The 112,312-nt window shown below is 40.0% G+C and overlaps 1 protein-coding gene across 2 annotated transcripts; it reads left to right on the top strand.

Moving 5' to 3' along the window:
* Positions 1 to 3,398: 3,398 nt before the first annotated feature.
* tafa5l (TAFA chemokine like family member 5, like) lies at positions 3,399 to 85,179 on the top strand. Of its 2 annotated transcripts, none has more exons than XM_074682256.1 (5): positions 3,399 to 4,579; positions 26,171 to 26,320; positions 47,907 to 48,034; positions 75,316 to 75,359; positions 83,005 to 85,179. In XM_074682256.1, the coding sequence occupies exons 1-4, from the start codon at positions 4,483 to 4,485 to the stop codon at positions 75,337 to 75,339; spliced, it is 399 nt and encodes a 132-aa protein (XP_074538357.1). In that variant the 5' UTR covers positions 3,399 to 4,482; the 3' UTR covers positions 75,340 to 75,359; positions 83,005 to 85,179. The 2 variants fall into 2 exon arrangements, with proteins under 2 accessions (XP_074538357.1, XP_074538356.1); XM_074682255.1 differs by having other exon boundaries at positions 75,316 to 75,363; positions 83,005 to 85,178.
* The last annotated feature ends 27,133 nt before the right edge of the window (positions 85,180 to 112,312 follow it).

Below are 112,312 nucleotides of genomic sequence, written 5' to 3'. Positions count from 1 at the left end.
TTAATGAAAGGAAGGGCACTGAGGAAGTGCTGTGCTGTAATGAAGTCAAATTGAGTGATCAGAGTGCTGTCCGTTTATATTGTCCAGTGAATAAATATCATTTAATCTCATGAATTTGATGAAAGCATTAACAGAGTTGGCAATTTTTTGCCAGCATTCCTTCCTGACTTTTGCTGCAGCAACAGTGTTGCTTTCTGTCTTGATGATGTGTTTGAATTCTTTATATTTCTGAAGAATAATTGTCTGCTCCTCCAGCGTACAGTAGGCTGCCTTGCAGGGTTTCTCCCATTTTTCCATGATTGTGATTGGTGAGATGGTGCAAACATCACCCCTTATATGTGAGCACACTGATCAAGAGTGGAAAACTGTGGGTTTGTTGATATCCAGCTTCTAATCAGGATTGTGAACCTCTGGTTAAGTCAACCCCAAACACAGGGGAGTATCCCAGATGTGTTAATCTTGCTTCATAGCACAAGTCTTATATCAATAAATCCCTTTGAGAAAAAATGTTTAAAGATGCTATGAGGAGGATCTGTATTGATTGCACTCCTTCGCCACCTTCTGGCCTGGAGTCTCCTCACAATGTTGTAAATTACTTTTAGCAAAGTGTGTGTTTGTTTGTTTGTTCAAGGCAACTTTTTACTGGATACAACGTGCCGAGGTAAGGTATTTATCAGTACTTATCAGTACTGTTAAGAAGTGCTACGCTTTAACGTTACATCAAGTAGACATCAACAGCCCGGTGCTTTGACAGATCTGTAGGTTAAGGTGACAACAAGTAAACACTGTCAGTTTCTAAGTAGTTTAGTAGCCGTTTATATTTAGCGCAGCTGACAGCCCGATGCTCAGACATGTCCGTGATGTGTAACGGTAGTAAATCTTGGTTTGTTATGTCCTGCTAGTCATCTACCAAGCAGAGCTAACGTAACCTCACTCTTCATTTTATTAATAGACTCTCAAGTTTGAACAGACCACTGCAGAAAAACTGCTGACTGTGGGTAGGAATGAACATTATCACAAACAGTTTAGCCCCTGTGTTAGCCTTTAGCTTGTGCTATCACTCTCCAGATGATCTTTTTTCTGCTCTTCTGCTTTTTCTGTCTGACAATTAGGCTCCTGTGTCCACCATCACTACAAAATTGATCACAGAAATCGTTTTTAGCAGAAAAAAACACAGATATTTGTGTTGTATCTCTTCTTTCTGAACTTCATCAGCTGGTGTGGTGTTGTCATAGAGACCTAGATTTGCCATAAATCAGTCCGATCCTGGTCAACCCGAAGTGGAAGCTAAGAAGTAGCAATTCAAGATAACCTGTAACCAGCAATATTGGTGCTGATAATCTCATTTTAGAGTGTGGATCACGATCAGGCATATATCTAGAAGAGAGACTTTTTCAAAATCTCTTTCAAACTCCTCACAGCCTCTTTAAGGTGTTTTATATATACATATATAAATATATATATATATTTTTTATGGATTATTTGTAGATTGTTGTTTTCCCCTGGGGACATTTAAAGGTGGGCGTAACAGGCACCATTCCAAAACGGAATAAACAAGCTTTCCATCTGTGGAAGATTCATCGCCAAGAAGCTTTGTGAAAAATTCTACTACTACTACTACTACTGCTACTATTACTACTAATAATAATAATGTAATATCCATCAAACACAAATCTTCTTACTTTTTGTGATGAATTAATAAATTATCAGTATGATTGCAAACCATTTATTTATTTTTTTGCTTTTTAGGTCAGAGAGGAAAATTAAGAAGCTCAGATTTTTATTTCTTTCTCTATTTTTATTTATTTTCAATCAAGCCTGCCTTTAGCATAAATGCTATTAGGCTTCACATTTGCAGTACACACACACACACACACACACACACACACACACACACACACACACACACACACACACACACACACACACACACACACACACGTTAACATCTCTGATAAAAGATGGCAGCCAAATAGCACACTCGCTCTACTGACACAACAAACATAATAATTACAGAGACAGTTCTAATGTGAGAGCAGGAGAATACAGCATGAATTTAATACACAGCCCTTTAAAAGAGCAAGCAATAATATGTCACTGACATTACAATCCATGCATTCCCAATGCAATTACAAATAAGTCTGTTTATTACTGGTGAACACTGAGATAAATATGATGGGTGAAAATAAACTGGCAGAATTTTTACAATCCTGCCAGTCACTGTGATTTATGATGATTAATTACACCGCAACCCCAACTGGGACGTCAGTCTGACAGACTGAAATTGTGGTTCTCAACTCTGATAACTGGCTGAGCCGAGCTGTAGACGAGACAAGAAAACAAACCACGTCTCAGCCACTAGGTTCTCCCTGTAGTTATTCCAGCATCGGCCTTCATAAAGTAAACTGCTGCAGCTGGTTACAGCCACGCAGGTTTAAAGATATGACCCTCTGATGTGTCTGCAAGGTGGAATATCTGCAAATATCCCTTTAAAGCTCAACAAATGCGTTGTCTGCGCAGCGCCAGGCCCAGACATCTTTCATATATTACAGCAGTGATGTGACAAGCCAATACGTCACCATAAAAGCCATTCAGTGAAAGGCTGATAGCACAGCAGCTCACTGAGGTACTTTCTCCATCTGCTAATAAAGTGCACGTTCACTAGTCAAGGAATTTCATGTGTGTGTATGTGTGTGTGCAAGTTGGAGGGGGCTGAGTTATAGTAATGGTCCTCAAGTGGCAAGGGAGTCTTAAATGGTCCTCTTTCGGAAGATAGACTGGCATCTGCAGGGTTTTAGCTCACACACGTGTGCACACATGCTCACAATGGCAAGCAGGGGACTCTGTGTCTGTGCACTCTTGAGCCCTGATGTGATATTGAGCTGTAAATAATAATGCAACTTCTGCTTTAAAGGTGCTCTGAGGCTTTGCTCATGCTATACCTGTCAGTCCTGTGGGGACAGACCTGTCACATTTGCCCAGAATGCATCTGGAATGCAGTGCTGCTAAATGTTAACTGTATACCATGCAGCCCTGAAGGGCGTTTTCCACCTTTGAGAGGGGACATAAAGACATGGAGCAAAGTCACAATGAGGGAGGGAGGGAGGCAGGTGCTGCTGTGTCCTGCCTCAGGCTGAGATGGGACATGTAACTGTGTAAACAAGAATCATCATCATCATCAGCATCATCATCATCATCATCTACAGAATGGATACATAGCCTGAGAGCCCAAACTTTTTTTCACTTTGAGAAAGGAATTAGGGCACTGTGTGTGTGCGTGCGTGCGTGCGTGCGTGTGTGTGTGTGTGTGTGTGTGTGTGTGTGTGTGTGTGTGTGTGTGTGTTTAAGGAAGAGAGAGTGAGATGGAGAGAGGGAGGGAGGGAGTGAGGGAGCAGATGGAAACATTGTAACTCAAGGCAAGTCAGGGTGCAGCCGCAGCAGAGGCAGCAGCAGCAGCGTTTCTTTCCATGGATTGAAGAGGAGGGAAATCCTCTTCCTCAGCGTCGCCTGCATGCAAATGAAGCCGACCAGGACAGAATAATGCCGCTCTAACACACTCATCTGTAACCAACTCCTGACTTTGCGAGGAGGAGCGCTTTTTAGCTTGAGCCTGGGGTGCCAGGCATCATCAGTGACAATTTTCCAGAGCCTCCACAAAGGCTCATACAGGTGACAAGTGAGCCCAACTTCACTGCACCGCCCGGATTGACGCGCTCACCGTGCGCTTTGTCCAGCGGCACTTGCGCTGCGTGAGACCCGCCGTTTTTTTGTTTTGACGTGACATTTCGCTGACGCTGCTGTGCATATGTGGCCACATATGACGCATCCACGCCTCTAGCTGTTTTCCAAACGCTTGTTTTGGAAGATGAAGTGATGCTTTTTTAGGACAAGTTTCCGTGCTCATTGGTATGTTCGTCATGTCTGCGCGGGTTAACTTGCGCGTTTCTCTATAGAGTCACACACACAGCCGGGCTCTGCTCGGCGCAGAAGTTGGTTGGGAATAATAATAACAACCGTGCGGAACGCAAAGGAGGGAGAAAGAGGTGACAGCGGCGATCGGGGGATGTTGAGCGGCTAAATTTACTACCAGCATCATCAGCATCTCCGTGTGAGGCTCAAAACTGCGGGGGTCTGCTGCTGCTCACTCCTCTTCCTCGACACACTTCCAGTTTTTTGCAGAAGCCAGTCTGTGAATTCAAGCCCTCTGAAGCAGCAGCTGCGTAAACTTGGCCAGATCTGGTGACACTGTACCCTCTGTGTGTGTGCCGATCAGCCCTGGATGGATATGCGTCTCACCGAGGGAATTTGAAAAGCAAGGGGGGATTTTTATCAGTCCCTCTTTTATTATAACCTCAAAATGGATGCCGACGACAGGCTGTGGAGACGCCACTGGATTAGCCACCCTTCCACTGATCTGCTTGACATCTGAGCGGCACAAAGGGTTCAAAGTTTGGATAATCTAGAGAAGGCTGAAGGTGTAGGATGCAGTCTGGAGTGAAGACGCTCTCCGCAGGTGGAGGTGCGTCACTCTGCTGCCTGCTGCTCCTCTGGCTCATCTACTCCCATCTGCTCAGAGAGGGTAAGGACACTTGGAGCTATTTATTACTTTGTCAGCAGCATCATTGTCTCAAAGGGTTTTTAATGTGATGCAGCTGCGCATGGTGTGGTCAGAGCCTTTCATGGAGAGGAAAAAAGCCCCACAATTTCCAACAAACCCTCCCTGCAGGGACCAAATGTGTCTTTACTCATTATTGTCAAATAACAGTGACCTTATTGCACCTTTTTGTCTTCCTGATATGAAGATGTGTTTCTATAATCACATTCCCGTGAGGGTAGGGCATCAAACAGCCAAACAAAATCTTTTTTGTTCACTGTTGGATTAAAATCTATACATATGAGCATGTCATACCTTGCAGTGATCTTATCATTGCAAAAACCATTCATCTTTTTAAAGTTCAAGCTGTGAAATTTGAACAATATTTCAAACCTTGTTGCTAAACTGACCTTGTGATTTTTCCGAATTCTGATCTGAGCTCTACGCTCCCCAGTGGAATGATAATTTGTGAATCTCTAACGAAGCCTCAGGTGGAAAATCAACATGGTTTGCTCGTTTTAGTTCCAAGTGTAGAGAGAAAAAAGGCCTGACTCCTGCCTTCAGAGCTTTGTAAATTCACCGGGGTTAAGGCTATATTCATCCATGGCATGCTTTCCTCTTGAATAATACATCCACTGGTGCAATTACACCTTCACCCTGACACAGAATAGAAAGCAAAAGGATGTTTCCCTGCACTTCATTGGCTGTTGTCCATGGTGAAAAAAAATTGGATTCCAGTGCAGCAGCGACACAGGGAAACAGGCTTAAAGCACTGGATCTTGTTGGGAGATGTTGAACACAAAGTTTGCAGATTAGATCTTTTAATCAAGCACTGGCCAGCAGCGTAATTACTGCTGTGGAGGAGGGATAGTGCCTACATCAATGTGTTTGGCAGCTTGCCGGAAACAAAAGTAGACACTGATGTGAAAAATGAACTGCCTGTGTGCTGAAATGTGCTCCCTTTGCCTCTCATTTGCAGTGTTTTCTCCCAAAATGCTGCTGTCACTGTGCTCTCATTGCTGCACCGTGAACCGCATCTTATCTGAGGAGAAACAGCAACCCTCCCCTACCCCTCAGCCATTTTTTATTGACTCGTTTTGGTATGAAAATTACCTCATTAGTGCGTTATTGTACAAAATCACTCAGTCAATCTCTTGTGAACCTCCCTACCCTTGATGTTCTTGGAGTAAACAGAGGCTTGTGATAGTTGAAACCTCCGGATAAGATTTTGAGCCTCGATATTTTCTGTGTGTCCCTCACCCCTCTCTTCAGCTCTGAGCTGAATTTTAAGAATGAAGATCTGATTTTTTTAATCCCTCCTTGTAGTCTTTAAATCCTCTGAAAATCCTCCTCAGAGAGTTTCTGCTTGGACCAGGCCAGACTGTCGTAGGAGTACTGACCACCACAAATACTAGAAGTCTCAGTTTTCAGGATATTTTTGATATTTATGACTGCTCACCGGTGTTAAAAGTCCAAACACCCATCTCTCTCTACGGCCACTCCTCTACCCCCTCCTTCCTCATGGCCCCTGGGGGCCCTGAGCAGCAACCAGTGTTTCTGGACTGGTGGGCAGAGGGGTGAAGCCCTGTATTGGTGAGAGGCTGCATCACCTCCACCCACTCTGTAACCCATCTGTCATGGCGGTCAGGACAGGAAATCAAAGCGCAGCGGCCCTGTCCATGCACGCCATTGGGCCAGCAGCCGCCACGATGAATGGCCTGTCAACCGCTCTCAACGTTTCCAGTTTATTCAACGATAAATTTGGAAATGTCTGGATTTCCTCACCGGACCACATTCCGGTTCAGTGGTGCAGTCAGAGAGCGATGGCAACTCCTCCCCGCTTTGTCAACCTCAAACCTTTGGGTTGGTGTGTGTCTGCGTGTGTGTTTGTGTGTGTGAGAAGAAGGGGTGGAGCATTTTAAACCACATTTGTAAGTTGGAGGTGGACAGACAGCTCGCCTCTGCTCCAACTAAACTCAAGGAATTCAAATGCAGCAAATTTCTTCAAAAATTAAGCGAGAAGATGAAAATTCCTCCTACTGGCTTGTGAACCAAACGCGTTCCATCTTTGAAGATCCTTGAATCCTTAGTGCAGCTCGGATGGTACAGCCAGAATGGATTGCCAAGGTGTTCCTGCATTACATCCTCACTAGCCAACCAAACACTCTGTGTGATATTTCACTTTGCTTTTCCTCCAAAGAAAATTACAGGTCTGAGATTTTATTTATATTTTGTACTTTTTTAGTGGTAAGCCAATTATCTACAATCTCTGCAGCCCACCTAAGGCCATCCAAGCTTTAAAGTTTTTCTCAATAGTTTTTTGTTTCTTTTTTTCAAGCCCACAAAACTTTTCTCTTCAGAATCTACATTCAAGTTGTAACTCACTGCTGTTTTCAGTGAAAAAGCACCAAAATAAAACAAAGCTAACGAGGTGAGCATCTGGCTGGTGACAGACTGATTGAAAAGTGTAGCCAATGCAGAATTACCTCAATATTGCTGTTTTTCATCAACCAGTCTATTGTCGCAACAAATGAGTCAGAGGAGAATATCAAAGTCTACCACAGGGTAGAATTACTTCTCTGCTTTGTTAAAATAAATTTCTAGAAATCACCTTTTCAGTCAACTAATGCCTCAATAACCACTTTTTAATCTTTCTTGTATTAACAGTTGTTATTTGGAAAACTTTGCTTATATGATTAACTTGTGCCAATTTTTCTGTAATTCAGGGGTTACTGTAAAATAACCTTCAGCCAGGACTTTATTTGTACAAAGCATTTATGCTGCAGATGCCATTTTTGCTCAGTTACATCCTGTGAAGTAACATCTGTTTATTTGTTTCCAGTAGGTCTTAGTTCAAGAGGAACCAGAAGCTTTCACTCTGGCTTTTTCTTAGAAGAGACCTCTTTTTGTGTGCTTTACTTACAGAAAAAGGGTCTTATGTTTGCTGAAATATTATAAAGCATAAGTAAAAAAAAAATCCAAGCTTGTCCCAAAGAGGCAAAGACAACAATTCTGAAACAGCTGTTTTGATTGGCTTATTTCCAGCCAATCAGATCTCTGGTTGATATTTGGAAGACATTATAGAACAGATGTCTAACTCGAGGCGGCTCATGTTTGATTAGGGCTCAACGATTCTGGAAAATAATCTAATTGCGATTTTTTTGGGATCAATATTGCAACTGCAATTAAGCATGCAATTTGTTTTTTGTTTCTTGGGGGGGATCTTCTGCATTGTTCACCAAACACGAGCTATAAGTCGTTCTATAGTGTGACCAGCACGACAAAGGATACTGTTAACATTTAAACAAGTCTTTCTGCCTTTTCTATTGAAAAAGAAAAAGGAACACTGAAATTTTACTGATCTCCGGTTGTTAGTTAGAGTAACAAACCTTACTCGAAAGTTAACAAGTGGTACGGCTCTGCCAGCCACAATCACTCTACTGTATGGATGTCTGTAACTTACAGGTTTTTTGACAGAAAACCAGCATATTGACCATATTGACTTTTGGAGGAAGAATAAGTACTAAATACTGTATTCCTTCCAGGTCTGTGTACATGAAACTTTTTTTTTAATTCTAATTGCAGCCTTTGCGATTTAAAATTGCATTCTGTTAAATTGCGATGCTGGTTTCAAATTGATTAATTGTTCAGCCCTATATTTAATCTAGAATAGATTATTAGCTACAGATGTCTGTTTACAGACATAATGTTCCTGGAGAAATCAATCTACAGTTTGAGGTAGAATCTGTAATTAGAAATCAGAGTTTAAAAAGCCTTAAAACAGAGTACGTTAGGGTGTGGCTTCCTGTCAGCCAGGATAAAGGTGAAGCACTGCCTCAAAGTCACTTCTGGATCCTGTGTAGAGCAATTAAACAAGGACTCAATTTTTGCTTGATGTCCACTTTTTATATAAAGCTCATTCTTCTACAAAAGTTTAAATCAGTGTTGCCCTGTAACTTTTGAATAGATAACATGTTAGATGTTGTGTTTTGACCTCATAGTGCTGCCTCCAAAGAGGCCAGATTGGATGGAAGCAGCTCTAAGTTTACGATGGTTAGCTCTTTGTTGGTCGGCGATGCTCTGTGCAAAGATGCTAATTCATTTAGCTTTGTCTCTGGAGTTGTATATTTTCTAAACTGGCATTCTAAATTTAGAAAGTAAGTTATTATCATGAATGCATCAAAAAGTTACATGAATCATCTGACCAAAATTAGTCACAGCGTTATATCATAAACTCTTCGTTAGATTAGTGCAACAAACTGTAAGTTGTGTTTACAGCACTTGACACATGTCATATTGAACGTGTCACTTTGATTTGTTTGAATAATTCAATCAGTGCTTCTGCACACAAACAGCAGTGTCCCGAAGCTGAAAAGCAGAAACTACAATCTGCTGTGCAGTACAAGCTGTCGATGGGAATGACAGCACACATTTCATGAGAAACGTCTACGGGCTGTGCCACTAAATTTTGAAATGATTCACTCTCCCTCCACAATCAGAACAGAGCTCCATTGATGGCGGTCTCTCACACAGCCGGTCTGCTCTTTGCGTTGTGCCTTATCCCAATTTCATTCTTAAACACACTGAAACTATTCCGCATGCTCTCACGACTTCTTTATCCATCTTTAACAAATCAGCCCTTGCGTGGGAGATAGCGGATCTTCATGGGGCACCAGAATGATGAATTTAAATCTCTTTAGTTGGTATTCTCTTTTAACTCAGGGAGCAGGGCCTACCCATCCAAGCATTAAACTAATCAGAGTAGCAGAGAATTACCGACTTTTTGAAGTGAAAAGGGTGATTTCCATTCCAGTCTTCTTCAAGGCAGCATTAGGCATGCAAAGGGGGCCCCGCTTTGATTATGACCTTGGTTGTAAATTCTAAGCAAATCATCGAGGCCTGCGTCTATAGGCGGCAGGGCTGTAAAAGTATGGGCATCTTTATGGAACAAAATGAAAAGAATTTTTACAGCTAAATCAATTTGGCAGCACACAAAGCTCATATTTCATAGCTCCATGAATATGAATTCTTTTTCGGCGTCAGCTTTGACCTCCCTTGTGGTTGAGTGTAGTGCGACACTCAGTGTATTTCTGCATTGTTATTTTCTCTGCGGAAAGCTCCGGGCTTGAAACTGCTCCATCATTGGCAGAGTGGTGTAAACGATTGGAGTTATATGCCTTCAGTCTTGTGTCCCATTCTATTTTCTGCCTGCTGCCATGACGCTGATTTTCTGAGAAGGCTTTTCTTGAATATTAAATCTGCAGCTAAGACAAACACAATACTGTACAGCACTCTCAGGGTCATAATAGCCTTTTGATGCAAACCATTTTCTTTGTGTTTGCATTAAAGGAGGGCATCCTGGAGGGCTATCGGAGTAAAATTTGAAGTGAGTCACCGTGGCTGTACAGTCCTCTCTGCATTACATTCAACAGGGCTGCTGTTTGCTTTTGCAAGGCATATTGCACAATCACTCTTTATGCCTGGAGCCTGTGTTCATCCACAACCAATTGTCTGAGAGTACTCCACATTATAATATCTCTGCAGCCTAGACCGTGTTGCATCACTGCAACAGAAATCCATCATGAGCCACCTTCATCATGTGAGCCGTACGAGGCATGTGACAGAAAGAGCTGAAATACACTGTCAGCCCCAGCAGGGGATGCGTGTAAGGGGAATATTTTCTATTTTACAGCAGCCCTCGGCAATGTCAAACAATGGCAGAGCTGATTGTTAGAGAGAGGAAACTTTCAGAAAAATTGAACTGCAAAGGCCAAGAAGTCCTGTGATGTGTCGTAAGCTAACTCTATATAACCGCTCCTGCTTTCCAATGAGACAGGAAACAATCTAACAGTGTTATGTCGGGCTTTCTCCCGAGGGAGCGCCATCCTACTGCTGCTACGAGAAGTTTCAATTTGTCATTCCCTGTGGGTGGAGTAGTGTACACACCTGACACGAGAATTAAATTTGGGCAAATAGAGCACATCTCTGGCTTCTCAGTTGGTGGGGATGCTATGCTTTTCTCTCTATTCCTCTGCAGCCCCACTGGGTGCTCAGGATTGCATAAAAATCAAGCACAGCACAGCTTTAAAAGTCCCCGCTGCATTCGGAAACAACACAGGTATGCTTTTGAGAACATGAAGAGCTTTTTAGAGCAGAAAGTCCGACCTGCTTTATCATCAGGATATGAGAGCTGCTCCTCTGAACGTTAAATGTGGACTGACTCTGGGACAACTCGGTGCTTTTTGTACTGCTTGTAGATAAATGAGCCTCATCCAGTGACTGCATAACACAGCGCTCATCTCAAGGAGTCGCTCCGTCTGCTTCCATTCTTTTCTTTTCCTTTGCTTCTGATTCATTTCTAGCAGCTTCAGATTAAATTGCATACTTAAGCACCATTACAGGTCCTTGGACTTTAGCAGAGAGTAGTTCACCAGCATAAATATTGATCGGACTACTGTAGAGTATTCAAATAGCATGTGAAATCAAGCGGTGATATTCCCTTTAAACCAGGCACATTAATATAAAGCGCATGTTTCGCTCCACTGCTCCGCTGCCCCACTTGTTTAGCGACAGAAGATCACGGCGGTGTCAGGAAGCGTATAGCATGAGGTCAGTCAAACATCTGCCTCTCTCACCTGGTGTCCTATTACATGCTACCTGCTGCGCTGCACGTGTCAAATGGTGTTAAGGTAATGAGATGCACTTGGCTGCGGCTGCCATGACTAGCATATGCTCAGTCCAATAAGATTTCTGTTTGATGTCCTGAGTCGTTAATAACAGAGAGGGAGAGCTGCGAGATCCAAATGGGCAGGGGAGAAGATTAGGTGTGCGCGCTGAAGAGGGTAAATCCAGATAAACTCATTTAGATTAGCTTTTATTTGCAAGATTGAGATGTTTAACCTCCCGTTTGAGCTGATGCAACGGGATGATTAACATTCAAAACTCCAAATGTGTCTTTCTGCCTCACAGAAGAGGGGCTGCTCATTGATATTAAGATTAATAACGGTGAACGATTTGATACTTAATGATTTAAAGTCATCAGGTACAGATGAGCATCCCTTAAAGTGACTCTGGACAAACTAATGTTCATCTACAGCAACCTAACTCTCCTACTGCCTGGGGTCATTAACGTGCATTTTGTGACTTTTCAAATTCAGTAACACAGTCACAATCGTACAGTTTCAGAAAAGGCTCATTATCGTCACTAATTTGACTTCGATTAATCCTCTGTTACGCCTACATCAGCAGTGAAGCATCCTGGGAGAGGGAAAATTACGTGATGTGAAAACACACACACTCACAATCTGATGATCGTTCAGGCGTGAGCTTTCTGTCTGTGAAATGCCAGCCTTGTTTTCCCTCCTGGAGGTTAAGGACAAGATTACAGTGGTGAGTCGAGTCTATGTGCACAAAGACTCTTACTCTTGGTTTAACTGGCTTTATCAGTGAGTTGAGCCAAGATGGTCGCCATAACGACCAGTATACTGTTTTCTAGACTGGTGAAATATTCTCCCACTGTTACAAGAAAGCATACCTTGCTATAAATGCATTTGAATAAAAAAAGCAGCCTAGTTCTATCCACATGATGGGAACAGCTGGTAACAACTTCAATAATCTCTTTGTTGTAGATAAACAGAGTAAAGAGCAGGAATAGTTTCTTGACCTTACTACTGTAAATATGGACTAAGACTCTCAGAAAACCTTTTACTCTGGTACATAAAAGGAGCTGAAATGTTCTTTTGACATGCTGAGGTCTGTTCATTCAGGATCAGGCATCTCACTGGTGTTGGAGTCCTCGGTTGAGTTTTCCAGCTTCTGATGCTCCTCTGTCAGAGTTAATGAGCGAGAAGATGGAGCTTTTAAAACCAAACATGCATGTAACGGACAAATAAACAGTTATAAAGTCGAACTTCAGTCCTCGGATTTTCTCCTTTAAAGATCAGTACATTTTTTGAACTATTAAGCTGAACAGTTTGTGTTTTAGCCTGAAAAACCTAAAGAATTAATGTTTGTTTTGGGAGTTAAATACAGATTTTGGTAATGGCAGATATAAAAGAAGCCATTTTGAGAACATGTCTTGAGGCCTCAATCTGCAGCTGTACCAAGTCTGATTATATCACCTTTGTGTTAAGAGCATTTTATTGGCAAGAGCATATTGATGAATAAAGCCAGAGTTCATTACATGAATAAAAACTTAAAGTGCACTGAACTCAATTGGACAATTTGCCAATTAACTGTGACGAGGAGAGCAGAGAAGTGATGGGGGATTGTTTGAAAAGTGATTAATGGTTGACGTCTTTTCAAGTGAAAAAAAAATCCATCCAAAGCTCCTTAAGAGTAAAAAGAAAGACTTTTCTTAACCATATTTGCAAGGTAACTGATATTTTTGGGGCTTGTTATGATACTTGAGCTTTAGGAAGAATCCACAAAGACCAATCAATGATTAATTAACAAGATAACCAAGCAACAAATTGATTCTTAATCACCAGAAATAATGTATCTGGCTTGCAGGCTTAATTCTCCTCTTAAACCTCTCTCTGTATTCTGTCTTCTTTTCTCTTTAAAGGTGCCGTGTTTAGGATTAAGCAGCATTTAGCAGAACACACTGAGTAGAAATGGAATAAAGTATTCCTAAGGATGGTTAAATTGGCATATTGTCCTGTTTTGTTAAGTCAGAAGGGGGATTGTGTATCGACATAGGAGCGGGTCCCCTTCAACCAAGGCTGGTGTCATGTTTTTGAATGAAAAAGGCCAAGAAGAGCTCCGTCCATGCATTTATTATCTTAACCACTTACCTTAACAGGGTTGCAGGCAGACGAGAGCAGTTGTGCACAAAAGATTTTGTTTTATCAAACATTTTTTAAGATTAACACTTGACCAATGGAGGAGCTTGCTCATATGTGTCACAGGAGCTTCTTGTCCCTGTGAGTCTTCATGGACAGCAAAGGGTGAGCGAAGGGGCATTTCTCTCCACAGCCTGACCTCCACATATTGCAAAGCACTCACATTTCCAACCTACAAGGTTTTCCCATTTGGGATTTTCAGTAAATCAGTTCAACATGCTTACTCGTCTTTAACCGCTCAATTTAACTTGATGAATACCACCTGTTTGCAAATTTATTCATTTTGCCCTCTTAACATGATCATCTGCTCGTTCTTTGCTAATTTCAGGGAAATCACTTTCACAAAGTAGTTCAAATGGGATTTTCACACCACAGAGCTTTAACTCCTGCTGTCAGATGTCAACAGATGAAAAAAATGACAAACATAAGAGTGTCAATGTTCACACACACAAAAAAACAAAAATCAAAACAAAGCAAAACATGGAGCTGTCAATATGATGTCCTGGCAGAGTTGTAGTTTGATAGGAATAAAATGGGAATGCTTTGGTATGAAGAAAGAGGAAGAAAGGAGACAGTACATCTGTAGGGTGTTAAAACATGCCAATACAAAATGCTTCTGATCTACTTACATGATGATCAAGCATGCGCATCACATTTGCATCTCTTATTCAACATCTTATATTTGGGTTTTATGAAATTTATGTTTTATAGAGGGATTATCAGTCTATGTCACCCAAAAGATGTGCACGCATCTCGACCGCAGAGGCAGCATCTAGCTTGAATCATTCAGACGAGTTAGTGATTTTTAAAAACTTAATTCAACCTGTTAGAAGCATCAAAATGTACGTTACTTCTGTGGACAGCTGTCAAAAACAATACTACACAATAGAGGGAACTTCTGTCAAGTTTTGACCGTTATGGCGTATCCGGTGTTTTGGCGTTAATAGCGACCATGCTAACTGGTGACTTAAAGCCTACGGCAGCCGTGATTAACGCCCGAGAGTCACCAGATAACAGGGTCACACTTTACACTGATACACCAGCGATGTCTGCGTGTGTGTAATTAAATGTGTAAATTTTTATCCAACCTCAGTCACAGTCTGATAAGTGTCCATGGATAATGCAGTCATGAGCATCAAGTGAGAGTTGTGTTTCCTCTCTGGGTAAATGCTAGGTTTCGCTGCTAAAAACATCTGTTCACTTGCTGATCTCTTCTGTCCACTCACTGCTATTTCACAAACCTGGGAGCATTTTGCCGTCCGTCAAAGTGATGACATTAAGTTAAAAAGTGTATTTTTTGGTGGCTAACTCCACATCAGTTGACAAACCATTATACTCCAGTGCTTCTGCACCCAAGTTGTGCACGCATCCGCCATTGTTGATAAACAAATAATCCCTCTATACTTTCAATTTTGACTTGTTTATATTAACGCTGGTGGATGTTAAAACTCACAAAGTGTTAGTTTCAATCTGAGATTATGAGTCTGCAGCGCTCTTGAATGTCTGTGTACCTAAGAGGAGATAAATTTCTACTGCAGTGAGTCCTCTTGACGCTCTTATGCCTCTTAAGAAAAGCTGTTTGTTTGCTCTAGTCTTTCATTAAGCCCATTCTCTGGTTTCAACTTTGATTCTGAGGCTTTGTGGCTTTTCATCAGGGATATTACCGCTGTATGTTTTCTGTCTTTCCTTTTTTTTCCCTTTTCTGTTGTCACTTCATGAATGGGTGCTTGTGCAGGACTCATTTCGGTGAGGTGAGGTTTAATTTGTAATGTCTGCATCTGCTGCAGCTCCACCAAATATTTGGTAGTGGTTTGGTTTTGGTTAGCACATCATTAGCCGTTAGCGACCTTGTTTGTTTGTTTGTCTAACATCCAGCTGCAGCAGTTAAAAGTGACTATCTAGAGCGTTTGGACTGCTGGCTTAAGCAAAACAAAATATAATTAACCCTTTGCCTTTGTAAATTTGTTGTTGTCCCATTTGACGGACGTGCAGGCTGGCAGGCGGTCATCAGTGAATTGTTGGTTTGTGGTTTGATTTCTGCTCCTCTACATTTTAAAATGTGTCCAAGCAAACTGAACCCCAAATTTTCCACTGTTGGCGGGGATTAAATGAACCACTAAATGTAGTCTTTATGAACTGCTCCGTTACTCAGTAATCAATAATAACTGTAATTATTAGTCGCAGCGTTTGACATAGGCCTTTCAAGAGAAAAACATAAATCTAAGCAGTGTGTGGTCGCTGTATGGATTCAGGATATGTGCTGGAACGGTGAGAGGGTCTGAGAATGCTCATTACCTTTTAAAAATTGAAACCTGCAGCCTCTGCAAATCAATTTTGACTGATTACCTGGGCTATTAATATTCATGTCTCCTCACACAATGTTTTAAATCTTCCATGAATGATCGGTTGAGCACATATCTGATTTGATGCATGTTAATATGATTGTCGTGCTCTCTAAACTGGCAGCCCCATTTTCTTCCTTGATAACGGCACTTCTCTGTAGACAGGAGCATACAAAGGGACAGAGATAATCAGTCTGACTTATTATTGTTTGCTGGAGTCGTGATTAGAGTGTGATTGGTTAGAAAAAAAAGATGAAACGGAAGGAAGTTTGGAGCAGCTCTATGCTATAGCTGAGTCTTTATGGGGAATTATACCAAACACAATACATATTGTCATGAATAATTAATAGGACCAGCTTTACAAGAAGTGGAATTCTTAATAAACATGCTTGGAAACTATGGTTTGCAGGGCTGCTCTTGACAATAAAACCTTGCTTCCATCTTTAGCAACCCGCAAGTAATTACAATCTATAAAGGAGGATTGTTTTAATATGGAAATGGAATCCTTGTCGTAGTTCCTCAGCGCAGCCTGTCATATAATTTTATGGCAAATTCCCCTAGGAGAAACGGAGCCTTTCTCACAGCTCCCAATCTGGGTTCAGTCGTACGGGAGCAGAGCCGAGCTGTGTCTGATGTGTGTGTCTGTTAAATCTGATAAAGGATTTTTTTGTTTTATGTCAGATAGCACTAACTCCTTATGTATCTTCACTCTCTTAATTAAAGACACAAACAAAACAAAAGCGTTGCATGAATGAAGAGAGGGTTTTTATAGATAATTATTACCGTCTGACTGAAGATCAGTAAATAGCTGAATGGATTGCAGGGGGGATAATTGGTTGTTTTTCTGTGTTCGCTGTGCGTTGCCAGGGTCAACCTGCGTGGAGTTTAATAACCTCATCATGCATTGTGCTTGACCCCGCAGTGACGCACAGGGGACCATTCAAAGAGCACGTAATGTTTTTCAGGTATTAAGATACTTGTGCTCCTGAACTGTGAGTGTTTGATCAAAGCCTCGATATGTTGAACACAATCTCATGTCTTCGCTTGCAGCTGTGTGAGTGTGAACCCCCTGGTGTGTGTGTGTGTGTGTGTGTGTGTGTGTGCGTGTGTGTGTGTGCTGCTGCTGTTGCTTCGCGCCTGTATCGTGTTGTGATGCAGTGATAAGGTCATCAAACTGCCAGTCAGTACTCGGAGGACTAAGTCTCTCTTTCACATGCTTCGTATCGGCTTCCTGTAGCCCTGCAGACGTGGTTCCTGACAGGAACAGGAGCCTGGACAGCAACCTGGCGCCATCCTTCATTGTGTACGCTCATCCTCACCGTGTGTGCACTTCATCATGTGAAACAGAGACGGGGTCAAGTGTCTTCACGCCACCGAGTGACAGAAACCCCCCGTCACATGAATTAACTCCTGTATGTATGATGAAGCGCCAGCCGTGGCTTCAGGCATTTTGCAAAGTACCCCCATACACACACACACACACACACACACACACACACACACACACACACCCCACCCACACAACACAGCACTTTAACTCCCCCCACCCGACTTAGTATTCTCCTCCTTCAGGCTCATAACGTGAAGCCTATTCGTCTGTTCAGTGTTGAAACATGGCAGGGAGAACTGATATGTGATGGCACCTCTGTCCTCCAAGCAAGCACCAAGTGTGCGCGGACTCCTCTCAGTGAGAGGAGACGGAGGGTGGGCTGAGTGCTGGTGTGGGTAGTGGGTTGGGGAGGGTGGGTGGCAAGTCTGATGGTATGAAATAAAATGTGCGTAGCTGCTCTCTCCGGTGGTGATTACTTTTTATGACTCACAAGAAGGCTGGAGGTAATTTTCTTATGTAAAAGTACAATAATCTTATCAGTCTGAATGACAAAGTGCAGCCATCACATGCCTCCAGACTTTGCCTCAGCCTGACAAAAATGTGCTGTTTATTATTTCTGACAGCAAGAAAATATACTTGAGAAGAGCCAAAATGTTTATTTCCAGTCCAATCTTTAATTCTGGTTCCCTTTAAAGGAGCTCTGAATGATTCAGTGTTAACAAAGTCCTTATTCAGCTCACGCTGGTCCTCTGCAGCCCCTCGCTTTAGCCTGTGTCTGAAACAAGCCTCTTTAGCCCACTTTCTTCCACCCAGCTACCTTTACCAGAGCCTGCTGGAGGCAACAGCAGCAACCTCAGTGAGGACAACTTGAAACTTGAAGAGCAGTCCTGAGCACTGGGGTTGGAAACTTTCCTGGACAGACTGATCCAGAGGATTGGTATTCCCTGCTCTTTGTGGGCCGCTGTGCTCAGAGCAGAAATCTGTGACTAGCTGATGTCAGCGAGTCTGAAGCCTGAGCTTTTAAAGCCTCAAGGATGACTTTGAAATGTTTTCACTACATTATTTAAAAGAAATATGATCAACATCCATCTTTATAACATTATACACATGACAGAAAATAAAGAAAAGCGTAATGGGTTCTTTTTACATAAAGTCTGGGTTACTGTCCCTAAAGGCTACACGGCTGAGGCAGTGGAGCTAAAGAAAAGCTTATGGAGCAGTGAAAATGAAAACAGTTCACCTTGTTACAATCACTGGCTGAGCGACAGTGCCTAGCAGTGACTTAAAGTCTAATCTGCTGATTCATTGAGTTGAAAGGATATCCTGAATAGGGCTGAACAATTAATTGAATTTAAACCAACATCGCAATGTGAAAGAACGTAATTTTCAAATTGCAAAGGCTGCAATTAAAAAAAGAGGAAAAATTTTAAAGTGCATTTAAAAAGTGCATTCCACTTGTTGACATATTTCAGTGGCTGAGCCAGAGATTTGGTCTTATTTACATTTCTGCACTTTATTTAGTGTGTGATTCAGAGAGGAGAGGATTTATGGTTGTTTTTCAAATTATTATTCATACCAGGCTTGTTGTTCTGCAGTGCTTTGTTCCTTTCTCTGATTTTCAAGGTATTTAATGATAATTATATTACACAGCTACAAGATTTGAAGTTAAATCAATCCATCAATATTCTGCTGTGATTGTTATAGTTAAATAAAGATATGCAATTTGTATCAATTCATCTTATTACATCTTAACATGTAGGCCTGGCCTACAGGAAAGAATTGTTTATATGTTACAGTATCCTTTGTCGTGTTGGTCTTACTATGGAACAGTTTATTGATTGTGTTTAGTAAATAATGCAGAAGATAAACCGCATGCTTAATCGCAATCGCAATATTGGTAAAAAAAAAATTGCAATTAGATTATTTTCCAAAATCGTTCAGCCCTAATCCTGAACTCTAGTCCCACACCAGGACACATGAAGTGTGTGATGAAGGGACACCTTGGCATAAAGTCAAATTATTTCTGAAAGGCATTTAAATCAAACTCAAAGATAAGGCTTGAACAAACTAAGCTTAAAGTGCTCACAATTAGATTTCACTGCAACAGAACGTTAGAAGTATGTGATTCAAATGTGATCAATGAGCAAAGCTGCCCCTGAAAACAAAACAAAACAAAACAAATTAAAGTACTGCAAATCTACGGAAAATACCCCCAAACTACTCTTAATGTTTCTTAAATATTAAATCTTGTATTTACTAATTCAGACTATCTGCTAACCGTCACATGAAGCTGTGCACCCTCAGGGCTTTAGCTGGGCTCAGCATTCAGATTGTGCATCTGTCAGACGAGATAGTCTTACAGGGGGAGACCTGGGTCTCGTTTCAACCTGTTGCCCTTTGTCTCCCTCGTCCTTCAGTTTTCTACTCAATTCTGTTGCACAGTAAAGCATGGGAAGTTTCAGAATAAACAAATGAAATAAGCGTCTCCTTGACAGTGTTATGAGGGTTTTAAAGGCTTCTGCTAAATCTTATTTGAATGTCAAAATTTTGAACATATATCATAAAGGATTTGTACTGTACTCATTTAGGACCCTGTTTACACACTGCAGCCTCCAACAGCCTCTGTTTCAGAGCTTTTCTCACTGGCCTGTACAGTTGCTAGGTCACAAAAGGTGTCCTGCTGCACATCTACTTCCATTTATCAAAATGGCTTTGTCTGTTTTTAAATGCTCAACAAGCTTCATTCTTTCTTTGATCTGATAAAAAAACATGCAGGAAATTTTCTTTTAGCTTTGGCAGCCACTCTGGACCTGGAAATCTGGTTAGACTTCTTTGTGGACCAGAGAAACAGAGGCAGTGGATAGCTCATCTCTCAGCGCTGCAGGACTGAGGGATACAGAAAATCTTTAGTCCCTACGGCCATCAGGCCTCATAACTCTCTGGTCAATGGAAAATGAGCTGACCGACACCTGAACTTCTTGTTTTATGTGTATTTTTTTTATAATTTAATCTGCCAGATAACTGAATTTCACTTTGGGGATTAATAAAAAACATTGTTTGCCAATCTATTCTATTATAAGACTCACCCTCCTCTAATTTGATAGGTCAGCCATAGAAAAGTGACAAAATCAATAATTCATCCAAAAATCAAGTTATAAAACTGCTGGCACAAAGAGTATTCATGTTTGAAAAATGCTAAACTTTGATGTTTTATGTAGAAAATAAGTTCTTATAGAGAAGAAAAGGCCCTTGACCCCTCACTGCAGCTTGTGTGAATTTATGTGCATGTAATTTGGAGTATCACCAAGAGGGTCCAAATGTGGACTAAATGTTACAGTATGCCTGCGCTTCCTGGTTGGTTAATCCTGACATGGCCGTAACATTTTGACCAAAAGATGGTGGTAAAATAGAGGTCGCTAAATCCTTTTCAGTCGTTACCACTTTTTGGAATATTCCCAAGATGTCTTGCTCTCAAACTTGGAAGTCTCTGCGCCTACTGAGGTGATTTTATGAGTCATTTGTGTTGATCAACAACCCTTACAACCTTTGCCATCATTACAGCCATTCCAAGTCGTAGAGCAGTTAGCAGCTGACTTAATGAACCTTTGAGGGTGTTGGGAAGAACAAGAAACAGCCGTATAAAGGAGTGATGGTTGCTGAATGCCAGAGATTGACCTTACAGGTACTGCAGCACAGACTCTCCTCTAATCTACCTTCACTGAGCTGATTTTATTTCACTGTCAGCCCCAACGCTCTCCTCTGGCAGCTCGCCATTCAATAAAGAAAAGGAGGAGGAAAGTGCAACACTTTTTCCACATCATTACAAAAGTGAGGCAGGTTTCCAGAACTTTCCCTGGGCCTTTGTGTTCCTACCTAAAGGAAGTAAGTTGTGATAGAGATTTTGACTGGCACTTATATTGTGCTTATTAAGAAATGTGCTGATTTCAGGCTGAGGTAGCTTTGATGTACTCGCACGTATTAGTGTTGTTCAGCTGTGGTTCAGCAGGTTATTGATTTGCTTTTGGTTCCAGTTTGAGGCGGCAAACAAACCTCCCTTTGATTTTAAACGACACAGGTGAAATGTGTCCTCTCTGTATAATGTAATGTTTGTTCTCCGTAATGGGTTTTTGAATGCAGTTGACACCCTTAAGCAATTCACTGTGATTAAAGCCTGTTTATCTTTAAAGTACATGACTATTAACTGTAAATAGTTTCTCCTCAAACACAACAGGAAGCCCAAAATAAAAAGACAATTAAATACGTTCCCTTCGGTTTCTAAATAATTTACCCAAACAAAACTGCTGCCTCGACAATAAGTGCTCAATCAATTTGTCAGCAACAAAGGGCCACATAGAGGTTTCATTTAATGGATCCCAACACCGAAAACATCATTGTTACAGCGCTTCTTTTGTTTGCTCGGTTGTCATTGTGACTCATTAAAAATTATCACCCAACACATGCACGAGCTACATTTGCAATTCAAGGCACAAAGCTCATTTCTTTACTTTGACACACGTTTTACTTTTATTTTAAATGCTGAGCGGCTCTCGCCTCTCAACATTCAAACAAAATCTGAAATTAATTCATCCAAACCCATTAAAATTGGAATCTCGTTCGTTTCATCACGCAATCTGCCAAGCAAAAGTTTGAAAAGTGGTTTATCAACTCTTTGAGCTCCCCTGACGTGATAAAGTCAAGATGAAGAACATTTATTTATGTATTATCTCCCCCCTCCAAAGTAGTCCATTTGCAGCCGAAACACCCTGGTGAATTGTATGTTTCTCCGCTCGCTGTAATTAATTTAGAGATTACATTCTGACAAACTTGATACTTAAAAAACTTGCAAAACCACAGGCCCATGCCCCGAGAGTCATCCATCAATTTGTAATGCCTGGAGAACTCTAAGTAATTCTCTGTGCTTGGAAAGAAGTATAATAATAGCACACACACACACACACACACACACACACACACACACACACACACCCTCAGCGCAGATTTCAGAGCAAGGTAATCATCAGCATAAGACATTCTGTCCATTTGCCGTCTCAGTAGAGCTTAACTCTGTTGAATGAGTACAATATCTGGCAGCCAATGTCAAGTCAACAAAGTCACACATTCTTTTATCTTCTGGTCCGTGTTTCAGTGTGAGGCTGAATGGATAAACTAGTGATTAAATAATGAAAGTTTAATTACAGAGTGTGCTAATCTACTGTAGTTATTCAGACAAAGACATACAAAGCTTTCTGAATGTGAGCTGATTGTTTATAACTACCGTGTTGATGACCCATTTCTGAGCTGACTCGTTTTCCGCTGGCCAATTTTGCCCTAAATGTTTCCAAGTTCCATCTAAATAGAGCAACTATCAGATACATGCACTGAACGGCCATATATGACTAATAACCACATCAACAAGCAGTAACACACCAACGTTATGAACCAGCGTGTGGAAGTTAAAATATAAATGCATCAACTTGATCATTTAACCCCTTAACTGTCACCCCAAAATGCAAAAAAATGTCTTTAAAAGGTATACCCAGTTAAAATTAGATGCTATTCTTGAATCCCCTGGAGCAGCAGTCCCCAACCTTTTTTGCGCCACGGACCGGTTTAATATCAGACAATATTTCCACGGACCGGCTCTTCTGTCTTCTCACTGGCTCTTTTAGCCTGTCCAAAGAAAATTTTCAAAGATGTCTGTTTTTTGTCCTTTTTGCTAGCTAGGGGGGTTTAGCATCAAGAATGAGTCAAAGATGGGTATGACGGAGCGAATCTGGTCATTTTTCAAGATAAAACAACAGTACCAATTGACCCACGGACCGTTACCAGTCCACGACCCAGGGGTTGGGGTCCACTGATCTAGATTACCTGCAAAAGCTCAGTCTCTGTAAAGCTAACACCAAAATTTTAACCTCAGCAGTCAAACTTATTGTCACTGTAACAAGTTTGTAGTCAATGAAATGAGAACACACAGGATTTGAACGCTTTGTCCTCGCCTCATTTTTTTATATATGTTTATTTATTTTTTATGTAGTGCACATGAAAGGATGACAGTTACAAATTGATACTTAAATAAGAGTGAGCATGTCTATGTAACAGAACCCAAAATCTAATAACCGACCTTAAATGTAACATTTGTTACATTTCAGTCAGGACCACTTTGTCAAAAATAAGCTTTATTAACTTGCACAATTTTCATTTGGCGGTATGGTTCTGTTCTGGGATTCCCTGCTCTTCCACGCGCTTGTGTGGAAAGCCTGAGGTAGGAAGAGCACACCTTCCTGCCCATCATGAGCCATCATGAATGGCATAAACAGGGAGCGCAGCAGCAAAATAAAAACCCAGACAGAGCAGAGAAAACATGAATAAAATAACAGGAGGAGCTGGGGTGGAGGTGGGTTGTGAAGTTCCAGCAGAGGAAGCAGGAAGTAGGTTTGACAGGAGCAGCTTAAATAGCCCGCTCTAAAAGCAGTATTCCAATAGGAGGTGGACACGGGAGTCAGCCGAGCCATCAGCTGATCTGCACTGATGATGACAGCTATGTTGTTAGAGCTTGACGTCGTGACCTGCCTGAACTAGCGCAACGCTTAATTTTTGGCAAAAAGTTGTTACATTTCAGGCTCAGCACTTTTATTACATTACCGACCATTTACTGCAGGTTTGATTATTTTTTCCTATGTTCAATTTTGGGTCAGTGTTTCATCTCAGGTCGTTGTTACATGAACACATACTGGCTCTAACAGGCTCTTAAAGGGTAAATGTGAAAGTGAGACAGAGCTGTAATCGTTGTAATTACAAAATTATTGACGGGACATGTATCAGTTTTACAGTGCTGTCCAAATGTAAACTCTGGCTGGAACAAATCTATAAAACCACAAATGTAAAGCTCATAATGGCTCAGAAAGAAATCCACAGTTGAAAAAAGCCACAAGAATTCATCATCTGAGCACCATTTATGGTTGCAAAAACATTTATGGCAACCCACCCAATAGTTGAAAGTTCAGTCACGGCCAAAGTGGGGAACCAACCAACTGGCATTGCCGTCCCTGTAGCAATAAGGCAAGCAAAGCCAAAATGTTTTGGCTTGTTAGCAGTGGGGTCTAAGGATGGTGTACTCGATTAGTCCATTCAGCCATCTGTCTATATGAGCACGGCTGCCCAACATCAAGGTTTCCAGACGACCGTTGGCGAGCTTTCTCTGAATGTTCTTGTACAGAGAGGAGGTCTTACAGTTTGAGGCCGCGTTTAGCTTCTTGCCACCACCACAAATATTTCCAAGTGGACACAACAAATCTAGAAATCTAATGAACACATTGACATGGCATTTTCCAAGCCTGTCAGGCAGCTGTGGCTCGGGGGGAGAGCAGGTCGTCCACTGATCATACAATTGCCTGTTTGAGTCATGATGCACATAAGTATGTGCAAAATCAGTATTTGATTCGGTCCTGATGGGCTGGGGAATTTCAAGGCAATCTCTGACATAAGTGTGAGGATAAATGTGAGATGGGTTGCTTTTTGACATGAGGTGTGAAGCACGTTTGATCAAGACAAGAAAGGCTTTTTTTTAAATTGTGGTCCATTTACCATCTACCATTGACGTCTGCAGTGATGAGATCATCGTGTATTTGGACATCCAATGAGCTCTCCTCACACGACACTGAACATCTTTACACACGGTAAAGTGGTGTTCAGAGCTTTCTTCAATAGATTCTGATCTTAAACCCCTCTTGAAATTTCCCTGCTGATGTCAAGGCTTTCCAAAACATAAAGGGCATTATGAACATGACTCACTTTTTGTATCTTTCATCTCTTTAGATTTTGGTTTAACTTGTGCTCAGGTGTCCAAAAGTTAACTTTAAAAAATGAATTATTGAAGAATTTTTCAGATATGTTCTTGTTTCCATTTGTCGCCTGAGTATAATTGCCAAATCACATTAAAGTAGATTTTTATTTTACTACAAGAAAGCTGTGTGTGTGCGTGTGTGCGTGTGTGTGTGTGTGTGTTTGTGTGTGTAGAACCAAAAAAAAAAGCGGCACACACTGGTGGAAATGCATTCATCACTGACTGGCTACTACTGGACGACTGTCAAATTCTGATTAATCACCAAACAGATGTCTGCATTGGGAGCAGATGCCAATTCAGTCATCAACTCCAATTTTATCCTCACATCCCGAGTTGCTTATTGAACCAGTGGACAAAAGAAGAAGTCTTTGCTGGGTTGTCCACCATTATTTATCTGAACATGCCCTGACTGCAGTGGAAGCCAGAAATGATTGGCGGTTGGCCTCAAAGGATCAGCTGTTGTTAATGATGATTGGTTCCAAGAGGAATGAAACCCACCACTGACAGTTACAACAAAGCATGAAACAAAGAGAAATTGCTTTTTTTGTCAAGATAAAGCTCTAATAAAACAAGAAATCCCATCTTTAGAGATAACAAACAATAGGGTTTGTTCAGCTGCCCTTGATTAGAGACATGTTAACGCGGGTTGTGTTAGATATTTGAGCTAATGACCATGATGTGATTTTATTTCAGGACAGTATAGAGTAAGAAACAGGCTGACTTATGCAGAACGCTCAGGGCAGTCTTCCAATAAAAAAGCTTTTGTATTTGTCTCAATGGGGGAAGAAAAAAACTCAGTTTGTTGGTTCTTCCTTTAAGGTTTACTTTCATATCTTGAAGCTTTAGACTTGCAATCGTGTTAGCTTGCAGTTAGACAAATAGGAAATGTCATTTTACAGATACCTGGAGGAATCTTCTTTTTCCAAAAGCTTACAATAAGACAGTTTTATCAACAAAGCAGCCAGCCATGCTGTATTTAAACTAGAAGCATTCATGCCTGCTGCTTGTAAAGCGGTGAAATCAGTTTTTCATTTTTCTACCCCAGACTTGAAACGAGTATTAAACTGTTGAGTGGTCCACGGAGCAGAAAAAAGGGCCCTGCGTCCAGACTGCCAGTTGTTTGTACCTTCTCACACCAGTTGCTCCTCTGTAATGTGTTCATTACACTCTCATTATGCTAATGTGATGTACTCTGTTCCTCGCTGCTGTGTTTGGCAGGCCAGTTGGCGGTGGGAACCTGCGAGATAGTGATGCTCAACAGAGACAGCAGCGTTCCCAGACGGACCATCGCTAGGCAGACGGCCCGCTGCGCCTGCCGGAGAGGCCAGATCGCCGGGACCACCAGGGCAAGGCCGGCGTGTGTGGACGGTAGGTTGAATAACTTTCCTGGCACAAGGGGTACAATTGTCCTGTAGAGGATTTGTTTTAGTTCTTGTCTTCTCCCCCCCTTGAGGTTAAAAAAAAAAACGTGGCTGGATGGATCAATGTGAAGCAGTGTAATGCCAGAAAAGAACAACACGCTGTGGGAAAATAAGGGTAGAATTAATGAATAAGGTTCCTCAGGTGGCCCTAGGAACATTACAAACTCTTTAATTTTGCCGTAATTGAATTCACTGGAAGTAATTTCATTTACTGAAGGTCCATCCATTACTATTCCTATCATAGGCAGCTCTGTCTCTCCTGTAATAACCGTATAATTCATCTCAAATGAACAACAACATGCTGGCAGTCGGTCAAATTCCTGTAATAGTTGTTTATATGGGGTCCACTGCATGAATCCCTGCCTAACAACACTCTATTACTTGCACAGCTGGAAAATGTTTGATTAGGGCATTTTCTTTTATGTGAGGTCTTTAATGTGCCCCAAGCCAACTCTGAGTTTTTTTGTTTGACGTGGTGGTTAATGTAGCTTTATTGATGCACAGTGAAGTCATAGATTTATGCCAGTTCAATAAATAGTTTCCATTTCAAAAAGAAAAACTCGGAACAAAATTTAGATCAGAAAAGTACATGACATTCGCCTCCCTGTGCTGTATTGATGAAACTCGAGTTGGCTGCCACTTAACTCAGCTCAGCTCGGAAAAGAAACTTGCAAATTTAAAACAACATAAAATATTAAAGCACAGACCAGCAATGACTAAAAATACATAAAATAAACCGGGATAATGGCATACAATGACATGCTGAATCATTAACTCTCCTAAAACAGCTCCATGGAGCTTTTTCACTGCAGACAACTTGACAGAACGGGAACATCATGAGAAATCATAACAGGAAAAGCACAGGTGTAACTATTACAGTTAATGATAACTCCCTTCCATTACGTGTCCCTTTCTCGGAAACCAGGAGACGGAATACCGTCTGTATCTTCTGCACCTGAATGCTGCAGTGTTAGTATTAATGTTGCGTCAGTGAAACACACTTTGCTTGAAGAAATAACCATTAATAGTTCCTTACTCCTTCCTCGATAAACACAAACACAATCATTATATTAAATTCACTCATAATAAAGAGACAGAGCTGCAGCAGCAAACATGGTCTGCATTAAGTATAAACATCAGTTCTTGGGGTTTAAGGGTTAGAGGGTGTGAGGGTTATAATGTCAGAGCTGAACACCTGCATGAATATAATAAGATGTTTATGCTGCACAGCCATGATTTAACTCACCATTATGAAGCTTAATAACCGCTGCTCAACAGCCAACACAAGCGCAGCCTTAATGCTCCATCTGAACCTGAAAATGCTTCATTAATCCTGTGCTTCCACTGATGTGACGCTAAATGTCACGTGTCATAACATCGTTCAGAGGTGTGTTATAATGGCAAGTCATCTTATCCATGTCATTGGTGTCACGTAATGGTTTTAACAGAGGTTGGGAGGTTAAAAATGTTCATACACTAAGTGAGGTATGTTGATTCATTTATGTCAGGAGTGCAAAGTGGCCACAAGCATGGCTGAGAGTGAAAGTAGCATTACTGGAGAGGTCTAAATCCAGGGGAGAGGGCAGAGTACAGGATCAGAGTAATGGTGTGGTTACAAGAGGTGAGATGCACGTATGAGCTATGAGCTGTAAGCTTCAGCCGGTGTAAAGATAGTGGCAACAAAGGTTGCATCAAGTCAAACTTATAAAACCACTGAGATGTAAAGTTAGCGAGGAACAATATCCTTCAACAATAATATGAGCTTCAACAAAAAACCTTTGACGGCCTTAAAGAAACTGTAGCTTCTGTGTTTCAAAGAAAAAAAAAATCACCACAAAGGCTTTTTAGGTTGTGCAGAGGTCAGCGCTGTTGCCTAGCAGCAGGAAGGCTTCTGGTTTCAATACCATGCCGGATAGGGGCCTTTATGTTAGGGCTTTCATACTAGCACTGCTCCATGCCACTTCCCAATCCTAATTTTGAAGTGGCCAGCATGTTCAGACTGGAGAAAAATTGGTTAAGAATGTGGTCATATTTTGTGTTGATGAAATGAGCAGGAAGTCAAGGTAACGCCCTCCTACTTGTGTCCTGCTTTGACTGGAATGAATGCGGGCTGGTTTGCGAGAAAGCACAGTTAGGGTTAAGTGTGAAAGCCCTGTGTGTAGAGTTGCATGCACGTATTCTCTCCAGCTGATCCAGCTTCCTCTCATGGTCCAAAATCATGCTCATTAGGTTCACTCCAAATCACTCCTGAGGGTGAGGGTGTGTGTGAATGGTTGTCTGTCTCTCAGGCGCTGTTTTCACGACAATGGCTTTAGGGGCAAACACAAAAGTTTTGTCATGTTTCAGCCTTGCCTTCACACGGAAACAGCGTTTCAGCTGACCAAAAATGCAAACTTCTGAAAACGGCCTCCAGAATGGGATTTTTCTGAAAACGCTGCCGACACCGTTGCCATGTAAACAGTAAGCGGTAGTAGTGCTGCTCAATCTGCTGACTGTCTTTCAACAAAATGTGCATCTGTTGCTCCACTTTTTAACTTAGTATTCCCCAATACACCAGATGATCAGCTCAACTCTACTTTGGTGGAGATCTCCCAAAAGCGGCTTCTGGACAAGAAAGTTAAAGCGCCAACTACAGGCCTGGCATGCTTACTACAACGTGTTTAGTCCCTCAGCGTTTCCATGTAAACGCAAATTTTTTTCACTGCGTTTTAGCGTTTTCAGATGAAACGTTGTTGTGTAAACGGGGCCTAAGTGTTAGTCATGTGATTGGCTGGTGACCTTCCCAGGGTGTACCCTGCCTTGTTCACCAGGACGGCTGGGATTGGTAGCCCTAAAAAAAAGGAAAGGGGGTAAGATGATGGACAAATCCTAGTTATCTTTGAGCCTCTAATGAGAAACCAGCATGGAGGCTAGGCTATACCTGTTACAAACAGGGTCAATGTCACATCATAATTTAGCTGGTTTTAGGATATTTGACCTAGAGTTTAATGTTTACGCAAACCTATGCTGTAAAAATTAAATCTTATACCGAGACATGTTAGATACAAACCTTGTTTTAAAGTTTGTTTTCTTGTTTCTTTTATCTTTGAGTTTATAGCATGGTGTTAATATGAGCATGAACATATCTTTTTGTCTCAGTTTCTCAGTGGATCCTAAAATCCAGTTAAAAAACAATGTTTAAATAAGCTTAATTGGTTCCCTCATCTAAAGTCTTATCAAAATAAAACTTGTATAAAGATTCATCAACACTCTCAAGTTGCTTGATTGAAGACTAACAAGTAATACACTGGTTAAAGAAATATTTTAACCACATGGCTCAAACTTGTGCAAACACATAACAACACAAACCAAAAAACAAGAACTTGATACAGTCATCATCCTAAGGCACGGCAAAAATAGTACAAAATCTATATATTTTTGACACAGACAATCCTTCTTTGGAACATCAAAAAAATGTAATCATACATCTATAACACAGGGTCATTTTTTACTAAAGTTGGAGTTATTTTCATCCTTAGGCAGTCTTTGCTATAATTAAGATTACATAAAGAATGAAATGAGACATTTTAGCTTATATTCAGTACATTCCACTAAGTGTTGTGCTTCAGGAAGTGTTTAAGTATTTTATTTCAGAAATGAGCATTTTCTTCTTTAAATACTTAAGGATACATCCTCAAGGCCCACTTATTTTTAAAACTCTTACTCCAAGATTTCTTGTCCAGTGATTAACTTAAGAATTTTTCACATCAAATTTGATGTTTTTGTCTTGTATATTGGCTGTATGTTACCACAGAAAGTTTCATTTTTCTCAGATGCAACACATACCTGCTACCACCCGCTGTGGACTTATCAGCACCACAAGCTAAATTGGGACATTTCTTTCTTTACACTCAGCTCAAATTTTTTGTTTTGTCTCTTGTGTCCACAATACACATAATTCCATCATCACTGTCAAAATCGCTCCGTTTGAATTATGTGGTTTTTATTTTGTTTCTTTTAAAGTCTGCAGACACAAACAGCTTATCAGTGCACTCCAGACAGAGAGACGTAAATGCTCTGGTCTCAATCATGAGTTTCAAATATTCTGCTGCAGGATGTTTATTTATTAAATAAGGGTTGCAATAAGATAGATAGTTAGGTGACATCACTTCCCCTACACAGCTGACCTGACCAGGGCATAGTTGCAGTAATTTGTGCCAGTCCTTCTGTTGGGTATAGCTCTGCAGGTTTTCACAAAACCAAAATGACCAATTCAGCCAAAATGCCAAACAGTGCAGTCCACAGTCCACAGTGGGTGATCTTTCTGGGGCAAAGTCATTTTCTTACATAACGCAAAAACATAAAAAAAGATATGAACAGGAGGAGTAAACTGTCAAAGTCTGATCTGGACACATTTTTGGCTGGATGTTTTGTTATTTTTAAGTGGATCGATCTAAAATCTTTATTTGGCAGAACTGGTTATATCGTTTGAAATAGTGCCATGAAATCTTGTATTCCTTACTAAAAGCCAGCATCAGAGTGAAACGCAAAACAGTTTGAACAAAACAAAATGTATGGGCTCCTTTTTTCTCCATTAAAAGTAAGTGATGTTGTAATTTGGTTGTTTAACCAGTGAATCGATAATCACTTTGCGTGTCTCCTTTTTTTGATGGCTTTTAGACTCTTTGACTTCCAATTATGTGACTGGTTGTCGGTGTTCGACTGTCTCCAGTCAGCCAGCGTAACATCAGCAAATTAGAAATCACTTCTCAATGTCTCTTGCTTTCTTCTGTTTGTATCTTATTGAATTTTCTCGTTCCCTCTGGTGGTGTTTTTTTTTTTTTTATTATATATTTATATACACCCCAGCTGAGGGAAGATAACTTCTAACTTGTTCATCCACTTTGTAGATAAGGTTTTATACTTTCGAGCCCTCTGAGCTGTTGGACAGTATCTTGAGGATGATAAGACAGATGAGAGGTCTTGAGGGGAGACGGGGTCCATCTGTGATGCTGATTGGATCTTACAATATCACAATCACACGCATCAGATGCGCCATTAGTTCCATCACGCAATGACTCATGTTAGCCTTAATCTAATAGCCCTGACACGATACTGCAGTCCCACCGCCTGTGTCACACTCCTCACACTGGTTTTAACCACCTCTCCCTCTCTGCAGATGTCTCTCCATAACACTCAACAGATGCTAATTAACTTACAGAGAACTATGATTACAGCAGCAGGAAATTGATTATTACTGGCTTCCCGCCGCACCACACCCTGCACTCCATTAATAGCCAGTGCATTAAAGATGGAACCTGTTGCTGGCAGGCTCATTTAAAGGCTTTCTGCTGTCAGCTGAAAGAGCGTCCATCATCACCAGGCTTTAAAGTGGAATTTCTGCATGAGTATGCAATGCCACTGTTCAGATATCCTCTCTGACCTTTAGCTCAGAGTTTATATCCAGTTACATTCTCTGTTTATATAAATTCCCATAAATGCCCTTTTTGCCCCTCTAAGCACATAAACTAATAAACTGACTTATAAACAAGTTCATTTGTATCTCTAGCCCGGGCTTTGGCATTCTTCACCGAGCTGTTATTAACACAGCAAGGGCTCACTGTCCTCTGGGTCAATTTAATATAACTCTTTCACAGCAGCAGCAGGAGTGGATCACTGCCTTTTTCAGATGTGCGCCGATAGAAGAGTGACCTTTAATGAAAGTGGGACCACCACTGGCTGATTGTTGTGAGTAAAAAGGCCAAGATTCATTTCCTCACATGAACTTTGGTAATCGGATGATTCCTCGCTCTCAACACATCTCATGTTGGAGCCACATATGCAGCTGCACGACGTGCTCTGCTTTTAAAAGACGCACCCGTCTCTTTTGAGTTAAAAGTCATACTGTATGCACAGTCATGCAATCATAGCGGGAACTTACTCTGGGCAAAGCTGTTAACATTCTGCAGCTGCAGTGCTTTAACTTTTATTCTTAGAGAAAATCTACTTTTACTGTCCTCCCTTTTCACCGGACCGAAAAGAGCTGAACGAATGATGGTGTTCTTTTCAATTTTACATTTCAAAAGTGCACAGCAACGTACATCCTGAAGCAGGCAAGGACACACAGGAAATGAAGCATTCCTCAGCTGGTTTTTAACTCTACGTATGTTTAAGTGCTTTCTTTGAGATTCTTCTTCCAATTCCTATGATAATGATTTTGCATGAATTTTAGCATTATGCAGAAAAAAACACAGCTAATGACCATCTGCAAAAGGCACATCAGAGACCTTTACTTTCCAGTAATTTGAGGGATTTGAAAGTGAGTTGCTTGCTTTGAAAAATGTTAAAAATGCTAAAATATGTTGGTTATCTTTCACTGAGTTCATTTTGTTTTTTTGTGATCATCTGCTGATCTGGTAACCTTGGCATTGCTAACAAACACAAGCTGGGAAATAATTTCAGACTTTGCCAAAAGCTGTTTAGTGTTAACTTTAATGATCAGGGCTGTCTGTCAGTCAGTTTTTTAAAGAGGAAGGCACTCACCACCTCAGTTTCATGTTGAGACCAACTGCAGGATGTTTGCACCAGCCTGGTTTATAATTTCGTGTTAAATCTAAGCTGAAGCGTATGCTCTGTGTGGGTTGAGCTCAGAACGTAAGTACATTTTCTGATGTCCACCTCCTTAAGAAATGATGCTCTCAGCAAGCCCTGTGATTGGTCCCATCCCTCATTCTTTGCCGTCTCCCTCCATCTCCTTCAACAACACAGCAGAACTGGAAACTGTGGAAATGACGAGCATGGGAGAATCCGGCTGAGTAGCATTTGGGCAGAGTATTGCAGAGCCACACAGGCACTGGGAGTCAACACAGAAGTTCAGAGCAGGCCTCACCCTCAGAGAGCCAAAACAAACAGATAACAGATATTAGGCCACTGTGGTCCATTTTCCAACCTCAAAGGTCTGTGTTGTCTCACTTTCTGCAGTAGCAAAACAATTTTTTGGTCCTCTTGAGCAAAAAAGTAACAGTTATATGAAACCTGATCCCCACAGACTTACTCTAAACTACACACGACATCATTAAAAAAGGGTGATAATGACAGAGACAAGTAGTGGATTTGAACCTCACACGGATGTATAAATGATCAAAGCAGCTTTATTCAAAGAAAATGAGTTATCCGTTCCCTTCACCGCTGGAGAGATGTCACAGTAGTATTTTTTTAGTAGTCCACAAATTGCAGCATGCCATGATTGATTCAGATTTTGGATCTTTGGGGGTGTTCTGGCCCTTCCTTGCTCCCTCTGCTTTCTTGATGTATCTACACAGTTTCATCTAATGAAAAGAAAAGTCCCCCTCATACTGAAAATAGAAAAGCTTGATAAGATAGAAAGTTTCTGAAGAAATGATCAGTCAGTTCTGTAGTGCTGGTTTTACAGTCAGTGTTTGCATGAAAAGGCTCACAGAGATAACTCTTGGGGAGTCATTTTCTGGTTTTGGTAATAAGCTACTGTTTTCCTAAATTTGTGATTCACAGGTGAAACAACGGCAGAGACGATACGAGCCTCACAATCTGCTCCACACAGTGCGTCTTTGTTTGCAGTTTCGCAAAAAGGCTGCCATCAGATCTTTTTTTGGATGAAAAAGCGGCGGGAGATTCTGTAACTGTAACAATGCTTTAACAGGACGCAAGTACAGAAAAGTAGAACCAAACACTTTCTAACAGGAAGCTGCTGCTTCAGTGTTTACTTAGACATGAAGCTAAACCCGCTGTAGATAGAAGACAACCCAACAGAAACCAACGTTCTGTAGGCATCTGGCATCCCGAGCATCAAAAGCTCAATTAGGGATCTAACGAACAAGAGACACATTGCAGTGAGCTTATTAGGTATGGCAATGTGATGACGCTTATCAATTAAAGGAGGCTATCACTCCAAGCTAATGTAATTGCCGCCTGCCAGTACAAATGTTCAAGAAGACCCAAGCCTGCTACAGAATCAGCACCATGGACAGCGTCCCCACAGCTTTGTCGAGCTCAGACTTTAGATGTGTCCCAGTTCCAAATTCTGAGCATGCCTACAGCAATGTTCTGACTGGGTTAAAACATGAAGTGTGCTGGCATTAAAAAATGATGACCTGTAAGTGTAGTAACGCTTAGTGAGTATAGTTTTGAGGGAGTCATGTGCTCAGGCTCAGCTGAGGACGACTTTCTGTTGAATAATTCCTGACAGAGGAGTCTATGAATGTACTTTATTTGTCAAAACAGAAAAGGACAAAAGGAGAGAAATACTTGATTTCAGCTGCCATAGATATGAGTTAGTGGCATTAAACCATGAAATTACATTTGTACAGCTCAAAAAATATGAAACAAACGGCAAGTTACTCCCTACATTTAAAAAGAAAACACAGTTTCAAGCGAGATCATAAATCAAAGCACCAGAGCCATGGCAGGATCTATATCTCTGACTTTCACACTCAAAAATCAGCAAGAGGTGGCCCCACATTCATTAAAGGTCACTGTCCTGTCACAACTCATCTCAAAAGGGCAGTGATCCACTCCTGCTGCTGCTGTGAGGGTGCTAAAAGTACTAAAACCACCACTAACCACCTTTTCTTCGAAGACCTTTGTCCCACCTTAGGAGAGTAAAACCGCTTCTCTGTCTCCGTGTTTACAATATTATTATGTAGAGAGAAAATGCCAGATATTTCTTCCTCTTCTCAAGTCTCAAAAGGGGAGCTTTGCCCACAGAGGAGAAAGTTTCCTTTCTTGTGTTTTTTAGGTCAAATGAGACAGAAATATTTGCTTTTCCTTGGGAAACGCTGCAAAGAATGACACATTTGGAGCTTAAAAGAGTTCCTCTTGTCCCCAGAATGCAGAGACTATTGTAATAAAGCCAGGGATAATCAAATCACCGAAGTTCACGTGAGGATTTGTATCTTGGCCTTTTTGCTCGCTAACAATCAGCGAGTGGTGGCCCCACAGTCATTAAAGGTCACTGTTCTGTCACAACGCATCCCAAAAAGGCCGTAATCCACTCCTGCTGCAGCTGTGAGAGTGCTTAAACTACTGAGTACTATTTGATCAGCCAGTTCAGTGAGTATATTTTAGATTGACCTTCCCATCCCCTGTTTAAAAGGAAACAGCTTTTTCATCTAATTTTGTGTGAAAACACTCAAGTGGCTAGAACACACTGAACGCTTATTTCAGTTTTATGCATCACAATCAGACTTTCAGTTATCAAAGCCTAAAACCAAATAATAAATTCAAAGTCACTCTTTATTTCAAGAGCAAAACAGGTTTTTGCAGCAATGCATATAAATTATATGGTTGAATTGGAAGACTAAATGAACCACCGAAGTTTAAGTGAGGATATTTATCTTGGCCTTTTTACTCACAGCAATCAGCGAGAGGTGGCCCCGCGTTCATTAAAGGTCACAGTTCTGTCTCAACTCATCTCAAAGGGCAGTGATCCACTCCTACTGCTGCTGTGAAGGTGATAAAAGAGCTGAAATCACTTGATTAACCAAGTAATAATACATTGAGCAATTCTCCCACCTCTCAAGAAACTTGGACATTTGTTTTTGTTTATAACATAAACATGAAGACAGAAAAACTAAGATTTATTTCAGTTAAAATGCCTAAAAGGAGCTTTACTCAGAGAGGAGAAAGTGTCCTTTTTTCCAGGAAAGACTGGACAGAAATGTTTGTTTTTCCCTTGGAAAGGGAAACACTCCATGGCAGTTAAAGGAAACATGTTTTAAGGCTATATGAGAGTGTCTAGCTCACACTGATCACGTGGAATAATCAAAGTTCACGGCAGGATTTATATCTAGGACTTTTCACTCACAACAATCAGCGAGTGGTGGCCCCACAGTCATTAAAGGTCACGGTTCTGTCACAACGCATCTCAAAGGGCAGTGATCCAGTCCTGCTGCAGCTGTGAGAGTGCTAAAAGCACTCAAGTCACTTTATTTTTGGGTCTACGTTGTGTTGATGGACACACTTGTTCCACAATGTACATTGTTTTTAGTTTCAGTCAGCAGATGCTGTTGTCCAAAGTGATATACATCTGTGAGTAAGAAACAAGCAAGGATCTACACAGGAGAGTGCTTCGAGTCCAGTCAGACACAGACACTGATTCTTTTAAGAGCATCTCTTTTCTATGTTTATTATACACTTTATATCTTCTTCTTTTAAAGACAACAACAAATCATTGATGTTGTAAAAGTACACAAGTTTGAGTTACAAACTGCTTTATGGGAACACTGACTTTTCAGATCAAGAGTAAATGTAAACCAAAGGAGGAGTCCTAAATTTATCATCACTCAGTGATTAAACATTATTAGACAGTAATTATCAGTAATTTGACCAGTGTAGTTTCTTTTACCTTGATATCTTTTAAGTGAATTCCTCCTGTTTGGGTTTGTCTTCCTCAGACGAGTCACACGATGCTCCAGTGACTCATCTTTCACCTGATTTTGAGGTGTCTGGTCGTCCTACCAGGCCCTCTATTGTCCAACAGTCGAGGTGAAAAAGAAAATCATACTGGGCTAGTTACAAGAACTGTCAAGATATTTTATGTCATTTGAGACCAATCAAACCTTTCTGGATGACAATAAACCATAATGGTACAGTGATTTGGGGATATGTATTTACAGCAGCTTTCATCAGTCCTGTAAAGATGTACAGACCAGATCACAGCTGAAGATACAGAAGATACAGTGTGTAGAATTTGATTGGATTGGATATTTCACATAATTAAGATCAAAAATTGAGAAATTGCCTTATTTAAAAATCATTTTGTTTGTTTTAACTCTGAATGAGCTTTTTATTTCGACGTAGAAGCAGCTCCTGTTTCACAGAGACTGCCATCTTGCACAGCCTTGTTTCTACCATGAATGTCCACAGACGTACTAGAGCATGAATGTTTTTGTTCTTGAAAGAACATGAAACACTTGAAAAAAAGGTGGTTGTCTATTTCACATATAGCCATTTGTCCTTGAAGGCCACCATCACGTCACATGATGACAGCAGCAAGCCAGGGAGCATTTCCATCCAGAATTTACCTGCTCAATATCACTGAAAATTTCCATTTCTTCCCACTCTAGTCGAGTTAATTTGTAGAGCACTTCTAAAAATAAGAATCAGAAAGTGCTTTGAATAACCTGCAGCTCACAAAGAAGAGACAGAAAGATGTCATTACAAGGCAAGACGACCTACGAATGAAGAATATTTCAAAACATTATTTGATGAAAAGGAACAAAGAAACACTATGCAAGAAAGAAAGCTTTTAGGAAAAGTAAGTCATTTAAGAGAAGATACTGGGCTCCTCTTGCAGGTCGTTTCACAGCTGTGGAGTCTGTGGTTATTAAAGCCGCACACTAGCTAGTAAGAGGGTAGCAAATCAGATATATATTCTGGAGCCAGCCCATTAAGTGATTTGAGTATAATAAGTAAAACCTTAAAATCAATCCCAAAAGAAATGGGCAGCCATTGTGAGGTCATTAAAACAGGTGTAAAGTGCTCTCTCTGTCTAGTTGTTGTTAAGAGTCTATTTACTGATTCCTTTTAAAGCAGTTTCATGGACTCAGAATTAATGCTTGTATTGCTCATGGATTACCATCAAAAGTATTTTTTTCTTTAAGTAGCATGGTATCAGTTTGATTTGTTAGACCAACTTTGATGTTATCACAGTGTTCAAAGTTACATCCTGTACAGTTTCCTGTGAGCACACAACAGTTAATGACATAACAGCTTTCTATACTAACTGCACAAACAGCACTGCACAAACAGCAGGGCTCCATGAAGTTAATTATGTGGCTTTTTCTTCTTGGTATTAGTAGTGATCTGAAACACAGTGTTTGTTTTGCCCCCTGCTGCTTCTTGACCTTTGTGAATCTTGGATAAACTGAGTAGGCGGCGCTGGATATGCCTGCTCTCGTGTCAGTTTGCTTTACTTTCCATGTGCAGTGTCAGGTTCCACTGCTTGTATTTTTAATGAAACTTACAGAAATGACACTTTTTTGAAATGCTGTTTTAGCATCCACTGCCAGTTATAAAGACTGACATGTTGGCAGTAGAATTTAAATAAACATCTTTTCCTAACCTGAAGGTTTGATTGATGTGGAATTTAGTGCACACGAACAGCGGTACTTGCATTACAAACAGACTTCACAAACCATCACTTCATGACATTGTAACTTGTTTTTCAACCATTTTTTTTGCACATGCACTCCAGTTTTGATTTTTGTGCACAGATATGCTAATTATGCTTTTCACACATTTAACTGATTAACACTTTATATCATATATTTGATTATGTTTGCAGTTCACCTTTTATATGAATCCAGGCTACTTAATCAGCCAGCAACAGCTAGAAAAACTCATCCGCACAATTATAATCGACAGCCACAGCTCATGGATTTGAGACTTTTTCTGTTTCCTGAAATGCAAGGAAACTAAAATCCGAGGCTTATGTTTGATGCAGCCTTTGGGACATTTTCAAATTCATAACAGTCTGCAGCTGGTGGTTGAAAGAAAACAATGGAACAAATATTTCCTTCCCATTCTGCAACATTCCCGTTTCTATAATGACATCCCAGCTCGCGTTCCCGAGCCCTGCCGTGACTGAAGTTTGTGAAGTGTGAGTTACCTTGCCCAGATGGCTGCCGCTGTATGACATGTTTACTCTGTTATTCTTCATTTCTTTAAATTCACTGAACAAAGTGCTAGCTATTCGACAAGTGCAGAGCATTCCCCCACAAAATAACTTCCTTTGTTCGTCTTTTTCAGGACACATTTCAAGCTTTCCTGCCCCCTTTTTGTGCTGCTGTGTGTCACTGTTGTGGAGGTTTAGTCTGCACACTGTACACAGGAGGATTATGTGCTTTTTCCTTGCTTGTCTCCCTGCTCCCTCTCTAATCTGCTCCCTGACTCCCTCCCCGCTCTGACTCCCTCTCTGTGCTTGGCCTGTTGTTGCCATGCCACCACATCGCACTGTAATCGTATGAAGCCTGATGGCCTCTGAGATAAGAGTCTGCAGGCTGCAGAAAGACCGTGTATTTGGTGTCTGGGAGCCTCTGCTTTTACACTTGCTGAAATGATCGTTGACTTTAAATGAGAGAGAAAGTAATGTTAAGAGGAGAAAATGCAAAGGGAAAGTATTCATCAGATTTCAAAGGATTTATTCTGCTCTGTATATCTCAGCGGTGTGGAGAACCTGGCTTCTATTTAGAACAAGCTTTACTTACATTCAAAAGACCTGAAAAGAGAAAATGTGATCATTGCTTTATAACTGACCGTCCCATTGAATATGTCACTGATACCGTTTACATGTCATGAATAAAGAAATAACACCCTCTCTCCGTGTTTACCTGATGTGCTGACGAATTAAGTCTAAGTATCCTCTCACAGTACTAATTGGCAACAACACAGTCAAAACATCTTCACTCTATCAGTCACTTTGTGAGCATTTTGCTCCTCTAACAGACGTGAAAACACCAATCCACTTTGTTTACAGTTTTTAAGGCTTTATTCCGTCCCTCTGGTGCCCCCTTAGTAGCTTTACATGATTTATAGCTAAAAAAAAGAGAGAGATAATAATAACAATAATCACTTTTTTTCCTCACACTATTGTGTTAGAATTCTATCCGTTGTCTCTTTAAGACCCCTCTTCTCTCTGATTGGTCTGTCCTCTGAAGACCTGTTGGGGGCATAACAATGGGTGGACCTTAGGGTTCAAGGCCCACTCCTTCAATGTGCAAGTAGCCAGATATAAGATCCTGATGTGATGGCTTTGTTGCCTTAAAAAGTCTAAAGAAGATCCCTGAAAAATGCTACAACTAAAACCATAGACTGTACAAAGGGATTATTTGTTTATAAACAACGGCGGATGTGCACGCAACTTGGGTGCAGGAACATCGTATATGGTTTGGCAACCGATGTGGAGGAGTTAACCACCAAAAAACACATTTTTCATCACATACTCTGTGACATATCAGGACGTAAACATTGTTTCATAATATTCCCTAATTTTACTTTGGTCATAAAATCTGTTTCTGTTAATCATAATTTATAGGTTCACTCATTATTTACTGTCCATGTTGAGTCCATGTTTGGTCAGAACCTCAGCCCTAAACCAACTTTTTCATTAAATAAACAAAGTCAAATCTGTATTTTGAGTATCAGCAGTTATTATTGCTTGTTTGCAGTCAAACCTGGTTAACTGAGGTTGGATAAAGAATACACATTTAATTACACACACACACACACACACACACACACACACACACACACACACACACACACACACACACACACACACACACCGCACAGACAGACGTTGCTGGTGTATCAGTGTTAAGTGTGACCCTGTTAACTGGTGACTCTCGGTCGTTAATCACGGCTGCTGTTGGCTGAAAGTCACCAGTTTGCATGGTCGCTATTAATGCCGAAACAGGTTGAATTTAGTGTTTAAAAAACGCTAACTCGTCTGAATGAATGGAGCTAAATGCTAATTCTCTTTATGATGACGTAGACTGATTATTCCTCTATAAAACATGAACGTTGTCTCCCCGGCGTCACCTATGTGTTTCTGAAACGGACAATGAAGCACATTGGCTAAAGTGGTCATATTGGTAGTGGCAGGGGCTTCGCCTACAGCTATAGGGTGCCTGTCGGTCATGTGACCCTGAGCTGTGCCTCTGATTGGGCGAGCTTGCGATCTTGATATCCTCTGAACGGTGGAGTTAAAAAAAAATTCAACGCCCATACAGTGTGTGCCTTTAGTGAAATTAGTGACTCAGACAGGAGACGTTTTTTGAACCAGGCTGTAAATAGGTTAATGTCTGCTGTGAAAACAGCTTTTTTTGGCTTGGTGTGTATGTGACTCCTGGTACTTCCAGAGCCAGCCTCAACTGAACACTTTAGAAACAGCAGATTTTAGCACTTCTGCATTGTCTCATTTTCTTTTCCCGGAGGTTGCTGCTTGACTAAAACAGATCAGATTCAGGGATTTCTACATGTAGGGCTTGGAAAATCTGTACAGGTTTAGTATGAACATCCAGAATTGTTACTTGATATCCATGTTTGAAATATTGATTACCCCCTTTAAGTAATCAAGTAAAGTGTCCTTAAAGGAAATATTACATTGTCATCAGCTCAAAACAAACCGATATCTTTATTTTGACCATATTGATGAAACAAAAACAAACAAACAAAAGCAGTAGAATTAGGAAAAGTAAACCTGAACAATATTAGCAGCCATATTTAACAGGAAGCAGACTCCAAAACACTGGGTTAAGTGAACACAATCACCCCCAAACCCATATCTACTTTTTAATAATTGCAATTTAAAAATCTATTAACAATAAAAACTGAGACTATGATGGCTAAAATACACCAGATGCGTCTCAAGTCCAACTTTGTTACTCCGGTTCGGAGCTATGATGCATAAATGCATCATAGGAAAGGTTGAGCAGGACAGGATGTCTTGCACAGAACTCCCCTAAAACACCCAGTGACTTTCAAAATAAAACAAACCAGGTTAAAACCAGATTGTATTTAGCTCGAGAACCACGTTAAATATACATAATGAGCGGAGCCAGACCAGGAGTCAACAGGTTTGAGGTTTTACAGCTCTACATGAATGAAGAAGACTCATAACTCCTCGGTCTTGCGACCCCAGCTGTCTGTCAGTCATGCAGCTTGCTGGACTGAACACACAGCCAGTGTGAGGTGGTGAACACAGTCATCACACAATGCAGCTGAGCTGGACTGCAGACGTATCTGGTGTTTTTGAGGCGTGAGTGGAAATCTCACGCCTCAAATACTGGCTCTTGGAATAGATGTTGATAATTTGGGAATAGCCAGGAACCTCTAGGCTCAATTTTTTACTCAAGTAATGTGGTTTGCCTCAAAATGCTGGAAAAATAAAACAAATTACTCTTATATACTGAATATAAAACTGTATCTGTCTGTGAAGGTTTCAGTGGATGCACCAATGCACCAACACAGGATTAAAAAAATTCATATCAATAATGACTTTAGAGGAGAAAACCTGAATAACTTATTAGATGTTGTCAAAAAGATCAGTTTTTATATGCAGAGTGGTGCAGAAATACTAGCACATTTTTCCTCTAAAGCAACACATGTACTGTAAGTCATCGGGGAAACCTAGATGTAATAACTTGTTATGATTTCATCACTTCAAACATAATACAGTAAGTCTTAGCTGCATCTGCATATATTAGTCTAAAGTGATGAAATCACCAAGAACAGTTTCATTAGGAGCATCATTTGGGATCTATAACTCAAAGTCTTACAGCCGGAGAAACAAAAACCCAGAGCCTGAAAAAGGAGCAAGGCTTGCACATACAACAGAAAATATCAGTAAATCACTGCAACAGCTTGCAGAACATTTAACAGGTTTTATTATGAAGTATAGAGTTGTTTGTTTGTTGGCTGCTGGCTTCGTTTGAAATGTGTTTAATGTGAGATTTTTCTGTTGCCATAATTAGGAGTGAAAAGACCATCAGGGCTCTGGTAGCAGGTTGAGCTGTGTGGCGGACAGAGGGCTGAAAATCTGGCCGCTACAAATTGATCCATGATTGAAGCTTAATTAACACAGAAAGCCTGTAAAAACCTGTTATAGTGTTTCTGGTGCCCAGATAAGCTAGTTAGCTCATCTTTTGGATACTCAGCACAGAAATCATCAGTATTAGCATGATTATGAAATAACTAGAAGGGACACACGATGCATTATTTTGGTGGTTTGTGCTTCAATATTCTTTCTTGTCTGCAATCAGCAAATTCTCTCTGAGTTTCCTTCTGAGATACTGTCACCAAAACTGTGTCTTTTTGTTTCTCATCTAAATACATTTTAAATGAGCCGCCTGTGGCTTGAGTAAAATTTTCATGTTATTTTTTACTTCTGCAGAGGCAGAGTTTCATCAGAAAAACAGTGCGTGTGTTTTCCGGCTCACTGTTGTGCCTCCTGCCCCGCTCTGAGTCGCGTCTGGCAGAGCTGCGTTGTGCTGGGCAGGGCAGGGCTTGGCACTGTGCACAGGGGGACAGATGGTCTTACATGTGATCTAGTTGGAGGTCCAGAGTCGTACTACCCCAGCAGGGACCCTGGCAGCTGACAAGCCTGGCCCCGACATCCGTGGTCCCTTGGTGGGTCTCAGGCACTGACTTCAACAGGACGGGCCACCCAGGTGTTAACCAGACAGGCCGGCTCTTTCCCTCTTCTCTCCCAGCTGTTTCACCTTTGCCGCTGCCACCATCACACGCAGGAAAACGCTCACACACAGCACTAAACAGATACCTATCGTAATAAAACCGTAACGCCAGGAATAATTCTCCGCCATTTGTACCAGTTGAGTGATCCAACAAGGCAGCTTTATTACAATAGCAGCATGTGAAAAGATACTTTCACATGAAATATAACAACCGACATTTTCAGACACTTTGGGCCCAAAGCTTGGAGTCAGCTCAGGATGCTGTTAATGTGTGTGTGGGCGGTTGTACCAAATAAGCTTTTTAAATGTGCCTCCTATAATGTGTGCCAGCATATCGGACAGATAAATGTGATGGATAGAGACAGGCTGCAGCCAAACCGCAGCGATACTGCCTTTGTTGCTGCTTGTGTTATTCATGATGTCGCTGTTGATGAAGTTATCACAGCAACACCCCAATCCTCACCCAACACCGCACGACCTCTCCACGGCTTACGGCACCAGGGAAAAATTCATCAAGTCATCATAGATCAAGTCACACTGTCATGGATGGCATTGAAAAAGTATCAAGGGCAAGCTATCAAGTGCCTGGATACCGTGGCAGCAGCTGAAAAATGCATTTATTTTAGCCAACCTCCACGACTCTGTGCTGGCCAGGCTGATGCACTCCACGGTTAGTCAGCACTCCACCCGCTTTGCCAGCTCAGCTTTTATTCCCTGCCCTGGAAATTGAGTTTTGCTGGCCCTGTAATGTACTCAAAACTACATCTGCAACTGACTGATAAATCTACGCTTTGTTGCGCCTGACGGATGGCTGTGAAAATGAAAATTCACCACGGCATGTTGCTGTGTCAGGAGGAAGGTCAGTTTAAATTTTCTCCCGCTCACTGAGGAATCTCTGCTCGGGGAAAAGCCAAAATGACCGTTTTGTCTCAGATTTCAGTTATGCAGTTTTAATAATGTTAAGACTCGTTCTGTTCGAGGAGGAGGTCTCTGTGCTGTTCTGTTGCTCTGCTGTGTCTCCGAGCTGTCTAACTGAAAAAGCACTGCTCTCCTTACAAGGTGTCAACAATATCTATTATTTGCAGAGGGAGAAATGCTCTATATCAACAGAGCAGTAATTTTGTATGTGCGTGTCCTTACATACAGAAAGGTGCAGCTCAGCCGGCTTGATAAATACCATAAGATGACAGATCTTTATTGTGGAGCAGCAGTCGACGCTCTGACACTCCAAAGACCAATTTCAGCCTGTTAACAAGGCCTGCAGCAGGAATACCTCACAGCAAAATGTCACAAGACCTCCTTTTCCACACCTCCTTCCTCTCCCTCCTTCTCCTGTTCCTCTCTCGGCTCTCGGGTGGACATTCAACGAATTGTAGTTCCTCTCTTTCAATTTGCCAGCCATGTTACCTCGTTCCACAATGTGCTGCCCCCCGGGGGGATCACGGGGAGGCAGGAGCAGCGGCCCCGGCCAGGTCCGCAGAGAGCTGATAACCTTTCAGTGTTGCTTTAGCAGGCTGTGTAAAGAACAATCAGTGCTTATCAGCATTGACTACAGCCGAATGCTAATTCAATGTCATGCAGTCAGACTGCAGAGGGAGACCAAGCGCATCGCTGGTTTTTCCTCTGACAGCTTCATGTTTCTTCATGTTATTTTGCCTCTCTGATCTTTCTGATCCACTCACTCTAATCTTTGAATGTGAATCTCAGTAATTACCACTTTACTATTAACAAATGGTGCAAATGAATTCCAGCTGAAAGAAAACTATTTCTCCACATCTCATTTGATTTGTTGTCCTTGGCCCAGTAACATTCACAGTTTTTCTCTCTTCGCTGTTTTAGACGACAGCGTGGAATATCTGCAGTTAACAGTTTGAGCCTAAAGTAGAAAATATCTCTGGAACAATGTCAAATGAAGCAGGACAAGTGGAAATAAAATACATCTTGCCAAACACTGTATACCCATTTATCCTTCAGGGTCCTCAGGAGGCTTGAGCCAATCCCAGCTTGGTGAATGAAGTGAATTTGTAATTTCCCCCATGGTACCTGTCATGCTTTGTACAGCAGGTTCACGTATACAGTCAACCCCCAAACAGCAGTGAGCTGCAGTGTCCCCGTTTTGCTTTGCGTTTGACATTTTGTTCCCAGGTCTATCTCTATCTCCTCCCATTTCCTGTCAACTGTCTACCCTGATATTTTTACTTAAAGGAGCACTTGAGTAGCTCGACCTGTTAAAATATGCACCCCATGTATCATATCTAGAGGCTCCCAGTCCCTGTTGAACTGGTGCGTGTTTGGTTTTGTTCTTGGATCTTCCTACATGTCATCCAAACAGCAACCTTTAGAGGCAAAATGAGGCCAAGCAAAGTGCAACTGAATGATGGTTCATGTAGGGCAGTGAAGCCATAGGCCCAGCTGCTATCAGCTGACCGGCTGATGATCCAATCATTGTTTTCAACCATACTCGACCAATCACAGCTCTTTATAAACACATCTTCACTCTAACTGACCCCTGTCACACATATGCTACTCACACTGAAAAGCCTGTGACGCCTGCTATAACTATAACTCCATTTGGCAATAAAAAGTTAAAGTCTATGACCTGAGCTTTCATGACTGAACTACAGGTCACATAGTGTCCACTTGAGACTGACCTGAAAAGCCAAGAAATACATTCATTTTGTGCTACATTGTCCACATTTTTACAACAACAACAAAAAAATCAATAATGAAGTTTCAGATTTTTATTTATTTGTTTGTTTATTTTAGATATAGCCAACCACCATTACCAGCCCTCCGTCATGTTTGGTTATCATCCTCATGCCTATGCCGGTTGTACATCGGGCCTGTAACACACCACTAACTGGACTATGAACTGTCACCACAAACTGTGAAACATAAATAGTCTATGCAGCGTCTCCCGTCTGTTCCTGATACAGTCAAATGAAGCCACTTGTTGGCAGGAGCCTTATAGGAAATGCTAAATCAAGAAGCGAGCTTTGAGCCTCCATATTAAGAGCTGATGATGCCAAACTTGCCGATCACATGAGCGGCGCCTCTGATTGGACAAACTCGTAAAATTAATATCTTTTACACTGCTATAAAAAATATTGGACTAACTAGTAATTTTTCTGCCAGCTACAGCCAGCAGGGGTGACAACATTGAACTGTTTAGTCACTTAAACCCACATTCTCTTTATCTGTACAAAATGTAGAGGGGTAACTTATTTTATGACTTATTTATTTTATAGATACTAGGACTAAATTTTAAAAATTGAATTGAATTGTTAGCTGTAACTGTTTGACAGGAGGCTTATGGCCCACCTCAGCTCCACCCCTGTCTGCTTTTAGGTTTAACAAAGATTAACAAATCAAACAAAGGAGAAAAAGCCTTCAGTCCCACTAACACTGTGGTCACTGTGTTTAAAGCCTGCCATCCTATTTCAATCTGTTTTACCCACTCTCCCTGTTTCTTTCTCAATTAAAAGAAAAAAAAGCGATTGCAAAAACACAACTCAAAAATAGGGGAAAAAATAGATTTTTATCTAAAACAGTTACAGTTTAATGCCATCAGTTTGTGTCCAGATAACCAGAGCATGAGTGTGTTTCTCCTTCATTTCTTGGAAAGAATTTCTTGAGAATTTATACAGCTTGGGCTCAGATCAAGTTTCTTCAATTCCTGGTAGAAACTCTTGAATCTTTTCTCTTGTTGCACTCAAAGAGGCACTCTTAAAGTTGTCTATACCACACAGTAGTTCTGGCCTTCACAGTGAACAAAAGGCTGAATTGAATCCACTCTAATAGAAATTTCATTGAATTTCCATGGACTACAAGCGTTTTTTTTTTTGTTTTTTTTCAAAAAATATCTTGGTAAAGAGCAGAAATACAATTTTATGATGTTTTGAATGGTCCAAATTACCTCCCACTTACAAGTGTTAACCCAAATTTGCCACCCTTTCAGTGTGAGTGTTGGACTAAACAAAATGTCAGAAAGAAATCTTTTCATGCAGCTGCAGTCAAAGCTAGCACTAACAGGAGAGTAATTTATGGACTGCCAGCTGGTGTGTAAAGGTTACTACCACAGGCGATCCAGATATGGAAGTCCAACAAGAAGCTCATAAAAAAAAACAAAAAAAAAAACAAAACCACAGGCTCCAGACACATCAACATACGAAAAATGTGTTTTTTTTCTGTCTGGTGAGCAAAATAAGAACAGTTTAGTTGTAAGACCAAAAAAGTTGACATTTTGAAGCTTCTTTCTGTCTGGCTCTATGAATCTGTCTAATTTTCCTCTCTGGCCTCTTCTGTCTTTTTGCCCCTCCCCAGCGAGAATCGTGAGGAGCCGTCAGTGGTGTGAGATGGGTCCCTGCCTGGAGGGGGAGGTCTGCAGCCTCCTGTTCAACCGCTCTGGATGGACCTGCACCAGGGGCAGCGGTCGCATCAAGACCGTCACGGTAAGTTACTAAGAAATGATTTTGAAACTCACCATAAGCACATAATAGAATCACACCCACTTCTTCAGCACCGGTGACCCTGGCAGCTTATGAGAAGCTGCTGCTAAACCGTGCAGCTTGCGTTAAACCACGGGTCAGCTCTCAGCAGCTGCATCAACGCTGAATCACAAAGAGTTGAGCCCTATTGCTGACCTGCTCTGTGCTCACTCAAATTATTGTTGCTTTTAACCTAACTCAGATATTGCTCTGATGTTTTTTGCAGACAAAGCAGCTGGATTAGCTCTGCTCTGCAAGCGCTACATTTAGCACTGCAGACAATCCTGTTCTGCTTTTTATCTGGAAAAGTATTATCCAAGAGAATCCTTAATTCTCTCTGTTCCAGCATAAATACACAGGCAAGAAACTCAAGCATTTTACTTAGAGTCCCAATGCAAGTTTAACATCTTGTGCAATGCATTCTTGATATTTACAAGAAGTTTTCAATTCTTGTTGAAAGCATTAAAATACAGAATATTAATACAGATCATAAAATGTTGTGCCTATAAAACACCTTCTGCTGTGTGTGGTTGCAATCCAGTAGTTCACCATATTAGTTCATGTGTTTAGCATCATATCTCCTCAAAGTGATGTGATGATACTGCACAGATGATAAATCCTCCTAAATTTTGACATCACAAGTAATGCACCTGTCAGGAAATGTATCAAACACCCCCAGGTGAGAAGGACAGAGGTGGTTTGTGACTGATTGGGATCATTTAAGTCAGAAATCAAAGCATGAAATAAGTATGAAAATATAGATTTCAACCCTTATTTCCTCATTTTCTGTGTAATGTTGCTTGATATATCATCAATGCTCCATCAAAGGATTTTATAAAGCTAGAAAAGGTGCTAATATGTTCCTTAAACATCAAAAGGGGCAGAAATCCCATTATATGCACCATGATATGTGGGTCAGGACATGAAGAGAAAAGTAAAGTGGTGATGGCATAAAATACAATGTCAGCTATTGATTGCATGCAGCATCTCTGTGATGGTAGAATGTTCCTGAACATGTGCCAAGTGTTAAACTTACACACTGAACATATCCCCTGAAAATTGACCCATAACACAGACTTCAACCTGAGATTAATAATTCACTCACCCCAGTGGAGAACCGTTTAATGTATCTTTAGATCTGAGCAGCCCACATCAAACACCTGGCTGAGACACAAAGCAGAAGATACTAAGTGAAGTAAAGGCAGATGTTCTATGTAAGCCGAGCTGTTTCAAGGCCCTGGGTCCCCGAGTTCGGCTTTATCTCTGCTGTAATGTGATGATATAAACACAGTTTCTTCGTTAAAACTGATTTTGTGTGTTCCAATAAGTGAACGGTTCAATGGATTCAAGTTGGAACTGTGTCCATAGCAACAGTAATCTCTGCAGCCTTTCAAAATTAGCCTGCTTAGCTTCTATGCATCAGAAGCAAAGTGACACAAGGTGACTGACCGTGGCTCCTGGTTGTGGTTTCCTGCCCTATTACTGTCAGAGTCTGTTTTGATTAACTGGTCTTTGACAGGAAAAAAATCCATGTTGCTTTTAGTGTTTTATTTTTTTCAAGTTGGCATCCTTCGTTTTTTCTTAATTTCTCTGCTGTCAAGCTTTAAAAGGTCTTGTTTTTTTCTGCCCTGTCTTCTTCTCTTGACAGTGCTTCACAGACACAACAGAAACATTTTTTTCTGTTTTTCTTTTTTTCCTGTTTTTTTTTTTTTTATTATTATTTTAAGAAAGGATAATGTTTACTTACAGGACCTGTTTATTGTACTTAATGATAAGATGTGTCCCCAAAGTTTTTTTGGACAGATCTGTATTTGTTGGAAATGGTCTGTTCTTCAAACCAGCAGTTCATTATTTAGAAATGAACTGTTGTAATGGCTTTGTTTTATTTATTTATATATTTTTTTTGTTTTTGTTTTTTGGAAATCTGAAAATTCAGCAGGTGAACACAGTATTGTTTGAAACAGTATTATAATTTATTTATTTATTCATTTATTTTTACTGTTAAGTGTTGCTGAGGTTCTCTTTTATTGCTGTGTTGAACTTTTAAACTTTAAACTTTTTACCTGTGAAGTGCTTTGAGCTAAATTGATTAATTAAAATTTTTAATGCGCTTTTTAGATAAAGTTTACATTGAAATTGACATTGACAGTATTATGGATGCTCTTAATCCATTCTGTGAACTTAAACGCAGCATACTGCCATGTGAAAGAAGCAGTTTTAAATTTTGCTTAATAACCTGCACCATGTAGTCAACACTTGATCACTATTGTTGCAGGACTTTAGGCTACAGCCTCAACTTGGTTTCCTCGATTTCTTTTACTGGGTTATGTTGTTCAGTTGTCTTACAGAATACACAAAAGTTTGTCATATTATTGATATTTAGTTTTTTTGTCTTCATAAGCACATTTTGTATTCGACTAATCCAAACGTAATTGGAAGGAATCAAGTTAAATTACTTTAATATGATGGTACTTGGATTACATTGCTGATTACATTTTTTTTTATCAACAGGTAACTAGTTACTGTATAAGAATACATTTCTAAGGTAACCCTCCCAACCCTGCAGTCAATCAGTTGTATTGTGTTGTTTCGTATCTCCCAGTGTAGTTTCGTATCAAAAGTTTTACCTCAAACTTGGACAGCAAACTCCAGAAAAGTGGATTTAAATCTTTGCTGTTTATTGAATAATTCTCTCTAATAAGAGATCAGACATTTCAGATACCAGTGTTGTGCTAGGATCTATAAATAACAATTGCTGACAGTCTGTGACCTCTCCCTGACTTTTTGAGAGATGTAAATGAACAGAAAACATGTTAAATATTTAAAAGCCTTCAATATGGTGTCATCTGCTCCTCTGTAGGCCCCGCTCACTGTGCAGGATGCTCTCAGAGCTGCACAGCTCCTGACTGACGCTTCATTTTTGATTAAAGCTCATTTGAATCAGTGGTGAAATGGTACACAGGAAGCATTAAGTCTTCACACAGCATCACATCACATGTGAGTTAGCTTTTCGTGCTCTGTATGATTATAAAGAGAGGATCATTATAAATGTCTGGAAGCCAGGAGAGAAAATAGCTCTATAGGCGCCTATAGTCTGGCCAACAATTCCGCTCCCGTGGTCAACGGCTGAGTCGCCATGGATACAGGTCTCACCGCTTTTCTGTGGTTCACACTTGGCAATTTAACAGTATGCAACTTTATCCTCTCCAAGGAAATGAAGATCTGTTCTTTTTATACAGTGGAGACACTCGCCAGGTGATGTCCCCACTAATTATCCTTTGTGAGGTGGTGACAATGATATTTCTTTCACTCCCTCCACCAGTCGTGTCTTAGAAACACGGCTCTCATTGTTCAGTGTCTGTGCTGCACAAGTTCAGCCTTTTTCATCTTGGCTTGATTTTCCTCTGCCAGCACTGGATGCTTGATCTTTCTGTGAAACAGCAAGAAAGTTAAAAAAAGTTCTGAATTCATCTGAGACCCAATCCCATGAAGGGTCAAAAAGGAAAATCTTTTGACAAACAGCAGTGTGTCTGGGGGGGGCAAACTGAGGCACAAAGGTATAGCAACCACACCTTTCTGTCTCTACTATTTGTATCAGGAACATTTTATATGGATGTCATAATCCTGTCTGTACATTGTTTCAATCTCAACCTTTTTTTAAGCTCATTTCTTTAAGGTGGAATATACCAACTATTGGAATGACAGCTATTTTCAGCCTGTTGCATCGCTGCTCATGTACGTCTCACATAGGGAAAATCAAATAGCCAATCATAGTTCAGGATTTGAAGGTGCCAGAAGGAGTGGGCAGTCAGATTAGGAGTGAAAATGCCACTGCTGGCCATGCTCCTTACATTACATTTTGATAGATATGTACTTTTTAATTATAATCACATCAAGTAAACAACAAATAAACACAGTTGTTTCTTAAAGAATGGATCCCTGATCACCTCTTTTTTGTAGCTCATTTTACCTCCATCTCTCTCTGAGTTGCACACTGTGGAAAATGCCTGCAGTCTTTGCAGATGCTCTCTGTGACTCTGGAGCTCAGCTGCAAAATCTGTTGTTCTGGCACCAGCGCCCACATTGGACTCAGTTGGTGGATGGAAAGACTACAGCTGGGATTATTTTAGGCTCAGTTTTTTATATTCATATGGCAAACTTGCAAGAAAACCAAACTCTTAAAAGCTAAAGTAGCATACTGAAAGTTCAGAAGATAAATATATATTTAACATGTTTTGGATGTTCAGTCAGTTTATTTAAATCATGCACTTCATAGATGTGCGGTGCAGCACAGCTGTTACTGCTCATGTGCATCACAGCCTTTACAAAGTAAACACCGCTGTCATGAGTCTCAGGAGAGCTCGACTTTTCTGTCTGTGTAACTCAGACTGAGCAGTTTTTGACTACAATAACTTTCATCACCGATTAAACATCCGCAGAAAACATAGCAAAATTAGCATTAAACCTTATGTAATGTGACCTACGTTCTGAACGAAACAGAAACCGTTCGTTTCACATTGGAAACACAAATTTGTCTCCCTGTTAATGATGGAGCACGTTGTGTCATATTTTCTCAAACTGCACCAACTCAAGAAGAAAACTGGAAAACTTTTGCAGCACAAAATGCAGCTTTGAGATGAAACATGAACTTTATGCCTGTCAATAAAACAAGATATCAGCTTGTTAGGGGAATCTTTAGCAACTTATCCGTACCAAATGGAGAAAGTATGTTGACAAAAAGCTACCAGATCACTTCCTTGGATCCAGTTATTTTTTAACCAAACCAAGGCTGAGCCTGCCCTGTTTTTTTTTCTTAAAAGTTAAGTTTGCTGTGTGGATGTCTATGAAACCTCAGTTTTTGTATTTTCCCCACTGGTAGCACACCCTACCACACAGCAGGTTAACAGAAGAGAAGACCAATCTCACAACCATAGACTGCCATAGACTGTTTAATATATGGATGGAGCCCCCACAACATCACCTGTGTGTTCCTGATACATAATACTACAGCCAATTGTCGGCAGGGACTGTATCAGAAATGCTGACTCATGGGGTGAGCGTTGAGCCTCCTTACTCACAGCTACAGGGCGCCAGACCTGTCAGTAGCTTGAGCTGCACCTCTGATTGGACAAACTTGTGATATTAACATCTTCTAAACCGCTGAATCAGAAAAAAAATCACCCCCCATGCTGATAGTGAAATTAGAGATTCAGACCCAAGCCCAAGGCAACTGGATGCTGCCTCTTGCTCACAACCCATCTGCAGTCCTGATCTATCCTTACGGTCTGGAAACAGATGCCAGCTTTTCACATTCATGTTAGCCTTACGACTTCCATCTGAGAGCTCTTGCCCCAAGTCGTGTGTATGTCTGCAAAATAAACACCATCATTTTCTCAGTCCATTACATCCCTCAGTAGTGCTCCTTCACCTGCTTCAAGTAGGTTCACTTCAACAGTGGAGCAAGTCACACAGACACTCCACTCCGGCATGCTCCAGTGGTATATGGATCCCAGAATAGGAGTCCTAACAGCTCACAGGTCTGAAGATTTCTGAAATAACAAAGTTGGGATAAAGTTTGGTGAAGTGAAAACTATAAAACGTTCCAGGTCTGTCTCAACTCTTGAGCAGACCATTTCAAAGTGAACATTTTTGATCGAGAAGAGTTTTTTTTTTGCTCTTGCATGTAGCTATCTGTTTAAAACAGGGGTGTCGAGCAGGTTTTAGTTTGTGAGTTGCATACTGCCTAATTTAATCTTAAGTGGGCTGGACCAGTAAAATCAAAACATAAAAACCTAAAAATAACAACAAATCTAGGTTTTCCCAGTGTTTTGGTGAAAAATATGCAAGTATGAAATAAAATTCTATCTATATAGTTAATGAACTGGTCTACAAAACATTACATGAGTAAAAATTCAACAGCCTCAGTTTTATAACTGATCACAGTGTACCGAAAGATTAAGTCCATTTATCAAGCTCTCTATATCATTTTAACTCTATCTTCCACATCTGTGTAGATATCCTGAACACAAACAGACTTCCACACTTTACATTATGAAGTGGGAAGTTTTCTAAACTCATAACGAGAAAAGTTGCGTTATCCTCTGCCTTGTAAATGTAAAACACTTATAGATGAACTATCGCTCTGAGATCCACTCTTCCACTGCATTTATCTTCAGGCAAAAGTTTGTCGCACGACTTCTGCAGCCTTCAGCATGTTTTCACAAACTCCCCCTTACAGTACAGCTTTGATGCTAACGTTAGCAGTTAGGTAGCTGGCTTTCACTGCTACATCACTGACCTCTCGACCCTGAATGAAAACAGACTGCTGCTTCCTCAGACACACCAGCAATTCATACATCTTCTCTCTTTTCCGTTGTCCTCACAGGCTGTTTTTTTTTGTCGTCATGCTGAGTCTCATAGTGGCATCGCATATTATATTCCTTGAGGACTGGAACTTGCTGCGTACACACAAAGCACACAGGTTTCCCATTCACCTCTGCATTCTTTCCACCGGCCTGATCAGATCCCCTGGCAGACTGGCTTTGGCCCATCGGCTGTATGTTTAACACCCCTGGTTTAAAGAGATTATACAATCATCCACAGACCATCGATGGGAGCTTGGTGTGTCTTTACAACAGCCTGCTTTTGCTCTCCACACATTTTCCCAGCAAGCACCAAAGCCCAAACAGCTCAGACCAACATGCTTCAAGTGTTTGAAATCCAGACCCTGCAATGCAGATTTTACATTTTCATGTAGAATCTATGAATAGATATACAAGAGGATGAAGGAAGGCGCCTTCAGACAACATAAAGTAAACAGCGAGCCTTGTATTGTTTTCCTTTGCACTGCAGACTAAGCTCCATTGAGACCTGTTTCTAAAGACGTGGCCACACTGCCTCTAAACTACCTCAAACATCGAGCATAATGCACCTATTCAAATATTATATGCACTGCAGCAACATTTGCTGATGCAACTGTGTCTGATGAATAGACCAAAAGAGTATTTCAAGTAATTTTCTACCTCTGTTTATGTAAAGTGGATAAATCTGTTCAAACAGCATTAAATGCATGGATATCTGCCTGAGGCGAGGGATGTCAAGATAAAGAAAGAGAAAAGGAGAGGGAGGAAAGGCAAGAAGCAAAGCGATGTAACATACAGAGACAGAGCGAGTGAAACAGCACAATACAGCATGTTGATGTCAGCAAGAGATGACAGGACAGACAGAGCAGGAGAGACTGCTGATCATCGTCAGGTACAGCAGGCCAAAGGTCAACCTGTGACTGGCTCTGTTTCTTTTCACTCTCTTTCTCCCTCTTTCATCAGTCTCTGCATCTCTCTTTCCGTCTCACCCCTCCGCCTCCACTGTCCAGCCGCCCTGGGCAGCTGCGTCACATTTCACGCACGCATTCCCACCGTGCCGTAATCTTCCCTGACAGCACACTTAGGTTAGTGTTTGGCTTTTGTACATACATTTAGAGAAAATGCAGATTACACTCCACTTTATATTCCCAATTAGCCGCTGCTGAGGAGAGTTTTACTGCAGAAGTTAATCACAAGTGAAGCCGGTGTTTCTTTGAGGGGGCAGGGATAGGGAGGATTTGGCAGCAGAAGAGAGGAGGTATCCAGGGGTATTTGTTGTAAGACCTGAAATGGGAGGAAAGCACATTCTGGAAGATAAATGGAAATGAGAAATCTATAAAGAGGATTGATCAGGCTGGAGTGTGGAGAGCAGGATGAGAGAAAGGAGGGGGAGAGCGGAACAGGGCCAGGCTGCTGCTCGGCCACCGGCCAAGCGCCGTCTGTCCACATCTGTGTGCAAGTTTCCCTGAGTGTGTGCAGAGCTGAACTTCCTCTGTGTGTGTGTCTCTGTCTTCATGTGTTCATATCACATCATACCGGGTGCTCCAGAGTGAAAATGTGATGGTCTAAAAGCCGATAATGGCTGTGCTCGTTATTAATTCTGTGCTGCGTAGGTTTGACGTGGGTGACAAATGTACCTGATGACAGATCATGCAACTAATAAAAACATGTTGTATTGTTTTTATAATTTTAACACCAGGGCGAGGGTTGGATTGCATTCTCTTCATCTTGTGCTGAATTTAAGACTGCTATAAAATGAGATTAGGGTTATAGAAGTTTATTTATCACATGGGGGGATCCAGTGCCAGATCGCCCAGAAACACAAAAGAGACAAATTATACATTACAAATAAAAACAGAGTGTGCAGTAAAATGCAGGTTGCATGAGCGTGAAATGCAAAAATGAACAAGAATAAAGGTACGCTAAGTCAAGTAGCAAAGCAAGCTAACCCACTGAGTAGCAATTGTAGAAATTGAAGTGCTGCTGTTCAGCTGTATAAGAGCACACTCTATACGCAGAGACAGAGGAGGATTTAGGTAGTCATGGGCCCCTGGGCTTTTCTTTTTGTGGGCCTCCCCTCTTATAGTTCATGCTATCCTACAGGCACACGCTCCAGGCAATGCTGCCAGATCTCACGATAGACATCAGCAACTAGCTCTAAGGAAACAAACCCAAAACAAGCCCAACAGGTGACTCGCCACATTGTGTAAACGACAGACCTCTTGATGACAGAATAAATATTTATTTTTGTTTGCAGTAAATTGGCAGTGAACACAGTCAACATAAAACATTGAATAACTTATTGTTTAAACTTTGATCAAAAGAAAATACATGCATATTATGCATAAAAAACAGCAAGTTGATAATAAACCGTCAATATAAAAAAAGTTTTTTTTTCTTTGATTAAAAAATAATTGATGAATTAAAAACAATAAAAAAATGAATAAGTTGAATAAATAATGTTAATTTTTCTTGTTGTTCGGTAGAGCTGAGAGAGAATCAGGCGGGGATCACAAAAGATACAAATCAACCCCCTGGAGCCTAGGGGCCCCTGCACATTTGGGGCCCCTAGGATCCAGCCTAGGTGAGTCTGTGCATTAATCCACCACATACACAGAGAGACTATAGTTGTCTTCATAGTTAACACTTAAAACATTTCCTGTCTCTCCAGCTGTCCCATCACATTAAAGCAAAAATAGCTTTGGTGAGTTTGTTAAAAGGTCTGGATGTTGAAGACATCAGTATTACATTGTTCTTATGGAAAAAAGATGACTTTACAACATCAGGATGTCAGAAAACACAATTTTGTGTGAATTTTCTGTTTCATTGTTTAATTTATGGCTCAAAAGTGGAGGATTTTAATGACTGTTGTGATGGCAATTATCAAAAAAAAAGTTATTTAGAGAATTTGAAACTTAATGATGTATACAAATTCCCAATTAAATATGGTCTTTTTTTTGTTTGATTTTTTTTCCTTTTTTCTGTGTTCAAAATGTATTTTTTGAATACGACAGAACACACTATGAACACACAATACATGTCAGTCACCATGTGAGAGACACATATGGTAGGCATCTGACAACCATATCAAGCGGAAACCAGCGCAGTTTACGGTTCGTATCCACATTTCCATGTTCACACATATGACATAATGAAAGAAGGATGAAACACTGCACAGAGTGATGCCGCAGCATTGCTCATATACATGGAGACAAACAAATAACTATGAATAGTAAAACCACATGAAACTACCTAAAACAGATACATTTCTCAAGTGATGGCTAAAAAGAAAAAAGGAATGTTGTGGGTACATGTTTAGATGACGGGTAAATGAAAGGGAGATTTTACATTCAGATGTGACTGTGTGCAGAGAAGATAAAAATGGTCTGAATAAAAAAGACCTAAAAATAGACACGGAAAATGGACATGCAGGGATACAAGATGGAAGTATCGATAGCTTTAATGCCTTCTTTTTGTTGGAAAGAAGCAGAAATCTGTCTTTGACCTGCATGTACAAGTATGCACTATGAAAACACAAGATAACACTTCACAGACACAGTATAACACAGTACACAGGGGAGGAATTTTAAACCCGCAGTCACACTTAGAAACAAAGCATATTCCTGATTATAAAAAAACAACAACACAGACACAGTATAGCAACTTTAACAGAGGGTAACAGGTTATTAAAGTGACAATAGAAAGTGTTTTGTGTGAAATAAAGAAGTGTGCTAGCTTTAAAGTACACTACTCACAGAGATATTTGATGGCACTTTTTTCAACTATAGCTTTGAATTTTTTTTTTTATTTACTCTTTACTAATAAATGTAAAATAGTGTATGATACCAAACTGTAGTCTGTATGATAATGAAAGCAGTTTTTCAAATCCTGTTAAAAGGCATAATGCACCAAAGATTGATCAGCAATACTGCATATTTTTAATCAAATAAAGTTGCAGTTAATAAATCTAAACTTGTAGGGTCTTCAAAGTTTATAATGACTGAAAGATTAAATGGATTTGTGTATTTTTAGCTACAAAGGCAGAAACAGTTTTTGACTGGCAGCTTAATTAACGCTCATAATGTGAACCTTAGCGCCAACCTGACATGAGATGAGCAGCTCCAGATATGAAATTTTTCATTAAATTATTCTGACATGTTAAAGAAAAAAAGAACTGATGTCACCCACACTCTCGTCAGGGTAGACGCTATTAGACAGTCATTTCAAGTTTGGGGACACAAGTGCAATCAGATTTAATAAATGCAAATATACAGTAACACACATTCTTCTCCTGGTGATGTTTGACACATGCACATAATCATAGGAGAGGAAATAATTGAATTTTTCTGAAGGGTGTTTTTCTTTGCTACTGGTCAGTTTATCAGTATTGTGTACATTATGTTGATTGGATGAGGTTAAATCATGAAAATTCTTATATTTTTGGAGTTCACCCTCAAACAGTGAGAAGAAAAACAGCCAAGGCTCTCATGAGAAGAAAAGCTCAAGTGGTACTTTTTACAGGAGCTGGCTTGTGTGACTTTATAAAAAAGAAATATTCATCTTCCTCTGGGGAACAATCTCAGTTGTCGACTCTTATTTCTCAAATGCAGCACGCTTTTGTGCGGTTCATCTTTTCAGCATCACTGTTTACATTTTGCATTCAAACACTGAGTGCTGTGGGCTCATGTAAAAGCAGACCCACTGGTACAACTCAGGGATTTACTGAGCTTCTCCGTTTACTTACACTTGGAGAAGAAACGTGACCATCACAGTTTAATGGAGCCTAATGGTTGAGTTTCCGTTGAATTGTGTGTTAATGTTCACGGTCTTTTCTTTTGATTCATTTCAGCTTGTACTTGTGTGTTTATTGTGCTAACATAAACATTAAAACACCGGCTCGTTTTGACTTTCTTTTTATTTCCTGCCAGTGTGAAATACCTCATTTTATTGGTCAAAACCCTGTTTCAACAGTTTTTAATTCTCAGTTGTAAGAGCAATACCATGACAATCAGATCACGTTATGTCAAATAGATAGGCAGAAAGTTTGAGATTTCACCTTTTCCTGTTAACACTGTGGCAAAACCATCAGTTTCTCCTACGATCTGTGCACAACATGGAGAGCATTCTGATTAAGATGCTTTCTGGTGGGGTCATGGTTTACCCTGTCAGGGTCTCTGTTTTTCATAACCACCGTCTCACTGTTCATATGCACATCCCTTACACATAACTCCAGTTAGCTGCTATTTAAAAAGCTTTTTAAGATGTAGGCATTAAAATCAAACTATTCAGTAAACATCAAGGCTTTATACTTTAGATGTTCCAAAGAATGTCCTTGTTGTTTTAACTGCATTTAAATCCCAGCAAGCCGACAGCTCAAAGATAAGATCAGAAAATACTCTGAAAACAGTCAGAATGGAGCTAACAATAGCAGATCCAGCTCCGTACCAGCCTTCGGTCTTCCTTGCAGGCTAACACCCACATGCCTACATCTAAATGTTTTTTTTTAGAGAGAAACTGCACCATAAGATATCACGGTCACATGTTTTTGTTTATGTCTGAAAGACCAGAAAGACCATTGAAGGAGAAAGTTCTCAGCTTTATTATTTGAGTAAAGTAAAAAGAACTCCCGTTAAAAAAAATACTCCAGTACAAGCAAATTTTGTCTGTTCATTTTAACAAAGTACTTAAATGCTTGCTGTTTAAAAATAGGGATGCACTGATCCTGGTACCAGGTATCGACTTAATCAAGCCCCTCAAAGCTGGTTAGGGTATCAGTGGGAAAGGGTCAATCTGAAATATATTTTTAAGCAATTTGCTACCATTCTTTTTCTTTTAGCGTGTTATTTATGTTTACATTAAAGAGAAAATTCTCCTATCAAACAGAAAAGGAACATTTTAAATAAATGTATGGTCTGTATAGCTACTTTTAATATGTTTGGGTATTTGGAGGTATTTCAGTATCTCCAAGAGGCCAAACAGGGTGACCTCTTTTTGGATTTTTAAGAATATGGTCACCCTAAGTAAAAGTAATGTTCAACTATAAACCTGAACTTTCGAAGGCCATGATGACATTTCTGTACAGTTAATTTGAAGTGATGAAATTTTTCATCTAAATCTCAAATGTGGGCAGATAATATGGCCATTGGTGCTCGGGAGGGGAATCATCATTACCCTTTTCTTCAGGAGCCGCCATCACCACCATTTCATGGAGAGCAAAAGTAGGCAGTGATGAAGGCGTTCATGGGGATGTAGTGCAGTCAAAAGAATGATAGCTGTCTTTCAAAAGCAATAAGTTTAACCATAAAAACACTTGAAATAACCACAGATGATCAAAAGTTTATGCAAGCACAGAACTCAGAACTGTGAATGGCCGACTCGTGCTGTAAATGTTGTTCTCTAAAAACCAACTAGAATCAAATACCTAACAAAGTTAGGTAAAATGTTCATGTTTATGAATAGATAATAGGTGTCAGAATAGCTTAGACTGTAACTGTTTTCTTATTGTTGTCAGAAATGCTCTGTTATAAAAGATAACCCTGTACTAAGTGTGGCAGAATGTACGATGAAAACCTCCCCACCTTCAAAGCACTCTGACAGTCCAACAATCCTTGAAAACTTCACAAGCTGTGAAGGCTGCGAAGATAAAAGAAAAAGTTCATTGTTTTAAAATTGGTGCATTGTGGTAAATGGTTAATCAGATCATTATTATGCAAAAAAATAATGACTTTTTTTGTACTTGTCTTCTGGGAAAAACCTCTTGAAAGAGCATAAAACAAAAAAAAATCAAAGCTGCATATTAAATTGAAACTTTGTGGAACCGTTTGATCATTTAGTTCAGGGTGAGGTCTTTGAATATGTTACACCAACTGAAAGCAGATATTTGATAAAGTCATATATCAGACTAACTGCTCTGCACACTCATTTTTGTAACATTCACCTGCTCCTGATACTCTTCTTAAATGCTGCCTCCTCATCTCCTCTCGTCACTCCACCCTGCTGTGTGTGAAGCTTGTGGTGGCACTGCCAGGTCACACACTCCAGCCTAACCTGCTAATGGAGTTTGCATATGCAGCCCGCTTTCCTCTGCCAGCTAGCCATTAATATGAATCACTCTCTGGAGGCTCCCCCAAACAAGCTGGCAATTTGTCTTCACTAGTGAGCTGCTGAAAGGTCTACATATGATATTCTCCGAGGTGGAGAACGCAATTCTGAAGGGGTGGGGCGGGGTGCTGTGAGGTCGGTTTCATACACTTGACAGAGGTGGTTTGAATTGCTGGGTTGTACAGGTGTATAGTTGTGTGTGTGGGGGGTGAGTGTTAATGTAAGGGAGGTGGAAACAGCCGTCAGGTGGAAAATTGACACAAGAGACGAACTGAATTCAGGACGGTGAAATGATTTTTCTCCTTTCAGGCGAGCAAGACGGGCTGTGAGATTGCATCACTTGCTCCCCGCTTGGTGAGTGTTCTGTTGAGAGCACTACTGAGCTCTATTATCAGCCTGTGCTAATCAAATGATGGGCTCGAACTGAAACTATGCTTCTTCATTGCATGATAAGACCTGACTATTTTCCCATATATTTCGTGCTGTGCTGCAGGGGGTTTAAATTATGAAATGTAAGTACTTGAAACCCTAATTTGATCACATTCAGACTGTGGTTTTACGTGTTCTGCTTCCCTCAGACAATACTCGACAGTAGCTGGGAAAAAAATCTTCCTACACCCACACAACAAATGCCACCGCTCTGCTAGTGTGTGGCCTGGAGAGAAACAGCACAGTTGCTGTCGGGCGTTTTTGCCAAACGATGGAGAGTTGCAAAATGAGCAGCACACACACACACACACACACACACACACACACACACACACACACACACACACACACACACACACACACACACACACACACACACACACACAGAAGCAGCACGACCCAGTAGGTCAGAGAGGTTTGCATCATATTTTTTAGCATTTTCTTTTCCTTTTCTGCTCTGGTGGCCCTCCTCCAGCTATGCGCGCTTTGTTCCAGCGCGAGCCAGGGCGGAGAGCTGGTGGAGTGTGTGTACCCCTGCCAGTACTGCTGTAAACATGAAGACATCATAAACACTTAGCTCGGCAGGCTCTCTGAAAGGACGCCATATGACACTGAATCTTGATTTGTACAGGTAAAAAAAGAAAGATCAAGAGATGTAGCCTTCTGAAGGGTAGAGAGAAAGGAAACAGGTGTTTGAACAGAAAATGTCACAAATGCAAATTCAAAGTGTGAAATGTCCTGAATACTGGATTTATGACCCCACACTGAAACAAACGCTCCTCACCAGCTATGATGGAGTTCTTTATTAGTTCTCACCTCTTATGAAAGAGCTGAGAAAATGACACAGACAGATGATGTAGTTTCACAGCGGTATTATGTAACGCTGCTAGCACCTCGCTTAAAAAGGCTTCAGTGTCTACGACAAACCGCCAACAAACAGCCAAGTCGTGTGTCGCCATGGTCACTGCTGTGCTGGCAACCCATCTGACCAGAGACTGACTTCTAATGAGCTCGCTGCTCAAAGGCAGCACAACACGCTCCCTCACTCTGTCAGATACACGACGGTTAGGGTTCAGATTCTGATCACAGACCCCTGCTTGGATTTATCGCAGATGTGAAGGAAAGAAAAAAGATTTGATGTTCAAGAAAGAAAAGACAGGAAACAACAAGGTGAAATATCCACCCTCACATGCTTCCTTACATAAATGCTCTTTGCTTCCAGACCTGATGATCTCACTCTCTTGACAATCTGTGTTTTCCTCTGAGTTATAAAAAACCTCACCCAACCACTTAGAACAATAAATCTACTCTGCTAATTTGTTTTTGTCTGTGAAGCTTTATCTTGACCTCCACTGTTGTTCCAAAACATTCATTAGCCACACTGATGCACCGGGCACACGTTCCTTTATCATTAAGAAGAGATTATTTATTTTGTCAGCACACCCCTCCTGCTGCAGAAAAAGTACAAGAGTTCACTTTTCTTCTGTTTCTGCCATTTTTTCAGCAAACAGTGTATATTATTATCATAATACGAGTGGGATGTTTTATTTTATTAGGGCTGTGAGATGATTTATCCTCAAATATCTCCTGAATCATAAGTAGTCCCATGTTTTTACATTTCAAGACAGTTTTAAATCCATATTTAGTATTGAAACCATCTCTTGCTGCTATAACTTCCTGTGGGGTCATTCAAATCATTTCATTTCTGAAATAGAATTCATGAATGTCCACCCACTAACTTGAATTTGTGTACATTATATAAGTTCAAACGTTCATGGGTATGTGCAAACTCAAAATACTCTGGCCATACCATTGTACCATGTGATTATTAATGTTGATGTGTCAACTGAGTGCTCTGATTGTTAACTGAAGGGAAATATGCAATTGAAAAGTGCACTGCTGTTGTTATTTTTCATCATGGCAGCAGGAAGCAGGTAGACTCTGTGGCATGGCTCTCTGTGAAATAGCATAGAAAAAGAATATACCTTGTGAATTGCGTATCTTTACAGCGTCCTTTTCTGAATAAACAAATGTGGACAGAGAAAGAAACAAATACTAAAATGAACTGACAAAAGTGATAAGGAAAAAAATGTACTGAAACCTAAATAACAGCTCAAAAGGTTTTGCAACCAAAGGGGCTGTGAGGACTATCTGGAGGAGCTAGTGTTTTCCAGGATAAAGACTCTGTTTCCCATGATCACTTGAACCCACTGTTGTGAGAACATAATTCTTTACCAGGACATATGTTTGTTTTGAAGCAAAAAATATGGACGGTAATCTTTTTAAGACTACTTTTCTTTGTTCAAGGCAACTTTTTACCCAATACAAAGCAACAACTTTGCAGTAACTAATAGTTAAAGGGCTATTATTGAAACGTATGTGAAATGTGTGATGCTAGTGAATCCTTGTCATGTCCTACCAGAGCTAATCTACTTCAGTCATCTACCAAGCAGAGCTTACATAACCTCACTCTTCATTTTATTGATAGACTCTCAAGTTTGAACAGACCACTGCAGAATAACTGCTGACTGTGGGTTGAAATGAACATTATCACAAACAGCTTGACCTGTGTTTTAGCCCATGCTCTGTCACTCTCCTATTTAGCTTTCTTTTGCTCTTCCATCCTTTTTCTTTTTGGACAGTCAGCTCCAGTGTCCAGCATTACTAAAAAAATGAATCCAAGAAATTGTTGGGTAACACCTTACTTTAGAGGTTTCATCACACTTAGCTAATTATTAGACAAAGTTTTTTCTTATTTCTTTGAAATTGCCCTCAAAATTTCCTTAGAATTTGGTGAAAATTAGCACATAGCTTCAGGCCAGATTCTGTTTTGCAGTGCGCCTGAACTCGCAGTGTCTATCATGATCAGGTAAGGCCAATTTACAACCCCACTCTTGGTGAATATCACATCTGAAGCCTTCAGTTGTATCATGTAAAACAGTATAGGCCTAATCATAAAGGTTTATCATTTTACATGTGATCTCAATTATCCATATCAACAAACTGGGTACTAAAGAACTTGGTAAAATTAAATAACAAATAGTTAACTATCAACTGCTCATTGTGAAATTGAATTATCAACTTAACATTTCAAAGGTAATTATCAGAGGAAACAATGAAGCTAACTTCTGTTTTCAAGAACTAAGCAGCTATTTATCACCTGCTTCTCTGGAAACAGCAGAAATGTTGGGATACTTCCAAAAACATTTTGTGGTCGGTTGTGGTTTAATTTCAAATAAATTATTTGCTAATCGTCACCTTCTTACCTTGCAACTCGAATTAAATTTTAAAGAAACTGAAAAAAAAACAGTAACCTACCAATTGTGACTTGTAACAATAAATTTGGACATTATTTTAAAGTTGTGTGTGATGAAATTTGCGGACCTCTAAAGTTAAGTGTTACTAATCGTTGTCGGCAGAGAAAAACTCAGAACTCTTACTGTTAAACTTCATCAGCTGGCGTGGTGTTGTCATAGAAACTTGTGCTGTAAATCAATCTGGTCTGAAACCATCAATTTGGTCATGCTAGTTTCATGAGTGTTTTTCTTTTCTCTTTTTCCCTAATGTTTCCGTTAAACCACATTTTAAAGTAAGTGTCTGATTTTAACAAGTTAATTTTCATTGTATTATTTGAGCCAAACCATTGTAGTTTTCTTCTTTGTTTAAAAAACAGTAACAAACAATTTTGTCTTTGTGTGTATAATTTTAACCCATTAAAATAGCTTTTATAGGTGGCGTTTATTTACTTATAAACAAGAAAACACATTCAGATTCAGGAAATGCATTCTGCCATTACATGATGAAGGGAAGGACAAACTCATTCACCTGCAAAAAGCTAACAGGAGGTGTTTAAGTGTTAGTCTGCAATAGTTTGTCGGGGAAATGAGTCTTAAGTTTAATCATGACACATTTCTTAATTCATCATCATAACAAAAATATATATATTTAACCAATATGAAGCAGCAGTAGCTGCAATACAGCAGAATGTACAACATTTCATGGCCAAACTTTTGATTATGTAACATAATTTACCAGCTAATGGTGTATTTGGAACAGTATCCTGGAATACTGTTACTTTGCAGATGTATTCTTACGTACTCGGTATGATGAAGACATATGGACTCATCCAGTGAGTATGTTTAGTTGGATGGCCTTGTGGCTGTAGGAAGGCTGAAACATGAAAAAAGACATCAGTGCATTTGATGTAAGCAGTCAGGGTCAGGTTGTTATTGGTTATCTGCATCAACTCAAAACATGCACATTATGCATCTATACTGAAAACTACAGTTACCAGAGATAGTCTCAGTGTTTCATTAATAATTACATGTTGTCATTAAAAACTGTCCTGCAGTCATAGAAACTCATAACAGAACCAAACAGAATAATGTGCCACTGATGGTAGCTTCAGTTTGCAACTGTTTACGTGATATTTGTTTAATACAAACACACACAGTGGACAACTGAGGGCCAAATAAAACATCACACTGGTACATATTTTTCTTTCATCAGAGAAAAAAATCCAGCAGCTGCCTGTGTACTCACAGGTTAAACATGGTTTGGGTTTTCAGGAGGATCTGTTGGCCATGATGGAGGTATAGAAAAAGACTAATTAGCCCTGTCTCTTAAAGGTTCCTAGCGTAATGGATGTCTAGTGCTCGAACAAAGTGACCCATCAATGAAAGTCCTTCAATTTACAGTGCTGCTCAGTTGGAGAGAGCAAAGTACTCTTTTCTCTGGTTATGAATGAATCACAAATAAATGGTTGAAGGAAGGACAAACAGAAAAACATCGCTGACTGAATGTAATTAAACTTTAAAAGCAAGTGCAAATCCAGAGAAAGAAGGCAGGATAAAACAGCAGATAAACAGTCTTAGTCACATCTGTCAGAGGGACTCTGGGTCTCTCATCAGGAGTCAGGTCTAAAAGCACCTGCAGCTACCATTCAATCTGCATGTCTTACAGCTACATGGCTCTGTAGTAGGAGAGTCCACGTGCTGCCTATAGAGACTGAAATGGTCTGGACATATTTTGTTACTATGGCTGTACAGTGGTCTGAAATTGCCCTATGTCGAAGTACTTGTGTCCCTCTTTCCAGTAGTGCATAAACTTTTATTTTTAACATTGGATAAATGATTATTGCACATAGTATGTAAGTAGTAGTAGTTTCAAAAGAGAAAAATAAAAAAAGTGCTCTGAAAAGCTCAGCTTCCTAGCTCGCTGTCAGCGTTGGAGTTTTTCATGACTTGGGCAAAAACTTGAAGAGTTTCAGCTGTAGAGCATTTTTGTGATGTTATTACATGCTTGTGATTACTGTTATGAACCATATATTACTGGAAAGCGCAAATTCTTAGGTTTCCTGTGCCTTTTGAATTTTTCTGATTTAACAAATGATGACAGAGATAAGGCAATAACACTCTGGCCAAAGTAATACAGCGCCGGCGCTATTGCAGTATGTAAAGGGTTAAATAAGCATTTTTAAGGCTGCAGATACACTGAAACAGCTTGTAAAATCCTGGAGGCACTAAAACCTGAGATCTTCAAAGGCTGCTAATTTGATTTTCAAGAACAATACTCAATAGGGAGAATCGTATCAATCCATAAGTCATGCCTGCCACAGAGAAGCCATGCTACATCTGTAAAACAAGCAGGCTTATTCCTAGGCTACATGCTTAAATCTCCCCATTCTTAATATGCTTCTAAAATAAAACAGATGCAGACCTTCACAGATCTCATACATACAGCCTTTTTTTCTGCTGCTGATGCAACATTATGAGTTAAGACCAAAATACAACATTATTCAACCGAAAAAACCAGAGGTGCCTCTGCTCGACTGATTTATCATGTGAAGGAGCTGCTCTCCTTCTCTGCAACAATGTATGTATGTTATATTTAAACCACAGATCTGCATGCCGTTATTCATACATGCTTCATGTGGGTGGTTCAGAATAGCCTTTTTGGCTGGATGATGTATCACAACAACTGGAACCAAGCGATCAGTGTTTGTTGTCTGCTAATGAGAAATGATAGTCGTGTGATTCATGCTTGAAGGAACAGTTTTTGGGAAATGACAAATTTAAGTGAAGAGCTGGAATTGTGCCAATGGTCAGAGCACTCAGTCTTTTATCTCAGAACATGAGTTTGTTTTTATGGACACATTTCCTGTTTTGATTCTTCAGATCTTTATCTCAACAGCTCTTCCTAGTGAGAAGAAAATCTATTTTTCAAGAGGTCCTTCAGTGCTCTTTTGACTTGCAGCTTAATCTGCAGCATGTACAGTGCTTTACTCTTATCTTTCAAACCATTGAGTGTATTTTTCGAGCTTCTGTAAATTGTTCTTGATCTCTTGAAAGTATGTTATTGTCACAGAGCTGCCTCTAGAATCCCTTCAAACAGATTTACGGTATATCCTCAGCGGGATGCCATCTTTGGATAAAGGTGGTCCATCTCTTTCATTATTCATGCTTTAGTACCGTGACTAGCAGCACTATTTAACCTAAATAAAAGCGCGATGACAGACAGGAAATAGGTGGTTTCTAGCACTGGAGGCTCAAAATGATAGATACAGCATCCTTGAAAAAAAAATAGATCTGTTGGAATAATAAGGTTTTTCTGAAACAGGCGGAAAATATCAAGGAGGAAATCTCGACTGGGGGTTATTAGGGAAATGTTGTGTGTTCAAAATGCTTCAAAAAACCAGGCCAAAGCATTTTTCAAATATTAGGAATTCATGCTGTGCTTCGTGTCCTTCAATGCTCCGCTGACTTTCACTCTCATTTGCTGCTGAAATTATTAAATTCTGTGCACCAGCAACTAAATTTCCACCATTGTGCACCACTTATACAATCTATTTCAGCAGTGTCAGGCTGAGAGAAACTGGGTTTTGATTTTACCTGAGTCTTTTTTTTTGCTGTGGTATGTGGCAGAGGAGATGCAAATCTGTAATTAACCGAGACCATTATTTTGAATTCATTGTTAATCAAAGGCCTTCAGAGCAGCAGCATTGTTTCTTTGATACAGAGCAGACAAAAGAGCATCGGCTCATCTTTTATGTTTCGCTGGCTCACCTCCAGCCTTTCATATACGTTCCTGTTTGTGGAGTGACAGTGCTCTTGTCAAATTGCATCTGACAGCCTCCCTCAGTGATAACAAGCCGCTTTGCCTTTTGATGTACATTTTATAAAGTGAGTGGCGTTCAAAAAGCATACATGGCCCTGCAGAACACACACAGACCACACAGAGGTTACTCCAGATAAGCAAATATACTCCTTTATCCAGTTCTATTTGCACATCTTCTATTTATCAAGCAGAGAAGAAAAATGCACTCCTTTGGTTTCAACTCATCTGTTTGTCGGATGCTGTGGCATGATCATCAGTCTTGAGCCGATAGCGGGTGGACTGATGCAGAAAATATATTGAAATAGGCTGGATTGATAGAGATGCTCAAAAAAAGAGGGAAATAAACTAATTCAAGCCCGCCTTTCCATTTTCCCTGTTTTCATTTGTGTTATCACAGGTGTTGTGATATGGAACATATTGCAGGAAGCGTGATTACATTTTCTGAACCTAGTGTTTCCTTTGGTGTGCGTTCACGGGGCGTACAAAAGCAACACATTGCTCTTTGTTTCCTCTGGTTCTGCCATCATCTATTAAAAGAGATCTTTTTTCAGCCTGCCTTCGACATGCCCCTGCGTGCGTGGTGGTGTGTGTGTGTGCGTGGTGGTGTGTATGTGTATGTGTGTCCCCTCTCTGTCTAAGACCCGCAGTGAATGTGGTCCCTTCTGCTGTCACTTCCAACTCACTTTACCCCGCTCCTCTGTTTGAAGTTCTGTCATTGCTGGGCTTTGAACTGCCATTTGTGTTTTACCCTGAACAATGCTTGTCTCCAGAGCTTCGTCTGGTGTGAAATTGTCAGAGCCACAGGCCACGTCAGCAGGGGAGGGGGTTCTGTAGTAAGTTATGGACTGGACACATTCTAGTGTGAGCATCAACATCCTGCTTCAAAGCCCCCATGCTTTCTGTGACCTTTGAACAGTATCTGTGCTTATTTACGTGGATAGTGCTGAAAACACTGGTTTGGCCAGATACTTCCTTTTATTCTTTACATTTAATATTCAAAAGCATCACCTGTTTGCAGTTTTATAAAACAAACAATAATCCAAATTTACACTAGAACTTTTCCCATCTCCACCAACAGCTTTTTTTATTCTCTTAAATACAAAATATATCTTTTAACTTGTAACAAAAACAAAGACTCTTTTTAAAAATACTCTTCTTTGTTCAAGACAACATTTTGCAAAATGCAGAGACAAGATAGTGATTCCCAGATGCCTAGTTATTGACTGTGATGAAAAGAAAGTTTCTTTATTTTATTCATTTACTTTTCTTTTATATTTCCAATTTTTACATTTTTTTGTTTAATTTTTAATTTTTTTTTACTTTTGAACAGATTTATTTAAAATAAGTGATCATACACATACACAGACATCAGAATTTAATGTGTCAGATCTCAGCCACTGACTAATTTCCGCTGGTTGTCCCTGGCAGGTTGGTTGATCACATTTACATAAATAATGTAAAATGATTTAAAAAGTATAAAACATTCACATTTATATACTCTGATTTATTACTATTTTAACCAATCAGGATCAAGTATTTCACACAACTAGGTTAAAGACTCTAACATCTTGTTTAATCCCTATCCTGTCATCAAAGGCTTCCTCTGCTTTCATTTATTTCTATTGACGTGACATGAATTTCCAGCCGTTCTAAACTTGTTTGATTTAAAAGATTCATCAAAATAAACCTCAGTCTAATGAATATTTGATGGCATTTTATTATCTTTATCAATAACAACACTAATTTGTCAACTAAATCCATAACTAAACATCATGCATGTGAAGCAGTAATGTTTAATTCACATGGTGCCTTGCAGACTTTTCATGTAATGTTTTAATCACACCATGATCCACTTTCAAGTATCTGATTATTCTTTTTAATACACTAAAGTAATGCGTACCAGTGTTAGCCTGGTATAGATATTCTGAAGGAAGCATAACAAAGATGTCAGAGTTCAAGCTGCTTTATATGAGGACACTTTAGAGCCAAGGGAAGTTGAGAGTCAGTCATTTCTTGATCATACAGGGTGGGCCAGAAAGATCTACCAATCATTATCTTGATTTTGGTTGCTTAGCTTTTGTCCTAGAAACTTAAAGTTTTGGATAGTTTCTTGCTTTTGATGTACCCAAGTTCATTTGTTTACTCCTAATGATTGTGGAGTATGGCATCGAAGGGTAAGTGCGACCAGATTGTGGCCTTGAGGGAGGCTGGACTGACAACAATGCAAATCATGAAAAAGGTGAATGTTTGTCGTAAGACTGTCTACAATGTCATGAAACTATACAAGGAGACTGGCAGTACCACCAGCAAGCCAATCCCTGGAAGAAAACGTTCAGTCTGGACCAAAAGGGTTGTTGAGATGGTGAGGAAGAGAATCCAAAGGAATCCTCGCAGGAGCATGAGGGCAACAGCAAAGGAAGTGAACATCTCAAGAACTTCACTGAGAAGAATCGTCCAACAGGATCTTGGACTGAAAGCACTAAAACTGCAAGACAGAAACTGATTTGAGCCGCTTCTAAGAAAAAAACGGCTTGACAGGGGGAAAATGATGCTGCAGGAGATCCAGAGTGCTGCAGACAAAGTCCTGGTTTGGTCTGATGAGAAGATCTTCACCATTCAGGCAGTGGTCAATTCCCAGAATGAACGGGTTAATGCACACAGTGCACAGCACCTACCTGAAGGCTGCAGAACTCATTTTGGTCGTCAGAAGCCAGCTGGAGTCATGGTGTGGGCTGCTGTTGCATCTGATGGCTCAAAGTCTCCTTTGGTCTTCATTCAGGAGGGTGTGAAAGTGAACAGCCAGGTGTACCTTCAAATACTTGAAGGAGAAGTGTTTCCTTGGTGTACCAATGCATTTGGAAACCAGTATGTCTCCACACAAGATGGTGCACCAGCTCATACATCCAAAGTCACACAGGCCTGGTGCAAGCAGCACTTTCCTGGCCTCTGAGACAAGAACATGTGGCCTACGTCAAGTCCGGACATCAATCCAATGGACTTTGCGATCTGGACTGTCCAGGAGAGGGAGGTCTCAAGAGTATCTCACAGCAGTGTCACTGCTTTGAAGACAGCTCTGATGAAGTCATGGTCAAAACTTGATGCAGAGACAGTGCAGCGCCCATGCCAGGCAGTGCCAGGTTGTCTCCAGGCTATGATAAAGGCAAAGGGTGGCCATATTGAGATGTAGATCTTTTTGGTGACAGAGAATTAAGTATAGAAACTGTTTAATGTTTGTTATGTTTGTCTGCAAGCATTTTTGGATAGTTCAGAAAAAAAGGTGGGTTAATCTTTCTGGCCCACCCTGTAAGGTTGGCTGTCAGATTCAAGCTCAGTCAGTCCCATGCAGAAGTGTCCTCAAGTCAGCACTGAATGTGATGAGGATGTTTTTAGAGATACAATCTGATCCAGGTCTATGCAGAACACACTGTGTAAATATACTTTACTCTACCCTTTTTCTCCAAAACACACTTGGACACAGTCACGAAGCGTTTGCACCTTGCTGCAGGTGAAGTGGTGGAGCTTAAGCAGCCAAACAGCCAAACATTTCCCACAGGGTCCTGCAGAGGCTAAAGCAGAGCCAGGACAGTGAATACTGGACTCAGATTCGCCAGGTGACCAGCTCCAGATTAATGCCAGTGTTGTCCTGTGTCGACTGGATGTGTTACAACAGTGTGTGGACACATTAGCCATTACAGCTGTATTATCCTGGAACATGTCAGCGCTCACAGCTTGTTCTTTCACCAGAATTAAAAAAGAAAATCAATGAAAGCAGCTTTAAAAAGCGAAAACTTTCAAAAACACAGCGAGGTACCGTTTTTCATGCTGGATTTTTTTGTTATCAACGTTGTAATTTTGCACCTTTGATGTGAATGCTGGTAATCCTGTAGATGTCTGCTTTTCTGTGGCTGCCTGTGCTGAAATAAAGCAGCAAATGCAAGTTGATGCCGAAACTAATGTTGTTATTTTTCTCTTTAGAGCTATCCCAAGGTCTGCTGCTCTTATGCTTTTTTACGTCAGGGTCATTCTTCGGGCATGAAGCATCCTCTGAGGGTCTTCATCTGTGCTTGTTAGCTTAATAACAGCAGTAGTTCCAGTGGACTGTAATGACTGGGACCTTTATCAGCCTGCAGTAGATACACCAGACCCAGTCCTGTGCAGGAGTCCACTTGTTAGAAGGGACCCCTGGGGACAGATTTTGGTTACTGCAGAGATGGCACAGCGCCCGTCTCAATAATGGCAGGGTGGGTGGGCTCACTGGTGAGAATTTTACAGCTTGAAGTGCGACCAAATATGCAGTGTCTGCTTTGTCTCCCCCTGAGTGCCAAGCAAACAGGCTGTCTGCTGTACCTGCAGTGGCTCTGCCTCTCGGCAACGCTGGTTTCCTGGAGTTGTAACACTAACTTGGCAAGGAGTTTTATTTTGTGTAATGCGAGGAATACTGTATCTCAAAATTACTTTGATCCTGAAATATGTTGTGTTGATGATAAGGAAGAGAGTTAATTGAATCCCTTAATATTTTTTTTGCCAATCTCCACTGGCACTCTCGCAAAGATCCAGGCTGCGCACCTCATTTGAACTGTGAAACTTTATCATTCATGCACAGTGCTCAGTGTTTACAAGTGAGGATGAAACGAGGGCACCCGGAGCTCAGAGACGAGGTCCAAATGTTTCAATTTTACCGCAACACAAGCAATTAGCCAGGCGCTTATTAGTGAACGTGCTCCCTGATTTTTCACTCGCTCCCTCTATTGCTTTTTATCAGTGGATCTGCCTCATCCCCCGTGCCAGCAGGAGATGAATACGTCTTCGTTGTCCTTGGAAAACGGACTTGTAAACACCATAGGCGGTGAGCAGTGTTTACCGGTGTGCATGGCGAGCACACAGGCCGCTCTGTCTCCTGCACAGTCCCTCCCGTGGGGCCGAGCTCACCTTGTTACCCTTTTAATTAGTAAGAGCAGTTAATAGTGCCAGCCGCTTCTGCAGCCTCAGCACTCTCCTCTGACTTCAAGAATCCCTGCAATCGATTGCAAAGAGTCCAACTGAGACATGGGGAGACAGGGGAGAGGAGGGGGTCTTATAATGGGGGGAAAGCTCAGATACATTCATGGTAGTTTTTTGGAGAAATCAAACAACATACTATTTTCTTTGAAGGAACTTGCAGGGCGGCTGTATCAATAACCATTCTCCCTCTTTTTTTCTGGCACAATTGCCGGGATAACAAGGTCTCTGGGTTCCTTATGCACACTCCTTCCAGCCAGCCTCTCCTCCACATTTCCTCTCCTTCCAAAATGAATGTAATCAAAAAGCTAAGGCACATTCTATTGTGCCCTTATAAGCTTTTATCCCTCCCAAGCACTCGCCCCTGTGCTCATTTCTTTTCTTGTTTTGATTTAAAGATGCAGTGGAAGTACTTAGCATTTAGATGACATGCTGCTAGAGAGGTGCGATAGATCAGCGCCTCTTCTGAGGACTGAATTTCTTCGACAGCGTCAGGGGCTCCGACGTCGGACAGGCAGACAGACAGACCGCTGGACGACAGGCCAGGCGGACAGAAGAATACCAAGTCTGCCTCTCTGCTGCAGATAGCCTGGCACAGACGAGAGGGGAGCTGCGGCTTCTGGGAATGCCAGTGCCGAGACCAGACAGCCGTCTCGCCTTGGCTGCTCTGATTGGCTAAACAGACCATTAGCTTCCTGATTATGATTAGCCGAGTCATTATCTACACAAAAGTGGCTCATTCACCAATATTAAGAAGGCAAGGGAGCTGTTTGCTTCCCCCGGTCAAGGGGAAAACTGCATGTTTTCATGTGTTCTCCTAAAGATGAATGTGGGAGGCAAGAAGTTGTTATTCACAGAGAAACAAAGTGTAACACTGTTTATCACCCTGCCCTACAGCTAATGTGATAAAATGCTCTGTCTGTGTGATGCCACTGATGGAAGAAAGGAAAGGTCTCTCAGTCGTTAACATGGATGATGAGGTGCCCATTACTCGCTCGTATTTTCTGGACGAGGAAAGAAGCGGTCCTCAGAGGTCATAAAAACTGGTGGAGAACAAAATAACCTTCAGCTTCCTCCGTCCCACCTTAGATATAATTGGAAGACATGCCATCTGTGCTTTTAAATGGACATATGCTGCTCTGAGTCTGAGGCCAAGATGCTGAGGGAAAGTTGAATAAACCGTTAGTGAAGGCTGGCCCTCTGTTCATGCCATGCTGACCTTCTACTTTTCTTTTCCAGCCTTTGCCCAAGGAGCCGTCGTAGGATGCAGAGAAACTCAGCAAGTATGTAAGTTTTCTATTATGTTTCTTTTTCCAATTTGCATTCAGAGCGTATAACGCTGCTTCAGTTATTTGCCAAGCTGTGCCTCGATTCAAACCTGTATTAAAGTGGAACTACTGTGCTTTAAAACATGGATCCTGTTTTATCTATTTTAGGGTCTAATTGACTTCTGAGTACAAAATGTTTTGGAATTGCTCCAGAAGATTGCATCACACAGCAACTTTGGAACAGGCTGACATGGCTGCTGTGTAATTTCCAACAGCAAAGATGAGCCAGAGAAGCTTAAGTTTTATTCTAATTTTCAAAAAAACACATTACAAAGACGATCCCTGCAGAGACAGATCTTTTTCAAGGCATAAACCTTTATGCAAAACAGTACAAAACAGTCATTTTAGTCTTAGCATATAGGAGCAGCTGTTCTAACATTTCCAATTAAAACATTCTTTTGTTACATTTTTTTACCTGGTTTTATAAAAAAGTAAGTAGTATTTCACAACATTCACTGCATAACTATAGAGTACAGAAGAAGTGACCTAATGAAGCTCTGGTAGACCAGTGGCTCCTGTGTTCTAGGTGGTGAGTTTTGTCAAAGTTTGGGAGATAAGGTGACTGGAATCTGGAGTCTCAAGGTGCAGCTAGAAATCTTGAAGCTTTGACTGGCTATCTGCCAAACAAGAAGCGTAATTTTTTTTTCTTTTTGTACTTTCAGCCAGGGGCTGCATTATGGGTGGCCCCAAAGGTCCCAAGCCCACCCACTTTTCAACAGGCCCACCCTAAAATTGAACTTTTCTAATTTTTCTTTTTCTTAAATCGATTTTGAAGAGCATTGTAAAGTCCTTTTCACTCCATGTTTGTTTTGTCAGTGTTAGATGCCCTGTCTTTGTAAAATGAGCCATGTTTGCCAATCTTTTTAACCTGTTGGAAAAAAAAAATTAACTGTGTTGTGTAACAATCAGCCTCATGTTATATGGACAGGATTAGAATATTATTTTGGGAAAGACTCTAGATTTTTATTTATTTTATTTAACCATGGTTAATGTCCCTGCTCTAACAGCCTATTATGTATGGAACACCATTGCGGTGCAGCCTACTTATGTGTTAGAGCGCCACTTGTTGCTCAGTGCCATGGGCAGCGATCGCAGGTATATCTGTCTGCTGCACAAAAAGGTTATGAAAATGCAATTTAAGGTGAAAAAAGCAACCGAATCCCCTTTGAAACGACACATACTGACAGTGGTATATTGTCAATCATTTTTATTGATTTAATTAGTGATCGACCAACTGTTGTAACCTAAATGTCAGCCAAAATGTGTCTGGCCCTCCTACAACTGAAACCTTGGCTCCGTTCCAGCATGAAGACTGTTACACAAATGCTGCTAGCAGCTGACTTTGCAGCTCAATGTCAATTTTTTTTTGTTTCTTATGGTATCGAATTAAAAAAAAACACTTCAGACATCGAGAGTGCTCAACAAATTTATCAGACCACCACCCAGTGTAAGGTGTTTGCCACTGCGGTCTTAGATTACCAGTTAATTGCTGATTACCAAAATATTTTTATGTTCCTGTAATGTTCAATTCATCAGTATGCACAAACTCTTTAATCAAAATGATTTTTAAGCACTAAGATATATTTGTCCACTAATTTTTAAATGTACTGTTTTACAAAATATCATGATGGAAATATAAAACCATATTATTGAGCATATTATTATTATGGGGATGATTTTAAATACCAATCTACAGTCATTTATTGTCATTCCTGATCAGAAAAAAACGTGGTTAGTTGTTGTATGGTATTCTTAATTTACTATCGACTTCTCGTTGAACTCCAGTGTGCTGACTCAAAGTTGGGAGTAAAAACGTGAATTCAGTTTGAAATTCATCACTTCTGTTCAGAATAGACTTAAAAAAAGAAGAAGAGTCTGAATTACAGAACTTTGTGAAACTGGACGGTTTTCTCGTTTTCATGACAGGTGGTCTGATAAATTTGTTAAGTGTTGTATTTCATAAGACAGTTGTGTAGGAGAGGAATCAGTCCATAAAAATCACAGCACAGTTGTCCACACAGCTGGTACCAAAACCTTACCAATGGATGTACAGATTACAGTTGGACAGTCCACAGGAGTTTGATTGCGATACTTATTGCTCTAATTTGCCATTTTGGATAAGTATCTGTTTTTAAATCCTCAGAACATTTAACAGTTGCCACTCTGGTTTGCTACCGATAACAGCCAGAAGAAAAATCCACAGAAACTTGTCATCTGTGTGATGTTTGAGTGTGTGGGTAGTTTAGGTAGATAAGATGAAGTGAAGACCGAAAAGATGCGTTCAATTTTTATTCATGTTAAAAAGTCTGGACACAGCTATTTCTGGTTTAAGCCTTTTCAAATTATTTTCTTTAACTCATTTTCTCATCCAACCAACCTCAGCCTGATACTGAAAGGTTTTCCATTTGATCCTTTTTTTCCTCAGCGCAGTGTTGTGAGTGATTTCTCTCATGCAAAGATTGGTAGCAGCCCTCTTTTTCATATTGATGGACACTTTTAAATAATATCAATATCAGATCATTAACGTGCACATTGCTTCTGCTCAAAATGACTGTGTTGAAACAGAAGGATTTATGTTAAGATAGCAAATTAAACCTGTTGAAGGATTTTGGTACCCAGACATTTAAAAACTCTTTGAACCTTAAAGTCATTTAGACCCCAAAATATATGATAAATGGACCCAGGTTAAAAACCAGACCCCCTCCCAGGTTCGGTGTCGCTCAGCTCTGCAATGAAACAGTTATTAGTGTCTATTCATCATGTTCTCTCCTGTACTGCTCTCGCAGCTGAGCTTAAATAAAGATACTCCAGGACTTGGAAAAGACACAATGGAATCCCCTTTTTTCAGATTGCAGTCACTTTGATGTATCTCAGGAAAAAAAAGGAGAAGGAGAATCAAAGGGGTTATTGGAAGTTTGAAATGCAAAAGGAGGGGAACCAAGAAGCCTGGTGTTGTTACATCAAAGAGAGATGCTACTTCAAGTGTCCAAGATTTCTTTTGGGACGAAGGTAGAAAATGGAAACCAACTGGAGAATGTTCCAGGCAAAAAAAAAACAATAAGTGAAAAAGAAAGGGCCTGTAGAAAAATCACTTGGGCACATAGGTAGGAACAGATTCTTCAAAAGCTCCTTTTACAGCCCTTCTTATCAGCATCCACTTAGCAAAGTAGGTGGTCAATCAGAGCCAGGAGCAGCTTGCTGCAGCTAACTCTGCTGCAGGCCCCTTCCTCTAATGCTTTTGTTCCCTAAAAACCAGGAAACTTTTTGCAGACTGAAGTGGATTCCTCTCCTCAGAGCACCAACTGCGCATCTATGAAGCTTTTATATCCTGCACAACCATGGGCATTTGAGATCTGCATGCTCTATGTCTCCTGGCCAATATTCTAAGATTGATTTCCCCTCTTCCACCGAGAAAACAAAATGAATCACGCGCAATTACCAAGGACAGAGAGAAAAGGGGAATTGGGGGCGTCATAAATATTTATTTGCGAGCTCTGGGAATTTGTGCAATTCTTTGTGGAATTGCCAAGTCATATTTAAGTGTCTGAATGATTTATATGGGTGGTCCTGGGTGTCACATTTGTCCACTGTCACCCTGGATCATTTATGTATTAACATTTATAGATTTATCCATATAACATATTCATGGCAGGGTTCTATTATCATTCAAATGGGTTTTGTGATCAAATGATTGGCTAAATTAAGTCATTAACTGCTAAATTTCTCTGGAGGTGAAATGTACTCCAGGTGGAAAAGAATATATTAAAACCTACACATGTGGGCTGGTTTCTTAGCAGAGTCCTTCATGGAGATACGCTGATAAAGGCTTTTAATTTGTTCAAGATGAAGACAGGTCCCCATTTCTTTGATCTTTAAAAATGGCAACAATGCTGCCACGTAATTTGGCAGCACATCTCCAAAATTGTGATCTCTCTTGCTTTTTCACACCTCTTATAGATCATAAAGCCCATTTTGTTTGTGAAGCTTTAACCGTCATGAGCTCGACTGGACGCTCGCCACTCTTTCACACTGGAGCCCTTCATGATATTTCTCATTAGTTCCAACATTTATTGGATAAAGTTAATTAACACATGGTGAAATGTGTCAAAAAAAAAGTCTCCAGTCTGTTTTTTGTTTTTTTTTAATCCAATATTGCAGGAGCAAAGAGTGACGAGTCTTTAATTTGGGGCACTCGATTAATTCCTAATTAGCTCACATGCTGTATGTAAAGGGTTTTCTTTTCTGCAGGAGCTGACATGGATGAAATTGAAAACACAGGGAGAGGCTGCTGGACTTAATATGACAGTGGATGTGCTTTTTCTTGCCCAGCACTGTGAGGAGAAAAATTAAAGCCACGGAAGATTAAAACAGGCTTGTTGAGTATTTGTAGCTTCTTGGCAGTGTTTTGGTTTAATTTAAAATGTTAAATAAATTGGGAAAGAGCCGCTCGGACTCAATAGTTAAATGACTACACAGGTGCTTTTGAGGCATGGGTGCAATTAGTGTGCACAAAATCCAATCTTATTTAATTTGGTGTGAAAACGAAAACGCTTTGATAAGAGTTTCTGAGTTCTATAATTTTCTTTGTGTGCTCACAGTTATAATGGAGAGGTTTGATTCATTAGCAACAGTCATGACGTTTTTCGAGTGAGCCTCTTCACCTTGTTTGTGCTGCGATAGCCTTGATGTTATGTTGCTTACAAATGCTCAATAAAAGATCCTGAAAGCTCAAAGCACTGCAGATAAAGAACACAGCTACACAAATTATTTGAAAAAAACACTCAAACACAACTGAATACAGACAACACAATTTAATATCAGCCATGCATTACAATTAAGACAAGATGGAATACAGAAAACAGTATTGAAAGGAAAGAGCGTGACCGAGCACAGAAAACACAGCTGAAAACAAACAGCAGAACCAAATGCAACACAAGCATATTGTGATTGTCACGCAACACTTTAGTTGTTGTTGTCTGCTACAATTTGGTGTTAGTTGCAGGTTTGTATAATAATTTGTTACCTGACAGTGTTAAAAATTATGATGACCCAGTACATATTTCATATTCTGGATCTTAGTATCAAGAATATTAACAGGATCTGGATCGTACTTTTACATCTGTCAGAAATGATGGTGATCTTGTCTTGTATTGTTTTGCAAAGCAATCCGACCATTTATCGTCGAGTTATTTACACATTTGGTGAAAACAGCCCTATCTCACAATGATAAAAAATCCTGGATCCATACGGTGATCCAGATCACCTCTAAAGTTTAATCACTTCTTCCTTATCCCGTTTTAAACATTTTCTGAAATTTTCATCAAGATCCGTTTACTTTTTGAGATATGTTGTTCACAGACAAACAAACAGACAAACTCTCCCAAACACAAAACTTCCTTGATGAAGGTAAATATTTGAAACAACATACTAAAAATACAAAAATCTACTCCATGTGTTTCAGTTTGGTTGGTTGGTGTGTTGTCTGTATTCTTGTGTGCCCTCTATAACAACAAAACCCAATCCAGACAACACAACATTGTCTTTGTCCTCCTGTATTTAGCTTCATGTGGCATTTGGTGGTGATCTCTGTGTTTGGAAGTTCTCCCTGAGTAAGACTGTGTTTTCAGCATTCTTTAGCCCGTGTTTGGTTTCATACTCGGTGGTATGTCCAGAATTTGCTTGAGTTGCCAGTTTTCTGGTGGGCTCTCTGTAACAACTGAACCAAATCCAAACACGACACATGAAGGCTGGCAACAGAATCAGATTGGAGAACATAAAATTGGCTCTATTCCTTTTTTTTTGTACCCTGCAAAAGCTGAAATCTAAGCAAGTATGTACATATTTATTCTTACAAAAATGGTCTAATTAGACTTAACATGAGCCACATTCACTGAAAAACAAACCAAAATGAAACCCAAATGGGCGTCAGGGATGAGGAAAATTTGTTTGAGAAAGAAAAATATCTCAGTTCAAGAAACTAGACAATTTTTCTTACTCCATTTAAGGATTTTTTTTTAATCTTTCCAAGCCATTCAGACAGCATGGTTCTCCTTTAATATCATATTAAAGATATACAGATGATGTTATCATATCATCTATAATTTAAGACTTCTTCTCTGGTTTTGTCAGTGAATGAGGCTGATATTAAGCTCAATGCTGAAAATTTGACATAAACACTTGCATGGAGACCAGTTTTCTAGTGTTCTTTTCTGCATGTCTGATATTTGCTGAGGCTGTCAGCTGTTTCCAATTTCTGTTTGTCCGTCTGTTTTATTTTAATGCCAGTATTTATTTGTGTTTTATCTGTTTGGTTAATTTGTCTGTATTTGGTTGTATTTGCAGCATATGATTGATTTGTTGAATTTTGTTCATTTGGGATTATTTGGTTGTGTTTTTCATTGCCTTGTGTGTATTTTGGTAGCGAGCTCAGTCATTTATCCAGTCTTGTTTGGGGTATTTGTTTCTCCTGTATCTGGTGGCAAAATGTATTTTTAGTTATCCCTGCAAAAAGTGTTTGTATTATTTTTAGTTACCCATAAGACTTTATATGAGCTATATCCACAAGACAAAACCAGAAAAAGTCTTATTTTATGACATAAGAAAACTAAAAATTATATATTAATTGCATGTAAGTGGTACCAAAAAATCCAGTGGGGTAAGGGGGAAAAAGACACTTTTTTTTAGTTTCTTTTTCAAAGACATTATTCTTATCTCAAAATAGTTGAAAAGTTCTGTATAACCATAGGCAGGTTTTTTTTCCCTTTAAAACCAATGCAAACATCTTTTTTTTTTCTTTTTAATATCTTAGAATCATTTTTGTTTCTGGACTTGTGAGGTGAATGTGTCTCTTTTCTAAGTCTAATAAGAAAATTTCCACACAGAATAAGACTTTAAGGCTTGCTTCAGATTCAGTTTTTGCAATGTTCTTTATATTCTTTTTATATTTGTGTTGGCTTTCTTCTCTTTATTTTGTTGTAGATTCTGTATTTGTTCATATTTTGTAGAGTAAAGTCTCTAATTAGTTGTGAAAGGCAGTATTTTTGCTGTTTTGTTTTTGAGTATCTGGTGGAGATGTCTGTGTTTAGCTGAGTCTCACATACTTTGTTGGTGTGTCTCTATTAAGATGCATTGCAAGAATTTAATTTTACCTGCAGTAATTTTTTGTCTGTATTCCTTTGTGTTATTGGTATTTAGTTGTATTATCAAACCAAAAGACAAAGAGAAATACTTATAAAACTGTCCATCTTCTGTTGAGCTGTGTTTCCTGGGCTGAATCTTATTATGAAATACTCTGAACTTTAAAAAAAAAACAGAAAACCTTAGGTACACTTTCACCGTAAGCATATTTTTAGCTCAGAACCTTCTGTATGATTAATAATGTGTTATTATTCAAGTCATGGCTGTGTGCTAAATTAACTGATCTGAAATGCAATGTGTCCATGCTCTGAATAAAATAGACCCTCATACTTACTGAGGTATAACACATGTGAAATTACACTCATCACAGGACATGTGATAAAGTGCATGTCTTAAAGGATTATGAAACAACTGTATCTATCGATTTTTACCTCATACTTCTTCTTTTTTCATTCCCCTGCAGGTTCATTGACATCAGTGCTACAAACGGAACTGAGGCCAATCACTACAACAGAACATTGTGTCCATACAACAACAACAACAACAACAACAACAACAACAACAACAACAACAACAACAACAACAACAACAACAACAACAACAAGGCTACCCAAACTTTACAGCTGGCCTGACCTTCAGTGAAACAAAAACAAAAACAAAAAAAACAAAAAAAAACAACCCCAGAGCTTTTCCAATCACTACAGTGAAAGACTCTCTGCAGACACTTCTGAGAACTCTGAGAAGTCTCAAGTGAGCAGCACGGTACACCATCGACATCGAATCTTCACCGCAGCCAAATTCACAGACACATCACAGAAAGAAAATCTCTCTGAGGAACAGTCATAACCAGGGCAGTGGAATAATCATCCCAGCACATAACCTTTCTTTGTCCATGTTATCTAACAGTAGGTCAGCGAGGGTTGTCTCCTTGAAGATTTTTACCTTCGTGGCTTGATTTAGACTTGTCAGAAGGTCTTTCAGAAGTCAGCCCCTTCATCTTCTTTACTACCCCCTGCTATGGAGCCTTCCGGGCTTTTATTCCAGCCAAGTTTCTTTAATGACAGCCCGCTGCTAAAGAGTCGTGACTTGACTGAGGTTGAGCCAGGCTGCTCTGTCCACTGGATTCCAGCCTTTTAACACCTTTCTCTCATTCAGCTGAGTGAAACTTTACAAGGCCTCCAAAATCTCTGCATACACATAAAAGAAACACATAAAAGAACGGAAAGTCTGTCTGACCGCCACGAAAAGAGATGACAGAAAAGATGTGACTGTCTTTCCTTGACAAACAAAGGTCATGATGGTGAAAGGTGGACACTTTTGGACGACTTAGCTTATAACTTATGTTTTTGTATGTGGTGCCAACATAGACTAGAACAGTAGTTTTTGTCAATGAACCTCACACATCTTGTAAACACCACCGGGAGCTTTTAGCAGATGTGGACCCTTGGCTCATGTAAATGGTCTATAGTACGTGTGGGTGTTTGTTAATGCTCGTGTGCCTGTGCGTAAGTGTGCGAGCGCATGTTTGCATCTGTTCACATGTGAATATGTGTGGGTACGCTTGTGTGCCTGTGTGTGGGAGCGTGTGCACATCCTGAGATACACTGTGAAATAAGTCATGTCCAATGCATTATTCATACTCTTGTATAGTTTTGGGACACGCCGAGACCAGAGCTCACCATCTGGCAAAAGAAGCATTTGTGATTTTACAGATGTTGGATCTCATTTAAAACCTTCACGGATGAATCCTGGGTTTGCCTTCTCTTTTCTTTCTTGTTTTTTCTTTAGTACATACAGTAGAGATATTTATATCGGGGGCGAAATATTATTGAAACTGGGAACAGATCTACAGTAAGTCACATAAGTTAAATTCTGTAATTAAAACTGATTCATGTGTGATTAAATGTATTCAGAATACTTGTCTAAATTGACTCTATTTTGATATGAAATGTTCTGGCCAGCTGGAAGTGCTTTTTCCTGATTTCAGATGCTTGATATATTTGAAATTGTGTACATATATACATATATATATTCAATTAATGTATTTTATGTTTGTGGGTCTTACTCCAGAGAAGATAAAGAAAAGGAGGAGCACAAGAGGCATTCTAAGAGAAGTACCAGTGGTGGACACACTAACACAAACACCAGTAAGATATGTAAAGACTAGAGAAAATAAAAGCAGGCCACTGCAGGATGAATCAACATAATGCAGCATCTGAAGAATAATTTTCACTGAGGTATTGTTTGTTGCTTGCCGAAGGCTATAGTTTACATTATATTGTGCAGGTGTTCCTGTTAATGTGTCTACAACCTGATTTTTCATTTCTTTGTACTAAAAAATGCTGTACATCTCCATCTTAATGTATGCATTTGAGGATATAAAGAGAGCGTCCGCTCCCGGGAGCTGTGGAGTGTGTATTCGGTGTGTGTGTGTGAGTGTTTTCCAGGTCAACAGTGGTCTGTGTAGTGAGAAAATACCAATTTCCAGCTGATGCGGTACCTTTGATTTCATGCTTTTTCTATTTAGCACTTCTTTGGTTTGCAGTCACCGTAAATAAACTGTCCGTTTGATTTGAAAGGCCGTTGAAGCAGGAACTGCTGCTTCCACAGATCTGCACCTCAGGTCAAATCTCTACACCGACAGAAGAGGTAAATATCCAGGACTCCTCCTTTTCTTCTAAATTGGACTACAAGCTGTCAAAACGTGATGGAGGGTACGAGCAGACATCATCAAAATAAGTTCTGTGAGTTGTAGCACCGAGATGCTGACTCTCTGCTGCACTGTGCAGAAAGGAGCAACTAAGGCCCCAGGCTGTGTCCTTAAATTGTCAGGACTATAAATGCCTTTTGTGGTCCTCAAATGTCTTTTTATAAATAATTTAAACTTTTATTTCAAACTGTCCTTGTTGTGAAAGAGGCTTTGGTTGAAAACCCCAAAACTACAGGCCAATTATTTCAAACATGACACAGCAACTGTAAGAGTCAAACTGGGACAAAAGCCGAGCATTTTCTGCTGACGAGCAGAGTGAGCTCTGTGACTCTTTCAGTGAAGACCAATCATGCTCTAACACAGATCACTGCCACAGTATATCACACACATACACGTGTGTTGCCATAAAGTTTGATTTAGATTCCTTTGATGAAGACCTACAGGTATGTAATGAAAAAATCAAACGTAATGCTGTGTTTGATTTTGTAGCATAACTGCATGTGGATCTAAAATATAACTAATACTATGGCCTCAGTGTTATGATATTGAGATGTACAGTGATAACTCACTGTGGACAACTATCCATAAAATAATGGATAGTGTGTAGTGAATGGGTTGTACTGGAATCCTGATTGGGTGAGCAGGACTTGTCATGTCCCTGAAACTTCCAGCTCTATTCCTTCACTCTTCATTATTTCACTCATTACCCAACAATCAGCTAAAGGCATAAACAAGATAACACAAAATGTTGATTTAAAGATGAGTTTCTTTATTCAAAAATGATGTTTTGATACAGATCTGATGTGCATAGAGATGGATGGATAAAACTTAAATAACTTTACAGTAATCACCAACTCTGAGATGCTCCCACCAGCTCTCTCCCTGTTCTTACCTGGACTCTGCAGGTTGGGCTGTAGCTTCACTTCTCCCCATCAGGGATGTTTGGGGTCCAGCAGCTCCTCAGGCTGCTCTCACATCTGCGCTCACTGTCATTATTTCCCCACTCAAAAACCAGCCAGAGACAAACACTAGGGTTTTCACCAGTGCTAACAGGCAGAGGGGGAATATGAGGGAACTACTTTCTGCAGATTGATGTGAAATCCTGTGTGTGATCAAGCTGTCTAAAGCTTTGCTTTTGTTGTTAGGAATTAATCAGGTGTTGATGAGGGATTTGACCATTTAGAATCAAGTTTTTAACACAGCTGGGTAATAAAAAAGCAGTTCTTTCTTAATCATCGCCCTAATGTTGTACCCAGAGAAGAGCAGCAGAGCACTTCTACATCTACTCAGCCTCAAGTGACAAGCTCTTAGAAATAAATCTCTGGGAAATATGAGCTGCTTATAAAATCAATATCTGTCACTTAACTCTGACGACTGGTGTTTGAGAACTTTGTCCCTGCAGTGAGGTCCATGATACTTCCTGTTATAACCTTTAAAAAAATCAGAAGGTAAGATACTCATGAATTAGAACCATGCTTTAAAAAACCATAACTGATTGATAGAATTATTTTGCCCTTTCTTTTAAAATCATTGAAAGAACAGATATTAGCTACTGAAAAGGTGAAAATGTAATAAGCCAGGATACAGTATCATCAAGAATATTATGTATGTGCTCCAGTTGGCTGTAGAAGCTGGCCTCTGTGTTTGCTGCCGTGCCAGAATTCCCACTCACCTCCCACTCAGCTCGAGATGTTCTTTCAATGAGGCCCTGCTGCTGCCTCCTTCCATTTCCAATGTCTGTCTCGCTGTCTAAGGGTGCTGAACGTGGGCTGCTGTCAGGATCAACAAATGGTATGAGGGTGGTATCATGCTCCCTGCCATCTATGATGCAGCGCCGAATCTGACACCAGAAGCTGTAACCAAACACTGCTCTCCAGATCTAATTATCTCTGACACAAGTAAGGTGATTTCAATGAGCAGATTTAACGCTCGAGCTGTGGTTTTGTGACCTTACACATGCTAAATTCTTTTTTTTTTTTCTAATTATGCATAATAATATGCCTGAGTCTAATGTGTTTGATAGTGTAATTAAGTGCTTTGGAGACATTAGTAACAGAAAATGACCCTTCAGCACAGGTAACTATCAAAGGACTAGGGCAGAAAATATGATTATAATCTCCATTTAATGCTTGCAGCTGAGAACATGTCAAGTGATTGATGCATACAAGAGAGTCTGGATTCGTATTAGAGTGCCTGGTGTACTCTAATCAGATGAAGAAAGGATAAAATTGTGAATTTTGTAAGAGAGATTCATTTCTGAGCCTCAAGTTTTATCAAGTAGCTCCAGCATGCATCAGTCCCATGGGGTAAAAACCAACACAATAACACCTGGTTCTGGATTGTTTTGGTCTTACAGGCTGTTTTATCTGTTTTCGAAAAGTAATTACGTCTGCACACGTGTGATATCTTCCTCCCTCTCCAATAAAGCCTTCAGGTGCAGGATGGACAAATGTTCCCACACTGTAGGCCCTCATCGTCGTATCTCAGCTCTGCCACTAAGCTCTCCACATCCACGATGGATCCCTGGCCGAGCCTAATGAGACACAAACACACCCTCGAGGCTCCGGCTGACTTGCTAAACACTGCGTTGTTGAACAGCGCCGCAGTGTAGCAAATTAGCATTTATGCCCACATAAAAATCCATTTACTGATCCATTAGCTTAGCATAGTGCTAATGAGTTGCTGGTGATGGCTCGCAAGGGACTTTGGTTAGGAAGCGGATCGTCATTAAAGGTAGACACTTACAGGCCAAGAGCTTCAGACGTGTGGAGAGTACATGACTTTGACTGTAGAGCACCAATAGTTCCTTTTTAAAAAGTTAACAACACGGCAATTTCTCTCTTTCTCCTCTCTTAAAATGCTGCCCAGACAGCTGCATGTTCAGCTTGTGGGAAGTGAAAGTGCTGCTGTCTCATGAAATCTGTTGAACCATCCTTCAAACTAACTATGAGGAGGCGGCAGCACTCAACAATTACAACCCGTCCCAGAAAAGCAGAGCAGCACTGGCTGCAGAAGACAGTTGGTAAGTGAATAGAAGAATACAATGAAAGGTATCAATTGACTGATCCCTAAGCAGCTGAGAGATTCTGCGAGACACGTCTGCCTTATTTTCCGCGGCCCTTCCTCTCTATTATCACAACAGACACTTAAATGTCAGATTCAGACCTGCTTAGCTGAAGGTAGCATATGTAGAACGTCGAATCATCCCATATCTGCTTGACACCGATGATCGAGAAAGGCAGACATGCTGCTAAATTAAATGTCATTCACACCACTCGGTGCATTCCTATGAGGAGTGAAGCTGGCAGAACGATATCAGCATCATCCAGAAAATCTCTCCACCCTGCCAAAGCCTCCCAGTCCAGGGCCCTTTGTGGTACTTCCACACTGAAGGGGAGTCAGCTCCGGGGGGGAAGATGAAGGTATAAAATGGTCGTTTTGCTAGAGCAACACAAGCTAATTTATCATTCTCCAGGGGTCAGGCGACGCTCCCTTGGTTGTGAATTTTAATGTTGTTTTTTATGGGTCTTAATAAACTCTATTTTGCTGCGAGCGTTTATGCAGAAGAGCACAACATCCTTCACTCGGCTCATTTAGTGAGTCAAGGAGAGACGGGCCGGAGCCAAATTTAACCAATGGAGTCATCATTTTTTTTTACACTGGCTGGACAAAGTCAGGTGAAATATGGAAGGCATGGGAAAAGTTACTGTTTTTCATGTTGTTTGTGAAGACTTCAGCTACAATAGTTTATATGCTAGATAATAATCATTCAGAAGAGGTAGTCCACCACTTTAACAGGGATAGCGTCAAGCTAGCATGATGAGCAGTTTCAGATTAGACAAAATCTCTTTCACTTCAGTTTTAAAATTTAGCCACTATTAGATCAACACCTCATTCATCCAGGTTTGTGACCACACTTTAGCACCTGTCATTGATGCATGCACACATTTAAAAGCTTGCTCATGCACCACAGGCGTTTTCACCAGGACGTGTGAAAACTATTTCAGCCCTCAGCAGTCCCACTGAGCACACACGTCAACACTCTATGAATGCAGCATTTTCAACCCTGTGCACTTTACAAAGAACGAAGTAAGTCCTCTCGACCTCTTTAGAAAAGGCTGAATTTCTCTTCATGCTGACAGCTAACCATTAGCATACTGACAGGCCATGATTCATCGCCAGCCATGGCCTTGACAACGACACATTGATTGATTGATACACATAGAGACAAATCAATGTTTCATTCAGATGCATGCCACATTTTTTCTTATTTCAGCACAGGTAATTGTAAATGGGACAGAGTAAGATAAATGTTTCTGTAAATGCTCAAAACGAAAACAATATTACATTTTCATTTGTGGTGAAAACCAGAACAAAATAGGAGTAAATGTTAAAAAAACCCAGAGATCCATGACAAACACTAACATCTGTCTGGCTTATTAGCTTTTAGCTCTACCTTAACTTTAAAACCGTATAACAGTTTTTGGGATGCTGGTCAATACTCTGAACACCTGTTTTAGTCTGCATGGTTGCACTGAGCTTTCAAAGCACGATGTTAGCGTTTCACTCAATGCACCAACGTTTTTCTCCAGGGGTGGACAGGAAATCTGAATCCTTAGGTTTGATCAGCCCTTTCCTTTGTTAGAGCTGTGACTTGTGTTATGACTGAGTATTTTAACTGTGGTTGAAGCAGGCTGAAAGTTATTTTCTTGTATCTAAAGGTGGGATTGGATTTCACTTTTTGTCTCATTCTGCAAAACTTCCAGAGTAACTTCTGAGAAAATACAAAAAGAAGAAGTCTGAGAGAGCGTCAGACTCCTGCACCTCTCTTTCACTGTCTTCAGGATTTGAGATTCTAGACAGAGACACTTTTGGCCAATCACAGGTCTTTCACACATTGTATTCATGTGATGAGGAAAATCCAATACACTGGCAGAGTTCCCAGCATGAACAGCAAAAGCATTGATTGCAAAGTAAACTTTAAAAAAGGAGGACCAACTCCAAACAACTGTGGTTCATTTTCTTGTGTTTGTAGTTTAAAGTGAAGAAAACTACTTCATACAATTATTTTATAAAACAAGTGAGCAAGACAGAAATCATTGGTAACATTTACTTTAGAGGTCTGCAAATTTCATTGCACTTACGTAATAATTGGACAACGTTTTTTTCTTATTTCTTTGAAATTACCCCTGAAATTTCCTGAGAATTTGGTGAAAATTAGCACTTAACTTCTAAGATTCTGTTTTGCAGTGCGCCTGTACTCACAGTGTCTATCACAATCAGGTAAGGCCAATTTACAACCCCACTCTTGGTGAATATCACATCTGAAGCCTTCAGTTGTATCATGTAAAACATTATAGACCTAATCAAAAAGGTTTATCATTTTACATTTTACATTTCTCAAACAAACTGGGTACAAAAGAACTTGGTGAAATTAAATAACAAATAGCTAATTATCAACTGTTTATTGGGAAATTGAATTATTCACTGAACATTTGAAAGGTAATTATCAGAGGAAACAATGAAGCTAACTTCTGTTTTCATGAACTAAGCAGCTATTTATCACCTGCTTCTCTGGAAAAAGCAGAAACGTTGTGATACTTCTAAAAAAACATTTTGTGCTGGGTTGTGATTTAATTTCAAATAAATTATTTGCTAATCGTCACCTTCTTACCTTGCAATTTAGAATAAATTTCGAAGAAACTGGAAAAAACAGTAACCTACCAAATGTGACTTGCGGCTATAAATTTGGACATTATCTTAAAGAAGTTATGTGCTAATTTTAAAGAAATAAGAAAAAACTTTATCTAATTATTACCAAAGGGTGATGAAATTTGCCGACCTCTAAAGTAAAGTGTTACCGAATCATTCAACTGAAAATAAAAGAAAAAAGCTTTGGCACACCATCTTACAGTTCAAAAGACACGTATCACCAATTATTTATTCAAATTAATGTATTTTTGAATACTTTTTAAATAATTCAGATTGCAGAGAATTTGAACTCGTATTACTGGGGCTGTGGAAAGCTTAAGTGAGTCGTTCCCTGAGGTGTCAGGATGCCTCTCAGACCGTCCTGAGAAAGCTAAGTTCGAGGCCACATCTCGCCACTGACCTATTTATGCAGCAGGAAATTCTCTGTGATGAGGGTATGGATCTCCATGCAGGCCTACTGACTTGTTTATTGAATTTTAAAAGGTTGAATGGCACCATTTAACACCGGGGTCAATTCATCACATGATTGCATCCTGCCACATCTGTTTCACTGATCCCCAGCCCTGCACGCAGACAATTAACAGGCCTACTGCTGAGGACACGACTGCTTATTTGAACGATTATTGCCTTTGGCCTCAACAGCAGCTCCTCGTTTGTGGTTGTCACACAAAGAGAACATACAGATGTCACCGAGGACGCTGGGTACTCGTGTAAGGGAAAGGACAAATGTTCATTTTATTAGAGCGACAACTGAGAGACATAACAGGCTTGGAGTCAAGAGCACAGCCTGATGAGCCTCCAACAGAAACACGGCACACTCTACTTGAGGACAGCCTTCAGTCTAATGCACTCCTCTTTATGAAATGAAACACAAAAGGTGCGTCACACAAAGAGAGATGAACAGCACTCAAGCTGCTATGAATTGATTATGTGATTGTATATTTTACAGAGAGGTGCAAGGTGGTAGTATACAGTATGTTTTTATTGTGTCAACAAAACCAATGAAGAGAAAAACAGGAACGATGAATGCATCCTAATAATAGATGTTTGTGCTGCAGAGGCATGATCTGGATAATTTTTCTGTTTCATGGAACTCCATTGTCGGCCCAGAACTATTAAAACCACATTAATAAAGCACGCGGCGGTGCATATTAAAACACTCTTGCATTGCAAAAAAGGTGCAGATTATTTAGACTAAATTCAAAACACTGCAGCTTGGTTAAAAACATCAAACAACACAGACTGCTATTCATCTATAATATCCATCGCTCCTGCTCATTACCTGTCATGTTATATACTTCATTCTGATTGGTCAAAACCTCATGGCAACGTTGAACTATTTTCAACATCAGGACAATGTAATTCTACAGGCTTATTAAATCAATCCACAGAAAAGAGACATTTCACTGCTGCATGTTGGCTGTCGGTGTCCGTCTCAGTCTGCTCCTCAGAGTCTGGAATTATTCAGAAAGTGAGCTGAACATGCACATACACACTTTTCTTTTCACTTCACTGACTTTCACAGTGTTCATTACTGCTCCCTTTTCTCTGAACCGTCTTGTAAACATCAAACAGCCCAAATGACCCTCGGTTTTGTGTTTGTGTGAAATTACATCTCTGCGCTGACAACATTTCAGGAACAACTGGACAAACTTTTCGGAAGAAATATCAACACAGTTATTATTTCTGTCCCCCTTCCAACCCTAAAATAAACAATTTATCAAAACTTCAAAATAAAATAAAGTGTTCTGTCACCTTGATGGCAAAAACCATTGTTTAGCCATTTGAAATGAAGTCCTGGATGACAACTAAATGTTATTGTAAAATTCCAGTCAGAGCTCATGGGATTGTTCAGTTTAAAGGCACAGTGTGCAGTGATTAGTCGCATAAAACTGAACAGACTCTATAAAAAATGAGTTTATTCATAAGGAGCAGGTTCTCTTCACAGAGGCCATTTGCACTGCCTTGTTTGTGGAGTAGCACTGAACAAACTAACATGCTTTTTTATTTTCAGTGAGTGACTACACAGTGTGCAATGGATGGAAGATGAGGGATAAGAATGTGGTGGTTGTGGTAACCAAAAGAAATCCAGTGGATAAGTGTTTTTGTGATGGTATAACTTTGACATACTTGTCACGCATCATGGCATCTTCTTGCACTCGTAGGCCACTGATGCTTCACCACTTTGAGGGGTTGGGAAAGTAAAATCTAACCAAGATATTGATAAATATTCCCATTTCAGAAAAAAAGATTTAGAAAAATAATTATTCCCATTTCTTCCCTGTTCCTTTCAAAAGCATGAGCACAAACTGCTCTGCTAATGAATATGTTTGAATTGCAGCCCTATTTCTATGACTGCTCCTTTTTTTATGCAACTTATACTTAAAGTGATTTATTTTTGTTTCTGTTTGATTCATGACACATTTCTGAGATTGTGTTTCAATGATACACCACACATAGTGAGAAAAAATACCACGCTTCAGATGGTTAATAAGAATATAACTTTGTACTTGAAGCAACTGAAATCTGAGGTTTGACAGATTGGCATAAAAAGGAACCTTTTTCAAGTTTCCGTGAAGACATTATTGTTGATCTTTATATGGTCTCACTTTTTGCTTTTTGTAACCCAAAGTCCAAAATCAGATTATCTGTGCCAATATCACTTTTTTTCTAAACGCTATTTCTCCAGCCCAACCAATCCTTAAATGGCTTGTAGACCGATAGTCGCTATAAGAGAAGGAAAAGTTAAGCTGTGAGAAGTAATATTTGTCCTTTTTGCTGGAAGAAAATAATTTCTTGGATTTTGTAGTAATAGTGGAAACTGGTGCTGGACTAGCAAAAAGAAAAAGGACAGAAGAGCAGATGACAGAAAACAAGAGAGTGATACAGCCCAGGTCAAAAGGCTAACACAGGTGCTAAACTGTTTGTGCTAATGTTCATTCCAACCCACAGTCAGCAGTTATTCTGCAGTGGTCTGTTTAAACTTGAGAGTCTAACAATAAAATGAACAGTGAGGTTACGTTAGCTCTGCTTGCTCTGAGCACTGGTAGCACATAACCAGGATTTCATTACACACTACACAACACGTTTTTGAGCTGTGACTAACACTGAACAGAAAATCTACTCACTTCTGTACACTAAACCAGTGTTTCTCAAACATTGTTTTAGGTGACTCACTTTTTTGGAGGAACAAGCCACGGCGACCCAATTCATAATATGTCTAATCTGTAAATCAGTTGACAGGATAAATGTACAAAGATAAAAAAAAGTTCTTTAATGGTGTTTCTGCATCATCTTGCATCTTTTGTACCAGCTAACAGGCCCAAGAGGCAAATTTGACAAATGCATCACACTTTGTTAGGCTTACACTCTGAAAATACTTAACATTTTTACTGTGACAGGTTAGCCTGCTTGCTTTTCAGAATTGGTCCCAGTCATGTGTACAAGATGAGAGAACAGCACAAGTATTGAGCACAGCGTCCACTCTGTTTCTGTATTTTGTCTTAATTTTTGTGAGAATTCGTTTTTGTTTTAGCGAGCCTGTCAAAGTCAAGTTTCTGACAGTCCTGACAGACAAGAAAAAACAATCTTTTCTTTTCTGTTTTATTCTATTCTATTCCATTTAATTTGGTTGGAAAAGAGATAAGAAGCAAAATACCAGACTCAGGACAAGATATTCAGATGCTCATTCAGAATGAAGTAAAAGATCTGTTTATGTCTCTTTTTCAGCGTCACGTCACTGCACAACTGTAACAAGCTCAGTTTTTGCAGCTGGTGCGCGTCGAAGATCCAACAGTGACTTTGGACTTTCAAAGACAAACAAGTTTTGTATCTGATTTCAAATCTTTCCAGCCAAAGAGCAAAAGTCACAAACTAACAATCTAAGTATCAACGGGTCAGCTCTTTGTGTGATAGTGACACAGTGACAGCGTTTTCCTCTGAGCGCTGTAAAACAGTAGGAAAGACACGGTGGCTTGGCTTTGGCTGTTTGAGCTCATGACTTCAGACTGTTTAAAAGCAGGTACATTTTTCCAGTTACAGTAAACATTGTGGCAATGCCCCTTTATGATGAAAACATAACCAGATATAACAGTATGAGGAGCCAATCATCAGTGAACAAATCAGCAGGAGGAGACTTCTTCTGGTATCAATGGGTGAATTTTATGTAAACATTCTGGAAACTAATTTGGCGACCCATAAAAAATCTCCAGCGACCCACCTGTGGGTCAGGACCCAGACTTTGGGAATGACTGCAGCAACCTTTGCTACAAACCGAGTTTACAAAGTTTGATTGGTGTCACATTTCAGCCAGCAGTGCTACGTAACAACAAATAAATACATTATCTCGTAGCTTTGCAGCCAGTAAAAAGTTGTATTGAACAAAATCAAACATACGCCTTGGTAAGCGTTATGTCTTCATGACAGTGGGTGATGGTGCTCATGGGAAACAGAGTCTTTATCCCAGAGAAACACCACAAATACAAATAACCATCACAGGACATTTAATTTTTGTTTATATTTTTTCAGATTAAACTCTGCGACCTGTTTACTCTTACATTTATCCCCTCAGTGAGAATGAACAAGCTTGATTCTGGTACTCAGATCATATTGTTACTGAAGTGTCATTACTGTCATATTGTTTCCATAATGAAATAAATGTACTATCATGTGAATGAATGGTTTTCTGAATAATCGTGATTGGTGCTCATTCTGCTGTCTTTCACCATGATTAGCCGTGATTAGAGCCCATTACTTACCTTTATTTTTACCACACTCAATAACCACGTGGAGCTCGCGGCACTGCCCTGCTGTTATTATCATTATATCTTTTCCAGCATTTTCTTTGACCCGGCAAGAATGCAATTAATTATAGTAAAGATCACTATTGTTCATGTAATTATTGTCAATAAATGTATCTGAATAACCTGGAGCTGTCTATTCATTCAGTCCAGCGCCTCAGTCCCAGTACGGGTGATTAAGCTCGATCCATACTCCCCCACCAGTACAAACTCCCCTTTCCACGCCTGCAACCAAAGTAACCAGATATCCTCGACTGTGAAATATGTAAACGTGGAAAAAAAAAGTGTCTGTCATTGCAGGCAGTCTGTCATTGCCAGTCTTGATTAGCTCAAAGTCTGCTGAGCTCAGTGTACTGTCCCGGCCCTCCTGACTCCAAGACGAGGTCCTTTGGGTTTTAGCTGTGACAGATTGAGGGTGTCAGGAGGGACTCCCAAGGGTGTGTGCATGTGTGTGCATGAGTGTGTGAGGCTGTGCAGACTCGTGCATGTGTGTGATAGACGTTTAAGTGTGTGTGTGTGTGTGCATTTGCCTTTGTGCATCAGTGCATGATCAAACGTGGGCTTGTTTGTGTGTGTGTGTGTGTGTGTATGTGTGTGTGTGTGTGTGTGTGTGTGTGTGTGTGTATGCTTGCTGCCCACGTACTGCGTAAGCGCCTGTATGCTAGTGAGTGTGTGTGTGTTTGGGAGTGTGAGTGGTTGGAGGCTGAGTGTACCAGGGCCAAGATCTCGTCTGTGAATCACATGTCTCCCATCAGTCTGACAGCATTAAGCCGAGCCCAATCAATACCCCGAGGGCCTCCAATCCCTCTGACTGAACGACAGAGGGAGAGACAGACACACCAGAGGGTGACTGGGAAAGGGTGAGAGGGGGAGACAAAGAGAGTGTGATAGAGAAATGACTTGTAAAGTGATGGATAAGAGCATTGAGTCCAAGGCTGCATTCATATTGCAGCTAAAGTGTCCCTGTATCATTTATGTCCTTGTGCGAGACTCATATGGAGAGATGTTTTCTGCGTCCCGATGGCACAAAACATACAACCACATTGTTAATCTTGATTATGTGGATGTTTTATTTATCTCATAACCCGATCCTGAAGAATGCAATGCATGTTAAGCCTGAATAAATACGCTCATTACTTGGCATCTTATCTGAAAGTGACACGATGTCTCAGACAGAAGGAGAGATCTTTCACCGAGAGTCAAATTTAGATGTCATTAGCATTTTGTTAAATGAGATTTTAAAGCACTTCACAATGACAAAACAATTTCATTTTGGAGTAAAATAGAATTAGTATGCAGCTCACAACACAGGTGCACAGAAGTGCTGACAGAAAGCAGACAGATGCAGGAATAGACAACAATCAATTTTGGAAAACTCTGAGAGCTGACAGAAAAATTATATAGGCAGAGCAACAGAGAAGCTACACATCTCTCATCTCAACAAACAAGCGGAACAGAGACTGTGGAAAGTTCCTGGAGAAAGTTGCATCTTTAGTGACAGAATAATTCAGCCAGGAGTTCTGCTCATATCAGCTCTGAATTAATCCTCTTTTCAGGTTGTGCTCATGTTTTTTGTTGTTGTTGCAGGTTTTCTTCTAACCCTGGGTGCGGGCCTTCCCTCTGGCTATGCTAACAGGGCTGTCAGGGGTGAAGAAACACCAGAGAAGCTGCTGTAGCATGTCCTGGTCTCCCCTCCATGTTCTGCTCTCCCCCTCTGATGTCTGACTTTACTTTTTTATTCTAACTAACTTCTGGTTTCTCTCGATACCGCTGTTTGAAAATGAAACATTTAATCATGCTGCAGTTTGTTTAAGGAAATTGGATCCTTGCAAGTGGAAGTGAACAGATGCAAATTTTTGCAGAGTTGAACAAATTTAGGTAAAAAATGAGACTCTACATACTGAAATTTATTCTTTCTGAAGCAATGCAAGCTATGGGGATGGTTCAAGAAATGTCTGCTCTATCTTAACTGTGAGCCTCAAGCTCCTCAAACCCTTAAACCAATGATTTAATATCGGCTACACATTCTGCAAGGATGTTGACAATCCCAAAACTCGCAAAACTTGAAGAGGGAGTGTTTTCATGTAAGATCAGGATGGTGGTTGTAATGTCTTGTTCCAAATGAGGGAAACTCAGGTGATATGCTTATGACGATTGTCTCATCTACATTGTTTTATAGACAGCAATGCCTGTCATTGAACAGCCTAGGTTTGAGAGCCACTGCTTCACATACATGCAGCACATTCGTTTTAAATGTTCTGTGTTAAATGCACATAAAAGCACACATTTTTCTCATTTTATTCGTATTATAAGATGTCTGACTGTTTCTTCTGATTTATCTGCTCTGTTTTTGGTCTAAAGATGACAACATGTGTCCTTTCTTTTTGTATGCAGGCAAACTGATCATGGTTTAAAAAAAAAGAGAGAGAAAACTGAAATCTAAAAAAACGAAGTATGAAATGACAGAAACCAAGAGTTTTTATTCTGTGTAAACTCAGTGATGTACCAAGAATGATTGTACTCTCAGCTATTTAAGAAGAGTCAACGTGTGTTGTTCTTTGTAACAGTGAATAGTCACAGCACTCTGTTCCCAACACCCACTGAATGCAGCACGCTCAGCATCAAAAAGCAGACTGACACAGTAACTGACTTAATGGTGAAAATAATGGAGCATAAGCAACCATTGAGTCAGAAACTCTATTCAGGAGAAAGTACGGGGGTTACGTTTTTGTGGGACTTGCTTTCATTGTGGGGATTTGAGAAGCTTTTTGATGTAACTGAGGGAAAAATAAGAAATGAAAATAAGAAATATGTACTTTTCTGTGTTAGTTATAATAATAATAACAGTTACAATACACGCAAATTTATCAACTTTTGGTTAAGGATATTAGATGAATAGGATAAACTTAAGAAAGGAATAACTTTTAATTTCAATCTATTTACAACCCATTACAAGAGGAGTATCAAAAACGTAGAGACAAGCCTTTAAAAATAGCATCTGTCTCTAAAATTAGTTAATAATACACACCTGAGCCTAATCCTACAGGCAACAATGGTCACTTTATTTATTTATTTATTTATTTATTTATTTATTTATTTATTTATTTATTCATTCATTCGTTCATTCTTTTAAATTTTCCAATCTCTAAAAGTGTTGGTTTGACTAAGGGTGGAAATTTTTAAAATTGCAGTTTTTCTCAGTTGCTTTGGTACATTTCTGGAATCATCCTCTTCATTTGCAAAACAGTAGGCGCATTTCTCAAAACACTTTGAACAAATAGAAAAACACCACGGATTACCTGCAAAAGCCAGTCTCTTTCTCAAAATTGTTAGTTTTCTGTGTCAGTGAATGTGTCCGTGCATCAGAATGATGAGTCATCGTGTCAGTGTGTATGGATAGGACGGTCAAAGTGCTGAGTCACGTTGTCAGTATAACACTGTACTCTGGAAGGACGTTTTCATGTAAACTATGGCTTAAGTTTTGATGACAGTTATTGTAAATTATAAGTTTCATCTTAGTGTATGTGAGAGAGAGATTGATAACAAGAGACTGGACAAAATTTGGTGACTGACCCCATCATTGTGATACAGAGAAGACAAGGCGCTGCATCGCACAAAGGAGAAATGTGAACATAGATCAGTCTCCTTAGGGAAAACTGTTCATGTAGTGTTGTGGGAATTAAAGGTCAGTGCAGTCTTCCTACACCTCCTTATGTTCCTGTACGCTGGGCCACAAATTTTCATCCGCATTACAACAAAAATCGTCTCTGTCAAAAAAGGCTGAATGATAGAGTTGTTCTCCCAACTTATGGCTGCACTCTTCAACCAACCTGGGCCATTGTAAGCTTATGATTGAGAACATGGTCCATCAGTGTAAATGGTCTTTAGTCGGAGTGCACCAATCACAATTTTCTGGCCAATCAACACTCTTAAAAAAGCCTGACCTGCGAATACCGATTTGGGCCGATACCATACCAATAAAATCTTTATGTTTTAACTTAAACAATCAAAATAGTGTCTTGAGTTTTTGGTCTCAGAGCAAAAAGCAGCAATGGCTGGCTGTCAGATCTTCCTGGTACAGTACAAGTACAGTTTGATGTGTAAGGATGGGTCAATCACTGATCCCTGATCTCTGATCCCTAATCATAGATCCCCCAAAATTAAGAAAATCGGCAGCGATCGATCAGCACGTCTGGCCTGTATTGTCTTTTTACAGGAAATTTGTTGCCACTGTCTGTACAGAGAGAGGTACACAGACATACTTGCAATTTGATGGTTCACGAGATGAACCTTTGAGCTATTTCAGAAAACTGGTTGATCATTGGTTGATCTGATGCGTCACACATTTCTACATGTTAGAGTTGTGTTAAAGTCAAGACTAACCACCAGGGGGAAAATTTACCAATCCAGACAGATTTAGAAAAAACATCTGATAGAATTGTGTGGAAAGATGCTTGACATATTATGATAACTTGTTCCATTTTTTTGCATGTAAAGACTTTTGCCATGAACTTGTGACTAAATATTGTGGTGGCTGAGACAATTCAACAGAGACCCGTGATAATCCTTTTTTTCAACAACATGACATAAGCAGCTGATAATGTAGGAAACAGCAAAGAATTTTTCATAATCATCATGGATGTCCCAAGAACTGAAACTGCTTTTTTGATGAGCACAAGTGACACAATTATGTGAGGATTGAACAAATGGTTTTGAGAATTTAAATTCTGATCTGAGAAATGAACCAAAGCAACAGAGAAAACTGTAAAGAATATAAATAAAAAAAGGGGATTAAATTGATTAATAAAGTATCCTGTTACCACATAATGCTTTGCTACATACAACTGTGTCTCCATAGTTCTTTGCTTTTCTTTCAGTTTAGCATCAGCATAAATATCTCACCTCATTTTCAGCTTTCCAGGTGAGAGTGAAAATTGTGTTTTTAATTATCACTAATTGTTGTTTAGAGAGTTCAAAGCCAAAAGAGTCAGGCAATGACTCATCTTAGCTTACGATAGATAGATAGATAGATAGATAGATAGATAGATAGATAGATAGATAGATAGATAGATAGATAGATAGATAGATAGATAGATAGATAGATAGAGTGAGGAGAGCTAGCGAGGGCAGAGGAGGCAGAGAAGCAGACAGATCAAGCATGTTTTGCTCTGTGTCCCCAGGGGGGGACATGTCCAGATGGCTCATTGGAAAGTATCCTCCCTCTTCGTCCACAAGAGTCCTGTCTCTCATGCAACACACAGGGCTCGTTATTCACCCACTCTTCCTCTGTACTGTCTGCCGTGCTGTTTCATCGACAGGAGCCTCATATATTCTCTGTTCTCTGCTATGAACTCTGGTAGCTTGCAGTTTTACTGAAACAAGCAATTAAGAAACTTTGGTGTGTTGATATGCAAAATGATGTTTGAGCACAAATGTCAACCCTAATAAAAACATAATGACACATTTACTCCCTGCAAGTGTTTGCAAGTCTCTTCAAAAAGATAAGGAGGAATATTTATCGCCTGGTTCACAAATGGCTGACTATTATTTTCATTTTCTATCAGGGGATACATGCTCAGTATGAAAATTTAAATCCTCTCGTGCTTTAATTTAAAAAAAAAAAAGGTTTCCAGTCAGCAGCGCAGCCCTTCATCTGGGTTTATAATGTGTGCATCGTTGGCATGCAAATCAATGAGTTAGCAAAGCGGTGATTGGAATTCCACACTTATGGGCATTTGATCGGAATTTGCACCGGGATCTAGTGGGCAAGTCGATCAGGGGTAATTCAGTATGAAATATCCAGAGTTACGCTCCGGTGGGCGCATCTGGCCCCCGCCATTCATTTTGTTTAGCCATTCCAATGTGGCAATCAAAATGAATTAGCATGACAATTTTATTTCTGAAAAGGCTTAGGGCGGCCCGTTTTATTGATGAATTTCAATAAGGACTTGACAAAAGGTCCTTTGAAATTGACTGCCCCCCCTCCCTTTCTACTTGACCTTCAGGTATCTGTGTCTCTTCTGTGTATGAGTGTGGGCACCGTAAATGTCCATATCAGCCGTAATCGTTTTATATCACCGTCTAGAGCTGTATTAGTCTGGGCTTGAGAAGGTAAGCACCTGAGGTGATGAAAAGGTCTGAAGAGATGATGATAATAGTCATAAATCTCCTCATATGTTGTGCAAGACAGCTGAACTGCTCATTCTAATCTTTTCCTCAATTTGTCAGAGGGTTTAATATATTGTAATTTGGATGATTGATGGTTAGTTTTCGACAGTACTGAAGGTGATATAGGTGTATAAAATATCACTCCTGGTAATGCCCTAAGATTTAATATAGTTCTGGGGAGGATAGGCTTGTGAGATTTCTGCCAAAAGAAATTATGCAACTGAGATTCCCACAGACAGGAGAGAAAATGTTTTCACTGGATTCATAGAGTGACCTTTTTACAACCAGGAAACACAAACAACTTCATCTAAAAGGGAAAAAATCCTGTTTTTTTTTCTCAGAGGCAGTGAAGAGTTTCAGCTGCTTTTGAAACACAGTCATTCTTATACTGACACCTTAATGATCATTTGTGTAAAAAAAAAGAAAGACCATCAGGAACAATGCAGATTATTTCTGTGTTGGAATTTAGTGTTAGATTTCCAATAAAGATGAGCCTACATTTGAAACTCTCTCTGAAATGTCAACCTAAGAAGTAAGTCAGCAAATAGGTGCAGGTTTTTTTTCTTCTTTTGGTAATTTTCTTCTGACATAATGTTTTGTCCCCACGGCTCCCCAGAGCAGGATTAACTTAAAAACCCACACATTTTCTGTTGAAGTATTGTTTTAGACAGAGAAACTCTACAACCTAATTTCTCTTGGCATTTTCATTTACTTTTGAGCTACCTCTGACCTGGTCCAAAAGCTCCTCCACATCCACAAAGAATTATGCTGGAAAGTGTTATAATGCAGTGTGTTACTAACCCTGATAAGAGTTCACAATCAGATCTGTCATTCTGTATCCACAGTGTTGTTCAACATCTGTCATTGTCCAGAGATCAGTGGTTGTCACGCAGCGCTCTGATGCACATCACCGTGTCTCTCAAGCAAGCATGCCTCATTGGTTTGCACACAGTGAGCTGTTCCTTTAACAGACTGCTGCAGTGGGTTGTTAGCATAAAAATTAGCAACCCTGATGTTGCTCCTTTAAAAACACCAATGGTGTGTTTGAATATATTTTTCATTCATCAAAAAATTAGATTAAATTTGAAACTGGTCTGACTTGTTTTATACACTTTATATAAATACACTAACCATAAATTTATGGTTAAAGCAAGACAAAATATGAGCAGACAAATATTTCTATTTACAGCACTTAGCTGCAATGCTAACATTTTGTCGTGTAGTAGACATAACGTTTACTGTGTTCACCTGATTGTTCATCATCTTGACTTGTATACATGCATATGTACGCTATAGAAAATGCTGCCAAGATTCATATAAATTATTATAAGCTTAGCAGGTACTGTTTTCTTCAAAAGGAAAAAAAGGTGTTGGACAGATTTAGATTTTGAATGATGGTGTTGGATGGGGGGTACAGGTGAAACCAAAGTGATTACTATCATCCTGATGAGAACCAGAATGTCAGGGTTCAGTGAGTCTTCATTCCTCAGTATGTTTGTTGTTGTGCATTAGGAAGATTAGAGAATTTCAAATACAAAGACAACTCACTAAAAACACAAATTTGTGAAGCAGATTTCATGCCAGTAGTCATTTCCACATTTCAGGGTGACTGTTTAAAGCAGGGGTGTCAAACTCATTTCAGTTTAAGGGCTACATACAGCCTCGTTTCATCTAAAGTAGGCAGGAACAGTAAAATCAGAGCATAATTACCATAAATAACAACAAATCCAAGGTGTTCCCTTTGGTTTAGTGCAAAGAAATACAAAGAAAGAAAACTATTATTTTACAAAACATTTGATGAATAGCCTAAGATTTCTCAAGACGTACAAGTACAATTTCAACAGTAGGTAGTCTCAGTTTATCAGTAACACATGGGCTTTATAACTGATCACAGTGATTGTACAAATGCACAAAACATTAAATCATTGGTATTGGGAACTGAAAAATAAAGCACGGCACTGAAAGATTAAATCAACTTATCGAGGTCTACAAATTATTTTAACTCTATTTTCCACATCTGTGTAGTTATTCTGTTCCTCTGAACACAAATAGACTCCCACACCTTACAAACCGAAGTGGTAACTGTTCTTAACATATAAGAACTAAGTAAATTCATCCTCTGCCCTGAAAATATAAAACACTTGTTACTGAACTATTGCTCTGAGATCCTTTCATTCCTCTTCAGGCTAATGTTGGAAAAAGTTTTTCACTTCTCAGGAAATACGACTTCAGCAGCCTTCAGCATGTTTTCACAAACTCCCCCTCAATGTATGGCTTTGATGCTAACATTAGCAATTGGGTAGCTGATTTTCACCACTGCGTCACTGACCTTTTAACTCAGCATAAAAACAGACTGCTGTTTCCTCAGACTCACCAGCAATTCACATATCTCCTCTATTCTCAGTTGTCCTTGGGAGTTGATGTATTTTTTGCTATGCTGAGTCTCTTGGTGGCACTGAAGATTATTTTCCTTGAGCACTGGAACTTGCTGCAAACACAAAGCATACAGGTTCCCCATTCACTTTAGCATTTATTCCACAGGCCTGATCAGATCCCCTGGAGGGCTAATTTTGACACCCCTGGTCTGGATCCTGACCAGCAGCTAGAAAAAAAACAAACAAACCAGGGGTCATGAGAGACAGCAAAAAAAAAAAAGTCTAATTGTGATTATAACAATGATAATAACAATATGGTATTAATGAAATGTGTTTAACAGAGGACCATATATTATAAGGCAGCAAAGGAGTTGTATTAGCTTCTACAGATGGCCAAGAACTGAAAATTAAATCAAAGAAAAAGTTAATTAGAAGTATAAAAATGCTTACTGGGAATTTGAGTGCTTCTAATAAGAGAGAGAGAATATAAACACTCCTTTCTCATTCTAGTTAGAATAAGGTATGCAAATAAATGGTAATATATGACAAAGGCACTAGAATTACTTTTTCACATTTTAGATAATTAATTTAAAGTTGGCGCTTGAATTTTTCTATTCTTTTTTTGTAAACTACATTTCATAAACAATTAAAAGATTTATGCTTTGACTTAAAATAACACTTCACACTGACAATGGGCAAAACAACAAAACAGATTGAATGGAAAAGCCATCCTACAGTTTAATATGAAGGCTTTGGCCACTGACTTTCTTGGGGCTGCAAATTTAGCTCACACAAAGGTGAGTTCTGACATTTAAAGTATACTTTCACAAAGGTGTGAAAATCTACTCTGGTAAGGAAACACAAAGTATCAGGTCCTGACTATGATCCTAAGATCTGCTGTGTTCAACTCACTAATATAAATAAATAAATAAATAAATAACTTGGTGCTGACTCAAAGACAATTTAAGCAGAAACTGTTGGCATTTGTAGTTTTATACAAAACCTTTTATGTGAATAAAAAAAGAAAAGAAAGAAAAATAAACTTACAGAAAATTAACCTAGGCTTCTAGAATAGAATAGAATAGAATAGAATAGAATAGAACAGAATAGAATAGAACTTTATTGTCATTGCAACAAGTACAACGAAATTGAAGTCACAGCAGCAATCAAGAAAACAAAAGTAAGAAAGTGTATAGAAAGTGCAAAAATGTCCATAAGAAAATAGTTGATGACAGCTTGTCCATCATTGTCCAGCCAGCCAGTCTCCACCTCCACAGGGTCCAGGACTGAGCTTCTTCAGCAGTCTGTTCAGTCTCTGTCTCCTGGATCCTGTCTGCTCACAGCAGGTGAAGCTCTTCCAATGTGGCGCTGGTGTCTGATGTTGGCTCCGTTAGCCATGTCTATGAATAGCATGATGCTATTCTGCCCTCTGGTGTTCCCTCTGTTGCTGGGTTAGCACGGCTAGCACGTCCATCTCATTAGAGATAGATCTTATGTTACCAATAACGATGGATGGAAGGACAGGTCCATGTCGTCACTTCTTAGCTCACACCTGAGAACCAGCACGTCGTCCTCACCTCCTTCTCCTCACCTTGTAGGAAGACATCAGGCCTCACACCAGTTAGCATTGACATGCTACAGGCTGCTAACAGCTGAGTTCACATGAAAACAATGCAGCCATGGTTACATGTAGGATGTCCAGACAAACAGAGGAGAAGAGTAGTAAAAATATCACTGGGCCCACAAAAAGTCTGGTGTCCATGACCAACAAATGAGCCGTACAAAGTAATGATCCACTCAAAATACAAAAGTTACGAAAAAGAGATGAAAAAAATTACAAGAAACAGACAAAGAAGAGAGAGCTGCTGCAAAAGGCAGCCATAGCCAACAGGGCAGCGCCTGGCAACCAACATCTTCTGTCAACATTCCTGAAGACAGCAAGTTAAGGGATTAATTGGGTGATACATTAAAAAGCTCTTACTAATTGGTTCTCTGGGGAAAAAAAGGTACTGGGGCAGAAGTTCAGGTCCACCACTTAAGCTTGTGTTGAGACATGTTGCCTTGGCCAAAGTGAAATGTCAGAACTATGTTCTCCCATAAAAAAACAAACAATAAAAAAACAAACAAACCAAAAAACAACCCTGTCGAGACACCATAGTTAATATTTTAGGGTTACAAAGGCAGCAGGATTCCTCCTCTGGGCACCATGAATGTATGAACTTTTGTGTCGACCCAGTCAACAGCTGAGATACCTCAGTTTGGGGATTTACAAACCGTCAGACAAACACTGCCATTCTTATAGCCACCCCACAAGTGTATCTAAAAGAAAAATGTTGCATGAATAAAAGATGGAAACAACTGTTTGTTGCAGCTATGTTTAGAATCTCTCCCTTTTCCCCACTCAACTGTTATTCAACAGACCAAAGCACAAATGAGGGCATGTGCATGAAAGTCCTGAGTTACAGGGGAAGCTTTCCAGAACTGCTGCATTTGCTTGAACTTCTCTGTGAAAGCTTCTGTGGGCTGTCTGAAACCTCCATCCATCATTAAAAATCATAAACTCCATGGCTCCACCACCTCCATCACAGCTTTCCCAACAGAGCAGCGCCTTAAACAGCCCCAGAGGCGGTACAGCTGGGAAAATGTACAAGCACATCTTGCATCACCACAGCTAGATGGCCATTATTTACAGCGCCTCCCGCTAAGAGCTGTCAACAGCGTAACTGCAGGCCTGCTGCTACAGGTTGTTAGGGTTTTCCAATGATGAACCGAGGGGGATCTGATGCCCTGGGATCCTTAGAACTACCACCATCTCTGCTATCATCAAAGAGCAGCTGGTGTTTGATCCGGCCTGGATCAAAAGGTGAAGGACAGCACTGTCCTGCGGTGTTACAAGAGACCTTGGGATGCCATGCAGAGAGATGGAGAGTGCAGAGAGGAAATACTGTTGTACCAAGCTGAGGATGGTATAATTGAGACCAAGGGGAGCCATCTAGGGTCCTTGAGGGATCCCCCAAAAGGCCTCATCTTTGTTTCTTCAAAGGCGAAAGCTTCATGTCACTCTGCTCACAGATCTTTATTCTTTGCATCCCTGGATTCCGATAGAGATATGAGCAGAGTCGGATCATTATCATAGGGAAGGAAAAGAAGACTTGAGGGGTGGAAGCTCTAACAAGTTGGCCACTGCCCCTCATTGGTTTTCCACAAGAGGCTTCTCAGCTGACTTCTGAGTGGAACATCTTTTCTATCCTTTTCAATCTCAACCCTGTTTGTGTCCGACTGGCTCCGTTCGATTGATGTTCAATGGCCAAGGAAGTAGCTTTAGCCCTAATCATTTGAAAGCACATCATCTGCCTCCCCAAGGCGCACTCTCATTAGCTTCAAAAGTGAATCAAAGAAAACAAAAGCAAGACTATGTGAAAGAGAGGGCAGGGAGAAAGGAGAAATAGAAACAACAAAACAGAAAGAAAGATGTGGTTTGCCTCACCATTCATCATCATCCATCTGTCTTAAAGGCTTGGCTCGCATCCTGCATAGTGGAATATGTTGATTAGCAAGAATGGAAACAAGGGAGAGGGGGAAGGAGTGATTACCAGTGTGGGAGGAGGAGGAGAAGAAGGAGGTGCACTGGATGAAAAAGAGAGAAAAGGAAATGAAGCGAGGGAAACGGAGGACAGATGGATGAAGAAAGACACAGTTAGAGACAGACAGTGCTCTCCCTCAGATCAATGCTGCGTGTTGGAGGCCGCCGCAGTAGCTCTGAATGCTGAGACTCTGTCTACAGTCAATTAGGCGAGCTGCTTCACCTCCTCCTGTCAAACGCTGATTAAAGCCCCCAGCAGCATGGCAGGTCTTCCTCTTCCTCCAGACTTTTGCTTCCTATTGCTCCATCTTTGTGTCTGAATGAGGTTATGTGATGTGTGTGAGAGATTCAAGGTATGTTCACGGGAGAGTCAGTGTGATTTGTTTTTCTGGGGAAAGTTTCTTGTAAAATCGTTAATTAATCATAACTTAGCACTCATTGAAAGTCTAACAACATTGTTTTCCCAGTCATAAAATTAATAAGTCTCAGAAACTCCAAGTAACATGAAAAATTAATGTTGAATCACCCATTGCACAAAAAGAAACACAACTTGGATTGAGCCCATGTACAAATGAGGCTAAATGGACACATTTTGTTATAATGGCTGTAAAGTGGTCTGATAAATGCCCCCATGTCTGAGTGCTTCTGCCCTTTTTCCAGCAGTACATAAACTTGACTGTCTGATGTAGCCCAGGTCACTGTGCTTGGTGAGATTGATTTGTGGTATTGCCAGGTCTTTGATTCTAACTTATTTATTTGTTCTCAAATTCTGTATTAATTCTCGAGTTTAACATTAGATACACCTCGCGTTATTTGTAGGTCTCGTGGTAAGTGTATTAACCAATCACAATCCTGGATTCAGTGTAAATCAGGAAGTGTGTGCATAAAAACGGCACATTTCATGGCCTGAGACATTCCACTCTAGACAGAAACATCTGAGTCAGTGAGAAGTTGAAGCTTATTAGATACTTTGTAGAGTAACTGAACTTATACTCTGAAACTAAACGTGCTAACTGAACTTACAGAATAACAGAGTGGAATAACTGAACTTATATGTTGCCAAGTAGTGCCAGATGAAATGAGACGACGCATCAAAAAAAGATTTGATTGGATTTGGTCGTGTTGCCTTTTCCTTCTGGTGTGGAGAGATGGCGAGCTGAAACGATGAACAACGACATTGGAATCTTTCTGTGAAACAGCAACCACGCCAGATAAGTTTTTCTTTTGAAAGAGACTAATTTCTAGCCTTATGGACTATCGTATCTCTGGAGGACAAAACAAAATGTTTTTTTTTTAAGTAGAATGGGTGTGCTGTTTACGTATGTTTTGTATGTGCAAGGTTAAAGTCACGTACGGATTGTCAGTGTGGTTTCATGTTGTATGGTACGGGTGTTAAGCAGTGGGGAGGTGTGTTTTATTTCACGTAGGAGGGTCTTAGTTGTGGCAGTCAATATTTAAGTGAGAGAGGAGTTCAGTGTTGTCAGTTTGTTGTTCGGTGCCCTTGAAAGCTTCGTGAGTATGTTGATTAATTGATATTTTGTTTCTGTTCATATGCATGTTTTGGTAAATGTTTGATTATATGATATAGATGAGAGATTATAACACGTATTATGTCCTTTGTTTTGTAGTTTTACACTTCTGTTGCAATCAATAAAACTGTGGACAGCAACGCAACGTCTCCAGATCTGATGCAACGAAGAGTTTAGCTGTCTGTCAAGATTTATTTTGGACATAAATTGAGGACAGAACAATGGGCTTTGAATCCTATGGACAATCATATCTTCGAATCACATGAGGTACCTTATTTAAATTTTGAGTTTTTGTAAATTAAAGGGTTTAGAAAAGTGAACTCACTGAAAAGAACTGTGAAGAAGTTGATATATTTTTTGTGTTTATTTACTTTTCATTTTATTGTTCTTTATAAAACAATACAAACTGTACTTCTAAAAACCTCCTTTACTGTCTGTTGTGCCTTATTAAGTATTGCCACCTCCTTTATTTCCCTCTTTTTGAATTTAGATCTTCTGATTTTATTAGCCTTCTCTTCTTAAGTTGTCCTTACGTTTATGCTGAAGTAAACCTTTCGGGTAAACATATGTTACACTAACATCTAGTAAATGATTATTGCACATGGTATGGAAGAATAAGCAAGGTAAAAAAATGAACATAAAAACATAATTTTATGGGAGGGGTGGGGGTTTAATGAGGCATAACCCAGTAATTGACAGAAAGCACAGCCTCTCAGCTCTCTGTCAGTGTTAGATTTTTTTGACTCAGTCAAAAACCCAAGTAACCACAGCCGTTTTCTCTTCAGGGATATTGCATTTTACCAACATTTTCAAAATCCCCATCTACTGCATATTCTAATTAGGCCAAATTGTAGAATTTAGTTTGTTCAAAAGGGGAAAATCTGCAGTTTTTCAAATACTCCTATATATATTCCTGATTCTGTAAAATCAACAGCATGCAGTTTGACTTTGTTTTCTGTTTATCCCATTATCTCCACCTACTGGGATGAGTAAGCATTGCAACTGCAAAATCACAACACTAGATGGTGTTTCTTACTAAGGGGTTTTTAGGGTTTAGGGTGAAACGCAAAAGTATTGTTGTGTTTTTGCCTCGCATTTACATGAAAAAGCGTTTTAGCCGACCTAAAACACAAACTTTTGAAAACGGCCTCCAGAGTGGAATTTTTTTTTAAATGCTACTGACACCGTTGCTGTGTAAACAGTTAGCCGGCGTTTTCAGTGGAAATGCTGACGTCACACTCCGGTTCGTGAGAGCGCATACAACAGTACAACAGAACTGTTGTTACGATGGTTGCAGACTACAATGTCGTGCTTGTGCTGCTGAATCTGCTGCATCTGCTGACTGTCTTTTTACAAAATGTGCATCTGTTGCTCCACTTCTGCTCTGAGCATCAATAAGATGCCAGATGATCGGCTTAGCTCTACTGCGGTGAAGATCACCCAGAAGCGGCTTCTGGACAAGACAGTTATGGCGCCAACTATAGGACTGGCATGCTTACTACGGCGTTTTCAGTCCCTCAGTGTAAACACCAATTTTTTTCTACTGCATTTTCTGATGAAATGTTGTCGTGTAAACAGGGCCTAACATTAGATGTTGTTTCTTCTTTGCGATTTTTTTTAGTAGCTAAAGAAACACTAGTCAATCTTGTCACTTCTGGTCTTCTAGAGGCAATACCCATCTCACAAGTAGCTTGATTTCAATATGAGTCCATTTAACCACTTATCAATTTTTTTAAATCACAATGTTTTTGCAAGCAGCCATACTTCTGCTTTCCAGAAACCCCAAAACAGTGAAACAACAAAACAGCTGGAACAGTATAGTGATCCTACACCCTGCTTTTAAGAGCAAGACAGTATGCAGTACATGCTACATTTGTATTAATGAAGTAGCACATGGTTCAAAAATAACCCAAGACTCAGTAATCAGCTAGGGTTAGGACACTGATCAACAGGAAATCAGTTTGTGTCAGGTTAGTAGTTTGTAAATATAACATAAAATGATTCGATGTATTGTTGAAACTAAGATATGCTGTTGGTTTTGACAGAATTTTTTTGCCCAGGCTGTTTGTTTGACAACGTCTAAGCAGTGACAGAGAGAGCAAAGGGTTCAGGCCAGCCAACTGACCTTGAAGATTCATTTGGCTGATAGTGGTGTTTCTGTTAATCATACACTCAAAGCCAATATTTCTTATCTGGCCCTCTCAGTTTGAGTGATTTTATTGCTGAAAAAAAGATTTTGTCTCTGTTTTTACTCAGCTTCACTGTAATAAGAAAATCAGACAGATTTTTGGTTCCTCTACAGCCATGGTGTTGAGGAGAAATGCCCACTCACTGTGACATCCAGGTTTGGTGTCTCCCAATCGTCAGCAGTGACATGATCCTCACCACACAGCGAACAAAAAACATGCAAAATAACTTAATACAACACCACAGCTCATATTTACAGCACTGTTTAACTCACATTACATCTCATGAAATTATAAATCTGCATTGAAAACATGCAGAGAGTATAATACAAACTTCAGTATTCATGTTCTGTGTGAAGTTTCATTAGATCTGTTCAAGACCAGAAGTCTTTAAATCATATGAAAAGCCATGGAAACTCATAATGCTCTCTGATTCTTCACATCAGAGCTGCAGCTTGAGAAATGTTCCCACTTGGATCTAACAGAGAGTGGAGCATTGTCCACTTGAGCTCACGGTTGTAGGAATAGTGATTTTCTATTAAACTGCGATGCTGAGAAAGGAGTGTGCAGGATTTTCTCCTCTCAAGGATACAGTGATACCTCCCACACACCTGCTACAGACAGCTGAATGTGTAAACACCTCCTATAATATATATCATTATCTTTACAAAGCCTTATCTATAGCATTGTTATTATTCACGTTTTTTAA

The sequence above is a fragment of the Halichoeres trimaculatus genome, unplaced genomic scaffold (assembly GCF_033239565.1).
Source record: "Halichoeres trimaculatus isolate MK-OKI-2021-1 unplaced genomic scaffold, fHalTri1.1 fHalTri1_scaffold_11, whole genome shotgun sequence".
Classification (NCBI taxonomy): domain Eukaryota; kingdom Metazoa; phylum Chordata; class Actinopteri; order Labriformes; family Labridae; genus Halichoeres; species Halichoeres trimaculatus.
The sequence above is the reverse complement of the archived record's forward strand: the minus strand, read 5'-3'. Positions and strand labels throughout refer to the sequence as shown.

Bases quoted from the DNA above. Each gene is read 5' to 3' on its own strand.
- tafa5l (XM_074682256.1), top strand. From the start codon at position 4,483: ATGCAGTCTGGAGTGAAGACGCTCTCCGCAGGTGGAGGTGCGTCACTC. The intron at 4,580-26,170 runs GTAAGGACACTT...TGTGTTTGGCAG, and splicing joins CTCCCATCTGCTCAGAGAGG to GCCAGTTGGCGGTGGGAACC. The intron at 48,035-75,315 runs GTAAGTTACTAA...TTTCTTTTCCAG, and splicing joins GTCGCATCAAGACCGTCACG to CCTTTGCCCAAGGAGCCGTC.